This window comes from Neolamprologus brichardi, chromosome 7, assembly GCF_056152115.1.
Source record: "Neolamprologus brichardi isolate AB-2024 chromosome 7, ASM5615211v1, whole genome shotgun sequence".
Taxonomy (NCBI): domain Eukaryota; kingdom Metazoa; phylum Chordata; class Actinopteri; order Cichliformes; family Cichlidae; genus Neolamprologus; species Neolamprologus brichardi.
The window spans coordinates 65,217,187-65,354,382 of record NC_142110.1 but is presented as its reverse complement, the minus strand read 5'-3'; the positions used below and the strand labels follow the sequence as shown (position 1 = coordinate 65,354,382).

The 137,196-nt window shown below is 40.6% G+C and overlaps 3 protein-coding genes across 7 annotated transcripts; 2 read left to right on the top strand and 1 right to left on the bottom strand.

The window, feature by feature from the left end:
- The first annotated feature begins 29,297 nt into the window (after positions 1-29,297).
- On the top strand, positions 29,298-108,170 carry ndrg4 (NDRG family member 4). 5 transcript variants are annotated; one of them, XM_006805366.3, is made up of 19 exons: positions 29,345-29,430; positions 33,514-33,587; positions 64,478-64,568; positions 66,867-67,025; positions 73,882-73,920; positions 86,887-86,992; positions 90,477-90,597; positions 91,202-91,264; positions 92,136-92,196; positions 92,288-92,374; positions 92,482-92,538; positions 93,103-93,206; positions 93,303-93,359; positions 93,731-93,782; positions 100,967-101,014; positions 102,637-102,672; positions 102,826-102,877; positions 103,059-103,097; positions 104,381-108,170. In XM_006805366.3, exons 2-19 carry the CDS (start codon positions 33,514-33,516, stop codon positions 104,533-104,535), a joined length of 1,401 nt encoding a protein of 466 aa, XP_006805429.2. In that variant the 5' UTR covers positions 29,345-29,430; the 3' UTR covers positions 104,536-108,170. The 5 variants fall into 5 exon arrangements, with proteins under 5 accessions (XP_006805431.2, XP_006805429.2, XP_006805430.2 ...); XM_006805368.3 differs by lacking the exon at positions 33,514-33,587 and having other exon boundaries at positions 29,298-29,430; XM_006805367.3 differs by lacking the exon at positions 103,059-103,097 and having other exon boundaries at positions 29,346-29,430.
- Positions 108,171-108,618: 448 nt separating this feature from the next.
- LOC102790418 (olfactomedin-4-like) lies at positions 108,619-116,716 on the bottom strand. Its single transcript, XM_006805365.2, has 7 exons — positions 116,602-116,716; positions 116,387-116,509; positions 116,090-116,308; positions 115,299-115,452; positions 113,223-113,450; positions 110,478-110,646; positions 108,619-110,213 (listed from the first exon to the last, which is right to left on the bottom strand). Exons 1-7 carry the CDS (start codon positions 116,653-116,655, stop codon positions 109,760-109,762), a joined length of 1,401 nt encoding a protein of 466 aa, XP_006805428.1. The 5' UTR covers positions 116,656-116,716; the 3' UTR covers positions 108,619-109,759.
- Positions 116,717-124,778: 8,062 nt separating this feature from the next.
- LOC102790114 (olfactomedin-like) lies at positions 124,779-129,977 on the top strand. Its single transcript, XM_087844144.1, has 5 exons — positions 124,779-124,866; positions 124,978-125,136; positions 127,266-127,478; positions 127,722-127,854; positions 128,947-129,977. The coding sequence occupies exons 1-5, from the start codon at positions 124,831-124,833 to the stop codon at positions 129,792-129,794; spliced, it is 1,389 nt and encodes a 462-aa protein (XP_087700270.1). The 5' UTR covers positions 124,779-124,830; the 3' UTR covers positions 129,795-129,977.
- The last annotated feature ends 7,219 nt before the right edge of the window (positions 129,978-137,196 follow it).

Here is a 137,196-nt window from a genome sequence, read left to right as displayed (position 1 = left end):
ACAACGAGTACAAAGAGTTTACCCACGCTTATTTACCCACGCTTATTAGCACAGAGGAGCATAGCTGATGCTATAGCAGTGGGACGGAAAATAGTTGGGCATTTTAAACATTCCGCCTTAGCCTACTCCCGCCTCGAGGACATTCAGGGACAGCTCAACCAGCCAATAAAGAGACTGCAGCAGGACGTACAGATGCGCTGGAACAGCACGTATTACATGCTCCAGTCCCTCATTGAGCAAAAGCGAGTGCTGGGCGTGTCCGAGCATGAACTCCCTGACTATCTCACTGCTCACCAATGGGCTCTTATGGAGACGACTGTTGCCGTCCTCGCCCCCTTTGAGGAACTAACTAAAAAAGTGAGCAGCTACGACGCACTAGCCTCTGATGTCATCCCAGCTGTGACTGTGCTAGTGAGACATCTAAACAGAGAAACAGACGAGTAAATACCTCTCAGCCCCATGTAGCAGTGTGGAAAGTGAAAGGCTTTTTAGCTCAGTGTCACACATTATAGATGAAAACAGAAACAGTCTGACTGCTGATAATGCAGAAAAGCTACTTTTCTTAAAAAAAAAACCTGCCACTCACTTTTTCTCTCCATTAAGTGAGTCATCTTAGACTTGATGTTAATACCTACCTCAGTTCCACTGACTGCCACAGCTCTATGTTGGTGGATGTTGTTAGTTTATTCAAATATTGTGCACTAAATAGCAAAGATGTCTTTTAGTGCCCCTTGTGTTGTCCAAAGCGGCAGAGTTTACAATAAACTGAAAACAATACTTGAGTTGCACTGTCACTGTTTAAATTTTTTTTTCATAATTATTTATTCTGTAATATGTTGCATACAACATGCTTTTTATTTTAAATAAATGTTCTTAATTCCAAACCAGTCCCTTGTTTTTTGGGGGTTTTTTTTGTTAAATTATAGGACTAAAGCTGTTACCTGTAAATTTAAATCATGTTTTTATTAAGTACTCGGTATCGGTATCGGCGAGTACTGAAATGCAAGTACTCGTACTCGTTTCCAAAAAAGTGGTATCGGTGCATCCCTACTTCCCACTGTCGCCAAAGTGCTTGCTCATAGGGGGTCATTTGATTGTTGGGTTTTTCTCTGTGTCTATTATTGTAGGATCTATTGTACAATATAAAGCGCCTTGAGGCGACTGTTGTTGTGATTTGGCGCTATATAAATAAAATTAGATTGAATTGAATCATAGGAGGTCTTACTGCCATCTTGTAAACCTTCCCTTTCATTCTTGCTGCCCTTGCTGACCCCAGGTATTTAAATTTATCTAACTTCGCTACCTCTGATCTTTGCAGGTTTACTGTCACATCTGTCTAGGGATGGGTATTGTTTAGGTTTTATCCGATACCGGTGCCAAACCGGTACTTTTGAAATGGTGCCGGTGCTTAAACGGTGCTCGAACCGGTGCTTAAAGAATGGAGAACACAAACTTTGTCCAAAAACCTCTTATGTTTTTATTTTTAGAAGTCTTTTTTTTTTCAGCAAAATGATAACCAAGTTAGCCTTTTCTGTTGATACAACAAACCTCCTTTGGTTGGAACCGGTGCTTAAACAATGGAAAATACAAACTTTGTCCTAAAACCTCTCATGTTTAGCTGTTTTTTTTGTAAAAAGATAACAATGTTAGCTTTTTTTTTGCAGCTATAGGGCATGGGACTCTCCTCTTCGGGTTCTTGGGGGATGTTGCTAACTACGGGTCCGATAACAGGCACCACACCTGCAGTAGATGTGCTCGGTGTGAGGTCTTGCAGCAAGCTATCAAATACGGCCAGTGTTGGGAAGGTTACTTTTAAAATGTATTCCATTACAGAATACAGAATACATGCCCCAAAATGTATTCTGTAACGTATTCCGTTACGTTACTCAATGAGAGTAACGTATTCTGAATACTTTGGATTACTTAATATATTATCATGCTGTTTACAACTACATGAATGTACTATTGCTGTGATTTATTACTGTTACTGAAGGTCCGCGGCTCCGAACCGTAGTAAAGGGACCTCTGACTAATACGGTGGGTTCTGTGTCGGCTCGTAGCCGAAAACTAGCTTTACTTTGTTGTCTGGGTCAACTTTGCTAGCGGGAGACAGAGAGAGGCGTTGAAAGGCTGCTCCAACAGAACTTATTGTTTTTGGAGGAAAACACGAACACGGTGTACAGTCGAGTCTTAATAGCTTACTTACAACTGGGCTCGTCAGGCTCTCTTCTTGGCTGCAGTGGTTATTATTATATTTACATGCTTCCAGCTCCCGTTTTTGCTCGATGACAGCTCGTACTTTTCCTTTTTCTCCCTCCCTCGCTCACAGACACATAACGTGTATGGCAGTCCATTCTCCCTGCAGCACGGACTACACTGCCCATGATGCTACATTCTTTAGAGCTATACCTGTAGCATTCTGCCTATTAGCTTAGCACAACAACAACAACAGGCGCTCTCTCACCCAAGAAACACGCAGAGAGAGAGCGTCACCCTGTAACCATGGCAACCATAACGCTGCCGCCTGGAACAACAGAACGTAGCTGTCAAACAAAACCCAAACAGGCCTGACCCGCCACAATATGAAACAGGGAAGTACCGCCGTGTAATCCATTTATTTCAACAAAGTAACTGTATTCTAAATACCACCTTTTTAAACGGTAACTGTAACGGAATACAGTTACTCATATTTTGTATTTTAAATACCGTAACGGCGGTACATGTATTCCGTTACTCCCCAACACTGAATACGGCGCATTTCTCAGCTTTAAAAAAACGAAATGCGTCGCCAGGTGTTTCATCGGATTTGAGGTGTTACCTCCTTTGACAGTATCACACTATTAGCTTAAAGCACTTGTTGCAGGCTGCTGAGTTTGCATCTTTTGCTGTGAAGTACAGCCAGACCTTTGACCGCTTCACCTTGGTCATTTTTAATCTGTAGCTCTGCTCTAAAAGAACGTACGTACCTGGACCGACTACTATCCTTGGAAAGGTAAAATGATTGACTAGAATCCAAAGTGTATGACATCTCAGGAAAAAAAAGCACCGAAATGTGCGCTGCTTTTCGGTCTGGTTACTACCGTTTATGTCAGAACCGGTGCCATAATGGCACCGGATACCGGTACCCATCCCTACACCTGTCTCCCTCTCATTCACAAACATCTACTCTGTGTTCCTTCCACTGATTTTCATTCCTCTTCTCCCTAGTGCATACTTCCACTTCTCCACGGTCTTGTCACAAACATGTTGTGTGCAAACATCATAGTCTACAGAGTGACCCACCTGACCTCAGCGCTTTCTCATGTAAACCTTCCCCCAACTTGAACCAATTATCCCAACAAACTTTATTTCTTTTTATTAATCCTTTATTTATCCAGGTAAAAAATCTCATTGAGATTAAAAATCTCATTTCCAAGACAGACCTGGCATCATGGCAACAAAAGTCACATACCACATAGGTATATAACATTTAAAACAAATACAAGATCCCATACCAACATATTTGTTATGACATTAGTTTGTTTGTTGTATTTCAGAACCCCACCCACCCCATTTTTGTTTTTCCTCCACTTGAAAAGCTGGCATATCTGAGCCTTTACCAAGTGTTTTTCTTGTTTCCTCTCCTGAGAAGTGGCTCATAGATGTTAGCCACCCTCTGAGACCACCACAGGAAAGCCTTCTATTCTCAGGATTTTCCCTGATTGGAGTCCTGTGTTCTGCATTTAGTTAACTCTGTGCCTGATGAAGTTGCTATTCTATCTTACAGCAAAACAAAACTGGATGTATTGATCCTCTGTTGATGTCCTTACTTTTGCTCAGCCTGATGGTGCTTTGGGAAAAAGTGACCCAGTTTCCACAGTGCTTTAGAGCGCTATGTACTCCCCCCTTAGCAACCTTCAGTGTAGCCATGATTTGGCAGTGAGAAAAATCCTTTCTCTTTGCTCACTAGGTACGCTGCCCACAGTCATTAAAAAAAGGCAGCTTGCTCTTTGGTGATGGATCTGTTATTGGCTCACTTCTGTTAAGCATCTACTTAGTGTTACTAAAACTGCTTCAAAACAACAAAACTCAGAGCCTAAAATCTTCCCTGCATAACATCAAAGAGAATTTTCTTTTAATACTTTCAATAATTTCTCACTTCTTAACCAAATTTCTGCTCCTGTTAAAGCACTGAAACTGCACTCAAAAATTTAAAGTGACTGAATAATGATTCATGGATCTAACAGTATTGGTGAGTTACTACTAGACAAATGAGATAATCGGGTCAGCCTCTTGGGAATTGTCGTGAGGTGAAGGCTCTGTGGGTTATTTTGAATCCAAACAAACTGTTATGATGTGCGGGGTCCCACAAGGATTAGCCCTTGTGCCCCTCCTGTTCAAAGTTATGTTACCGAAGACTATAGAGCTCCTGCTTTTAACTCTTTCATTGAATCTAGACCCACCAGTAGGTGAACCCAGGGCTCTATAGCAGTTTTAGCAGCTGTCAACTGCTCAGCGAAGTGAGTTATAGTTGCACCTAATGAAGCGGAATTTTCTGGACAAAAGTTTTACAGTAAGTCTAATAAACTTCCACAAAGCTTATTTTCAGCATGGCTTCCCTTCATTGGCTTCCTGTTGAATTGAATTGAATTCAAAATCCTGCTCCTCACATACAAGGTCTTAAATAATCAGGCCCCATCTTATCTTAATGACCTTGTAGTACCATATCACCCTATTAGAGCACTTCGCTCTCGCTCTGCAGGCCTACTTGTTGTTCCTAGAGTATTTAAAAGTAGAATGGGAGGCAGAGCCTTCAGTTTTCAGGCCCCTCTTCTGTGGAACCAGCTTCCAGTTTGGATTCGGGAGACAGACACTATCTCTACTTTCAAGATTAGGCTTCAAACTTTCCTTTTTGCTAAAGCATATAGTTAGGGCTGGACCAGGTGACCCTGAATCCTCCCTTAGTTATGCTGATATAGGTGTAGGCTGCCGGGGGATTCCCATGATGCATTGAGTATTTCTTCTTCATTCAGTATGTGTTAATAGACTTCTCTGCATTGAATCGTACTTGTTATTAATCTCCATCTCTCTTCCATCTATCTCCATCCTGTCTTCCTTCTCTCACCCTAACCGGTCGCAACAGATGGCCCCGCCCCTCCCTGAGCCTGGTTCTACTGGAGGTTTCTTCCTGTTAAAAGGGAGTTTTTCCTTCCCACTGTCGCCAAAGTGCTTGCTCATAGGGGGTCACATGATTGTTGGGTTTTTCTCTGTATGTTTATTGTAGGGTCTACCTTACAATATAAAGCACCTTGAGGTGACTGTTGTTGTGATTTGGTGCTGTGTAAATAAAACTGACTTGATTTGAATCTAAATGCTCATTGAAAAACCCCACTCACCAGGGCTGGACTACGACAAAAAGTCAGCCCTGGAATTTTTGGTCCAGCATGCCCACCATGATCACTAAAATACATATGTATACATATTTTGTATGTATACCATTTATTTGACCTGAATCTTTGAATCGCTCCCTCCCTAAATATGTCCTGCCATCTAAGCACAGAATTCTTTATGTTGATGCATGTGGCTCTTGTGGTTCTCCATATCTATACTTTAATTTCATCCTTTTCCACCTTTCATCACTTCACAATCACTAAACTTTTTCTGCAAGTTGCGTTAGTAGACAGCGAAGGTAAGGGAGGGGCTGGACGCCTTAAGAGATTTTATTGGGTAATCCAGTGTTAGTAATGAAAATGAAAGAATGAGTTGCTGTCAGTGCTTTTATGGCCAGTATGCCAGATTACCAGTCCAGCTCTGCCACTCAAGTTCTGTTTAGAGAATCAGACCAGTGCTAACTTCTGGTCCCTCTGGTACTCAGTTTGCCAAGCTCTAACCTTATGTTTTAATTTATCTGAATGAATCATTATGATACTGACTGCCACTACCTCTATTGATAATGCCATGTTGTTATGAGGCAGCAAATGAAGAGGTTGGCAGGTTAGCTTAAGAGGGAATAACTATCCCATTCTAAATTTTTGCCAATGTAAATAATAAGTGTGTGAAATAAGTGTGACCACAGCCACCTGAAACCCCTCTGCTCAGTTAATTTGAAACATCTAAATTCCCATTAATTAATCACCAGCACATAAAAACTGCATGTGCCGACTCAGTCTGCTATCATAAAAATCACAGTTTCAGTAATTTTTCAGTCTAAAGTTCGTGATGAGAAATGCAAGCAGGCTTACTGTCTGATTGATTTTGTGTGAAATTAGATCCATCACAAGCCTTTCAATACATCTGTCTGTGCATCCTGTTGGGCAGTCTCAGCCAAAGATTTGGCTGAAGCAAAGGACAGACTGAATGGGAGCGTCCAGCAAGCTGACATGCAAGACACTAATGCTGCCTCTGGCCTCTGTCTAAGTTAAGGGCCTCTGACATTTGGTATTTGTTGGAAAGCTATTTCTATAAAATGCTGAGAGGAGCCCAAGGCTTAATCTCTCTCTCTCTCTGTCGTGGCCTCTCTCACTCTGCTTGTCTCTTATTTTCTACACATGAGTACATAAATTGTTGTGGCATCACTATTCTATTGTCATTTTACCACTGTCACTTCGATCAGACTTACAAGTAATATAATCACATAATACATATCACAGGTTCTATTACAAATATCCATCCATCCATCCATCCATCATCTTCTTTGGTTTATCTAATTCACAGCTTATGAACATAACTCCTGTGATTTTACTCTAGCTGTGATTCTCTGTAGCTCACATGAAAACATTGTAAAGCTGCTGATTCCTGATCAGCCACTGATTTCTGGTTCCTGCTGTAAAGAGCTTCCAGAGGGACACGTCTCTGGGATCTGGGATTTCTTTGCTCGTTAAAAAGAAAAAGTCAGTTTTATTTTGTCTATTAGCCAGATCAGTTTCTGCCATTGTGAAGTGACAAGATAGTGTATAACCATGGAGACATCAACTTACGTAATAGATCCAGCCCCCAAGGAAGTGCTGGACAGTGAGGCCGAGAGTCTACAATTACATCCGTCCGTCCATCCGTCCATCCGTCCGTCCATCCATCCATCCGTCCGTCCATCCATTCGTCCATCCATCTGTCCGTCCATCCGTCCGTCCGTCCATCCATCCATCTATCCATCCGTCCGTCCGTCCATCCATCCATCCGTCCGTCCGTCCATCCATCCATCTGTCCGTCCATCCGTCCGTCCATCCGTCCATCTGTCCTTCCATCCGTCCATCCGTCCTTCCATCCATCTGTCCGTCCGTCCATCCGTCCTTCCATCCGTCCATCCGTCCTTCCATCCATCTGTCCGTCCGTCCATCCGTCCGTCCTTCCATCCATCTGTCCGTCCATCCATCCGTCCGTCCGTCCGTCCATCCGTCCTTCCATCCATTTGTCCGTCCATCCATCCGTCCTTCCATCCATCTGTCCGTCCATCCATCCGTCCTTCCATCCATTTGTCCGTCCATCCATCCGTCCTTCCATCCATCTGTCCGTCCGTCCATCCGTCCGTCCGTCCATCCATCCATTTTCTCAATTGCTTTTCCAGCAGTTGATTTTAAATAAATAAGTTGATTTTTATGATTCTTTATGATTACTTTTTAGTGCTCCTTATTACTGCAGCCATCAGTCACCAGCTTACTGGGATCAATCTGATTTTTATCTTTACCTAAAAGAGCCCTGAGATAACTGTCCTTGTGAATCGCTGCTGCATAAATAAAACCAACTGAACTAAAATGTAAGTAAACCAAAGTGAATGCATGAATATAAAACAGACCTGTTCCACCCCTGAGTTTGCCTGAGCTGACTTTTTTATTTATGCATTCCAACACAACACATTTACACCTGCTGTTGCCATTTCTTTCTGTAAAGTCTGGTCTTCACCTTTTGCAAAACAGATAATGCAGATTCACATAGTCAGACACATACGTATATCAGCAGCTACCAAATAGCTTCCTATTTTTTCCCCTCGGCTGCTGGCCACCTGCTACAGATAATGAAATGAGGCCTACAGTGTGCTGGACTCCCTTCCACTCCCAGCCCGGACAACATGGCATTGTATGAGCTGTTGCTCTTGTGCCAGCTTGGGATGGGGGGTGGGCGGTTGAGGAGGATATAATACTCATTTGGAGAGCATTGCTAGGGCGTTGCTTCAGATACAGCTAATCCTCACACCTCATCACAGGGATGTGGGGGGCTGCTGCAGCATTTCTTTACCCTTGGCTTTTTTTCCTCCTCTCTTCACACATAAGCCCTCTCCCACTGTGTTTTTTCATCTCTAAGCCCTTTTCACATTTTCCCTTTCCTCTCCCGCATCATTTATCCTCTTTTCTGAGGCATAAGGGGTAAAAAGGCAGTAGAAAGAAGGAGGTAATAGAGGATTTAGTACTAGACAAGACTGGCTGAAAAGAGCTGAGGACAGAGCACAGCAGGGATCAAAGCATAAAGTAGACTCTGCATTTGGTTCTGAGCTCCATTAAACGTTAAAAGTGTAATCATAAAATCCCAAGAATCTACCATAGTTTTAGTGCTCATAATAAATTTTATAATAAACAACCTTTTGAAGCTGTTTAAGCATGCCCACAGTTACTACACATATACAAGCCACTTTGCAACCCACCTCCACCACAGCTATTCCTTTCATGCGTTACCTAATTTAACCACTGTCGTGTTGTAGTCATTCACAACTGCTCTGTTCTGTGCTGACATTTTTCTCTATCTAATCACATGCTCACAGAAAGTTGTCTGTGAGGAGGCAGAACACAACTATGCCACTAAACATAAACCTGGCCAACTTCCCACAGCTTCATAAATATATTCAATATGCACAAAATGTTGGTCCACACCTCTTAATCTTTGAATTCATGTTTTTTCAGTCCCATTGCCATGGGTTTATAAACTAGCCGAGGCATGGTGTCTGTCTGTTTGTGAAATGTCTTCCCTCTGTGATATTCCACATTCAGCTGCAAGTGGTATTACTGCAAAGGGAAAGTGTGTAGGAACCACAGCAACTCAGCCCCAAAGTAGCAGACCATATAAAGTCAAAGAGGGAAAAGTCACCAACAATCTGCCAACTCAAAAACTCCAATAGTTCCAAACCTCCTCTGGCAATAACATCAGCACAGAAACTGTGTGCTGGAAGCTTCATGACATGGAGTCTCACAGTTCAGCAGCTCCAATGTGTAGATGGCCCCAGTCTTTTGTCCATAACAGGGCTGCTATGGTAGAAATCTTTAACAGAATCAGCTGTGCTGAAAAAAGCCCAGAGGTGCACGGGGAGATGATCCTGAGTGGGAGAAAGGCCAAACTGACATCCAGCATGCCAGCACAGATTATAGATAAGCTAAAACGTATTACTAATGTTTCCGTTTCATTCAAAATGAACAAAATTATTTAACTTTATTATTCTTACTTTATAAATGTACCTTTTTACAGAGCCCCGCAAGGGACATGGGAGAAAATTTTTTTACGATGAACTTTTGCGAGATCTCGCAAAACTAACTCGGGATCTCGCAAAACTTTTGCGAGATCTCGCGAAAGTTGAATTCCAACAATGGCGGCAGCTACTTAGTTGTAATATTACTCTTTCTGGGTCACAAAATAAACTTTTAAGATATTTTGAGGCGTGAATGTCATTGTGTAAACGTCAAATATGTGCTCGGTTTACAAGACATCACATATTTGCAAAAGTGCTGCGACGTTTTCGGAGATCTGACACCCACCATGTCGAAGCTAACGGGAGGTCGAGACCTACTACAGCCGGGAGGAACACTGCTCTCCAGGCACATCATGCCTCGACCTCCTGGTCGGCTTCGAGCTGGCGGCCTCCGAAGAATGCGGCTAAAAGTTTTGCGAGATCTCCCAAAACTTTTGCGAGATCCCGAGTTAGTTTTGTGAGATCTCGCAAAAGTCCGTCTTAATTTTTTTTTTCTCCCATGTCCCTTGCGGGGCTCCGTACCTTTTCCAGTCTGTGTTCGTCTAATAAATAGAAGGATAGAAGGATGTAGCACATAGTGTCACTTTTATTTAATTTGGGGATTTTTCACAATGCCTTATATACCAAATAATATGGTGATAATAATGTTAGTTTCCAAATTTATTATTCCAACTTTATTTTCTTGTGCTGTTTTTTTTATTATGCCAGGTCCTTTTAAGGCACCTTTTGATTTCCTGTTTGTTTCATAATTATTGTTTTATCTGTTAATAATGTAACTTTTTTTCTGAATTATATTTTACACTCACCAGCACATTATCCTGATAATGGACCGTGTCATAAAGCTCAGGCTCGTCTTAGAGTGCTTTCTAGAACATGACAATGAGTTCACTGTACTCCAGCGACCTCCATAGTCACCAGTGGTGATAACTCTCTGACGTCTGACCCTAACTATAGGAAATCAAAATATGTATTTGTACGCCACCTATTGTGACTCAGACCTCAGAGGATTAAGACGCAATGTTAATATCAGTGAAAAATGGTAAATGGACGTGTTGTTATATATCGCTTTCTACTCTATCAGAGCACTCAAAGCACTGACTTTTGTTTGGGAAATGGTGGTTAATCTAAAGCTTAACACTGAACACCATTTGGAAAGATCAAAACATACTAGTTTACCTTCTTATTTGTAAAGTTATGATTTGTGCAAAACAAATAAACAAAACAAAAGAACAAAACAAAACAAAAAGCTGCGGCAGCTGAAAGAAAACGTCTAGGAGAGCTTCATCCACTTTTCAACAGTTGCTTCCAAAACGTGAGCTCTGGGGTTCCTGGTGTGAGCTCAGGTGCAGCCCTGAGGTTTCAGCAAAGGTTAAGCAATTCAGTCTCGGCCAAAGTAGTGACATTCACGTCATTAGGATTCAATTCATCGAATGTGGTTCTCAAAATTAAACAGCTTAGACCAGATGGGTTTCTATGTGACATTTGAGGCAATCAGTACTTTGGCACTTTTTGGAGATTTTATAATGAAGCTCACAGCGCCAAAAACCAGAGCAACACATTCAATTACATTATTTTGTTTTGGTAGTATGACTGGTAAAATTACATAACAACATGATAAATACTAGGTAGGAAAAGGAGCTGAGCTGGGGGACATTTGAATTATGGCACACGGGAATAAACTCAGGATATGCTCAGGAAGCAGCTGCAGTATTTTTCATTATTCCATTTGTTTGTCAGCGTTAAGAAACTGCAGCTCGTACATGTGTACAGACCTGTGGACCGTATCTCAGGAAGTGGTTCCAATGACACGTTTGTTGAGCCAGTATGACTAAAGGAAAGAAGAAGAAAAAAACACAGTCTTGGGCAGTATACACATAGTGTCCATCACTAAAAACTGCAGAATACTTTCAATTTGATGTGTGTTTGTGCTTTTCAGACATTTATGAATTGGTGTTCTTAGATAGATTTAAAAAATGTCTTTGTGTGTTGTTGCCAAATGGATATTTGTACCCTCTCAACACCAGTTAGATTAGAAGTTGTGGTCAAAATGAAGAATATCCACTCACTGTCATGGTCCTGGGCCATGTTGGCCCAGCATTCTTAGTTTTGTATTTTTGTATTTTGTTCCTTATGCCGTGTTCCTAGGTTCTGTTAAAGATGTTCCTTATTTGATTACCCCCTGTGTGCCCCTCTGTGTATCTGTGAGCCCTCGTTTCCCCTCCTTGTGTTTCATTTAATGTTTTCCCCAGCCCGTTATGTCTGTGCTCTCTCTCCTCCTGTCTGAACCTCGGTGTACTTCCTGTTTTACTTTGACAGTCTCTCGTCAGTATGTGTCATGTTCTGTTCACTCCTGCCCTGTCTCGTTACGATTATCTGTGTCAGCTGTGTTCCCCGTGTGCTCCCACTTCCCTCGTTAACCCTCTGTGTATTTATGTGCATGTCTCCCTCAGTTCAGTGTCGCGTCGTCAATGTCTCCTCCCCGAACCTGTGTGCCTTTCTGTGTTCCCTCGGTCTTCTGTTAGCATTCCCAGTTTAGTTCTGTTTCTTTGTAAGGCCTGCAATAAAGCAGTGATTTTGAGTTCAGTTCCTGTCTCTGTGAGTTTTGCGTTTGGGTCCTCATCTGCCTCCACACAGCCAGTTCATGACACTCATGAATGTTCTGGTAACTTTAGTTTTTAATGAATTCCTTGAATTGTTCTTTTTCCAGTTTGGAATGAGTATACAGAATAAATTTCTTAATGGCTTAAAAAAAACAAGAATTTGAGTTTGAATTTGTTTTGGATTTTCTCTAAATCACACAGAACATTAGTGTCATGATCCGGCTGTGTGCAGGCAGGAAGAGGACCTAAATGCAGACTTAGATGTAGGACGTGAACTCAAAAACCCCAGTTTTGTTGCTGGATGCAAAACAATACAAAACTAAACTGGAAAAACCTAAGAATCTAAATGCACGGGGAAACACAGGGAGAGACACTGAGGGAGATGCTGACAAACATGATGGAATAAAACACAAAGAGGGAAAACAAGGCACAAGAACTCAAACAACTATATAAACACAGACGCACAGACGGGGACACAGAGAGCAAAGAGACGAGGGGAGCCTAAATGTACAAAGGTTAACACAGAATAAACTCAGGATTACCACTAAGAATAATAAACCATAACACAAAAGGTCATAAAAACACAAGAAACACAAAATGCTGAGTCAAAAGGACCCAGAACCATGACAATTAGTAAGGTAAAGTAACTTGTTTCACTGCCCACTACTCTTGATGGACTTTCCCTTCCACTTCTTGCTCACTATATGAACATCTTCATTCTGGTCTCCATTCTTTCCATAGTACAGAAACAGCTCTTGTGACCACCTCTCCCATGGTTCACTCTACTTCAGTTAATTGGGGGTGTGCCACAGGGCTTTTCTCTTTATTATTTATCTCCTATCTCTGCAGTATTTTAGGGAATATAATATTCAGTTTCACTTTTATGCAGATGACACCCAGTTCTATTTCTTTTCCAAACCCTCTCCCACTTTCCTGTCCACTAGGGCTGGGCCATATCATACCGTTCACGGTAATACCGGTATAATGTTGGGCAATGACAAGAAAATGAAACATGGCGATAGAATATGGGTAAAACGCGCATGAGCAGTGCCTTTGCCTTCATACGCACATGGCGGAAAAAGCATGGCGGAGAATGAGAAGGGCGAAAGCGGATCGTTGAATGAAACCAGAATTGGTTTGTAAAAATGCTGCAACTTCAGTGGTGTGGAACTGGTTTAGCGTTCGTCCGTCAGATACACAACAAAGCACTATTTTTGGTAGCGCATGCTAGCGGGCCGTCGTTATTACCGTGTTTTTTGGAAAATACGGCGCACTTAAAATCAATCCTTTGATTTTTCTGAAAATCGACAGTGCCCCTTATAATCAGGGGTGCACATAAGTGGTCCGCAGGTGCGCATTCTTTAACGTGTGGTGGAGATGAAGCCAGCCGCGGAGGTGTGCAGGTGGATAGCGAATGAGCAACAGCTTCTGACCAGTGTTGCCAACTCCTCAGTAAGAAAAATCGCTATTGGCTGTCCTAAAAGTCGCTAGAAGTCGCCAAATGACATCATCGCCTAATTTGCATAATTGGTCATGCTAATGTAATTGTAATCTACGTTGTTGGAGAGAGAAATAACATCGTGGAAGAGACATAAAGTGAGTAAAAAACGTCCTAAATACAGTTAGTTTATTTAGAACTACGAATTAAATTTATTTTAGCAATAATTGTTTTTTGTAATGTCACAATTCCAACCCTGCTCCTTTATCCGGGCTTGGACCGGCAAAAGTGACCCGAAATAGGCACTCTGGTGGAGTTACTTTGTGTGTGTGTGTTTTAAACCTGATCCACAAAACAGCATAACAGTAAAAGAAGAACTGACTGCGTTACAGTCAGTGCGGGAGCAGCGGCTTCGCTCATGCGCGATTCATTTGCAGTGGTGTGTGAACATCTCCTGCCCTGATAGCAGCTGGGGGAGGACTATCCTCCGCCCGTGAGCGCTTTGGCACGGGCGAGGTGCCCAGGCAGCACCCGCTGCTTGTTGAGAGTAAGAGCGATACACGCTTTCACGTCAAAAAGTCGTCATAAATAAGTCTCCAATAACACCAGAAAAAGTCGCCAGATTTGTCGCTAGTTGCTTTTTAGAAAAAAAGTCGCTAAGGGGGTCTGAAAACTCGCTAAATATAGCGACAAAGTCGCTAAGTTGGCAACACTGCTTCTGACTTTCCAAAAAGTACTCATTTATTTACAATATCAAAAATAAAAGTGCTACCTCTACCACACATTACTAAAGAGCACACTAGTCCGCGTACACACGGGAGCATCCATTACAGGAGGAGTGCGAAGAAGAACAAAAAAGGGGGTGACACACCAGTCATGAGACAGGAGGCGCCACCATGTGGTGATACATTGCATTACAATAGCAACTGTTACAATTCGCTGTCAAAATAAAAGACGTGCACCAGATAAGAAGTTGCAATGCGCGTTACACTAGTAGTTGCACAGCAACAGAGCCGGAGGGAAAGAGAGAGAAAGAGACACAACAGACAACAAATACATTGATTTTTTTTTTTGCACTAATAAAGTTGTGGAGTTGTAAAGTATTTTGTCTAGTGTCAATTATATTGTCAGTTATATCGTTATCACAAATTTTCAAATGTACATCATGATAAATATTTTTGGTCATATCGCCCTGCTCTACTTCCCACACCCGCTTCTGATTGTTTAAATGAAATGAAAGTCATTCCTTCCCTTCAGGTTTAAACTCTGGGTGTCATCCTCGACAGCACTCTTGTCCTTCATGGCAGAATTCAGCTGACAACATTATATCCAGAACCAGAACGTATAACACCTGGAGTAAAGTGGCTCCATTGGGTTCCAGTTCACCTAAGCATTAACTTCAAGACCCTCCTTCACATTTTCAAACCTCTTCATAACCTTGATTCTCCACACTGTCTGTTCTCCTGCATACATGCTCGCCCTCTTTGACACTTCAGTCCTCTTCGGCTTCTCTTTTCTTTACTGCAGCTGCTCACACGACTACAGTGTCAGAGCGTTTAGTCCATCTTTTGACCTCTCTCTCTCTTTTTAGCAAAATTGGTAGAGCGTATTTAAACTCTTTCGCACAATCCAGGCTTTATAAGTAATGTCCACTAATTTTTAATATTGTTGAGGGCTTTAGGCAATTTTATACCTTTTATTTTAAAGGTATAAACGATGAGCTTCACACAGCTGAGATATTCAAAACACAGTGGTAAGGTAAATCTACAAACTGCGAGTTTGTATTCATACATTGTTTTGATTAATCAAGATAATCAGCTGATGATAAAACTTTCTGCCCATCACTGTTTCTGTGTGTTAAAAAAAGTATATCATCTTTTCAGGCTGCCTTGTTTAATTAAAAAAAGGAACTAAATTTGAAGTATGTAATGAAAGCAGCACAGATAGCATGAAAGGAGGGAAAACACTAGACATGCACAAGTTAACTTTACAAACTAGACCAGAAAGCAAGTGGAAAAGACAGAAGGCAGAAAATCAAAGAAAAGCACAAAAGGCATAAAATGCCGGATATAATGAAAGTTACAAAAGAGACAGTTGTACAAAGTACCACAACCTTGTTGGGTGCTTGTTATAGTTGGTTGTGACCCAAATTAAAAACTGAATAAATAATAAGAAAAGAACACATTTATGTTCTATGCCATGGGCATTCAAAGCCATTTCCTGCATCTGTGGCTGACTACAGAACGCCTGGCTCTGTCTCTTTTGTAAACTATACAACTTCTACTAGAAGCAGTTGATGCCTGTAATGACCCCATACTGCACAGAAACACGTTGGCATACATATCTTTGGAGGCCAATTTGCAGCATAACAGGCAGATGAGTCACAATAATTAAAACAGCAGCTCACTTCTCTCAGATGTCGGTCAGTCTGTTGGCAGCAGACGCTGTTGGGGCTTCTGTGATGTTCGTGCACAGAAAAAGTGCTTTTTAGACTGGATCAATAGGACCGGACATCTGGGACAGGCATGCCAGGGGATTAGCTTTGGGACTCATGCTTCGTTTTAATTTCCTGTCTGTGTTTGAACAGTTGTGCTTCCTAACTGTATGTCTTAAAGAGCAATTTAAAGGCAGTTTAAAGGCACTGGGAAGTAGAGATGGCACGATACCACTTTTTTATGTCCGATACCGATTCCGATATCATAAATTTGGATATCTGTTGATACCAATATGGATCCGATATAGCGTATTTTGTAATCAACAAAACTGTTTTTTATAAATATCTTGCATTTTGTATAAGTTCATACTCAAGTTTTAAAAAACAAGAGACTGAAGCTGTTCTGTTATACCTGTATGCAAAAAATACACTCCACCCAAAACATTTCATAGTTCAAAAATGTTAGGGAACCCCCCCCCCCCCGCCCTTAATCGATGTAATCAACTTTAATTTAATACAAGTGTAAAACAAATGCACAGAAATCAATTATTTTTCTACAATAACTAAATAGATTCAACATTTCTTCAACAGAATTGCAGACTGCACAGATGGTACCAAAGGAAAAAGTACTATAGCTTACTAGGGTATATATTAGACGTATTAGTTACTATATACAATAATGGATTTCTATACATTTAATCAGATGACCACTTTTGTTGTAAGATTCAGATAATTATTTATTCAAAGTTTTTAAATGACATAACAAAGAAAAGTATTTCTTTGTGCCCCCCTCTCCCTGTTAATGCCCTACCTGGCCCCCTGGCAAAACTTTGCTAGACCCGCCCCTGCACAGTTACCAGCTGTCAGCTACTTAGAAAAGGATCCTGGTGTTATTTGTCTCTCAGAAACAGTTCATAACTTCAACTCATTCATGTCACCTAAAAGGTGAACCTGTTTCTCCATCACCTGTTCAGCTCTGATGATTCAGTAAGGACATCTCCTGGTTTCATCTTCATGTTTCCCTCTCACCACACCGATATCATGACCAGTGGCGGTCCTAGCCTGTTTGGCGCCCCGGGCGAACACTCCCTCTGCCCCCCCCCCCCCCCCCCCCACCCACACACACACACACACACACACACACACACACACACACAAAACATATTAAGGATTGTACATTAACATAAAACTGTTGTCAGAACCATACTGAATTTCACCAGAGAAACATACACGCGCACATATGAAGAGAGAGAGAGTATGCATTGTATGCAAACGGCTACCAAACAGCCATCATAATTCATCATACAATGAGAAGCTTTGAACTTTTCTTGTCCATTTCCATTGGTTTTCATTTTGCACTCCAGTATGAACACAAATCCCCCAACTCAAGGATCACCACAACATAACCTAACACACCTACACCTTAGTTCACAGATTCACTTTGTCTAAGGTGTATTTCTGGGATTTCACACAACCCAGGATTCAAATCATGAATAAATAATGGGCTTGGATTCACAACATTATAAATTAAATGTGCTCTATCAGTAGCCGGCCCCCCTCCCCTTTCTACAGGTTGTGTGTGAGATCATCAAACTGTAAATTATAAATTTTAAATTGTTATTGATCCCTCCTAAAGTGTATATTTATTTTCTTACTCTTCTTATATATATTGTTTGTTTACTTGCACTGCTGTAACTGGAGCCTTGTCGTTGTAACCGCCCGTGTCGCCCGTATCAAAAACCGCTACTGATCATGACCAGCAGCTTTTACAGCTGTGGCTTGAGCAAACATCAGCTGATACTAGAAAGTAATATTAAATACAGTCTAAAACGTGCTGCTGTTGTTTATCCGCTTGTCTCCTCTTTCTAGCGCAAAGTGGGCGATAAACAAGCAAGAAAGACGGGACTTGCGGCAGAAAAGCCAATCAGCTGATCATTGATCAGTTTCATGTTTGAAGTAATAACAGGAGAGGGAGGGGAGTGAATGAGAGAAGTAGATGCAACTGTGCAGCAAAGACAGAATAACTCCAGCTTCGTGTCTATTTTTTAATTCTAGCTGAAGTCAAGACAAATCGCTTCCTTTTCAACTCAACATGGAGCTCCGATGGCCAGTCCAGCTGTGGCTCAATATATCAGTTGTTAAGCTTAACGTGGAAATACTCTGCAAACATTCAGGGATGAACTTACACACTTGCTTTACTTCTCTGGGATAGTTTTCGCCGAGATGAAATGACGCGGTTAGGAAGCATGTAGGAGGCTCCAAATGCTCCAACAGACCGCCGACAGCTCTCGCAGACAACAGCCGCTCTATCACGTGACATATACTGCTCCAATGCGCCGAGCTAGGTTACGCCAAGTAGCGCGTTTTGTGAGGTGATTTTGTGATACTCGGATTACATTTTTTTTATTTCTCTCCGATATCCGATCCAGTAATTTAGGTCAGTATCGGACTGATACTGATACTAATATCGGATCAGTCCATCTCTACTGGGAAGGTGGGTGAAACAAAGATTTTGGTGTTTCCGTTCATATATTTGGCAAGAGAAGAAAAAGCTAATTTAACAGACCCGGTACAAACAATCTGTAACAGATTGACAGCCATGCCCACCACAGCTCTGTGAAGCTGTGATGCACTTCAGTACTAATATCAGCTTTCATGTTTTTGACATGTGTTAAATGATGATGAAGGAACTAGATAAGCAGTTTTTTTGATTAGAAATGTCATAATTTATATTGTTTCAGTTTATAGCAATCCATCCAACAGTTGGGGAGACATTCAAAACCACAAGCCAAACCTCATCATAGCAATAAAGGAAAATTTAAATGAAATGAAATGAGGACTGACTGTATGGGAAAAACTGTGTAATAATTACTAGCAGATCAAGGTGCTAGTTTAAGGTCACCAAAACCATGTAAATGACTCTTCCGGAGAGGTTGCTGGCTATCACTGACTCCACACACCAAGTTTCACCAGGATCAGACCAAAATTCACTGAATGAGCCGCAAAAGAAGACCACAAAAACACACAGCGGCGCAAATGCGCTAAGACAGAAATTGTCTTACCGTCCCGATTTCCTCCGGTATTTTCGCCGGTAGCCGGTAGCCACGTGACTAACAGTAGTTACCATGCCTACCTAGCCGCATCAGAGCAGTTTTCTGTCAACAACCTCCATTTTAGACCCACCTACAGACACGTGACTGAACAGACGCCACATGCAGTAAATTTGGGCCCACGTGGGTTTTGGCATCACAACGTCTGATTGGTTGAAGTGATGTGAACGTGGCGTCATTACTATGAATCTATTGGCTCAAACGATTAAAAAGAGGTGTCAATCATGCAAATTGACCAAAAGAAACCAAAGTTACAGCCCCTCGGAGTTTAAAGGGCCAGAGGCCAATCAAACGCTCTATGCGCAAAGGCCATTACCATGTAAATGTGTGGTTAATTCTTCAAACATATATTTTAAAAAAAGCATGTTTAGGCCTGTTGATAAAATTAATTAATTTCTGCTCTTTAATACCTAAAAAATCAACTGGCATGGTGTCCAATTGTGCGCCAAAATTGGACATTTTTGTACAACGTCTGGATATTCATGTATTGACAGCGCTGTAATTTTTCACTGTTTCACTTTAGAAACATGAATCTTTGCACAGATGATGTTTACATGTTGGTTACTGAATTTCTGGAACCAAATGTGATCTGAGGCATATTTTTCAAAGGGTTATATGCTAAAAATTAAAAAAAATAATTAGGCGAGGATAAAATCTACTTACTTTTTCTGTGTTCCAGTCTCAGTAACTTTGACACAGTAATATCTGATTCAATATTTACACCTCTGATTAAATTTCCCAAGTGTTAGCTTTATTTTGATACCAAGATTGTAAGGACAGAGTTTGTAATTGCAGAGAAATAATCAATTAAATTTGGGTATTACATTTTCGAGCAGGAAGCTCAGAAACCCCCTTGGGGCTTAAGAGGTTAATTATCGACACACAATCGAGTCCCAGTTTATGTATATGTATATACATAGTTTCTTGGCTGCAGGTTCCAGCTACTGATGTCCGACTATGTTCATAGTCAGACATAGAAGTATAGTTTAGTTATAGCTATAGTTACAACTAACACTTCTCATTATTGCTGGAAATTCCACCGTTGTGTGACAAGCTCATTGTCAGGTTGATATCACAAAGCCTTGATATTTGTGTATGTGTTGATTATAGAGGATTAGTTTTCCCAGTGGATTCACTGATGCAGCTTATATTCTTTTGCTCCCCATAAGAGGGAAAAACCAGCTATGCAAGCACCTTCTATAAAAGGTCCTCCAAAAGTGCCACCAGGTGCATTTCTGTTCATCTGTTGTTGTTTTTTTCTTTTTCAGCACATTTTGAAAGGATGAAAAATTAAAACTGGAATCCTAAAGATATTAATGTGGGCAATAAACCACAGGCAGAATCATTAAACACAATATATATGCTGTTACTTTCAAACAAAGATGAATGTAAGGGTTAGAGGAAATGATTAATTCCAGCTCTACAGTGTGGGAACGGTTCCCTAATACATGAAAGCATCAGCCTGTATTGCTCTATTATTATGAGATTATTAAAGTCAGTATTAAAAAATTCAAATACACAGATGTTGCCATTATATTGCTAGCATACTGTTACCAAACTACTGGTTTACTAACTGGTTTTGCTTTGGCACATTTCTACCTCCAGTTTCTGGCCCTTATTCCCCAGTTACATACATTTCAGCGTAACATTACTCAGCTATAACATTGTTGATATAAAGATATAACTTGGCCATTACTTGGATATTACTTTGGTTATTTAGAGGTAATAGCTTCCATATTATTACATTCTTGTTTTCATATTATTACCTCAGTATTACAGCATTATTACCAAGCTGGAATAGACACTTACACTGATGAGCTCTTTGAAAAGTTATTCCTCCATCCTCACTGTTTGTGTGCTTCTAAATAAGATTTTGTAAACTAATGCATCTATTTTCTATTTTAATAAGAATGGTAAATGGCCTGTATTTGTATAGCACTTTACTCAGTCCCTATGGATCCCAAAGCACTTTACAATACATCCAGTCACACACACATTCACACACTGGTGCTACAAGCTACATTGTAGCCACAGCTGCCTTGGGGCGCACTGACAGAGGCGAGGCTGCCGGACACTGGCACCACTGTGTCTCGCCCAAGGACACAGCGGCCGAGACTGTCGGAGCCGGAGCTTGAACCGGCAACCTTCCGATTACAAGACAAACGGCCAACTCTTGAGCCACGTTAGCCCAAAACCTCTTAATAAAATGGAAAATAGAGTTAAATTGAAAAATCTAAATTTAAAAGAACAGCAATGAACATCCCAAAAAAAACACTTAAGCACTTAATCAATTAGCCATAAGAATATAAAATTAGTGAATATTGTGACCTGTTATAAAAATGTGTCATTCATTTCATGCCTTTAATGGCTCTTTCTATGTCATTCTGTTTATCTTCATGATTCTGAAACTGTGAACACAAACATGATAAAAACAAAATGCTGCACAGACCAACTGAACAGATGAAATTCAATAAAAAAAAACCTTGAACTATTAAGACAACGCTATTTCTTTGGTGCGCTCTCCACACAATCCATGCATAGTTTTAACCCTGTGATGCCAAATTGCACAGTACAAAAAATGCCAGATGTAAACAAAAAGAGTGCAAATAAAAACTCATATATGCAAATTTCTATTTAACTTCCTTAAAAACATGACAGAGGGTAAACACTCAAAAAATTACAATCACACTTACACTGAACATGTTACATACCTCAGTAAATTGCAGTGTTATGTATTCAGCGGTGTGTTAATGATCTTCAAATTGATGTTATGCAACTGTCACATTTAATCCCCGGGACTGACTCTGACTGCAGCGGCAAAGTCGGCTGCAGTTCGACGTGCGGTTAAAACAACCTTCGAAGGGAAGTCTGAGTTTGCTCGGCAGCGAACGGAACAATTTTCAGGTTGCAGTCTAAAAGCTTCCGACACGTGTCAACAGATATCAAGTAACTCCACATGACACAAATGTGTCAGGAAAAGCTGCTGCTGGCTGTCACAGGCTTGATGAAGAAATCTCATCTGTTCTTTACATTTCCTTTTTTCCTCCTGAGGAAAGTTGTCACATAGTGCTCAACTCTCTTTTACTAAAAAATATTGAATCTTTAATTTTAAAGTTCGTGCACTCGGCTGGCATCTCAGCGCAGAGGGATTTGGAGTAAGCTGATGGGGTCTAAGTTTTTTTGCTCTAGGATGTTTTTGCTGGATTCATGACTGTTGATGGACACACTGGGAGATTGCAGAGATTGAGCCTATGGCGGTCTAGCTAGAGAACAGTGAAGGTCTCCAGCCTCGCTGTAGGGTGCTGACTGGTGTTGTGGTTGCTAGAGTCGTAATGAGATTAGCCTTTTGGCTTATGCCACAAAATCGTTAGGCAGCATTCAGTCAGTGAATACAAATTATGTAAATATATATAGAAAAATTGCTAAAGTATTACTATTTTCCATTACATCACTGACTAAAATGTTTCTTTGTTCTTCAGCAGCAAGTAAGACTGCAAATACACTTATTTGTCAGCTGCTGATAAGCTGTGGTTTTTATAATAAACAGTTTCTTAATGTAAATACTTCAAGGGCTACACTGAAAACAGCACTGTTCTCGTGATAGGAGAAAAAAAGGACAGTTACTGGTTAATAAGCCTACATTAGTGTATTTATACACCACAAGCGACAACCTCCAAAGCTAAAAGATGACGGCAGAGCGGAAATCTTCAAAAACTTGTGAACCACAATGAAATTATGTTCACAGCTGGTACAAAACTGGCCTATATGAACAGATTCTCCCTTAAAAACAACATCATGCTGGGTGATTTTTTTAGTGTTTTACTCAAAACCAATGATGTCATATGACCTTTTATACCTTTTAAGCGTCGTCTATAACCCAAAGTGTTTCCACTCTACAGCTGGTGCCAGAAAAACAACCAAAGAAATTATATTTACTAAAGATTTGTGTTAATAAAGGAACACAGTCTGTGGACAAAGTAGATTTAAAACTTAAAGTCATCTGATGATAATTGTGATTAATATCATAGAGTCTAATGCCCAAACACATTTGCAGACATATCAACTATCTAATAACAAAATATGTCTGATGTGTAATGCAGTGGGATAAAGTGATCACATAACAAACTGTTGTGCATTTTGTTATTACTGTGAACTCTGTATGAGAGGGCAGGCCGATTATTAATACAGTAATTACTCCCATTTGCAAAACCTTTATACTGTCCTGCCAAATAGATGTTTTTTGAAAAACAGGCCTGAGTTGCCCACCCCCCTCCTCGCTCCCTCCTCCTCCTCAAATATGACTCATCTATGTGAAATCTTAATTCATCCTCAGGTGGCACTAAAACGAATGAAGGTAACTTGGTGGGGGTAATTTGTTGAAGTGTATTGTTGATGAATCGTGCAATGTATCAAATAGTGCAGAAAGGCTGTATTTACCTTACAACTTAATAATAATAACTACTTATATGATGCTGAATTGTTCCATCTCTTTGATTTGTGATTCTGGGCTATTAAAATAAAACTGAGCTGACTTTTGTGGCAAATAAAATCACTGCAATTAAAATGTCTCAACTTATTAGCGGCATTGTTGTAAATGCTCTGCACTGCAGCAGCACTAAAGGAAGCAGGTATGAGAGAAAAAGTGGCTTCTATCGCTGTCTGAGGAGAATCTCATCACAAGCATCATATGGATGCCAAATCTGCCAAATGCTCTAAATTTGCATGTGATGACGTAAATTGGACGCACGTGTGTCTTTAAAAGCTCTATCTGTATCACATTTACTGCTTTATTGAATGGCACAGCATAGCTTTACATAATGACGGTCTGAGTCATGCATCCCTTTAAACTGAATACATTAAATTTAAATTGGACTCAGAGGAGGAATTCTTAAATGCTGCTCGATCAAGATGAGTTGCGAGCGTGCGTTGGCAAGCTCGCCATCAGATTAGACGTGCTGTGCAATGGGTCAGCTCAGGGTTTGCTACATAGGTTAGACCGTCTGTGACAATAACACGATTCTCATCTTGCCCCGATACATCAGATGATCCTTATCCTTTAGTTGCTTCCTTTTTAAATTTTCTAACCAGTTATTTACAATCCAACAATGAAGACGACGATCCTACAGCCTAGTAACAACAAACATTTGATGAAAGCGCTCTGACAGCGAGGTTATGGGAGCTGCCTGTAGACACAGATATGATTCTCTGCATTGAATCATATCTGTTATTAACCTCTGTCTCTCTTCCACAGCATGTCTTTTATCCTGTCTTCCTTCTCTCACCCCAACCAATCACAGCAGATGGCCCCGCCCCTCCCTGAGCCTGGTTCTGCCGGAGGTTTCTTCCTGTTAAAAGGGAGTTTTTCCTTCCCACTGTCGCCAAAGTGCTTGCTCATAGGGGGTCATATGATTGATGGGTTTTTCTCTGTATCTATGAAGCGCCTTGAGGCGACTTTTGTTGTGATTTGGCGCTATAGAAATAAATTGAATTGAATTGAATTGAATTGAATTGTGATTAGATCATAAATGTCAAGTGTTTCAAGCAAAATGTGATATGTTCGTATTTTCTGTTATTATCTAATATTTTCTATTAAGAATGATATCATGTTAAGCAGCCACACGGTTTTGGTAACAAGAACAGACCACTCATTTTACCATCTAATATATGTGTACATGGAGTATGATGATATTAATGTTACGTTTTATGGTACTGTCAGTATTTATAAATATACATTCTTATTATGTGTCTTATTATGTCTTTCAACAAATTGATAAATTCTCATAGATACTAAAAATGAACAAAAATAATAAATGCATAATTCTATTAATTAAAAACTACACAAGATAAGGCTGGTTTGTTGAATTCAGTGGTCGAATACAGTCGTATGCACGTGGCCAGACACAAATGCAGAACACTGGAAGAAGCTGGAGAAGAAGGGGACTCGTAGGCATGTGTGTGCCGTGGAGGCATATTTTATTTTGTGTCTGCACCTTCAGATTCAAGTTATGCAGGACCATACCTATATTTTATCATCTGAGATAAAACGCGAGGAAAGAGACGACGCCACCAGCACCCGAATACCACGTGATCCTCTTCCTCCTCACCTCATCTTCTGAACTGAAGTCAGGGCTTTATCAAAAACATTATTTATTAATTATTCCCAGTGTTGGGGAGTAACGGAATACATGTACCGCCGTTACGTATTTAAAATACAAAATATGAGTAACTGTATTCCGTTACAGTTACCGTTTAAAAAGGTGGTATTTAGAATACAGTTACTTTGTTGAAATAAATGGATTACACGGCGGTACTTCCCTGTTTCATATTGTGGCGGGTCAGGACTGTTTGGGTTTTGTTTGACAGCTACGTTCTGTTGTTCCAGGCGGCAGTGTTACGGTTGCCATGGTTACAGGGTGACGCTCTCTCTCTCTCCGTGTTTCCTGGGTGAGAGAGCGCCTGTTGTTGTTGTTGTTGTGCTAAGCTAATAGGCAGAATGCTACCGGTATAGCTCTAAAGAATGTAGCATCATGGGCAGTGTAGTCCGTGCTGCAGGGAGAATGGACTGCCATACACGTTATGTGTCTGTGAGCGAGGGAGGGAGAAAAAGGAAAAGTACGAGCTGTCATCGAGCAAAAACGGGAGCTGGAAGCATGTAAATATAATAATAACCACTGCAGCCAAGAAGAGAGCCTGACGAGCCCAGCTGTAAGTAAGCTATTAAGACTCGACTGTACACCGTGTTCGTGTTTTCCTCCAAAAACAATAAGTTCCGTTGGAGCAGCCTTTCAACGCCTCTCTCTGTCTCTGCTAGCAAAGTTGACCCAGACAACAAAGTAAAGCTAGTTTTCGGCTACGAGCCCGACACAGAACCCACCGTATTAGCCAGAGGTCCCTTTACTACGGTTCGGAGCCGCGGACCTTCAGTAACAGTAATAAATCACAGCAATAGTACATTCATGTAGTTGTAAACAGCATGATAATATATTAAGTAATCCAAAGTGTTCAGAATACGTTACTCTCATTGAGTAACGTAACGGAATACGTTACAGAATACATTTTGGGGCATGTATTCTGCACGGTGGCACGGTGGTTAGCACTGTTGCCGCACAGCAAGAAGGTCCTGAGTTCAATTCCAACATCAGGCTGGGGTCTTTCTGTGTGGAGTTTGCATGTTCTCCCCGTGTTTGCATGGGTTCTCTCCGGGTACTCCGGCTTCCTCCCACCGTCCAAAGACATGCAGCTTGTGGGGATAGGTTAATTGGATAATCCAAATTGTCACTAGGTGTGAATGTGCGAATGAATGTGAGTGTGAATGGTTGTCTGTAACTGTGTGTTGGCCCTGGGACAGACTGGCGACCTGTCCAGGGTGTACCCCGCCTCTCGCCCTATGACAGCTGGGATAGGCTCCAGCGCCCCCCGCGACCCTGAAAAGGATAAGCGGAAGCGAATGGATGGATGGATGTATTCTGTAATCTGTAATGGAATACATTTTAAAAGTAACCTTCCCAACACTGATTATTCCTGATCTTGTCGCAATTACTTATTGTCAGCAAATTAGCCAGACAACCGTCCTGTAAGAAAACAGGATTCCCTTGACTGAAATCTGTAATGCACTGACATCTAGTGGCGAGATTTTATGCACTGTAACTTTAACAGATGAATCGTGATAAAGTATGAGAAGAGTAACTTACTCTACCTTTAAGTGTAACGATTTAGTGCATATCAAGTTGATATTTGCAGCGTTTCCTTTATCATGCAACCAGCAGCAGGCATGTTAATTCTCCCACAGAGGGACAGCTTCTGCCAAACTAAAAGTTCAGCCATTGCTGGAACGCTGGCATCATTCTCCTCCTCAGTTTTCTTCAAGTGTTGTGGGCGCTGTGATCCTCGTGCAGGTGCTTCTTCGTAATCTCATTAGGGCTCTTAATGCACACGCCAGACGTACGAGCACTGTGCCTTAAATCTACTTTCTTGCTAATGGCCAACAGATGGTGTTTGGGTGTAAAAGAAAATTACTCGTTGGCTCTAACTTGCTCCATGACCCAGCGTTTGTCATCTCATTGAATGAAACGTGCTTTTCATTTAGCATGTTACGGTCGGGAACCTCAGGCCACGCCAAATGCCAAAAACATGGAACCAAAAGGAACAGCGAATGGTATCTAAAAGTAAAGAAACAGTAAAAATGAAGTGGGAAACTAATGCTTAATGTTACTAGTTTTAACAAAAAGTAATTGGAGAGCTATGATGAGTTTCTTTTCATTGCCCCATCACTCACACTGGTGCTTGCTTCATCTGTGATTGTCTCTAATGTTTAGGTACATCAATATCTGGTAACATCACAAATGTGAGTCGTGATTCAGATGTCAGGAAACAGGTCGGAGCTACCCAAATCTTTAAATGTTTAAACAATATCAGGCTCTGTTTATTCTCGGGCCGGCAGCGATGTAAGGTGCCCAAAAAAGGGGATTATGTGACCGTCCCATATGCTCTCCAATCCTGTAAACAACACACTCCCATCTCTGGAACACGGGGTTAGAGATGGGAGGTGGACAAGTTTAAATTACAGGCCTAAACTTCTAATCTTTTCTTATAAACAAGTCTTACTGTATTCAAAGCAGAGCTGAAGTCAGTGCTCTGCCAGAGACACATGGATGATGCCGCTATCAGTGCCCCTATCACTTCATGCCCCAGTTGCCCAAACATGGTAAGCTCCTCTGACGCTTGCTTTGCCCAGACAAAATAGCTCTTCTGTTTGCCTGTGGGCTGTTGGGTTGAGTGTGTGTGCGTTTGTGTGCGTCTGTGGGCGTGAAGACGTCTGAGAGCCGTGTCAGAAAAGATTTGGACGGACGTATTTTCGTTGCCTGGTTTCAAAATCACGAGTAAATTCAAAGCTTGCCAGCTCAGGGCTGCAGAACGGCACCAGTGCAGAGCCAAACAAAAACACATTTACAGACTCTTAGTAGTTCTCTCGAGAACCACTAATCGAAACAACACGAGTGAATTAAATCATTAATCACAGAACATTAAAGCCAGGAAACAGATCGTGTTGAGTAAAGACATGTACAGCTTTATCTTCACGAGGCTGAGATTTACAGTTAGAATAATGTTTGGCACTTATTTAAACTTAATGTCAAATGAATGTCATTCAAACACGCTTGTGTTTATATAAGCCCCTCCCCCTGCACACAGACACTATAGTCATCCTTATGACCTCCGACTCTGCACTGCACCTACACCTATTCAGTTTAAGACGGTATACAGATTACACTTCTCAACTTCTAGATTATCTAAAATATACCCCAGCATTCCTGACCTGTGCAACAGATGCAACACGTCCCCCTGTGATTTAACTCATATGTCTTTTGCCTGCCCGTCACTTCAATTATACTGGACTTTTTACTCTGAAGTGCTCTCTCATGTTTTGAGCGTTACTCTCAAACCATGTCCATTAGTTGCCATTTTTGGTGTTTCTGAGGACGCCACCCTGAACCTTAGTCGTAAGCAACTGCATATTATTGCTTTCACCTCACTGCTGGCACGGCGTCGAATTTTGCTGTCCTGGAAAGCTCCTCACCCTCCAGCCCGATCACGTTGGCTGGAAGATGTTATGTTCTTCTTAAAAATGGAGAAAATAAAATTTAGACTCAGAGGAAATGTTAATAAGTTCTCACAGATGTGGCAGCCTTTTATCATTTACTTTAACTCATTGAAAACACTTACAACAGATTAAACTTTTGTACCACAGGGTTCCCTTTTGTTATGGTTTCGGGAGGGAGTTGATTTTTTTTTTTTAATTATTATTTTTTTGTTTGTTTGTTTGTTTGTTTTTTGGGTTTTTTTTCCTTTCTTTCTTTTTTCTGTTTTATTGTTATCATCCGAATCTTAATGGCCTAATTTGTTTTGATATATGTCTTTATATCAGTTAGATATGTCAAATTACATGTGCAAAACTCTATAAATAAAGAGGGGGAAAAAATGCACTGCACCTACTCGTGTGACCTGCAACACACCTGGTGAGTTTGAAGCAGATCAGGTGACCTGTTGTTGAAACTGGCGAGGAAAAAAAAAGATTTCTGGATTTTTCATACGACGAACAAGATCGTTCCCACGCTTTCCTTCTAACCAGACTCACTTTGTTATATTTTTACCAGCGTCTTTCTCCTTCATCCGTCGCTGCTGCATCATTGGTGAAGCCACGTGCTCTGTGTTTATCATCAGGAAGGGGAGGGAGATAGAGGGAGGGAGAGAGAGAGCTGTTTCTCTCTCATTTCTAGCGCGACCACAGGAAGACACACACACACATTCACGCACAAACACTCTGAGACGTACGCTCAGCCAGTCTGTAGCAGCCTGAGGGACGGACACAGAAAACACAGCTACACCAGACTTTGCGACCACAGAAGCTCTGAACAACACCACAGGTACCGTAAAGCTTGTGATATTTATTCAACAGTTTCTACCTGAGTGGCGAACAGTCATTTGCAGGTGAACTCTTTGAGAAGCTTCGTGTTTTGACTCTACCCTCAGATCTGAGCTCGGATGCAGCGAGCCTGCTTTGTGTTTGAGGACTAGAGGAGGATGTTAAAATGAGGACAGGAATTTTGGCACGGTGTGTGTGAATGCTGCTGCTGGAGCTTTGTGCTTTTTACTTTTCCTCTCTCTCTCACACACACACACACACACACATATACACACCCCTGTTTCCAGCCTCCGCATTGGCGAGAACAGGATGTCAAGAGGTTGAATTTATTGACCCCACAGGAACAAAAGTGCGACATTTAGAAAACCAGTCGGGATTATTATTATGTATTAAACCCAAAGCCTTTGCATTTATATTGTATTTCCCTGGGTTTACAGTTGGATTATAAAGTTGTAGTTTAAAAAAAGTCTTGACGCTTTTAATAATCATCTCATTCTGATGTGTCTGACTTTGGCAAGGGCAGGGGAGGGATGCGTGCTAAAGAAAACAATGCTGGATTTGAAGGAGACTGAGTCAGCTGGATGATGAATCGACAGTAGGTGGAAGTCATAAAAGTTGATTGAATTTGGTGCAGGCTTGTGTTAGTGGTGCCCTGAATGTGCCTGCTTTTGTCTCGGTGGTCTTGGCAGGACCAGACAGATTAGAACCATCAAGCGTCGGGGCATCGTGGTCAAAATGAAGTGGCTGGGTGATCGTGTTTAAAAACTAAAGAACCATATAAGACAACATTAATGTATATGCAGATTTTATCAGAACTCGGTGAGGTAGCAGAATGAACAGATTAAAGTGCATTTTTCATATCCTTGAAAAAGCAACAGTGTTGATGTCTCATTTTTATTTGGACCAGCAGATCAGCAAATGCACTTCCCTTATCATTTTCTTGCAGTGCATGTTCAGATTTCAAGCTACCATGAAACTTATTGACTCGTATTCTTCCTGCCGCTTCCTGAGAACACGAAACAGCCGCCGAAGCCGAGCCGGCCTCCCCTTCGGGAGCGGGTCTGTTTCTCAGCTCGCGGTTTATAAATAGATTTACAAAGAGCAATACGCTCCTGCTCTTGTTCATCACGAGCCACACAGCAATGCTAGCTCACACCTTATCGCCAATCCAGTTAGTCCATATTTGGCCAGAGGGGATTTTTGGGGATATAGATTTATCGCATTATTCCACAATTTTCTACAAGTATGAACAACATGAGTTAAAATCTTGCTTAATTTCCAGTGGAAGAGATGCAGTTTTGGGTTTTTCTTATAAATCATGTCACCTCCTGCTACTATGCGCCGATTAACAGCTCATAATTATCCGCAATTTTATTGCTCCCTACATCCAACTCACTATGTATTGCACTACAAGTAAAAAGGTCACTATCCCTTATAAAAAGCACAATAAGGGTTACTTTGTGTCCAAAATGGCAATAAGATACGAGCGATCCTGCTTCCATGTTTCACCTGCTGGTTCTAACCACAAGTTCAAGCTCTGACTTTACATCTTGTGGACTGCATGAAAATCAAAGGTATTGGGAAATTTCACAGCACAAAAATTTGAGACAACCTGTCAGATCAACAAAGCATATGAAGTAGTAGGAAAGTCCCAATACCAAGCCCCAAGTCAGAGGAGCTTTAAAAGCTAGCAAGGAGCTACTGCTTAGGAAGCTAAATGTAATTAGCACAGTTCTGACAGTTGCATAGCAAACATACAACTGCACATGCATAAAGCACAGATATGAATCATTAAGGACTTAACACTGACCAGCCCATCCAGGGTTAGACTTAGTGTTGTTGATGTTATTTTTTAATTACATGCTAAATGGGAAAAATCCTTTATAAACTACAAGATGATAAATAGATAGAAGTCAGATAAAAAATGGACATTGCAGTCACATGACTCTTTTAATCTTTTCTATTTCTTCACCTTGAATTCACGATCAAGGTAGGAGGTGAAGTTTTCTGCACGATCTGATATCCTCGTGTTGGTGTTGTTCCCAGATCATCATACTAAAGGTTGTTCCAGGATCAACATTGCAAGTGACCAATCAGAATGTTGTGATGTCATACTTTTGCGACTTCGGGAAAAACCGGCGTAAAACAAAAAACTGTACTTAAGTTGCAAGAAACCGCCTTTGTCCGCCGATCGACGGACCCTAACCCTGACCCTAACCCTTTAATAAATGCTAAGCAGAATTGATATTGTCCTTGCAACATTGGAATTTCATAAATGCACGAATGGGTTGGTGCGCAAAAGAATAACGTCACAATAATGTGATTGGTCACTTGCAATGTTGAACCTGGAACAACATTTTCATGATGATCTGGGAACAACACCAACACGACGATATCAGATCATCCGAAGTTTTCTAACAATCTTATGAAAACCCTAAATAGGAAAAGAGCTCACGTAGAATTTTCCAATTTATTTCAAACGTGCATCTACTGGGAGGCACGTTTGAAATAGCACTGGTGATATTTTTGCTATTGTCAGCATAAACTTCAAGAGTTTTCACACCTTAAAGACCTTTTAGCCACAAGTTGATCTTCATAAAGCTCCGACTAGTTCAAATCACTTCACTTTGGTCACAAGTAAACTGCTTGAAACAAAGCAAAGAGAAAAGTTTGACTTTTGGATGGGGATTACTTTATTACTTTGAATTAACAGATAAGAAATAGAGTGCTGAAGTCAGAGGCTACATGTTGTGAGATTTGACAGTGGGGTTACGTGGTGATCTCCTCTCTGAAATACAAGACAAACATGAAATCACTGTACTGTTGAAATGATGCTTCTAGAACATTTAACTATTTAGTAAGGAAGGCTAAATGGCCAATTCCCCAACTTTAACCTCTGAGCAGAACTTAAGCTGACTGTGAGGTGCTTAGCAGTCACATCAGTACGGAGCCCCGCAAGGGACATGGGAGAAAAAAAAATTTAAGACGGACTTTTGCGAGATCTCGCAAAACAAACTCGGGATCTTGCAAAACTTTTGCGAGATCTCGCAAAAGTTTTAGCCGCAGTTTTAGCTCGAAGTTTTAGCTCGAAGCTAGCCTACTACAGCCGGGAGGAACACCGCTTTCCCGGCACATCGTGCCTCGACCTCCCGGTCGGCTTCGAGCCAGCGTCCGAAGAATGCGGCTAAAACGTTTGCGAGATCTCGCAAAAGTTTTGCGAGATCCCGAGTTTGTTTTGCGAGATCCCGAGTTTGTTTTGCGAGATCTCGCAAAACTTTTGTGAGATCTCGCAAAAGTCCGTCTTAAATTTTTTTTTCTCCCATGTCCCCTGCGGGGCTCCGTACATCAGCTCTCAAGTTGGCTACACACTTTTATTCTGTTAAGACATTTCCTCGTACAAAACAGCAAGATTAACCTAAATTTCAGATGGGGGTAACAAAACTGTGCCTTAGAAGAGATGTCGGGTATGTGAAGCTTTCATTACTCGCTTTCTCGTTCCTTCTGTTTGGAAACAACTCTTCTTGCTCTTTGGCTTCTTTGCACCACTCCACACCTCCCTCCCCCCAGTGGCATTTTCAATAGCTAGACAATGAGACTGGCACTGAGAGCGAGCCACTGCGAAAGCAAAACTGTTATTACCGTGTTTTGCATGCTGATACATTTCCCCTTTGCTAGACATTTGTGTTGGATCTTTGCTCTAACTTTAACTCCTGGAAACTATATTTATATAAGTTATAAAGGGTTGTTGCATGTCTTTCTGGCCACTATTAGAGGCCAGTAAAAGTCAGTTGATGTTTTATTAGAAACCCCATGGCTTTTTTATTGATTTGAAAATCTTACTAATTAAATATCACTCACCTAATAACAGAAAAGTCCTTTTCTATAATTTAACCTTTACATTTTTCTCCCTAATTTTTTATGACCTCTGTCACCTGTCTTATTATTCCTTCTGTCTGTTCTCTGTAGCTTTGCTGCATGATCTTTCCTCTTATAACCTGTGAATTTTATTATTGCCTTTGCACCTGCAATGCACCAACGCTAGTACAGTAGTTCTTGTCTCTTGTATTTTTATACCTGCTGCTAGATGGGGCCTGGATTGTTTTGGAACTTCCCTCCCAAGGCTGGCTGCACGGTTCCACAAAGCCTCCTGCAGACCATGTACGTAGGATCGTAAAGCTACCTACCTACATAACCTACCATACTGTACCACATAGGTCTCTCCTTTATCCAACCCGAGTGGATATATATCTATGGCATTCTCTGTCCATTCGCCCCATTCTGTCAATCAGTCAGACCAGTCAAGCATTCATTCTGCAGCAGCCAGCAAATGCCCATAAATCCAATCAAAAATCATAATTCTGTTGTTAAACAAACATGCATTTGACAGGAGCAGTCCATCTGCCATTCTATATATATATACATATATATATTCTTTTTTTTAAAAAAGGAAAAAAAAACACACAACAGATCCTGGAACAGATACTAGGAATTAGGCCGGGAATCACGCCAGACTCTTGAATTGAAAATTCTCTCTACAACCATTGGCAAAAACCTCATCCAGGTGACACGCCGCGTGGTATGAGCCTATTGCAGCATGTGCAGTTTGCTCATCCTTCAGACTCTTCATCGCTTTAATATGCATATTTTTAAATGCATCACTCTATTTAATTCTGACTGTACAGAAAACACCTGAAGAGTTTAAATTCAACCTGTACAGCTGGGCTTTTGCTAAGCTTACAGGATGCTAATACTGCTGTATTAGTATAATTTCATATATACCATTATTTGTTATCTTACCACTGAATTCCCATACTGTTTTACATCCCATATTATTGTATCCTAGTTCTTATATATAGGCTTGATATTTGGATTATATCATCAATTATTCTAAATAAAGAATCATAAATCAGTACAGAGATGTACGCAGGAATGCACTAATAGTTATGAACTTCTTCTTAAAGGATGCTGTTGTTTAAGGATTGTAGTTTAACAGATTAGCATCTTTTAGAAAACTTGGGTTGTACGTCACACTATTAACATTTATTTATTTTGATGCTTGATAAGGAATCTTGGCTCTAAATAAATACACAGTCAAACAAACAAACAAACAAAATGCTGGATTTCACCTTTCATAACATCAGCTGAAACGTTGCTTGTACAGCTGATCCCAGCCTGGTCACTTTTGTCTTGTGTTTGGGCCTAACTGATTCAGTTTAATGTGTTTAAATCCTCCCGTCAGTTTTGTTGGTTCACACAACAATCCTTTGCACATTCATATTTCTGTAAAGTTTCAGTTCCATGTTGGAGTCTATGAGGCCTGACTGGAGATGAATCTTTCTCCAAACTGCTAATGTTACTAAAGCATATCAGCATGCCCCGTCATCGCACACATTGTTTTGTTTTGTCCCCTCGGTGTGTGCGTTATGTATTGCTGTCACCCATTAATTTTGAAATGCCAGCCTTGGTGCTGACTATCCTGTGTGACTGACTCATTGTTGATGGAACTGCATGTTCCACACATCTCTGCATGCATATTAATGCCGCTTTGTTGCAGAGCTTCACCGTGTGCTCAAAATATAGTTTGCAAACAAAACCGAGTATGCTTCTAAGGAATGTCCCTTTAATGTCAAATGATTCAAAGTTGTATCACCTCACGGTAACTGCAGGATTAGTTGAGTATTCTGTCTTGTAAACAACTGAAAAACTTTTTATTGAGAATATAGTACAAGGAGAAGCTCCATACAGTGAAAGTAAGAACATCTACATACAGCTAGAAACCTGTGGACTTGAATGAAGTACACTTGTAGGAACAATAATAGCACTTTTTCAACATAACAATCAGAATAAAATGAGTAAATGTTATAATTTATCTTTTTTTTAAAATCTATTTTGCTGATGTTTTTTATTCAAGAGCTACAATCATTAACCTCCTAAGACCCGAACTCTTCCACAGCATGCATTTTTAATTTCTCTTTGATATTTGGGCTGATTGGGACCCAATGAATGTAAAAACAAAGAATTACCAGATTTTCTTTTCTTTTTTTTTTTACCTGATTTTTGTTTTTAAGAAAAATGCGAGCCACATATGAGTATATTCGTTTAAAATTTCGATAGAACAGTAGCAGTATAATGTCCTCGTAAGTGGATATCAGGCCCCTGTAGAGCAAAATTGAATATTTTGGTCTAAATAACCCAAAATGTGATGTCCACATATGGTCCTAGGAGGTTAAATTAGCTAATGTATCTCATCGAACTATACTTCTCATTAATAGTTTGTATTAGCTCAAAAATACATACGGATGAACACTGGTGGACTAAAAATGAATGGAAAAACAGCCGATGTATAGAATAAGTTTTCATCTTTTAAGCCCTGAAAATTTGATGCATGTCCTGTACTTAAGATGTTAAGAGGGCTCAAGCATGTTCGTAAAGTATCGAATTTCCCATGTATTTCTGGAAAATATTGGAAAATATTTATAGAACGGTACAATTTTCAGTTGAATTTATTAAATATACCAGAAGTATTATACAAAAAAAAAAAAAAATCAGCTGATTCTGAGAAGTGCAGGAGGAGGCACTGACAAGTGCTTTTCATGGAGTGTAAGAGTGATAATATGAGGCTGCATTGCTGGAAATGGTGCTAACCATTTATAGACTGTGTCAAAAGTGCCTGTGGCTATATTGAAAAACTGGCTGACAAGATGAATCCCAGCATCCAGAAGCTTGGCAGCAGAGGAATATTCCAGCATGAGAGGAAACCCAAGAAAAAAAGAGTTTTCTAAAGAAGCAAAAGTGACGACTGTGAGCTGTCTGAGCGTGTTTTATTTACCGAAGAAAGGAAGAATTCCTACTGTGTGACCTTTAATGTCACATAAGAACAAACACCAGAGACGTTAAATTAGACAGACATGCCTCTCAATGCACCATGAATTAAAATCTATGGCAGAACTCTGTAACAGCAAACATGTTGTTCCAAAGGAAAAATGTGCCTTTTTAATGTCATTCTGAGAAAAAGTCAGCAAACAGATTTGTCTGGTGATTCTATGCATGCAGTCTTTATGTTCCTTTGAAATGAATTAAAATAATTGTCATTTATTTTATTTGTAATCACTGCCCAAATACTCGAAGAGATCCTTCAAAATAGAGCTGAGATTTGCTTCTAGAAGGATTTTCTTCTTGGAGGCAAGCAGTTACTGTGACAAGTTTGAAACATTTGATACCAAAGCAACATCACTCTGGGGTTTACTCACGTTTCCTCCTGACTGTAAGTCATCTTTTGTAAAGAGCAAAATTTGTGGGTTTTACGCTGCAGTATAAAACACAGAATGCTCATGGTGTATTAGAGTGATCCGATCGATAAGAGAATGCCGCCGCTTACATACTGGTTATTGAACGCCAGCTCTGTGCTACTCTGTGGTCACTAATGGAGGGCATATATTAAAAATGCACAGCACAAGCAACAGCTTCATATAATATGCAGAAACATGACTTTGCCCTCAGGTTCAGATGTAAATCAGTAGAAAACTGGACACACGGTCCGGAAATAGCGATGTGATCATTTCTTGATTACTGATTAAGCGTTAAGTGTTGGGTTATTTGTCTAGAATAAAAATAGTATCCTGACATATCAGGAAAATAATCCATCAAGCTAAAAATAAAACGTGCCGTGTTTCTCTTGCGCCTCCTCATATTTCCCTCAAATGGCTGTCAAGCAGCAACAAGAGGACAATTCAGTCTTCAGTTATTAACGCTACAAGGTTACAGAACGAAAACGTGAATGTAGAAATATATTATTGAATATGCAACCTTTTTGTCATTAAAAATATTAGAAATGCATTGTTTAAATATATTTCTACGTTTCTGTGCATTCTTTTTTATTTGGACGGTCTCTATCTCTACATATCTCCATGCACACTGCTCAAAAAAGTGAATCTGGACCAGAGCATCACTGAGCTCCTGAACACTTTCAGGTGCAACCTGGAATGACTGGATCAAAAGATGGACTGAACCATAATGTCCCACTGGTGTTCGACTGGCTTTAGGTCAGGCGAGCGTGGGGGGAGGTCAGTGGTATCAGTTCCTCCATCCTTCAGGAGCTGCCTCATACTCTGGCAACATGAGGCTGGGATTGTCATGCACCCAGAGTATCTACCTGGCCTCTAGGGGCCTGTGCGTCCCTCTGTGGACTGTCTACAGGAATCTCCTCCGTGCTCTCAAAACTCTGCTGGGCAACAGAGCAAACCTTCTGGCAGTGGAAAGTATTGATGTGGCAAACTACCTGTTGCACAGGTAGTTTGTATACCCTAACCCAGAGGTGTCCAAGTCCAGGCCTCGAGGGCTGGTGTCCTGCAGGTTTTAGATGTGTCCTTGATCCAACACAGCTGATTTAAATGGCTCAACATGTCTTGAAGTTCTCCAGAGGCCTGGTAATGAACTAATTGGACAGCCCTGCCCTAACTAAATACAAGACCAGTGAAACAACAGTCAGACAAGATGAGGAGGTAAACATGTTAGTGGTCTCCACCTGTAAATGTCATGTTTTTGCTGGTTGTCTCGTTGCTGCCCCTCTAGTTCACCTGTTTTTATTTCATTTAAGATCAAAACAGCTGAACATGATTAACAACCCTCTCTGTTATGTAACTGATAGGAGCAATACCTCAGAGGCTTCACTGACTTGATGCTGTAGCCTGACTAAAAAGTATTCCTTTAATTTTTTAGTCCAGTATCAGTGGGCGTATGGTTCTACACTCAGTCTAAAGCAGGACCGGTCAGCTTAATGAGCGACAAATTGACACAACACAGACAAATGACGACACATCAGAGCATTACGTCCACACAACAACACGTGTATTAGGGAGATCGTGGCTTAAAGAGTTGGCAGTTCGTCTTGTAACTGAAAGGTTGCCGGTTCGAGCCCCGGCTTGGACAGTCTTGGTCATTGCGTTCTTGGGCAAGACACTTCACCTACTGGTGATGGCGGTAGGCCGATGGCGCGATATGGCAGCCTCGCTTCTGTCAATCTGCCCCAGGGCAGCTGTGGCTACAACTGTAGCTGCCTCCACCAGTGTGTGAGAGTGAATGAATAGTACAGCACTTTGAGGGTCTCGAAAAGCGCTATATAAATGCAACCCATTAAATTGTTAATGTTACCCAAGTCTTTAAATAATAGGAAAGTACAACACTTCTAAGACTTTTACTCTAAAATTATCTAATGATCGGAACATTAAATCGATTTAAATGTGACAAATATTGACAATTTAGCTCAAAATTTCCATCTCGATGCCTGTTTGGTTTAAGGATGATCTTCATCATGAAAATGTTGTTCCAGGTTCAACATTGCAAGTGACCAATCACATTATTGTGACGTTATTCTTTTGCGCACCAACCCATTCGTGCATTTATGAAATTCCAATGTTGCAAGGACAATATCAATTCTGCTTAGCGTTTATTAAAGGGTCAGGGTCAGGGTTAGGGTCCGTTGATCGGTGGACAAAGGCGGTTTCTCGCAGCTTAAGTACAGTTTTTTGTTTTACGCCGTTTTTTCCCGAAGTCGCAAAAGTATGACATCACAACATTCTGATTGGTCACTTGCAATGTTGATCCTGGAACAACCTTTAGTATGATGATCTGGGAACAACACCAACACGAGGATATCAGATCGTGCTTGGTTTAACACCTCCAGTCTCAGTGAGGTATAAAATGCAGGGTCAGTCACTGCTGTTGGGGTTGTGGCCTGTCTTGCAGTGGTAGTGGCATTAAACCCATGCGTCTGTGGAGGAAGTGACTGCGGCTTGCTCAGGAAACCATTCATCCCTTCACCGTGGGTCACTGGGCTTCGCTTCTTGACATCTGGTTCTCCGTTCGGTTCAGGAAAGAATCCACCGACCGCTCCCCTCCCCCATCAGTGTACTGCTGGTGACCACACGCTGTCTCCCCGTCTGTCCTGCTGGCGCTCGTCCTACAGCGCCGTGGGCGGACCATAGAAACACGATCACTAGAACGGACATTTGGTTGCATTTTTCAGCGCCGCTGCCGGACGATCCAACTGTGCCATTCAGCATGAGCCAAATAAATTCAAGTCATGACGCGTGAATGTCGGTGACTAAAATACAGTGGACGATGATAGTGCTGGGCTGTTAGCAGGTTCTAAAAGTTCAGTTCTGCAGCATCATGACATAACTGCGAGGAGGATGAGACGCTTGCAATGTGAAGGAAATATTTTGTAGAAGAAGCCCAAGAAGAGCAAATGATGACTGAAAACCTTGAATCACTTCAGTCTCTTCATATAAGTTACACAAACAACTCTGGCAGCATTTTACAAGTCCTATCTGTTTGGGGGAATTGTCACGCTGGAAAAGGAGAGGAATTTTTTTATCCAACACCGAAAGAACACAATGAAAAACAGCCCGGGGCCTTTATTCCTCATTCACCGTGAACACCTGCCGCTGTGCATTCACGTAAAACTCTCGAGGCAGTGTCCCATCATCTGTGTCCATCAAAGTTTGCAGGTAAAGAAAGCAACGCATCACTGTCTGGGGAAATGTTTCCATAGCCTGCAGCGGGTGGCTCAGCAGTAACGCAGAAAACTCGATGAATGCTGAGTCATCCCGGTATGAAAATATGAAAATCCCAGAAAGCTCCCTTCATCACACTGTAGCATTTTTATTGGGAGAAATAAAAAGTGACCAAATGTTCCTCCCACTGAAAATGCCACGTCCAGGTGAACAGAGAAGGAAATTATAGACCACAGGACAAATCATTAAAACTAGGAAGTTCACAGATGTTCTACTGATGTTTTATGTTTTTCCTTTTCAATTCAATTCAACTTTATTTATATAAAAAAACAGTCCTTCATGCATGTTCTCCTCAGCCTCTGACTTTGCAAAGACACGAAAACAGCAAAATCAGCAAACACTGAGAAGCGAGCTGTAAGACTTTAGTATTCAACACCTACGAGTTTTGGCTCAGTGTGAAGAGCTGCTCGCCCTGGGCTGTTGTCCCATTGGGAGTCTTTGTTTAAAACTTGTAGCAGTATAATGTTATTATTTAGGTCATGATTTTACACAGTGGTGGAGAATAACAGCTACAGGCGGCCGTATGTGTTGCCTCAGCTTTTTCTTTTTATTGCAGCTGTTCGACATCAGTTCAAGCTATCTTATTCAACTTTCTGCAAACTTGCTGAGTAAAGTTGCAGCTGTGAACGCACCCCTGTGTGTGTGAAACAAGGTGATGATCAAAAAGAAAATGTTTACTCAGCCAAAACTGCTGGAAGGAAAAGCTAAAGAGGACCCGGTACAGTGCCTCTGAACATGTCGTCGGTTCCATTAATGAGGTGAATAACTGTATGTGCTGTGGGACTCAAGTGGGTTTCACTTTAATCACTGATCACACCAGTGCCAACTCCTCATCCACCCAAGAAACTCCTTCAAAGCTGGGATCACATATCAGAATGTACATCAGTGTGGCATTTACTTAAGTTATGCGTAAAAATGATGGCATGCAGACAGAGTCAAAGTCTAGCATCCCTCAACTGATGAATAATAAGATTGAGATAAATCAGAGATAAAGCTCATTCTCCTTCCCAGGCTGTGAAATCTCATCACTTCCTGCAAATAGAAACTGAGAATTAATGGGTAAACATCCTGAATGGTGATTGCTGGAGGAGTTGAAACAGCAGGCAGGGATGCAGGGCAGCAACAGCCTGGCTGAGTTCAGTATATGAACTGAAAAGAGTGAAGCATGACACAGTGCAGCTTGAGTTGCCCATGCAAATGTACTGAGACATTCACCAGTGGGAAAAACACAACTCTGGTGCGAGCTGAAGATACTTTAAAGACGCTTAAATTTGTCTTCAGAAACCTGACAATAACCGGAGTGTTTCGTCCTCTTTGCAAATCTAAACTAATGTCACTGCTGCGGTAAGTCCAGCTCTCGGGAGCGTGACCCTCTCACACCCTGACTCTGACGTTCCCGCTGAGAGATGAGGTGAAAATAGAGCTCTGTCAAACGTGTGAGCTCACCACTGTGCGACCGGACCCTCCTTACATCCTCTATGCTGGTTTTCCATTTTAAACTCACCCTGTCTGCTTCAGGTCACATTACGTTCTGAATATCCTGAGTATGAATGCACTTTACTTATTGTCTCTAAGCTGCCTTTCTGTCTCCAGAGTGAAGCATTTTTCGCAGACACAAAGCTTTCATCAGATTTCTCTGACGAGGAAACTTTTTCTGCCAGAACAGAAAGTGCCGCTGTGTGTTTGTCTGAGCCGATAGCTGATATTTAATATTTAATCCTCCACTCCTACATTGATATCTTGGCTCTGAGGTAGCTTCTCAGCCATCTCCAGACATTCAGCAGCTATAAATATTTAAAAGTCTCATTTCAAATAGTGGAAATAGCTCTGTTACTAATTGTGAGTTAAAAACAGTTTTAAGAAATGTTGAGGTTTTTTTTTCTTTGCATTAAAAAGGAAGAACATGCACGTGAAGGTGTGTTTGTCCACCCACAAGCCAACAGCGCAGGTAATGGAGATGAAAGAGATGTTGTGAGTTGTAGGAGTGAATGCTGGGTTGTGTCAGCCAGGATTAACATCTACTGGAAGCTCCTTTAGGAATTGCATCTACTTAGCTCGATATCACAAAAAAGACAAGATCAAGTGAACAAGGCAGCAGATGAAGGACGAGATAGATGGCTGTTCGGGGACTGGGCTGCTGTTTAACATTTTAAGTGGCTTTATTTCAAAATCTGAGACATGTTTAAGCATTTTGATAAATGACATACCAGTTAATCTGCCCCAGAGAGGTTTTTGGAATCAGGTAGTGAAGCAGTCGACAGTGTACTAAGGCTCACATTCACTGAAGAACAAGGGATACAAGATCCGGTGGAGCAAAGCTCAGCGAAGGTGACTTAAAGCAGAACACCAGGAACGAGACTTTTATTGATTCTAAGCTTAAAACAACTTGCTTTGTATCAAGGTGTGGCTGTAGCTCAGGCGGTAGAGCAGGTCATCTACTGATCGGAAGGTTGGTGGTTCGATTCCTGGCTTCCCCTGCATGCCAAATATCCTTGGGCTAAATATTAAGCCGATGCATCCATCGGGTTAATATCTGCATACTCCGATGCATCCATCGGTGTGTGAATGTTACTTAGAAAGCACTTAGAACAATGTGCTTGTGCGAATGGGGGAATGCACAAGTTGTGTAAAGTGCTTTGAGTGCTCAGAAGAGTAGAAAAGTGCTATATAAGAACCAGTCCATTTATCAGGACTGAAACACAGCTATGCCATCTTTTTCTTCTTAAGCAGGCTGCCATTAGCGATGCTCCCACAGGCTCCTGATAGCTAGTTCTGGTACAGTGCCATGCAAAAGTGTACACAAGCCTGTTTTATATCAGGCTTTAAAAATGCTTTTTGATGTTTTAATTTTAACATTTTAACAAACTGAACTGCAAATTAATCTACTGACATATGAAAAATTATTTTCTCCTAACTTTTTTCTGCAAAAATGGACCACAAAGCCTCGTTTTTAGCACTGCTAGCAGAATCTCTTGTGCTTTCCAGTCCTCATTGCTTTTAAAATGTTCAGAATAGAATATAAAAAAGATGAAAATCCAGAGAATTTCATTAAATTTAAGCATAAATGGCTAACCAGCAATGTTCAGTAACACCCTTCTTATATTCTCAAAAAGTTTAAATATGCCACAAAACCCTCATTTAAACCTTGGCTGACATGGTTTAAATTTAAGGCAGTTAAAGTTAAACTGAAACTTCAGAGCGTTTGAGAGCAAGGAAGCTAACGTCTATTCAGTTCATCATTAAGTCCAGAGATACTTGTTAAATGTAAATAAATTCATAAATATTGGGCAGATTTGAAGTTTTACAGATCGAAAAGTGAATAAATTCATCCTTGAGTCTAAGTGAACGTTTGTGCCAATGAAGTCCTTCGGGAGTCCCAGAGATATTTCTTTTGCAAGAATGGGATATTTGGCAGAGTCAAAATGCAGCAGCTAGTTATGAAGCTCAGTGTGCTCATATTGAGGCTCGACAGGAAGTGGAACATCAGTTCTGTGAGGATTCTTGTTGGCAGTTACAGAATCACAGCAGAGCTCTTTTTGGACATATTTCATCCCTGACTTCCACCTTTGTGACTGAGTGTCCTCATTTATAATCAAACATTTTTTCTTCAAACTATTTAAATTTTTTTCCTCCTATATCTATCTGTCTACCTATAGATAGATGTGTGTGATCACAGTGAAAAAGGAGAAGGGTTAGAGAAAGAGAAAAAACCCACATCCATATCCTTTGGTGGGCTGTTGTCGTCTTTCAGTTCAATTCAATGTTATTTATATAGCGCCAAATCACAACAAAAGTCGCCTCAAGGCGCTTCATACATACAGAGAAAAACCCAACAATCATATGACCCCCTATGACATAGGTGTCAAACTCTGGCCCGCGTGCCAAATTTGGCCCGCAGCCTAGTTACATTTGGCCCACGAAGCCAATACTAAATTACTATTAGAGCTGGCCTACTGGTATTATACAGCTAATATATATATTGTTTAGTATTAAGCTTTGCTTGTTCCATATTCAGTTTTTCAGCAAAACTTGTTTGAGTCCATAAGAAGAGATTCATTCTTAAATCTGGAGGAAGATTTTTTTTTCAGTAAATATTAATGTTAGCTCGCGACTTTGTTCCAGTTTTGAATTTTGGCCCACTGTGTATTTGAGTTTGACACCCCTGCCCTATGAGCAGCACTTTGGCGACAGTGGGAAGGAAAAACTCCCTTTTAACAGGAAGAAACCTCCGGCAGAACCAGGCTGAGGGAGGGGCGGGGCCATCTGCTGCGACCGCTTGGGGTGAGAGAAGAAAAACAGGATAAAAAACATGCTGTGGAAGAGAGACAGAGATTAATAACAGATATGATTCAATGCAAAGAGGACTATTAATACATAGTGAGTGAGAAAGGTGACTGGAAAGGACTTTAAAGTGTGGCAGCCATGTGTCTAACTAATACACTCGAGCAGAGTCGGTAACCTTGTATCCTGCGTGCAGGAGAGGAAGCTGAGCCTCAGCACTTTTGCTCAAAGTGTTGGAATCAGTGACCGAAAAGCGTTTCGGGCACGTTGAGCAAACTATAGCAATACAAGGCGGGGAGTACATATAATGTGACACTTGCACATCACACCAGTGTTTCTGCCTCAGTGCTTTTTATTAAAGGGGCTTCTGCTGGTTTATGTTGGCCTTGAAAACATTTAAACATGGTTTTTGTGACACTATGTCGTCATATTTGTCCCTCTGCTGTCCTGTGCTGTCCCACTTTCCAAGCATCGATTGAGCGAGTGTCCGTCAGATCAGATGGTTCCCCTCCACATGGCGGTGCAATTGATTTCCTGACAGGAAGCGTCACTCTTAGCCTCTATACTGTAACTGCATCCACTTAAAGTGCTTCACTGTCACTGAATGACTGGACCTGCGACACGGTTTCCAACCTTCCCCTCAGAGTCGCATAACTAACACAGATACAGGAAATCCGTGTGCAGCTTTACTCTCATGACGGTTTGTTCCAACTGTAGCAGCAAAATGTCCAGTACCTGACAAACTTGAACTAACTGAGTTTTTAGCTGCCTCAGGCCTCATTCAGATGAGATTCACAAGGGTTTTATTGTTATGTTCTCTGATCACTTTCTATAAATATCAACAGCCAAGATTGACTCCTGGTTTTCTGTTCATGTAGTTTTTATCCCACCTATTTTCTGTCTTTTACCTACATTATATTAGTGTATCAATGCAGACAGTTTTCTCCAAGTTGAAAAACCACTATTACCACTGACGTCCAGTGTTGGGAAGGTTACTTTTAAAATGTATTCCATTACAGATTACAGAATACATGCCCCAAAATGTATTCTGTAACGTATTCCGTTACATTACTCAATGAGAGTAACGTATTCTGAATACTTTGGATTACTTAATATATTATCATGCTGTTTACAACTACGTGAATGTACTATTGCTGTGATTTATTACTGTTACTGAAGGTCCGCGGCTCCGAACCGTAGTAAAGGGACCTCTGGCTAATACGGTGGGTTCTGTGTCGGGCTCGTAGCCGAAAACTAGCTTTACTTTGTTGTCTGGGTCAAGTTTGCTTGCGAGAGACAGAGAGAGGCGTTGAAAGGCTGCTCCAACAGAACTTATTGTTTTTGGAGGAAAACACGAACACGGTGTACAGTCGAGTCTTAATAGCTTACTTACAACTGGGCTCGTCAGGCTCTCTTCTTGGCTGCAGTGGTTATTATTATATTTACATGCTTCCAGCTCCCGTTTCTGCTCGATGACAGCTCGTACTTTTCCTTTTTCTCCCTCCCTCGCTCACAGACACATAACGTGTATGGCAGTCCATTCTCCCTGCAGCACGGACTACACTGCCCATGATGCTACATTCTTTAGAGCTATACCTGTAGCATTCTGCCTATTAGCTTAGCACAACAACAACAACAGGCGCTCTCTCACCCAGGAAACACGCAGAGAGAGAGCGTCACCCTGTAACCATGGCAACCGTAACTCTGCCGCCTGGAACAACAGAACGTAGCTGTCAAACAAAACCCAAACAGTCCTGACCCGCCACAATATGAAACAGGGAAGTACCGCCGTGTAATCCATTTATTTCAACAAAGTAACTGTATTCTAAATACCACCTTTTTAAACGGTAACTGTAACGGAATACAGTTACTCATATTTTGTATTTTAAATACGTACATGCGGTACATGTATTCTGTTACTCCACAACACTGCTGACGTCTAACCCAGACTTAGGAAATGATATCACAGGCGAAAGAAATAAAAGTTATCAAGAGCGCAAAAATAATTCCGAATCTTTGAAAATTAACAAAGTTAATTCATATACAAAATATCAGGGAAATGCTGTACTTTGTGTAATACAAATTTGTACCAAAAGGTGCTGCAATAAATCATTGTAGCCTGTATTTGGATTGTGGATTAACAACACATTTTAATTACAATGGAGGCCTTCGCCTCGAGGAAATGTTGTAGAGGTAAAAAGAAGCAAAAAACCCCATCAGAGCATAAAGGTACAGCAGCACACAGCATTGCATGTGTACTGTGCGTACTTCTGATGTGCACCAATATTTCCTATAATTCATAGAACATCTTATTTTATAAAGACTTATGAAAATCCCTCCACTAGTTCTCTAATCTGCCCTGGGTTCACCTGAACAGAAACACAGCAACAATCCAAAGTGATACAAATGGTTTCATAACCCTACACAAATGAGCAGGGACAAGAAAGCAGTGTGAGAAAGGGTTACCATGGTGCGACACTGAGATGTGTAATTTGGCAAGAGGTCCTCGTGAATGAAGAACAAAAGAGGGCATTATGTGTAATTTTAAAGCAGGGCTAGGAGTGAGAGTGATAATAGAGTTAATACGATGATGGAATTCGTGCCACTATTTGCCTTCCTGGGAATCGTTCTGTCAGTAATATTTAATTCAGGTCAGCTTTATTTATATCATACCAAATCACAACAACAGTGCTTTTGATTATAAGGTAAAAACCTACAATAATAGAGACAAATATACAAATATGTGTAACATTACTCATGAAGTCATGTGCAGATTGCAAGGAAAGTGACATTTTCCTGTCACACCTGTATAATGTAAAATGATACCAGTTTTTAACCGAAGTCTTCCAGCTTTTCACTCACTGTTTCGTGTTGTTTTGTGTGTCAGGTTTTCCCTACCAGCACATATTTTCTATAGAAAACACCCGACCATAATTCCACCGAATATTTTTGCACCGACCAGATTTTGTACAAAAAAGTTTCACTTTCACCTTTGAACTTTAGTATATTTTGTTCCTGTTTCCTCTTTCTAGGTCGATGACTACACTAATTCAAATTCGAGTTCTAATTCAGGTCTGCGACTGATTAATAAAGCAGTGAGGTGAAGTAAACAAACAAATATAAAGAAATAAGAGAAGTCAAAAGAACAAAGACGAAGCTTTCATCAAAGCAGTAAACATTTAAAACATAGAAAATGTGCATATTTGCTAGTTTAGATTCATTAAAATAAGAAAATAAATGTTTAAAAGCAAAAAAGGTGAGCCATGCCAAGCTTGGTTGTCATGGCAACCATTCCTAGGCAGCGCTGAGGAGCGAAAGAGAAGCATCGGAGGCAGAGAAAAGAAAAGAGGACAGGTCCATTTTGTTCTCAACAAACTGCTGTAGAGACTGACTGTTTCTCCCCAAACTCGAAAAGCTCACTGAAGGAAAAAAAGCTCTTTTTTTGTTGCTGTTTTCTGGGCAGCATTCCTCAGTGAAAGGGAACACTGAAAACAGGTCTGTAAATAACTTCTCACCCACTGACACTTTGGCTGCCTGACCACAGTTAGTTAAGAGGATGAAGAGAGGCTTTGAAGTTGGGCCCTCCTCTGTGGCGAGTTGACTGCGACATCCACATGCCTCACTGGTCATCTCAGTAGCTTTGCCGACAGCGCTGTTTACCAGATACTTCACACTGCTGAAGGAGAACTCAGCAGATACGCGAGGGGTGGGGAAACAGGAATTTATTGCGTAGTAGAAAACCTGTACCAGCTACAGTGATAATTATGAATCGGGTAGAGGTTCTCTGTGAAGACACAAAACAGCAGCAATAAGAAATACACAAAACACAAAGAGACTCAAACTTACAAGAACAGAGATTAAAACAAGACCATGATCAACGCCAAAACAACCAGAAAGAGATGCACAACACTCACAAAGAGGGCCAAAGCAATGACACATACACAAAATATCTACGGAGACGCAAAGCAAGCAAAAAAAAAAAAGATAAACTAGCACAAATAAATTCAACCACAAAACGAGCTCAAAGAATATATCATGAGAAAGATTAATAACCCTGGCTCTTTCGCATGACATTTGAGAAATTGTTGTTAATATAAGGACCTAACAGTGTTTTACAAAAGCCCTGGTACATCTTTAATAAGCTAATAATTCATTCTAGAAGATCCTAAAGCTTCCACGATGCAGAGGAAATATGCTGACATAATAACTTGCTTATGGGTTACGTCCAACTGTGTCCTAAACAGAGATGTAACGCGTTACTGTAATCTGATTACTTTTTTCAAGTAATGAGTAAAGTAAGGGATTACTATTGCAAAAATGGTAATTAGATTACCGTTACTTTCCCGTAGGAACGCTGCGTTACTGCGTTACTAAAACCGTGATTTTTTTGCGAGAATGTCTCATGACAGTGACGTAAGCGAGCGCGACGTTCGTGACAACAGCTGTGTGCAGATCAACAATGGATCATATATCGAGTGCAGAGAGAGTATGAGCGTGCAGCGTTTAAAGCGTGGAAGTACTGACCTTACTTTGAGTTTGATTCCATAAAAAGTGACAAAAACATTAGTGTCCGTTGTGCGTGGGAAGAAAACTTCTTTTTACAGCGAAAAACCCCCTAAACTTCCGAGCAAGCACCGAGTAGCTACCACGTAATGGGAAACTCACAGAGAAACTCGCGGATTCTTCCACTGACCGCTGCACACCTGCACCAGGGTAAACCTCCGCCTACCCCACTCCTGCTTTACAGGTGAAAATAGAGCAACAGGACCGCTAGTCTTTGACTTTATTTATTTTCTGCTGTGTTTTACTTGCATCTATTTGAAAGACTGAGTGTAAACACCAAAAATATATATTTTATGTGCTGGAATGTGCAGAAAATAGGTTTAAATATTAAACAAATTTCTTCCAGTCAGAGAATGTTGCATATAATTAAATTTTTACTTGATGCATAAAGTTAAAAGATTAAAACTAATAAAACAAGTTTTAAAAAGAGACTTTTCCATTTGATTACATTTTGTATGATGGATTATGCAGAAAAAGTAGAATTGGGCTCACAGATCTATCACTTTATCACCTATTCAGGTTGTAAATCGTGTTGTTAAAAAGTAACTAAGTAATTAATTACTTTTGAAAATAAGTAATCAGTAAAGTAACCAGATTACTTTTTTGGGGAAGTAATCAGTAATTAGTTACTGATTATTTTTTTCAAGTAACTTGACCAACACTGGTCCTAAAACATTTCTTGGGGCAATGTCGACACTAAATCCTACACACATCTAATGGAAAAAACCTTCTCAATAGAAATTTAAAAATCATCCACAGATGATCCACAGTTACACACCACACAGACTTCATAGGAGACGATAATGGTATCTTTCCACTAGTAGCAATGGCGTCACGAGGACAAATCTAGCCGATGTAATGCAACGGTAATTGATTTCACAACCAGCTGTCTTACATAAGCACGACAAAGTGAATAATAGAGCTGGTGAGAAAGAGCCTGGAAAAAGGCAGAGACGAGGGGATGAGACAACGGCGTGAAAGAAAGAAAAAAGGTTAAAGAGACGGGGGAGGGGTTCAACCACAGACATATGCAAGAGTGGCAAGAAGAGAACGAATGTGTCAAGTCTGTTTAGAAGAATGGACGGAAAACTAAGAGACAGAAAACTGTCAAACAGCTGTGACAAATCCTAAATTCAAGAAACAAAAATATGCAGAGACAAAGAACACCACACAGACAGCTGCAGCCAGTGCTGGGAACATCACATTTATACTCAGACGCACAACAAACAACAAACTGTTAACTAAAACTAAATATTCAAAGGTTAAAAGTCCACAATGTTTAACGCTTTTTAAGTTGAGCTAACACGTCTGAAAAAGGGATTCCTCTTTATGATTTTAGTCTACTTGAATGAAAGAGATTGTTTAAGTTATTTCAAATACATACGTTACATTAATTTAAATGCAACTAAGATCAACAAATTCTACATTTCTGGAAACGTCTGAAAGAGTAGATGATACTCTGCTAAGCTACACTATTTGTTGCAGTTATTTTCCCCTGTAAGATTTTATTTTTCAATTATCAGTGGGCCAAAAATATAAAATTAGCTTTAACCAAAGCTAAGATCTAACCTTAATGAGCCTCATATGACTGGCTTTAGTTTTTTTTTCTCTGTATTCTGGGTCCAGTTAAACTTGAATTTGAATCTCCATAATGATACATTTTTAAGCTAAGTTTTTGCCATCTTGACATTTTCAAATCAATAGTAACCATATTTAGATGAAAGAGTGAAGATGGTGAGTGACACTTGCTCACACCTACTTTGAATGCTCTGTTCTACTCATGTTGGACCTCACATCAGCTTTCGTTGAGCATCACATTCTCATTGAAAGGCTGAAAAATTGGGTTGGTGTATCTGGAACTGCATTACAGTGGTTCTCCTCTTATCTCCATCACCGATCTTTTTCTGTGGCAGTCTCCGATTTTAGGTCATCCTCTACCTCCCTTACTTATGGTGTCCCTCAAGGGTCAGTTTTGGGGCCTTTATTGTTTTTAATATATCTTCTCCCCCTCCAGCATATAATGGGCTCTTTTGAGTACATTTCTTATCATTGTTATGCTGATGATATTCAGTTGTACGTTTCTTTTATGCTCGAGGATTTCTCTAAGCTTCAGCGTCTGAATGATTGCTTAGATTTGATCAAACGTTGGATGGCTGCAAATTTCCTCCAACTCAACGAGGGGAAAACCGAAGTCCTCGTATGCGTCCCTGATAGATTTTTATCGCAGATAGTGAAAGCCCTTGGTCCTCTCTCACTTTATGTTAAATCCTCTATCAGGAATTTAGGTGTCATCTTTGACTCGAGTCTCACATTGGATGGGCATGTGAAATCTCTGGTTCGGTCTTGTTTTTATCATTTAATAAATGTGGCTAGGCTAAGCCCGGTTTTATCTCGCTCTGAATTTGAGATTGCTATACATGCTTTTATTTTGTCACGCTTGGATTATTGTAATTCGCTGTTTATGTGTCTAAGCAAAGGTTCTCTGGATCGTCTGCAGGTTGTGCAAAACGCTGCAGCGAGGCTTTTGACAAAATCCTCCAAGTACTCACATGTGACACCGTTGTTATCTCAGTTACACTGGCTTCCTGTTAAATTTAGAGTTGATTTTAAGATTCTGGTCTTGACCTACAGAGCTGTGCACGGACTGGCACCAGCCTACATCTTTGATCTGCTACAGCCTGATGTCCCTAGCAGGTCTTTGAGGTCATCTGATCAGGGCTTACTTGCTATAAAAAATACTAAGAGGAGGACTAAGGGTGACAGAGCTTTTGCCACTGTGGCCCCGAGACTGTGGAACTCTCTCCCCCAAACATTAAGAACTGTGGACTCAGTAGCTGTTTTTAAAAAACAACTCAAAACTCACCTTTTTAAAACTGCTTTTGGTTAATTTTATGCCTGTTTTATTTTCTCTTTTTAAATCTTTTTATTAGGGATGCACCGATACCGATACTGGTATCGGGTATCGGGGCCGATACTGTAAAATGTGTGTGTACTCATACTCGTAAAAGTTAACCGATACCATGAACCGATACTAACTTATTTCATTAATCAGAGGGTGGCTTGTCATTTCTGTTGTAGTTTTTTAGATTGGCCACTAGGGGGACATCCCGCGCTAAACAGAAAGCTCGAGACAGTGCCAATAGTTCAGTGATATTTTGTTAAATTACAATGTGGAGACTCTGCAATAATTTAACAGAAGTGCTTATTTTTCACTTGAAATTTTTTGTGGTCATTTTTATTAAGATTTTATTTTTTTATCGGCAGAGAATAAAATAAAATCTGTCTTCCAATTCATTGCATTTGTGTGTGTGTGTGTGGTAGAAGTATCGGTTTTTGTACTCTGTATCGGCAAGTACTCAGATCCAAGTATCGGTATCGTATCGGTTTGAAAAAATTGGTATCGTTGCATCCCTACTTTTAATGACTTGTAATCTTATGTGCAGCACTTTGTGATTCTGTCTTGAAAGGTGCTATATTAATAAAAATGTATTTATTTATTTATTTATATCAACTAGGGGTACCAGTAATCTCAAAATAAAGAGTGACTTTAGCTACTTGAGAAAATAATATAGATTTTTCAATCATAGCCCAGCAAACAGAAATATTTTGGATAATGAACTATAAGCTATCCTTATATCTCATATAGATGATTGTCAGTTTGTGAAGATTTGTCAGTTTTATAGATAATATATTTTAAAAAATAAAGCAAATATATTATGATGGCCCTGGAGGCAGCACTGCAACACTTTCTATGCAGACAAATGAGAAATCCATTGCAAGGATTTATTGAGGTGAAATCAGGATAAAGTGCTAATCCTTGAAGATTTCTTTTTATCCGTTACATCTTTAAGGCTCAGAGCTCACAGATACTCTAAACACGTGCATAGTGTGGGTAAAGATGTCATTTTCACTGGATTATTGGTCAGTGACGTTCGTGTCTCTGTATTAGGGTTTGTCTGTTCAGACATTGGACAGCTCACACATTCTGTGCGATACGAGTTGATCTCCACCAGACTGTGTTGGAGTCTGAAGACCCACAAAAGTGCATTCCCAGTTGACATAAGAATTTATAGTTTTATTCTTAGATTACATTGAGCTGCAGTATCTGTGTCACATCCAAGCAGCTCTGCTATCGTCTGTGACTCAGTGCAATCTCTCGAGCATTTCCTTTGTTACTTTAATATGAAGGTAACATAAAGTAATCTATTACATATTATTGGTTATTTACTTAATGATACATTGTTTCCATGTTACTCCATAACATGGCTAAACTGTTGCATAATTACCAATTAAAAATATAAACAAACTACAGCAGTACTTAGGAAGAAGAAAACATTTGGCACCCCCCTCTCCCCTACGAACAGTATCATTTGTCTATAAAATTGTTATTATAAATACATCTCTAGATAAAATAACAAGAAAACAAAACACACCGGTAGTCACACATATCTCCCCGTCTTAAAATGCTGTTATGGACACTTTCCAGTCTGGTTTTCATAAATTGCATTCCGCTGAAATGGCCTTACTTAGAGTATCTAGTGATATCTTGATGGCAGCAGACTCTGGAGAATACACAGTGCTGGTCCTGTTGGATCTCAGCTCTGCTTTTGACGCTGTAGATCACAGGATTATGATAAACAGACTCAAGACCTTGTTTGGGATTACTGGTGTTGTTTTAAAATGGTTTATATCATATCTGTCTGAGGGATCTTTTACTGTTTGCATGAATCATGTCACATCAGAATCAACAGTTTTGCCGTGTGGGGTACCTCAAGGATCTGTCCTGGGTCCAATTCTCTTTTTACTTTATGTATTTTCCCTATTCCAAATTATTAAGCGCTATAAATATATCTCCTATCATCTCTATGCTGACGACATCCAACTATACTGTTCCTTCAAAATGGCTGAGTTTTATAAATTGTCTAATTTAAGTAATTGCCTGACAGAAATCAACAAATGGTTATATGACAATTTTCTCCAACTAAACTCTAATAAAACAGAAACTCTAATTATTGCTCCAGACCACATGCTCCCAGAAATTAGACAGCATATCAGCTTCTTAGACCCTTCTGTAAAATCAAGCCTTAGAAATCTCGCTGTCATATTTGACAGCTCGATGTGGCTCGAGCAGCTGGTCCGAAACTGTTTTTATCATTTACGGAATATCTCTAAACTCAGACTAATGGTATCAAAGCTTGAACTTGAGATGATTATTCATGCTTTTATTTCTTCTCGTTTAGACTATTGTAACGGCCTTTTTACTTGTTTTAACAAATCAGCCTTAAATCGTCTTCAGACTGTGCAGAATGCTGCAGCACGTCTCTTAACATTTTAGTTCTAACCTTTAGGGCCCTACATGGTCAGGCTCCTCAATATTTATCTGACCTGCTGAAACCACATACATCTTCTCGGGCTTTAAGGTCATTAGATCAGAGACTGCTGGTGGTACCGCGCACTCGTTTTAAAACTCGTGGTGATCGGGCCTTTCAGACTGTGGCACCACGGTTGTGGTGTCTCTTCGCTGCACGGACTCCATTGATTCTTTTAAGAAACAGCTGAAGACATTTTTATTTAGAAAAGCATTTGATTAATTTCTTCTTATGCTGTTTTTATAGTTTTATTGTTTTACATTGTTTTACTTACTGTTATATTGTTTTTATATTCCCATTTCCTGTGTTGTAAAGCACTTTGTGATTTTTATCTGTGAAAAGCGCTATATAAATAAATTTTACTTACTTACTTACTTATCTTTCCAGAGACTTTCGTTTGTCTCATTATTTCCATTTCTCTCCGCCTTTGTTTTTGTCACTGTCAAATATTTTTTCGATTTTTCTTGAGGGTTTGTTTACTGCACTTCATGTCTCCTGCTGTGTGCTGTGTGTGTGCACATGCTCAGTGCAAAAAAAAAAAACCCTGCCACCTACTGTAGTGGATGTGCAATTGCACTTTATTCTAGTATTTATTCTAGCACGGCAGAAAAAGCACGTTCCTTAGGGTCACATTATTACATTAGTCCAAGAAGGACTAGACTACAGTCCATGGTGGCACAAATCCTGGTCCTATGAGGACAAACATGTGACCTTTCTGTTAGTGTTTATGTTCAAATGCAAAGCCCACTACACGACAATTAATTGGATATCATATAACTACTGAGATTACGCTTTTCTTTTTTTTTTTTTGCCTGTCCCATTTGGTTCTTTAGCCGTCAGAATTGTTGTCTGAAGACCAACAAGGATACCCAATGGATTTATTTTGCCAAATGGATCATCATGGCATTGCCGTATTGGTCCATTTGATCGACCTTTGTTTTTATTATTTATTTTATTTTATTTTCAGTTGTTACAGACGGGACAGACATGAGTGAGGGATAGGAAAGGGAGAAAGAAAGAGGAAGGAAAAGAAAAACAGAAGGGGAGAGGGACAGTGAGAAAGGAGGGAAAAAAAATATCTCCGGGATCACCTGTTGAGAGAAAAAGAATAGAAAACAAGCAAAAAAACCCAAAACAAAGCAACATACTAAACAACACCCTCGCATTAATCTAGCTAAGTGTAAACAGCAGTAAATACTAAATATTGAATGTTGTTGTGCAGCACGCAGGACAGACAGCGCACAATGTGCTTTGAAGTAGCAGCCAAGAAAGGTGTGATTTAAGTCTACAAACAGTGAACACCTGTGTGCACACCTGTGTGGGTCGGCGCGCTTGTATTCAAATGGTTTCCCCATGTAATGGTCTGCAAGAGGGTGTAGAGAGCCATAGTCCTGTCCCCCAGGGCATGAAGCAGGCATGGAGGAGATCCAGGCCCCAGACATCCAGAGGCCCCAGAGTGCAAGAGCCCAAGGAGGACCACCGGAGGGGCATCCTTGCCACCTTCGTGGGAAGGGCTGAGGATCCCCAGACGAGGGGTCACCCAGTAGCCACCGGGCAGAAGTTAGAGGGGGCTGCACCGGCGTGCCCGCCGGCTCCGCCGGCAGCCAGCTGTGCCAGAGTGAACCGAGCCGCAGGCACAGAGGCCGGAGGCCCGAGGGCCCTCCGCGCCCTGGAAGAGGCCTGACCGAGCAACAGGCGCCAGGCCCCGCCAAGTAGCCACCGGGAGTGAGCTGGTACATACCTGAGCGCCCAGCCCCGGACACCAAGAACCAACAATGCACCGACCCCTGAGGGCATCAGTCACCGGCAGGGAGTGTGGTGAGGGGAGATAGGCCTCAGATTGAGATTACGCTTTTCAACAGGCAAACAAAAGCCTTCATATGAAACGGACAAAAAAGGCGTAAAAAATACTGGATTCCTTTGAAAAAAAGTGACCCTGAAATGTAGAAACAGATGAATAGTTTTAACAGCTTTCAAAACATCCAGTTTGATGTTATTGAGTGGTCAAACAGGGGTTTCCAGTGAGCAATCTAAAAAGAAAGAAATTTAAACAGTTTCCGTTTCTATGGGCTTCGCTTTAATCACACCCTGTACAGCAAAACTATTTTCATGGTTTTTTAACTTCACTTCACAATTTATATAAACAAAAACACCTTGGTCATGGTCAGTGTTTGTTATACTATGAGCTCTGACATTTTATCAGCAAGACAGCTTAAGTACCTCTGAAGTGCAGCATTGATGAAAAATAACTATCTCTACGATTACAGTTCTTGTCTAATTCTGGTATTCATAGTGACAAATATGCCACCATTATTGTATTAACTGCATATAGCTCAAACCCATTTTGACATATTTCCTCTTAGTTTAACAAACTGGAAAACTAAGTGTTGCTTTGCTATAAAGATGAAGGATGATGAAGATGAAATGGTGATAATGAGGCAAAGTGATTACGGAGGAAAAAGGAAGACAGGCAGCTATTCAGTGAGGAAGCAGGACGAAGGGAGGTGTTGTTGTCTGGTCTCTGTTCTCATATTAATGCCCCTCATGGCTCTGTTCCAGTGGCTCCAGAAAGGTCACATTCAGCCATTTAATAAACTAGACAGGAGGGGAAGGAGACAGGGAGGGAAGAGGTAAACAGGCATGTGGTCTGGAAGAAGGCTTGACTGACGGTTGTTTTAAAAGAACTCAGTTTTTAATGTGAAGACAAGTAGTCAGAGATTCTTCTTCTGTTTTCTTTCCTCAGCGCTAATAACACCAAGCAACATGTAACTTTAATGAGCATAAACTCTTCGATATTGCTATTAAAGCCCAAGCTAACGAAACAAAGAAGAGTCTGGGTCTGTGTCCACTAAGGGGACGGTTTATTCTTTTGCCTTTAAGCACTAATGACTTCATTTTCAAAGTGTTCCTCTCGAGCACTTGCTAATGCTAGGTTACAAAGACTTTCCTTCAGGACGCGACGAGTGTAGCTATGATCGAAAAGTTTAACTTCAGCTGAGAGTCCTGTGGCACAGTGGAAAATAACCTCATTCTGTGTCCTTGTCTTCCTCTTTAACTCATATTAGTTGGACTGAGGGCAAATGAAAAACCGTCCTGTGCCCTGACCCTTCTAAAAGCTGAAATTGGATGCCGTGTCCTACAGCCTAAAGAGTCACGTCTAGCTAGCTCAGAATACAGCACCTTAGCATCTTACTGGTTTTAGCAGATACAATCACTGTCTTTGTCACTCATTTCTTGAAAAAAACTATAGGGTATATGTTTTATTCTCAATTCCAAACTTTATAATGAAGTGATATGTTTTTACTGCTGGTTTTGTTTTTATTGATCTAAACTAAAGAAAACATTAGGGTGAACTATGCTGCACATTTTGTAATCCGCCTTAGTAATATTGTAGTTTCAATGCGGGACTATCACATTGTTAAGGTGTCCACTGTTAGCGCAGTCGTGGATCATGAGTTTATTATCTACACCTGCTTTCAGTTTGAGGTTCATGTTAAATCTTTTTCTATTGTGATTTTTTTTTTAAATTTCAGCCTTTTACTAATTAACTTATATTTGAGCTTTCTATTTGAATAGTCATCGATTGAATAAGACGGCTTGCAAGTTTGGCGTAGAACGTGTTGGGAATGCTCTGTTTAAACCCCTTTGAATGCTGGTGGTCTGAGTACACCTACATTAGGAAAAAAGAGTCCAAAACAACAAAACCACATAGTTCAAAATTAACTATACAGTGATATTTGTCTCTGTATCAAGTTTTGACCTGATAGCATCTTTGCTATGGTGAGAACAAAGTGACTGAAGTGGCTAGCACATTTTTGTTTTCTAGTAATATTAGATGTTTTTGCAAAAGACTGAAACAAGAATTCTGACTTTAAAAGGCTGATGTGCAGCAGCGTATTCCTCTCAAAATGTTCACCCATTTCTCTACATGGTCATATGACTATGGGTTAACTTCGCTTTTCTTTTACCAGCTCATGTCACTTACCTAACAATTACTCCAGGCCTTTTTCATCAGTTCTTAAATTTTCATTGACTCCATCCCTTAAATATGAAAGAATTCATCACAATGTCTATACAACAGATATTAGTGATATTAAGTGATAATAAGTGACATTAGTGCTGAATATTGTAAAAATCCTAAGTGTGGCAACTTTTATACATAAGATATTCCATACAGTACTGCAAAATTAAACACATTTGTTTTTTATAGTTAATATAAAAAGCTTACTGTTTAAAATTAACAGACATCTTAAATATATTTAAGATAAATTAAACAGTAAAAGGCAAAAATTGAGTTTAGTATTCGTGGGCGTTGCTATTTTGTTGTCCTGGCTGTAAAACTGCACGCTCATTTGGTAACAACTTTAATCATTTAATTGTTAATCACCAGTCATTAGCCAATGATCACATCACACACTCACACATATGACCATGAGTTGATAAATTGACTGAAATCTTTACTCAATATGACCTGAAATGACTGAATGACATCATAAACTCAATAGCAAAGTGTTTACAGAGGTCCAGTAGACTAGGGCTGGGTGTCCTCACTGATTTCTAGAATCAGTTTGATTACAACTCACAAGACCTCGATTCAATTGATTTGATTTGAATCGGGGAAATTTTGCCTCAGACAGTCAGAAATATTATAATTCTCATCATTTATCAGTACATATCCATATTTTTATATCTAGAAAAAGAAAGGTGACAATTGTGAGACTTTATCAAAGGCGTAAGCATCACGGTGTCAAAGTAACGGACCAAAAAACACCGAAAAACATGAAGGAGATTTTCCTGGCCTGACTTTTTATAGCAGGCAGTAGAACAAAAACAGAAGAAAACCATGAATCAACATATTGCGGCGAGCTCAGACAAGGAGAAGACAGAGGTGTCGTTTGGTCTTGCTTCCCGCAAGTTAGCCAGGGAGCACAGCCGTTTATTAGCATTCAACAGAAAACACAACAACAACAAAAAGGCGCTCTCTCCACCCAGAAACACACAGTCGCAGAGAGAGAGCGTCACCTGTAACCATAGCAACATAACGCTGCCGCCTGGAACAACGGAACATAGCTGTCAAATGCCAAACACCCCTGACCCACTACATAGCCCACACCTAAGGGGTCAGTCGTCCCCGACAACCCCATTACCCAACACAAAGGCGATCTCGACCAGCAGGGGAAGAGTCACTCGGATCAGAACATGGGGTGCCACCAACATCCTCTGCCGCGGCGGCTGCTGGAGCGGGCGGTGGATACGGTGAGAGTCTGTCCTGGTGCAACATCACCATGCGCCCCGGGCCCGGCATGTGGATCCGGTACACCAGTTCTGTTAGCCGCTCCACGACCTCCGCCGGTCCTTGCCAGTGACTGCACAGCCTGGGGGGCACCTCTCTTGCGAACCGGGCAGTACACCCAAACCTTGTCGCCAGGCATGAAAGCTCCCCCTTGGCACCTGGTGTCGCAGGCTCTTTTCTGTCGTACTCCGGCGCTGGCCTGGGCCTGGCGGGTATAGTCATGAACCACCCGCAGCCGCTCCCTCCGCCTCCTGCAGCAGTCCATGGCCACCAACACGTGCCGGTTCCCTGACTCGGTGACGGGGAAAGGCCCTAGGACGTCCACTCCCACTCTGTCCATCGGGGCTCCCACCAGGTACTGCTGCAGGGGGGCAGTGGAGCGTTGAGTGGGGCCCTTCCGTGCTGTGCAGGTGTCACAGCAGTGCACATGAAGTTCCACATCCCGTCGACAACCAGGTCAGTAGAACCGTCCCCTGAGATGGCGGAGACCGGGGGCCCTCCATCTTTGGTATAGGAGGGGTCTCCACATTGTTGTACTGGGAGTGGTAGGCCTTCACTTTGAGCCCCTGTCCCGACACCCCTGTCCAATCTGCCGCCTCCAGCCAGGCCCCCACCTGAACCAACGTCGCGTCAGCCTCCTGCTCCCGCTTCAGCTGCTGCGTGGTCAATGGGGGCCATCCCCCTTGGCTGGCTGTGGCCTGAGCAGTAGCCACGCCTAGTGCCCGGTCCTCCTGTCGTTTCAAGAGGGGCAGCCGGTGTGGGCGCAGACGGATGGGTTGAGCAGAGCCGGTGTCGTTGGTGTGGTGAACCAGCCGCGTCTGGGCCTGGCAAGCAACAAAAAAAAGGCGCTCTCTCCACACAGAAACACCAGGGAACACAGCTGTAACTAATCAGGAAAACTAGACAGGGAAGGTAAAACTAAATACCAAACGTACATGAAAGGGCTTACCAAAATAAAACAGGAAATAAGTAAACTGGGGAAATCACTGATCGAGACTTTTACAATGGAAGGGTGACAGAAGGGAAGAAGGGTAAACTGAAAGAAGGAATACCAAAAACATAAACCAGCAATCAGCAGGACTTAGAAGTTCAGCACACAAAAATACAACAAATACAAATACAAATACAAAATAGACGTAGGCATTCAGCTCTGGAGAATTTAGTTGAGCACCAGACACAAAGGCTGCAGTCTACTCTGTGCTCAGAAAGTCACCTTCTGTCACTGCCACTAGCACAGACAGAGCAAGTCATATATTTGTTTTGACTGGTGAGGCTTTGCTTAAAAAAACGCTGCTGTGATGATGTGTTTTATTTCCTAGGGTGGAAGATTCTTTCCATGTTAAGTAGTAGTTCTGACATTGTAAGGTCACACACACCCACACAAACACACACTTCATCAGCGTCCGGGAGCAAGTGTAAGTGGCATCTGGGCTTTGTCTCTTTAAGGGTGTTGGATAAAACGCAGAGATTATGCTGCATGACTGCCAGAGAGAGGAGAGAGGCTGCAGTAGAGGACAAAAGAGGCTGGAGAGAACGAAAAATGAGACAGAAGGGATCAGACGCAGAGATGATGATGTCACGGTCAGGGTGGTGCTGAAGGGGATTTATCCAAATCTCATTAAACATTTTGGATATTTCATATAGTTTTGGTTTTATGTTATATTTTCAGTATCTATTGCTTTGATATTTAATCGATTCATGTAACTGAAATTTGAGAAAATTTGAAAAGGAAAATGTCAAATAACACCTGCTGCACATCTATTACTTAAATATTAGGAGTTGGTTTGACAAGGCAGTTAGCTGGTGACCAATACCTGCAGCTTTGTAGGGTCACCTACAGAATCCATACATGCTTCACCAAAGCCTGAAAGTGGTTAGCATTTATAGATAGCAACACAGTGGCAATGTAATTACAGTGATCAAATCCTGGCTGGGGCCTTTCCTTTTTTGCTCTTTGCCTGCGTGGGCTTCCTCCGGGTGCTCTGGCTTTCTACTGCAGTCCAAAGATGTGCATGTTAGCCTAATTGGTGATGAAACTGGCCATAAATGTGAGGCAGAGAAAGTCCTTAAAGTGTATAGAGTTAAGTACTTTTTGAAATCAAACTCTGTAACACAATTCTGTCAGCCGTGCATGCAGCTGATTTGGGCTGATGGTTACCAGTGAAGGGCATTGCATCTCCTCAGTTTGTCTTGATAGTGCTATTTAATATAAAATAAATGCAACAAAGCCTGTCAGTGCTGAGGCCTGCAGTCTCAGCTAAATTAGCCCTGAGCCCTTTGAGCGTGGGCATGTTCATGCTCCTCTGTGTTTCACTGTTGGTGGACTGATGTCAACATCAAGCACTGTTAATCTTCTGATGCTGGCTGAGCCCACTCGCAGGGTGTGTTCATGTGTCAGTGTCTGTTGGCTTCCTTGTGCGTAACTACGTGCTGTGGCCGTGTTGTAAAGCACAATAAGCCTGCTCGATCAGACCTTCACATAGCCCCGTTTTTCTTGCAGCGTGTGCACTCCCAAGCTCCACTTTTAAAAGAGGAATCGCGGTCAGTAAGCATCCATGTCCACTCCAATTGTGAATGCGTTTTTGTTACTTTGCAAAGTATGATCATTACAGTGATGATCATACTTTTCCTCTTTATTCCTCTCCACTTTGGTTTACTCCTCGGGAACTGACATACAGAGTTTAGAATTGTGCAGAACCACACACTATGTAAAAGATGGACATAGTGTCTGTGCTTTAGCCCATATTTTTATAGTGTGTGCATTTTAAGCCTCAGTGTTAGTATTTTGGCTACAGCCATGTTTTTGGAGCCAGCATTAGCCATATTTGAACAAGAGCATGGAGCGCTATCATACCTGCTAACTAGCTCATTTGCTAATTCTTGGATGGTCTGTACCACAAAGGGAAATCAAACTGAAAGATAATCCCATTAAAAATCTAGTGAAAGCACCAAACTTGTTAGAGACCAGTTGGCATGTGTTTGGCTGCTGCAACATTTTCTAGTATTTACATGTTTACAGTAGCGTTTAAATACAGCATGTTTTTTTTTTTTATATAAAAAGCGGGCGTAATCATAGTAACATCACTCACGGGTTTTGAACAAGAAGCTTTAACATTAGCATTTTGGTTGCTAGCATATTGTGCTTTCGAAGCCAGAAGGGTGAAGTTATAAGTTACCAGCTAATGATAGCTAGCTTGGTTAGCTAGCTGCATTCAGAAAACACACATGTAAATTGCAGAGACACACATATTGTGTAATCAGTGCTAAATAAAGAGCTAAGAAAATACTAGAATTAAACTCAAAATTGGAGCATAAGGGTTTTGAACAAGAAGCTTTAACATTAGCATTTTGGTTGCTAGCATATTGTGCTTTCGAAGCCAGAAGTCACATTATATGGATGGAAGGGTGAAGTTATAAGTTACCAGCTAACGATAGCTAGCTTGGTTAGCTAGCTGCATTCAGAAAACATACATGTAAATTGCAGAGACACACATATTGTATAATCAGTGCTAAATAAAGAGCTAACAAAATACTAGAATTAAACTCAAAATTGGAGCACAAGCTTTTTGGACAGTATGTACTGCATAACAGACCATAATATTAGTAGCTAGTCCAGCGGTCTCCAACCCCCGGGCCGAGTCGTTTGGTACTGAGCCACGAGGGTTGAGGGCTCGGGTGTGAAATTTATGGATAAAATCACGGCAGAATACCCCGAGATTGCCACAACAGCACTAAAAACCCTGTTGCCATTTCTGACATCATATCTGTGTGGAGCGGGGCTTTCTGCAGTTACAGCTACCAAAACAAAATTGCGGAGTCATTGTCCCCCATTACGCTCAGGTGGGACCATCTCGTTGCAGAGAAACAAGCACAGGGCTCTCATTGATTTAGCGTTATGGTGAATTACATATTTTCATGTACTTTATATTTGTTTTGTAGCTATGTGTCTTATTTTGAAATAAATATTTATGCGTTCAGAGAGCATTAAGGGGCAGAGAGGAGGATGTTACTCTCAGTGTTGTTGGTGCATTTCAGGAGGATGCTGCTAATAAAGTTACACAATTACACAGTGAATTTGCGTTTATTATTTTATTTAAAAAATACCACAGTTTTTGTCTTGGTCGTATCATTTTATTTTGTTGTATTTATCCGCGACACCTTAAAGGCCGTGGAAATATTGTCTGACATTAAACCAAACAAGGTTGGGGACCGCTAAGCTAGTCTATGAAACATGCTCCAAAAGCTACTAACAAGCATTTACAGTGTACATTGATGTTTAAGAAAAAGCATCACTTTAAATTTAGGGCTCAGGTTTAACATGAAATGCATTTATGGAGTCATTTTTTGTTTAATTGTGCTCTTGAATTAATTTTTGGATAAAACTGCCATGTTTTACCTTTTTGTTACAACCAATATCACAAAAAGAGAAGGCAAAAATATGCATGTACAAATGTCCTAAATGCCTCCAGTGGATCGACTGACTCACTGTGGGGGATTTCACATGTCCTTACCTTTGCTCTTAGACATTTCTCCCAGGCTTTTTAAAATTCTGGTCATTACTGTGCTCTAGATTCTCTCCCCCACTGTATATGTAAATTTTGTCTCTATTTCCAAAAAGTGATAGAAATACATTTTCATTGCTGTTAAATTTTTCAAAGGATGGCAGCAGGTTTGTAGCAAAGCTGTTTTGCATCATGACTCCGTCTCTGTTTCCAATCAGCTCCTCATCTGTGAGCAGCTCTGTTTATTCCAGGTCAGCAGAAACATTTAATCAGCGATCCGATTCCTCCCAGATTTCTGAAATCATCCGGTGAAGGACGTCACCGCTGCCGTCATCTCACGGAGATGCGAATGATTCTTTTATTTTAACTGTTGTTTTAAGGTCAGCTCCACAGCGTGCTCTGTGTGATGAAATGCGAGCGTAACCTTAGATGTGTCTTTTTCTGCGTGTTGCCATGGTGATTGCAGGTTGCTGTCCAGGATGGCGGGGATGAAGGAGCAGCAGTTCACGGAGGAGAAGCCCCTGCTGCCGGAGCAGAGAGGAGTGGACTCAGACATGGTTAGTCGACCTGTTTATTTTACCGTGCGTTCTCTTTGTTGCCATTAACCTTCCTGTCTTGTAGCTGATTAGCGCTCGCAGGACGACGTCCTCAGAAACTCTTGGCATTTTATAACGGAGATGTTTGTGCTCATTAGCTGTGATGACTTATAATTAGACGATGAGCTTGTTTACCAGTGGAGGAGGAAATTAATGAACTCCATCCAACCATGACTCTTTGATAGCAGCACTGTGAGAAGATGAAAGCTCATTTAAGAGGAGGGAAAGAGACAGAGAGGGAGCGGTGCAGGACATAGAGGGAAAAACAGTGAATAGGCAGTAGGTGGTTACATAAGAGCCACTTATTCCAGTCCACTTATCCATTAAATAAGCAACAGGTACAAGTTGTGGCTGAGTCAGGGGCTCTTGAATGCCTCTCATTGCAGTAATGATAAAAATGGTATAGACAATACCAAATGGAAAAGGGACTTGAAGAGGCCAGATATGAGCAATTTCCTGGTGAAGTGACTTTGTGTTAATGGAGAAGAAAGAAAAGAGATGAAGGATGCTTGAGCCAATACAGCAGGGCAAGTTCAGAGAAAGAAAATTGATTGTGCACCCTGATTGGCCAATTGTGACAAAGCTGTTGTGATCATCATAGAAACAAATTGGCAACAACATCAATCAAACCCAGAAGAACACGAAAACAAGCATAAATACATGCGGACGAGTCCTGTGCTTCAGACAGGCCTCTTATTTGTGCCGGAGGAATCAGAGAGGCGGCAAATAAAACCACATTAGGCGTGACTCACTTTACCAGTGCGTCAGAAATAAGACATCCAGTATATAGAGTAGGTCTTTTATTTGTCTCAGTAGCTTATTTAAAGGAGCACAACATGCCACGCATCAATATGAACGACTAATTCTGCCATTGATCAGCTAAAGGTCGTTAGCCCTGTTCATTACGACTCTATGCTTGTAAATAACTGAGCCATCGATCAAGCTACGTGTCTGCACGACTCGAGTTATCGTTCAGTCGAAGAGCACTTCACCCCAGACACACTCGCTCTTTTATTTCCCCCCAGCTCTTTCGAAGTCTGTTGCTCCGGTGTTGTGCAGTAGCATGTTAGTGACCTTTAAGAGCGGTTACTGAGTGATTACCTTCTGGAACGAAACACTGGTAAACTCGTCGTAAGGCATGTCGGACTAATGCTGCATTCAGTTCATATGGGGACAGCGGAGACGTCCTAAAGATTTTCATGTGTCTCAGCTTTTAAAACTAGAAATAAACTAACAGTGGTGCATTTAAATGGTAGAAAACGTCCCTACGTCCCTATAGTGAAGCGCGGTGGTGGCAGCATTATGCTTTCTTTTTCTCAGTTTAATATAATATTGCTGCAACATGAATAACTACAAGCCAAGGAAAAAACAACAACAGCTGTTGTTTCACAATAAAAGCCTCATAATGAATAAAAGATTTTTGTACACTAACTTACTAGTGCTTGAAATTTGAATTAGTTTAGATTTTAGGGGTACTAAGGCTAAAAGGACATCACACAAAATGTTACTTATGTCTTATTGTATCATATAACCTGTAATAATAATTCATTCTAACATGACATCTGGTATGTCTAAAAGCTGAGACACACTTTTCCACTCTGAAGCTCCCCTTGTGATATGAATCCAGCATGGTCCTGGTTTTGAGTTGCATGTGGACAGTCTACTCCAGCAGGTCTCTGCCCACAACTTGTTCCTCAATAAAAGGAAGGCCACAGATCTTCAGCCTGACCTTTTGTGATGACACTGGAACAGAAACGAAGCAATTAAGTTACGCAAGAAATCTCCTTCCTTGGACTTTTAAAGGCTTCGAGCAGGCGTGTCAAACTCATTATTTTTCACTGGCCTGATTTACAGCCCAGTAGTGCTTTGTTGGTAAGTCACAATATAAATGCCGGTTCATTCTAATTTAATATTAATAATTAGTAATATTAATAAACTCAGTCTTAGTAGAGAAGTAAAAGATCCTTCTGAAAATGTCCAAAACGCATAGATAGTCAGAGTTGTGGGATTTTTTTCCCACATTCACGTTAAGGTTTACAGTTTTTACCCATCGAGGGACAAAAACATGCAGCGTATATGAATTTAGATCAGGCCTGTGAACCTTATGTTTGATGTTTGACACGCCTGGAGCTCATTTCTAAGCGTATTAGAAATAAACCATGAATGATTAGCATGTTTTTATGTTGACTGTATGTTGCTGCTATGTCTTCCCCAGATGTTTCCCAGTAACCACCTTGTTATGCTTGTTTCGCAACACAGCAGGATAAAGGAGAGGAGGCATCAGGGGGGCTCCAGGGCCCCACCGCCCCCGCGCCTCTTAACAACCCCCCTCCCCCCAGTCGCTCCACTCACCGCTGGCATGTCTTCGCACGGCACTGGCTCCGCCAGACCCGCTGTCGGACCAGCGGGGTCCTCCCGGTAACTACCATAACAAGTAGAAACATCTGATCACTAGTACACTGATTCAAACACACACTAGACTAGACACTAAAGTAGATGTTTAATATTCTAAGGTGGATGACAAAGTCGGGAGCAATTATGGTAAAAATAACAAAAAAATTCAAAAATCTCAACACAAAACTGCACACGTAAAGGTATATGTAAAGATATTTGCCATTTTTGGCACCAGTAATTATAGTTATGATATTTTTTTTTAAACATAAATTGTGTTAAATTGTCATTGTCACTATAGAAGAATGTAGCATTTAGTATCAGTGTTAGCATGACAGCAGCTAGCATGACAGTTGTAGTGACACATTGTAAACTTCTTGTCAGATTCACAGTCAAACTCTATAAACAAACAAAAACTAGGTCCAATGACCGAGCATCAGTTTTTTCTCTTTCAGCAAACGAATAAACAATAAATCTGAAGCTTTGTTACCACACGTAGTTTGTTATATCACATAAAAATATTATATCATATATAGGGATGCACCGATACCGATACTGGTATCGGGTATCGGGGCCGATACTGTAAAATGTGTGTGTACTCATACTCGTAAAAGTTAACCGATACCATGAACCGATACTAACTTATTTCATTAGTCAGAGGGTGGCTTGTCATTTTTGTTGTAGATTTTTAGATTGGCCACTAGGGAGACATCCCGCGCTAAACAGGCACATGGTTTAGGCGAGTGAGACTGGCAGCTCCAGATAAAAAAGAGAAACTGGAGGCTGCTGTAGCTAGGCTAAACAAAATGTCAGCAGTGTGGACCGGAACAGCCAACTTTAACTCAGATTTTGGAAAAGCGAAGAAAAATGTCAAGAGAAAATCCACGGGCAGTTAAAATAACAGAGGCTCTGACTCATTTTATTGCTTTGGATGACCAGCCAATGCCGGTCATGGAAAACATAGAATTGAACCGTCTTCTCAGCATACTCGAGCTGCGATATGAAATTGGACACTCTGCAATAATTTAAAAGTTTATTTTATTCTCAAACCTAATTTGTATTTATTTTATTCCAAACAGAAGTGTTTATTTATTATTCTGAAAGCTCGAGACAGTGCCAATAGTTCAGTGATATTTTGTTAAATTACAATGTGGAGACTCTGCAATAATTTAACAGAAGTGCTTATTTTTCTCTTGAAATTCTATTTTGTGGTCATTTTTATTACGATTTTATTTTTTATCGGCAGAGAATAAAATAAAACCTGTCTTCCAATTCATTGTATTTGTGTGTGTGTGTGTGTGTGGTAGAAGTATCGGTTTTTGTACTCTGTATCGGCAAGTACTCAGATCCAAGTATCGGTATCGTATCGGTTTGAAAAAATTGGTATCGTTGCATCCCTAATCATATATCAATATAATCATATTACAAGAAAAAAGTTAAAAAATGTGTCAAAAAAACAACCGACCTGGAAACTAGCACAGCTTAGCAAATTAGCCTTTAACTCTGATCAAATGTAATTTTTTAGACTTCCCATTTTAATTTTCAGTGTTTTATTCTTAAATGTTAAATATTTTAAATGTGTTAACAGCTGCAGAAGAAACATGTTTGGTTTGCAGTGCATATTTTCCTTTATACGTCAAATACTTTCACAATAAAATCCCCATATCTTACTCTTATATATAATCTATAAAACCACTTGAGCAGCATTGCAACACACAAACCTGTGACTAGGCCTACTATCTTGCAGAGTATTATTTATGCTGCTTCATACTTGTTGCCTCAATGACAACATTGTTTCCCCTCTCTGTTCTTTGTAGAACCTCTAAGATCAGACTTTATCACATCATTCCTCAGATTTTAATTATATGTAGTCCTGCATTTTAACAAAAATATCTGTCAGGGAAGAAAAGAAAACCCCTGAAAAGTAAGGCAAACATTCACTAAACCAGCTACTGACAGCCAGTCAGAGATGGCGGCAAAGAACCACAACATCTCCACAACAGCGTCACTATGCAGCCTTACAGAGTACACAGTCTGTGGGGATCACCTGCAGTAAAGGAAGCCTCACACCATCTCTAAGAGTTCATCCCTATTGGTTTCCATGAGCAGTGTGTTTGTGGTCTTCCTTTTCCCTGAACTGAGATGCAGCACATCCCCTACTCTGCTGGGGATGGGAGTAATAAGAAAGAGAAGAGTGCCACCTGCTGGTCCGACCACCGTACTATCATCACTAACATTTTCCATCTGAGAACAATGCATGAAATCTGCGGGGACTGAAGTTGCCCTTTACGCTGCACATTTCTGTGTCACCCTCACACCTTCACCTTCTCTAACAAGCACACAGTTAGCTCATTCTGTTCTGCTGGGCAGCTTCAGGTCCCGCTGTTTTTAGTGACATCTTTCTTTCTTTTTAGGTGTGTCCCTGATCTGACTCTGAGTGCCAGTCCTTTCCTTTTTTTCAGTATTCATTACTAATTACTTAAACTTCTATCATCCCTTATTCCAGCACTTTTCCTTTTGACTATGCATATGTGCAGATTCCATTTTTAATGTTGTCATATTTTCTTTCAGAAATGTTTCCAGAATCCCTCATTTAAACTCACAAACTAAGACTCAAACTGTGCATGTTTAACAATGAAGCAGTGTGAAGACCATCTGTGTGATGTTCTGATTGGTGTCTAACCTCATGTGCATGCACTCATTTTTTTTTTACCGGATTTCCAGATGTTCCTGCTCTGCTTTAAGCTTTCCAAAAGCAGCAGAGCAAGAATAAGTGATACATTCCAAAATAACACAGGTTAGGATGGGTGATGTCACCGTTGCCATGACAAATGGCAACAAAATCCTTTTAAATGTATCTCCTAATCATGTGTTATTTTATTACACATTAGGATGCATTTATTTATGACAGAAAAGAAATAAGCTTTTTATAAATATAAAATCTCAAACGATGGGCTCACTGTGTTTATTTGTGTCTTAAAACAAACATCAGTTTAGCTGAGCACCGAAACGTGATGAACTGTGTGATACTGTGATAAATCAAGTGTCTGCCTGTATTTAAAACTGTTAACGGTGCACGTGTGTGATACTAATTACATCATTATGAAATTTAAAAATGTAAAAATTCCTTAATAAATGGCTAAAAATGTACATTTAAAGAGGTATTCCCTTTCTGATATAGCATGCTTTCCAGTTAATATGTATGCCTCTAGACTGGACGCTGCCACTGGAGGTAGGTCAGAGGATGATCTGATATCGTCGTGTTGGTGTTGTTCCCAGATCATCATGAAAATGTTGTTACAGGTTCAACATTGCAAGTGACCAATCACATTATTGTGACGTTATTCTTTTGCGCACCAACCCATTCGTGCATTTATGAAATTCCAATGTTGCAAGGACAATATCAATTCTGCTTAGCGTTTATTAAAGGGTTAGGGTCAGGGTTAGGGTCCGTTGATCGGCGGACAAAGGCGGTTTCTCGCAGCTTAAGTACAGTTTTTTGTTTTACGCCGTTTTTTCCCGAAGTCGCAAAAGTATGACATCACAACATTCTGATTGGTCACTTGCAATGTTGATCCTGGAACAACCTTTAGTATGATGATCTGGGAACAACACCAACACGAGGATATCAGATCGTGCGTAGGTCAGACATGACTTGGACCCCACCTGGATGCTTCCTTGGTGAGGTGTTTAGGGAATGGGAGGAGATCCCGGGGCAGACCTAACACATGCTGAGGGCTGAGGGTGGGACAATCTCTGCTTAGGTCGCTGCCTCTATGGCCCAGACTTCAATAAACACCAAAAAGAATCGATTTTCTTATGTTACTTTTATGGAGCAGGATCAGTAGTTGTTGGGTTGTCCATTAAAACGGTGGTTTCACTGTAATTATGGGTGGCTGTAGCTCAGGCAGAGCAGGTCAGCCACTAATCAGAAGGTCGGTGGTTCGATCCCAGGCTGCCTCCTGGCTGCATGCCAAATATCCTTGGGCAAGATACTAACCCCATGTTTGCCTACTGGTGGTGGTCAGAGGGCCCGGTGGCGCCAGTGTCCGGCAGCCTCGCCTCTGTCAGTGCGCCCCAGGGTGGCTGTGGCTACAATGTAGCTTGCCGTCACCAGTGTGTCAATGGGTAAATGTCTTTATCCTGTCTTCCTTCTCTCACCCCAACCGGTCGCAGCAGATGGCCCCGCCCCTCCCTGAGCCTGGTTCTGCTGGAGGTTTCTTCCTGTTAAAAGGGAGTTTTTCCTTCCCACTGTCGCCAAAGTGCTTGCTCATAGGGGGTCATATGATTGTTGGGTTTTTCTCTGTATCTATGAAGCGCCTTGAGGCGACTTTTGTTGTGATTTGGCGCTATAGAAATAAAATTGAATTGAATTGAATTGAAGTGTAAAGCGCTTTGGGGTCCTTAGGGACTAGAAAAGCGCTATACAAATGCAGGCCATTTACCAATATCAAAAAATAATGTCTGTTTTTATGGACATATTTACTTTAATCAGTTCATATACCATCATAATAGCATTTTAAAGTTTTCTACCATTAACATAATGTTAATTAACATACCACTAACAGTATGTTTTATGATATTCGCTGTTTTTTGAGCTTGAAATGTCATTTTAACTTGTTACCATCAGGAATATAAAAAAATATCACTTTAATATCAAAAGTGTTTTTTTTTAAAAGTAGCATCATATCCTGGGATGATTTTTTAATGGATATTAATATTATATTCTGCTTAATATTTTGTATTGTTGACCTGTACATGTGTTAGCATAACTTCAGCAGTAAGTACTTTTTTAAATGAAATTTTACCCTGGATGAGAGTCACTTGATTGAAATCTCAAACCGTGTCTCAGTGCACGTGTAAGCGTTGTTTTAAGACTTCAGAAAAGGTGAGCCCATCCTTTCAACTGTCAGTCGAGACCAGGTTCCCTAAAAAGTGAGCCCCTCGTGCAAGATTAAAAAAGATCGACTGTCTCATTAATAATTTGTCCGGCAGAGCTGGAACGCTTTGACTGTCACAGCTGTCACGTTGACTCAAACCAGCTTGTCAGTCTCTGAATTTGATTTGATTTTTTTTTATTTTTGGCAGTGAAGGTGTCAGACTGGCCCAGAGGACGTGACTCATTTCACCGCTGAGGCCAGACGACAAAAGTGTTATTTTTATGCCTCGATCATTTACCTCAGCGTTACAGCTGCACACGCTGCTGAAGTGGCTTCTGTGAAGGGGATCTGTTTACTGTTTACTTCTTTTTTTTAAAAAAAAATCACCATTCTCCATCACTTTTTTTTCTTACTGCGGATTTGTTCCCAGTTTCCCACATGCGCTTTAATAAATCATCTTTGTCGAATGGGAATACACATTACAGCACTAACCGCACACGCAGACGTCTGATAGACTTCAAACTAGGGATGCAACGATACCAATTTTTTCAAACCGATACGATACCGATACTTGGATCTGAGTACTTGCCGATACAGAGTACAAATACCGATACTTCTACCACACACACACACAAATACAATGAATTGGAAGACAGGTTTTATTATATTCCTTGCCGATAAAAAATTAAATCTTAATAAAAATGACCACAAAAAAATTTCAAGTGAAAAATAAGCACTTCTGTTAAATTATTGCAGAGTCTCCACATTGTAATTTTACAGAATATCACTGAACTATTGGCACTGTCTCGAGCTTTCAGAATAATAAATAAACACTTCTGTTTGGAATAAAATAAATACAAATTAGGTTTGCGAATAAAATAAACTTTTAAATTATTGCAGTTATTGCGGTCCACACTGCTGACATTTTGTTTAGCCTAGCTACAGCAGCCTCCAGTTTCTCTTTTTTATCTGGAGTCGCCAGTCTGACTCGCCTAACCCTGCGCCTGTTTAGCGCGGGATGTCCCCCTAGTGGCCAATCTAAAAAACTACAACAGAAATGACAAGCCACCCTCTGATTAATGAAATAAGTTGGTATCGGTTAACTTTTACGAGTATGAGTACACACACATTTTACAGTATCGGCCCCGATACCCAATACCAATATCGGTATCGGTGCAGCCCTACTTCAAACTATTAACTAGATGTAAAGGAAGAACACTTTATTATCAGTATTTATCTAGTATCGCATTGTATCAAGTATACTGTGGCTCAGGAATCAAAATGAAAAAGAGTCAGCGCTGGAAAGAAAGCCTGCATTTCAGATTTTGCAGATTTTTACTGCTCTCTGCAGCACTGTCCTGTGTGTGTGGACGCAGGCGTCTTCAGTTTATTGTTTCCCCTCTTTCTTTCTCAATAAGCAACATTTACGTTGTATGTAAAATATCAAATTGGGCATCCAAAGTGGTACATTCATAAAGAAGAAGCACGATAACCACGAAATCAAAGCTGTGGTTTTATCCGGTTCTGTAATTTTACACAGATTAATTCAGTTATTTCCCCATATAGTTTTAATGATATAATAATTCTATCTATCAAGAAGTTATTAAGCAATAACCAGGTGAATGCAGAAACAGGTGACTGCAGAGAGGAGTCAAACACTGTGCTGATTTGCAGCTTCAGGCTGTCTCGCCCTCTGTCGAATCCATTCGGACTGTTCTGTAAAAACACATGTATATTTAGAGTCACAGAAATTACCGTAATGACTGTAAAAGTCGCAGACAGTACAGTGCGTTTTGTGTGCTGTACTGCTGACGCGCCTCTGGGAAACTGTGTTGTTGTGTGTCTGTGGTTTGGACCTACAGTGCACAGTCTGTGCTGCTCTTCAGTTCCAACAGTGCATGTGTGAGGAATATTTCTGTGTGTGACTTCAGACTACTTCTTCTTCCAGTTTTAATTCTTTCTCTCTCTCTCCATCTGTTATGTCTGCTTGTCTCTCTCTGCAGGATAGCTGTGAACAGCTGATGCCACCAGGTGACTGGAAGGTATGAGTAGATGTGTGAGAGAGGAAGCTCGACTTTCTCTCTCCGTTACCTTTTTTTTCACGTGTTTTGTGGCCTTTTCATCTTTCTTTGTTATTACTTTGTGTCAGCTTACTTGGGTAAACAGTGATGCCTGCCTGAATCAAATGATCCCTTCAAGAAGGAGATGACAATGAAGTATGGAAGTGCCTTCTGAACACTGGCACCAATATATTGCTAAATATTGAAAAAAATCACATGTCTATTGAGCAGTATTGGAACTACTTAGAAGCTACATCTGGTGATGTAGTGTGCTTCTTGCTTGGACTGATTTTTTTCTCCTAATCCTGCTAAGTACTGTAAATCCACACTCAGACACACTGCTGCTTGTAAAACTTTTCAAGCTAACCCTCTCTGTCCTTATGGCCAGTGCAATAGCTCAGTAGTTAGCACTAGGTTTGAATGCAGGCCAGAGTGGGACCCTTCTGTGTGTATGTTCTCTTTATACTGGCACTGATTAATTCTCCCTGGACCAAGGTTTGCAGGTTGGAGTTGGTCCCCTGACACCTTATGATAGCTGCTAATTGCTCCTAATTCAGTAAATGAGTTTCCATATGGGGATCAGCAAAGAATATCTTATCTTCCTTCAACTCAGCCTGCTTTCTTGTGCAACCTTTGCTCTTAAATATTTGTGTCATTGGTGCTGACTTGGTTTAGCCGAGTAGTTTAGCTCTTAAAATGTGGCCTTGAATATATAAGTTACATTTTGGCTACTTGGTACATAGAACACAGGGCTGACCATAAAGAGGCATCACAGTGTCACAAACAGCAAGTAAACAAATGTCTTTTATTTGCAACATATAGAATAACTGCTGTTATCTAAATTTGCACATTTTAGAATAGAATAGAATAGAATAGAATTCAACTTTATTGTCATTGCACATGCACAGGTACAGGGCAACGAAATGCAGTTTGCATCCATCCAGAAGTGCTTTAGTGATATAGATATATTACAATATATATTAGCAATAATATAGATATGTAAGTATATTACAGAAATGGGTCTATTATGGTATGTTATAATGTACACGGTATGAAGTATGTTGTGAATATTCTATAACTATAAGTATGTACAGGCTATGAACAGGATATAAATATGAAATAAAAAAACTATACAGAATATGAGATATACAGTTAAACAGAAATGTGAACTGTGCAAGTTGTAAACAGTTGTAGGATTAAAAACTATCGTATGTACAGAATGATTATTTACACAGAATTATACAGTAGTGCAGTTAAGATAAGTGAGATATGTGGATAATTTCTACAGAGGCTATAAAGTGCTAGTGGTTGTGAGTGGTGGTTCAGTCCATGTTATTATTGTGTGTTTGAGGGTACGGTTGTCCATGTGTGTATGTGTTTAGGTGGTTGTGGGTGTGTGTATGTCCAGTCCATGAGTTTAGTGTGGGTCAGATGTCAGGAGGCAGAGTTCAGGAGTCTGACAGCTGTGGGGAAGAAGCTGTTCCGGTACCTGGTGGTCTTAGTCCGGAGGCTCCTGTAGCGCCTCCCAGAGGGCAGGAGGGTGAAGAGTCCATGTGATGGGTGACTGGGGTCTTTGATGATTTTCCCAGCCCTTTTCAGACACCGTTTCCTGTATATGTCTTTTATGGCAGGAAGTGGTGCTCCGGCGATGCGCTGGGCAGTTTTCACAACCCTCTGCAACACCTTCCGGTCCGAGGCGGAGCAGTTCCCATACCAGACTGTTATACAGTTGGTCAGGATGCTCTCGATGGTGCAGCGATAGAAGTTCACCAGGATGTCTGAGGACAGGTGGTTCTTCCTCAGAGTCCTCAAGAAGAAGAGGCGCTGGTGAGCCTTCTTGACCAGCTCGGAGCAGTTGGTCGTCCAGATGAGATCCTCGGAGATGTGGACTCCCAGGAACTTGAAGCTGCTCACACGCTCCACAGCCATCCCCTTAATGTGGATGGGTGGATGTGGGTCAGCATTCCTCCTGTAGTCCATGATGAGCTCCTTGGTCTTCTCGGTGTTAAGCAGCAGGTTGTTTGTGTCGCACCACTCAACCAGACGATCCACCTCCTCCCTGTAGGCGGCCTCATCGTTGTCACTGATGAGGCCAATCACCGTGGTGTCATCTGCAAACTTAATGATGGTGTTGGAACCATCAGCAGGTCTGCAGTCGTGGGTGAAGAGGGAGTAGAGGGAGTAGAGGAAAGGGCTCATCACACAGCCTTGTGGTACATCGGTGTTCATTGTGATTGTAGATGAGCAGCGGTTATCCAGCCGGACATGTTGGGGGCGGTTGGTCAGGAAGTCCAGTAACCATTTGCAGATGAGGGGACTGATGCCCAGGTCTGTCAGTTTCCTGATGAGTTGTGAGGGGTGGATTGTATTGAATGCTGAACTGAAGTCTATAAACAGCATTCTGGTGTATGTGTTGTTGTTGTCCAGGTGTGAGAGGACAGAGTGCAGTGCGATGGAGACTGCATCCTCTGTGCTCCTGTTCTGACGGTATGTGAATTGGTGGGGGTCCAGGGTGGGGTGGAGACAGGATTTGAAGTGTGCTAGGACCAGCTGCTCTAAGCACTTAGTGATGATGGGGGTGAGTGCTACTGGGAGGTAGTCATCGAGGCTAGATGGGTTGGAGTTTTTGGGTATCGGGACGATGGAGGTGGATTTGAAGCAGGCCGGTACCACAGCGTGGGCCAAGGACAGGTTGAATATGTCTGTGAGCACTCCTGCAAGCTCCCCAGAACCAGTGTTGCCAACTTAGCGACTTTGTCGCTATATTTAGCGAGTTTTCAGACCCCCTAGCGACTTTTTTTCTAAAATAAAGTCGCTAAAAAAAGACGTGAAAGCGCATATCGCTTTTACTCTCAACAAGCAGCGGGTGCTGTAACCAGTGTTGGTCAAGTTACTTGAAAAAAGTAATCAGTAATTAATTACTGATTACTTCCCCAAAAAAGTAATCCCGTTACTTTACTGATTACTTATTTTCAAAAGTAATTAATTACTTAGTTACTTAGTTACTTAGTTACTTTTTAAAAACATGATTTACAACCTGAATAGGTGATAAAGCGATAGATCTTTCAGCCCAATTCTACTTTTTCTACATAATCCATCATACAAAATGTAATCAAATGGAAAAGTCTCTTTTTAAAACTTGTTTTGTTAGTTTTAATCTTTTACCTTTATGCATGAAGCAAAATTTTAATTATATGCACCATTCTCTGACTTGAAGAAATTAGTTTAACATTTAAACCTATTTTCTGCACATTCCAGCACATAATATATATATATATTGTGTTTACACTCACTCTTTCAGATGCAAGTAAAACACAGCAGAAAATAAATAAAGTCAAAGACTAGCGGTCCTTTTGCTCTATTTTCACCTGTAAAGCAGGAGTAGGGTAGGCGGAGGGTTATCCTGGTGCAGGTGTGCCGCAGCGGTCAGTGGAAGGATACGGCAGTTTCTCTGTGAGTTTCCCATTACGTCGTAGCGCACTCGGTGCTTGCTTGGAAGTTTAGGGGGGGGTTTTTCGCTGTAAAAAGAAGTTTTCTTCCCACGCACAACGGACACTAATGTTTTTGTCACTTTTTATGGAATCAAACTCAAAGTAAGGTCAGTACTTCCACGCTTTAAACGCTGCACGCTCATACTCTCTCCCGCACTCGATATATGATCCATTGTTGATCTGCACACAGCTGTTGTCACGCACGTCGCACTCGCTTACGTCACTGTCATGAGACATTCTCGCAAGAAAATCACGGTTTTAGTAACGCAGTAACGCAGCGTTCCTACGGGAAAGTAACGGTAATCTAATTACCGTTTTTGCAATAGTAATCCCTTACTTTACTCGTTACTTGAAAAAAGTAATCGGATTACAGTAACGCGTTACTTGTAACGCGTTACTGCCCATCTCTGGCTGTAACGCAGTCAGTTCTTCTTTTACTCTTATGCTGTTTTGTGGATCAGGTTTAAAACTACTTATAAACACACACACACAAAGTAACTCCACCAGAGTGCCTATTTCGGGTCACTTTTGCCGGTCCAAGCCCGGATAAAGGAGCAGAGTTGGAATTGTGACATTAAAAAAACAATAATTGCTAAAAGAAATTTAATTTGTAGTTCTAAATAAACTCTAAATGCATTTAGGACGTTTTTTACTCACTTTATGTCTCTTCCACGATGTTATTTCTCTCTCCAACAACATAGATTACAATTACATTAGCATGACCAATTATGTAAATTAGGCGATGACGTCATTTAGCGACTTCTAGCAACTTTTAGGACAACCAATAGCGATTTTCCTTACTGAGGAGTTGGCAACACTGCCCAGAACACGATCTGAGAACACGCCCGGGGATGCCATCAGGACCTGCAGCCTTGTGGACATTGATCTTGCTCAGCGGGATCAATGTCCTGGGATGAGTCGGAGATCGGCAATAAAACTGTTGTAGTTATGAGTCCAGATGTCCAGAATCTCTTGTCTGCTGTAGGTCAGCAACGCACAGCAATTCTAGATGAATAATCCGATTAAAAGTAGATAAAAAAACGCTAAATAGCAGATTCTGGAGAGACACTGAGCCTCGCGTTGAGCCTCGCGGCCTGCATCACATTTATGACCTGCATCACATTTGAAGTATTATCATTCCCGGAACGTTTAATTACACATTTATTTATACATGTTGTCCCATTGAGACTCAGAGAACACACATTAAAACACAGGAGGGAAGCAAAAGCTAGGATTACAACAGAGCCAACAATAAATCAATAAAACAAACTCACAACGAGGGCTTTTCACAGCAAAAACGACTTTGTCATCAACTTGACTATGAGTTGCTGGGCCATGATTTTTAACTGGACCCAGCTAATTAGCTAATAACACCTGAATAAACCTTCATGAACTGTTACATAAGCCTTGAGTGGAGCTTCACACTTCACCTCTGCTGGTTTATTTTAATCAAACGTGTGCTGAGCGTCAGACATTTCACAGAACACGTCTGCTTTACACTTCAACCTGATGCTTCAGATGATAACGCTGCATTTTAAAGGATTCTGCCTCACTTAGAAAAGTCATTCTTTTCCACGTGATGTGCGATTTCTGTTAAAGTCTATGTACGATGGGTAGGGTAGGGAAAGTTTTTACTACTTCCTCCGTGATCCATCGTGATTGCTCAACTGATAAAGGAGCTCTCACACAGCTTTCTAGTGGTGACACAAAGTACGTCATTTTTTAAAGGACTTTACAGTTTGTTGTGAAACAGTTTGACTTCAACAAAAATCTGAGTGACAGAATTCAGCATCTAAGATCAAAAGGAAAGCCCCGAAGTAGAGCAAGCCAGGAAAGGCCTTGACCCACTATACGCAGTAGATGTGGGGCAGAAAAACTCGTTGCAGTTCTTTGGCATCTCATTTTGTGGTTTAGTGTTTTTGTGGTCTGTTTGGATCCTTGTGGGTTCACGTCTTAACTGTTTAAAGTCGTTTTATGGCTGCTTTTGTGCTGTTGTTGGGTGTCTTTTTGGGGGCATCCCTTTGCGATTTGTTTGCATAAACGATCTGCATTATATTGTTTAATTGCAGCGCTCATTAATGTAATGGAGGCACATAGTGGCAGCTGATAGGCTGACTCTAATTACAAAACCCTAAGTCTTTCACATTCACAGCTCTGACTGCAGAAACACTGCTCATACACATGTTGTTTTAAATAAGCTTAGTTAATTATTCCCTGAGTAAAAGGAGCTTAAAACCTTTATTTAAACAGGCTGTCGCAGTGAGATCTTTTTTTCTCAAGCGATAACTGTGCGCGGTTTCACAAAAGACAAAATATACAGATGTTCAGAACTTCTTGCGCCTCTTCTTGTTCTTCGTGCTTTTCCCTTTAGGGCAGCGGTCCCCAGACAGTACCGGTCCGTGAGGTACCGAGCTGCGAGAGTTGAGGCTCAGGTGTGAAATGTATAGTTTTCAGGGTTTTTATCGGTTTTCAGCGTTATTTTGTTATCGTTTTTATCATTAACTCGGTTTTCCTTGGTCTTTTCACGTGTGTTATGAATAAATTTTCTTTTTTTCGGTGCCGGTACTACTTTTATTTTGTTGTATTTATCCGCGACACCTTAAAGGACGGACCGTGAAAATATTGTCGGGCATAAACCGGTCCGTGGCGCAAAAAAGGTTGGGGACCGCTGTTTTTGGGGACAGGACTGTCTCACCAACCCTTTGCTTCTCACTACATTTATCAATCTTATCTGTCATCTTCCTCTTTTCCTCCTGCCTGGCAGCTCTGTATTCACTGTCCAGTATATCCACTATCCCTCCACTGCAAACGCCCAAAACAATTTAAACCATCTAATATCCGAGTGAAATAAAATAATGTTGCTTCAATCTGTTTATACGCAGCAAACATTTGAACTCCGTTTCTCCAGTTTCAGAGTGAACATGTTAAGAGGTACAGCTAGTATTACATAATCCTTAGACATAGCTGTAACTCTTGATAGAAGACTCAGAGACGCATATTTGTGGCTTTGCCTTATAGAATTGAAGCGCCTTGAGGCGACATTTGTTGTGATTTGGCGCTATATAAATAAAATTGAATTGAATTGAATTGAATAGAATTCAGCATCTCCGTGCTGGGGAAATATGTTTTGCAGCTGTTTGAGCTACTGTATTTTAATATAACCAGTGATCAGCTGTAACCCAGGAATCTACAACCATCTCTTCATCAACAGTTCTAATTTTACGATCGTAAGGTGTTTGGAGATGGACGATGAGCTAAAAAAATGTGCAGTTGGTTTGATCAGAGTATCGAACAAAGCTTTGCTGGATGAGAGATTCCTGAAATGTGCCAAAAGCAGACTTTAGATTTGTAGGGAAGAGTCACCGGGATTTAAATTACTGTAATTTCTGTACAAATGCAGATTATGGTTTTAATAGTAAACAAAATATCAGCGGGCATCTACTGCTTTTTGTCCAAGAAACAATTACAGTGCGTAGGCTGCTGTGAAATCACAATGTGGCTTTTTTATTGTTGCACACAAACTGACAGTGGACACTGCGTCTGTAGTCACACAGTAAAGCTGCTCGTATTAAAGGGACGCTGTGAATAAGCTGTTGTTCTCTTTACAAATAAAAGATTGCATCATAAAAATTCTTCTAGCTGTTGGTAAAAAGAACATTTTCTTCCAGAGGACTGAGGTTTAATCCCAGTTGGTAACATTTTCTTTCTGTTCCACTCTTTGGTTAGGTCGAGGTACTAAAAGTAAGTGTACAAAAACATCCTGATTTATATGTTTTGTATTAAAAAAATATTTTTCTTTTCCTCTAAAGCTGGCAGACTGATTGAATGTAGACCTAATATAGGCGTATAAGAACTGACTGGGTTAAAATTTACATTCATCACATGATGTGAAAACGTCAGTTTATTGTGAAATTTTTGGTAGAAATGCTCATAGACATTAAGATGATTACAGATCAGCACCAAATTTAAATTATGATCTGAGAAAAGACGTGAGGAATCAGAATAGTTGTGCCTGCGAATTGCTGCCGAGATAAAAATGTTTGAGGTTTAATGAGCAACATATTATATTTCATTCCTGCGTTTGAAGCCGTTTCTACGTTGATTTCCCCATCGCTGCTCCTTAAAAGCTCGCTGGCAGAGACTGTGTGTTTAACGCAGACAGCATGATGCAGACTCAGCAGGGAGAGAGTTAATCTCCAGCGGGAAGGGAAAGGGGGGACAAAGTAAAAGAGAAAGGATGGGAAAGCAAAGAGTGGTGTTTACAGTTACTAAGTCAGCATGTCGAGCGCTCTCTCAACAGGAAAGGGGGATAGAGTGGGAAAGAAAAGAAGGCAGAAAGGGAGAGGAAGAGGGAGAGCTGAGAGACAGGACTAAATGCAGGGCTGCTAAATGAGAGCGCAGAGAGAAGAGGAGGAGGGCCTGCAGCCAGCTCGATAGTCACTCAGACACCATCCCAGCCATGAGAACATGCACGTATCCCTCGCTCTCTCCACCTTAGCATGCTTCCCTCAAAATGGAGAAATACAGCAACCCTAAAGATGAAGATTGATAACACCGACTATCCTGTTACAGAGCAGGGAAACATCAGGTACTGACATTTACGTGGATGTGACTTCGACACGTACCACACGTACTTCAGCAGTGTTGCTGAGCATGCACGATTCCATCTATGACAAAAGCTACTCTGAGCTCCGGCAAGCTCTCGCAGCAGGACACCACCCTTCATCCACAGAGACCTAAAACTGCAGCTCGCAGGATCCAAATATTCTGCTGACAGCGTCCCGGGGCCAGACAGCACAGGACACCCTCAGAGAGTCTTTGTCCCTGACCCAAATCTGCCACGCCATGCTGGGCAGATGGCTGTATTAATGTAGCTGAGTTTTATGATACACAAGCACACGATTACAGTATCAAAACTGTTGTGCATTGAGTTTAAACTCAATGTACCTTAATTTATTGTGCTTAAAAACAACCCAGACCTATGTCTCTGCCCTCAGATCATCACCGTGTCCCAGCTGTATGCCCCATCATAAAGTGAGGGAAATAATTATTTTGTTCTCTGCTGAATTTGTAAATTTGCTCACTTACAAATAATTTTTTATTGTAGTTTCAGGTTAATGGACAGAGAGAGAAAAGAAAGTCCAGAAAAACACATCAAATAACTGATTTGTTTACAATTAAGTGAGTATTTGATCCCCAAGGAAAACATGACTTAGTACTTGGTGAAGAAACCCTTGTTGGCGAGCACAGCAGCCACCAGGTCTGCACACGTCTCCTTCCTTGGCTGCCGCTTGCCAACTTGAAGCTTCAGCTGCCTCCACAGATTTTCTCTCACCCCAACCAATCACAGCAGATGGCCGCCCCTCCCTGAGCCTGGTTCTGCCGGAGGTTTCTTCCTGTTAAAAGGGAGTTTTTCCTTCCCACTGTCGCCAAAGTGCTGCTCATAGGGGGTCATGTGATTGTTGGGTTTTTCTCTGTATCTATGAAGCGCCTTGAGGCGACTTTTGTTGTGATTTGGCGCTATATAAATAAAATTGAATTGAATTGAATTGAATTTTCTATAGCAAAATGCAATGACCATGAAAATCAGAGTCTCTTTATTTCTTAGTGGTGAGCAAGCTTACAAATTCAGCAGGGCATTAAAGAAATATTTCTCCTGCTGTAGCTGCACGGTGTCTGATAGTGATGGCGAGTCTTGCTTGACCCCCACAGAAAAATGTTGTTGTTGACCAGAGAAATGGTCACCTTACTTTTTTCTGCCAGCTTTGAGTGAGGACGTCTTACAGTCTTTTAGATGTTAAGCAAGCTTTGTATGTGGCGCCCTCTCTTGGGATACTTTAATTTTCTTATCTACTCCCATCATGTTGCTTTTTTGTGCTATGCTACTTTATCCTGCTGATGTATATCATCTGCAACACACGCTGAGGTGTTGCCACTGATTGCTCACTGTACTCTGTGTACATTGTCTTTACCAGTTCAGTACCTCTCAGTACCTAAATGTCTGACCTCTTTGGCCCACGTGACTCCTTTGCTGTAAACCTCTGTCTAGTTAAATGCTCCTCGCTGGTACTTAACTTCCAGGAATGCAAACATGCACTGAGTTTCCTTTGTATGAGTGTTGCTTGCCCCAAAGGTTGGTATTTGAAGCTCAGATTAAACATGAACAAAGTCTCACATACTCAGCTATACTCAGCTCAATCAGGTAACAACAACAATCCTTAAACTGCATAATAATCAATCTCATTGCCACATTAAACGCCACGTCCAGTCTGGCACACAGTAAAGGCTTTTAACAAAACGTTTTCTATAATTCATGAAGAGGAAAAGGCTCAAAGGTAACCGGTTGCTGAGAAAAACAGCAAAGCAAAACAAGATCAAAAGTAGAGCAGTGGTGCTGATGCGAGAGCCACAGAAGACTCACAGGCCACCGGACCAATCCAGGGGAGGGGAGGCAGCACGGTGAGCCAATCGTCTCCGGCCTGCCTCGGGTGCCTGCAGAATGTCAGAGAGAGTGGGAGTGGGGAGGGCGGCTCCAGCTCCTTGTTTAAGAGCGCGGCTGGAAGCGCAGCAAAGCAGACAAAGCCTCTGCAGCATCCACTAGCCAACCCTCCGTCCCGCAGACCACCCTCACCAGGACCTAGTCCCGTAACACAGGAGAGGTCTGGCTGCTCGCTTGCCTGTCTGCACCCTCCTCTTCTTCTTCATCAGCCGAGCGTAGACTTGAGAGGGAGCCATGCCTGAGTGTTGGGACGGGGTGAGTGACTGATCAGGACCGATCCTGAGTGTCATCAACACCACAAACACTGCGTTTCCTGCTCTTTGCCAGTTCATTTTGTGATGCTTCTGTTTGTGCTGAATCATATAGAACGCAGGTGTTACTGCAGGAGATAAACGCAGCGTGTTTGCTGTGTGCTGCTGTTTTGTATTCAGCTGAAACTGCAGCGTCAGTGTCAGTTGATGGGCTGCTCTGACTCTGGCCCACTGACACACTTAAGCGCACTAACACAGATTCTGTGCAATGCTCCGATGCGCATACCTCTGCAGACGAGGGCGTGTGGGGCAAGTGTTAATCCTTCTGCGGTGTCACTTATGCAACCTTGAAGCAGACGAGTAAGGTTGGTGATGATGAGATGAGATAGCCTTTATTTGTCAGTTGCAGGTCTTTTGCCCACAACACACAACCATCACACTGGGGAGACAGGTCAGGCTAGGTAGCCTTCGATTTCTGTTCACCTAGTTTTGTAATAAAAACGAAATAACATAATTCGCTTTTGTCATGTTGCTGCACAGGTTATTGTTGGAAGCTTGGATTCTCTCTTGAAGACATCGCAATTATCTGAGGAGCTCATGTGTCTGTGTAATGTCACTACAACAGACTGCAAACAAAGCCTCTGATGCAGTAACTGCCTCAAATTAGAATGCTGATTGCAGATAACACTGATGTTAACGCTGAAATAATAGAGAGATAATCCGGCAGGATTAACTCCTAGCTGTTGGCTGCGTGACTATTCGCTGCTAGAAGAGAGGATTATGTGGAATTTTGTCACTTGGCTGCATCTGTGGCACTGCTGTATTTCTGCACTGTGAGTCATTGTGGAGTTATTTAAATAACTCCACAATGATTGTGTGTTATTTTCGAAGAAGCGGGCTGCGCGTCGGAGATGCTGCAGATTGACAGCAGCAGGCTGACGGAGAATTTAAGGCAGTTGTTTCTCTGCATCTGAACAGTTTAAGGTGTGAACGGATGCTGAGGGGAGGACAATAATGACAGCCTGTCAGCGTGTGGAAAATATAGACCGGAGTGGGGGCAGCATCAATAAAGGCTTCAGTGCAGTTTACCGCCTGAACCTGGCATAATAATCCCAAAGCATCACTCTGCTGTGTGTGTGTCTATGTGTGTGTGTGTCTCAGTTGCGCAGTTGATGGTTTCTCATATTTCCTGCCTCCATTTTGAGTTTGGCTTTTTGTGGTCAGCAGATGCTGACAAAATGTGGGTCATAACTCGACACATTTGCACACATACGTTATTTGATGATGTCATATCAGTAAAAACACAGGATTCATCTTCTCTGAAATATGATTTTTTTTTTCCATGTTTGCATATTTGGAGCTTTTAAATTGCCGAGAATTTTATACTAAGCATTCGTGCGAGTCTTTTTGCACACAAATAACAATTATTGTTTATTATTAATAACAACAATAATAAAAGAGCATCTCTAGTAGATTCTGCATTATTTCGGGATGCGCAGATATACTTCAGCATCGGCTCAAGACGTTTATTTATCTGACATATTATTTTTCCCTCGAGGCAAACATATCAACATTCCAACAAAAATATAAATATCCTGTTTTTCTTCTCTCGCCCCAACCGGTCGCAGCAGATGGCCCCGCCCCTCCCTGAGCCTGGTTCTGCCGGAGGTTTCTTCCTGTTAAAAGGGAGTTTTTCCTTCCCACTGTCGCCAAAGTGCTGCTCATAGGGGGTCATATGATTGTTGGGTTTTTCTCTGTATCTATGAAGCGCCTTGAGGCGACTTTTGTTGTGATTTGGCGCTATATAAATAAAATTGAATTGAATTGAATTGAATTACAAACAATAAAGCTAACATAGATCAGCCCAAATCACAGATATGGATCGCTAATATTCGTCTGTCATGTTTGTTATTCTGAATGTGAAACAGAAAGTTTGACAGTTTATTTTTAAACATTGTTTTCTGCCAAAATAAAATAAACATATAGAAAAAAATATCAGCATTTAATTTTTTAAAGCATCAGTTTCTGTTTCTGTACTAGCAGTGGTTTTATTTTAAAGTGTTACCAAAGGTATACAAAGGTTATGAAGATTAGCTTAACCCTCATCAGAAGGCACAGTTTCCTGTTTAGAGACCGTTGAGCTGTTTTCAGAGTTGGAGCGTCAAACTCACAAGAAGCACACATGGCGTCTCCCGCTGGTGTAAGACTGGATGACAGTTTGTCAGTCAGTCCAAAGGCTGTCGTGACTTTTACTGAAAGTCTCCACACAATTTGCAGCTGAATTATTTTAGTTGTTTTTGCAATTTCTAAACAGCAGTTAGCCACTGATTTAAATTGTTTTCATATTTAATTCTTCCTGCTTTTTAAAATATTCCATCAGAGTCTGGACTCTAGACCTTGAAAGCCACTGACTGTTGAATTATTTAAAACGCGACCTTCTAAGTAAATTAACGTCCAATAGATCATCCGTAGGATTATCCACTAATTATCGCTGCACTTGCCTCTGCCATGGAAGATTAATGAGGAGAAATGAGGTGCGAAGTTCAACAAAAAGCAGGTGAAATTATGAGTGTTTAACGTGTGCTGGCGCACAAAGGGAAACTCTTGCGTCGACGGATTAATGAGGACATCTGTTCACCCTCGAAGGAGTTGTTTGGCGACTGTGTGCGAACCACCAGGTAAATGTCTGTTTTTGTGTATTTCACAGGAACATGATGTTGAGACCCCTTATGGGATGCTGCATGTGGTGATCCGAGGGGCGCCCAAGGGAAACAAGCCCGCTATCCTCACCTACCACGATGTGGGACTGAACCGTGAGTATTGTGTTGGTGTCTTAACAGATGCTCCTGTTTCTGCACTTATCAAAGGTGATAATTGGATTCCTACCTTCACTTTGCACGCTCACACACACAAACACACACACAAACACACACTTTTTCAGCCTGAGTCACATTTAAAAGATGCACGTGTATTGGATTGGATTTTTATTAATTAATTTCTTAAAAAATAATAATTATTAAAGAAATCAGCTTGATATAAACTGAATGTGTCCCATTCAAGAAAATGTCTTTTGACCAGATTACATGAAATGAACATTTTACGTTGTACTTATGTAACAAAATTTACATGTAATCAAATGACTTCGAGTCAGCAGTTTGGGGCATGTATAGTATTTCAGTGGTGGACGGTCATCGTAACCATGGTCAAATATTTGTGAATCATGCTGACAGTTTTTTATAGTCTTGGCTCTCCATGATGTCAGCTCTCGCCACGAACACAGGGGAAGCCCACAACTAATGTTCAAACCTGCTGTTTACAAGAGCCAGCCAATCAGAAGAAACTTGGCACGAACATGAAAGTGTCTCTGTGTTTCTGACAGACGATGCACTGAGTCACTGCACCAGAGTCCAGTGCAACATAATTAAGGATCAATTTGAAGAGGGACTCATTCAAAGCTCCTTCAGTCGTTTCCAATCACTAGTATAAAGGTTTCCTCTAAAACTAGCACAGCAAAGACTTCATCATCTCACAGAGACAAATCAAAACCATTACATTACTTAACCCTTTAAAGCCGGTCGGAGCGGGCACGCTCCGTTTTGCGTAACTATTTTTAAATCCTGGTAGCTCTGCAACCACGTAAGCTAGCGCAATAACTTTTTTTGCATATGAAACCGGAGGAGTTGTTCTTACATCGTATGCCATCAGCTTGTCCTCGGTCACAGTTTTCTTCCACATATAGTTTTGCAAAAACTGCATAAAAAGCACTTGCAGCAACAAAAACATAATATTCCAGAAACTCGCTTTGCCGATACGATCAGCTGTTCATAACACTTCCTACTCCATCAGCGTGAACTATCGCATGTCCGCCATGACCTGCCTGAAACCGGAAGTGACGTCATTTTCGCGGAAATGTAGTTTTTTACCATCAGGGCCTCATGAGCCTATACTGGTGTTTAGTTAAGTTTGACTTTATGACTTCCTGTGTCGTTTCTGGGATGCTTAGGACTCATATTGCACTGCTGGAAATAGTTTATTTTGATGCATATGCTGCTTTTTTGCAAATTTGCATTATAATATTTATTTTCGTTTTTCCTGCAGTATATAAAAATTGGTGTATTTCAAAAATAAAACTATGAAGACACTCAAAATAAATTTCCTGTGGTGGGAAACTAGTTTGTGCAACTTTTTTGTATTTACAGTTTTGAGGGATAAGCCTCTTAAATTTCTCTAACTAGAAATATATGTTAAAAAAACAAAAACGATTTTCAATTTTTTTGTAGTTTATTGCACTTTTTTGCAATTTATGTAATTAATATGCACTTAATGCAGACATATTATTAAAATCTAGGCTGTAATGGTTGTATTGATGTATAGCAACTTGAAATGCTCCCAAAAATGGCTCCACAGCATGTAAATATATAATATAAGCTCTGGCGGACTTGGTTCTACGGTAGGTCTTAAAGGGTTAAAAAGCTGCGTGCATTTGGTGCTTGACAAGATGAATTATCTTTGACAAGAAAACATGTTGTCATCATTAGATAACACATCATCGCGACTTGATTTTCATTCCATGCACCAAGAGCTGGATGCTGTCATCACACTCCCATCATTGTGCAAAGTCACCGAGTGCACTTAATTTAATTTAATGAGGCATATACATAGGTGGGGTAAAAAAAAAAAAAACAATGAAAAAAAACCAAAGCATTTGTCTTAAATTGAGATGCTGAGAGGCATCGATGAAATGTAGGTCAGAAAAACATGGACATCCTGCAGAGGGAGGCGAGGCCAGCGGCACTGCGGTGCTGCTTTGATGGGTGGAGGTGGGATAAGGAGGGTGGGGTGAATTAGGATGGTATAAGAGGAAGCGGAGGTGATATATGTGTGACTGCAAATATCTGACTACATTTTTCTGCATCAGTCTGTCTCAGGTGGGGAAAAAACCCACAGAAATCCACTCGCTCCAGAAAAAAAAAAATATTATTATGCATATAGAAAATGTTCTGCTGCAGCAGCAGAAGCACGGGGCTATTAGTATTCACAGCTAGTCACTAAATCAGTTGACTGCAGCACACAATCACACAGGATGGAGCAAGAGCGAGGGATGAAAGGAGTCACAGTAAAAAATAGAAAGCATAAAGAAAAATTGGTGGGGGGCTTATTGTTCCATTAAAATGACTCCCAATCAGCAGATGGCACAGCAATCTGCCAGTTCCCTCTATTAAAAACACAGATCAAGAGAGAACAAGAGAACAGGAGGGGGGCTGGGAAAAAATAGAAAGTGAAATAAAGATAAAGAGATTAGGAGTGCAGCAAAAAGAGAGAGAGGCCGAGGGAGAGGAGAAGGGCTCATTTAAGAAGTAGAAATCGGGTCACGGAGTAGAAATTGTTAGGAAAGAAAATAAAGTGTGCATCTAATTGTACAGGATGCTGAGGAAGAACGAGAAGCAGATAAAGAAAGTACAGAGGGAGAAAGTAGGTCACGGAGTCAGTAGGAGTATAACGTGAAAGAGCTTCGCGGTGATTCAGCGTGTTGGCGATGAGAAACTTCTCACGTCAGTGGTCACGTAGCATTCGTATTATTGCCCGCGAGCCGGCACTGCGGCAAAGTCAGAGCGTCCAGCTCCCCTCCCCTGCTTTTCATCTCTAACCTAGTTGTCTTGTTAATTGGTCCGTTTAATTAACATTGCTCAGGCAGAGCCCAAGGAGGAAACAATGTTGCTGCATGGCTTCACTGAGTCTGACACACACGAGCAGAAAATAGGCCAACTGCAGAGGCGGTGGGAGGAGGGCATAAGAGAACTGACATCTTTTATACATGAAGCTTTTTCAGAATTTAATGTTCTCTGTGGTGGTTCGGGAAATAGAGCTCTACAGTGAAGGAAATCCTCCGTGACACACTGGAAATAAATCTGACATTCCTTCCAAGAAGAGAATATGGATCGTCTCTTTTTTGTGCAATGAATGTCCCACTACTGCATATGCAGCATCTGCACGCAGCCCGTGGCTATTCTCACTGTTTTCTCATCACCGAGCATTAAGCAGTAAAGTGTAAAAACCACATTAAAATAAAGAAATTCATCAGTTCAGTTAGAAACAAAGGTGAAGAAAAGCTGTGTGTCAGATTTGCTAGAAGGAGCCTTTGCCTTTCCTTGCTGGCAGAGGATGAGCTGCACAGATGGCCACCTTCAAGATCCTCTCGGAGTGTGGTGCACATTCGATGTGATCCCGTTCCTCTGCTCCCAGCCCTCCGTCCTCTCACCCTGTGCTACCTCTGCTTATTTCCTCACTCTCCTACAGACAAGCTGTGCTTCAACGCTTTCTTCAGTAATGAAGACATGCAGGAGATCACCAAGCATTTTGTGGTGTGCCACGTCGATGCCCCGGGACAGCAGACTGGAGCATCACAGTTCCCACAAGGGTACAAAAAAAATCTAATAAATGGAGAATTATTTATTCTTCCCTGATTAATTATCTCGTAGTGGAGTCATTTACAAACTGAGAAGTTTTATAGGTTTTTATGCCTTAAATCATTAATTGAATTAATGTCTTAAATTGTGATATTCCCTTTATTGATTATATTATAGAATAATTTTATTATCTAGTTTTATTGTATTTATTTATGGGGGTGTAATGGTTTTACATTTGAAAAGTCTTATTATGAGCTGGTCAGTCCAAAAATTATTATTATTCAAACTTGTGATTCCTATTAAGCAGTTTCCTTAATAGGAATCACAACAAACAGAAAGACAAAAAGGGTAATTTCATTCATCGATGGTCATCAATGATAGTGCATAATATGTTTAAACATGAGTGCAGATGGTGCCATTATCTAAAACCATTAACTGAGATCCTGCACATAGAACTCTATATAATTAGTTTCACTTTAAACAGCATCTATTTACACAGCATAACGGGTGGTTGACATGTGAAAGAAAAACGTTGGGAATAACTCATCTGAGTTCCGAATCTGATAGATTTTTAAATTGTTTCGAGTGAAATGAGCCATTACTTTCTCTCCATAGGTACCAGTACCCCACCATGGACCAGCTGGCTGGCATGCTGCCCACTGTTGTGGAGCACTTTGGGTGGGTGCTCTGTGCTTGGAATTTACAAAAATTCTGTATTTTTCTTGTATTTTGGAGCCCGTTCTCACTCCCGAGGTGTAACATGCCGACGTTTTGTCACGTCCCGCGGCGTTCCTGAGGAACGCGAAAGGAGACCTTCGGCGTTCTTATGGTACGCGGCGGGTTATGGGCGAAATCCAGTGCAATGACGCTCCCGCGGTAATAGACGTCCCAGCCCTGTATTCCAGCCCTAAACCTAACCTTATCCCTAGCCCTAAACATAACCTTTTTCCTGACCTTATCCATGACTTTAATTATGTTAAATAGCGTGTTTCTAAGCGATTTGAAGAAAAAGAGCGAACATGTGTAGATTGAGTCCATACGGTTCTCATATTTCCTCATTTTCCGAGGTCGTCATTTAGGAACGTGGTGGGTAGCCGAAAACGTAATATGTTGACGATTTGTCACCTAGCGTAAAATGTTACGCTTTGGGAGTGAGAACGTGTTGCATTTTCATGTTAAATTGTTCAAAATCAGAGAAAAATGTTTCTGCTCCCATTTGTGTTCTACACAAAATCACCTCACATGAAAACGAGTGTCATTCATTTTCAGTTCATTTAATGACAACTGTAGAAAATTTATTTATAGGACTAGAAAATATCAGATGTTGCCAGCTGGATATAATTTTAGTCTGAGCCTACAGTACCTTTCATGTCTTAGATATAGAACACTTTGCACGTATTAATTTCCCATCTGTGTGTCCTACAGTAGTTTTCTGTCATGTAGGCACTGCAGCAATACACGTGGTATCCACACATATGAATTATTTAAACCATCGCATCCTTATTTGTCTGGCAAACATTTGTCTTGATGGATCGTTGATCTTGTTTAGATTCAAGAGCATCGTTGGAATCGGTGTTGGAGCTGGAGCTTATATTCTGGCCAAATTTGCTGTAAGTCAAAAGTTATTCATTGTTATTTATGAAACAACAATAGCATTTCCATTTAGGTGTGCAAAAAGATTCTATTGTCTTTTACGCTCAGCTGATCTTCCCTGAGCTGGTAGAGGGTTTGGTTCTGCTCAACATCGACCCCAATGGCAAGGGATGGATTGACTGGGCTGCTACCAAGGTACCTCTCCTATACTGTGTCCATCCATTAATCCATCCATTTCCACATTTATGAGCCTACATATGCCTTTTATATTTCTCATTGCGATAACTCTCTGTTTCCCTTAGCTGTCAGGTCTGACCAGCACTCCGCCGGATACGGTGCTGCCACATCTTTTCAGCCAGGTAAACTCACCTTTAAACATAATGTTGTTTAATTTCCAGTGTGCTTAAGTTTCTGAGGTCAAAGTCATTGCAGGTGAAAACCATAGAAACCTAACCCTAATCCAAACCCCATTAGAATATGAGATTTTTGCTCTCTCCAAAAACTGTTTATGTTAGGGAAAAACATTGTAATTGTCCAAAAACATTACAATTACAGTTATTGTTCAAGCATGACGGAAAAACAGGAAGAAAATACGTTTACTGTAATTCTTTGAAGTTTAATAACAGGTTCCTCATTCTAAGAAGCAATTATGATTTTCTGTGTTCCCTGATTGACAAAACTTTGGGGAACAATTTCATCAAAACAATGAAAACAAACATCAAGTATTCGGATTACCAAAGGGACCAGGTACGGTTAGGGTTTGCATTCAGCACCAGTTCAGTGGGGGCTAAACCTCACAGAGCAGCACAAAAATTAAAAAAAATACAATTTTAATAAAGTAATTTTGTCATCGTCCAACTCGACTGATTATTTATTCTTGTATAACTGCGAGTACTACTGACCACGGCTGTATTTCTGTGCAGGAGGAGCTGGTGAGCAACACAGAGCTGGTGCAGAGCTACAGGCAGCAGATCAACAACAACATCAACCACTTCAACCTGCAGCTTTTCTGGAACATGTACAACAGGTGGAAGCTCAAACTATTTTTAAGTCATATAAATATGTGTAATATGAATAATAAACGTAACAAACAAACTCGTCTATCTTGTCTTGCCCCTTTCAGTCGGAGGGACCTGGAGATGAACCGCAGTGGGACAGTGCTTAACGCCAAGACCCTGAAGTAAGTCTTCAGATGTGCCATCACAGCACAGTGTTATGTAAGGTTTAGTGGAGGTTAAAGCTTTTATTTTTATTAATTTTGGACAGACTGACACACCACTGGAATCAGCTGACCAGCTGTTAGAATAATGAGTTTCTTGTGTTGAGTAAATACAGTCACGTGATATTATAAACAGCTATAAAAGATTAGATAATATAATGTAAAAGATCCTCTTGTAAAAGGCATCTTCAAACATGTAGTCTGGACCCGACAGCAGAACAACAGACATATATTTAATCTGAGAGTTACGTGTGCTGTAAGTGATAATTAGCAAAATCATGTCAATGCTTAAAATTTTTAAGATGTTCACAAAGAATACTGATGGCCTCTAGGTGTCCTGTGATGTTGGTTGTTGGAGACAATGCGCCTGCAGAGGAAGGAGTGGTGAGTCATTGTTCTTTTTCTTGCTGTTTGTCTAAAGCCAGTTAAGACAAACAAAAAATCTTTCAGTTGGATTCATATTTTATATTCATTACTTGGATAGCTACACTGATCAAAATCTTCTCTTTCCTTCTTGCAAAACATCAAAACTTTACATTTATTCCGACCAATGTTTCTGGCAATGTGACAAACATTAGTGTAGTTTATGCTCTTTTAGCTTCGCTTTTGGTCTCCACCAGCTCCTTAGAGAAAGATCTGGTTCTTTAGTTGCTAAATGCTCACGTGTTAATCACTAACCGTGTTTGTCTGATGTAGGGAATCAAGTATAAAGGGAAATTTAACACTTTTAAGCCGGTCGGAGCGGACACGCTCCGTTTTGCGTAACTATTTTTAAATCCTTGTAGCTCTGCAACCACGTAAGCTTGCGCAATAAATTTTTTTGCATATGAAACCAGAGGAGTTGTACTTACATCTTATGCCATCAGCTTGTCCTCGGTCACAGTTTCCTTCCACATAAAGCTTTGCAAAAACTGCATAAAAAGCACTTGCAGCAACAACAACATAATATTCCAGAAACACGCTTTGCCGATCCGATCAGCTGTTCGTAACACTTCCTATGTCCATCAGCGCGAACTATCGCATGTCCGCCTTGACCTGCCCGAAACCGGAAGTGATGTCATTTGCGGAAATGTAGTTTGTTTGTTTTTTTTACCATCGGGGCCTCATGAGCCTATGCTGGTGTTTTTAAAAGTTATGTTTGACTTTATGACTTTCTGTGTCGTTTCTGGGATGCTCAGGACTCATATTGCACTGCTGGAAATAGTTTATTTTGATGCATATGCTGCTTTTTTGCAAATTTGCATTATTATATTTATTTTCCTGCAGTGTATAAAAATTGGTGTATTTCAAAAATAAAACTATGAAGACACTCAAAATAAATTTCCTGTGGTGGGAAACTATTTTGTGCAACTTTTTTGTATTTACAGTTTTGAGGGATAAGCCTCTTAAATTTCTCTAACTAGAAATATATGTTAAAAAAACAAAAACGATTTTCAATTTTGTTGTAGTTTATTGCACTTTTTTTTAAATTTATGTAATTACTATGCACTTAATGCATACATATTATTAAAATTTGGGCTATAATGGTTGTATTGATGTATAGCAACTTGAAATGCTCCCAAAAACGGCTCCACAGCATGTAAACATATAATATAAGCTCTGGCGGACTTGGTTCTATGGTAGGTCTTAAAGGGTTAAGGTGTGTTGCCACCAGTAAGGACACCATGAATGCACTAAAGCTCCATAAAAACAATTGTAATGCTTGACCAATGCATTCATTGGGGTATTTAACAAAAAAATACACTCTCCCTGTTTAGGTACCAAACATGATCCCGCACAGGTTTTATATTGGTCACGCTCCAAATGGCCTTAAACCATTAGTAGCAGAACCTCTACTCTGTTACCATTAAAGCACTTTAATAACAGCTGAATAAGTAGCTGAAACCCCTTGTCAGGGACCAAGCAGTAAAGCATAAAGGACACAGGTGTTTTAATTCAAAAAGGGGGTTTTATTGACCCAGAAATATGAAAATATATTTAACAAAGCCAAAACTTAAACAGGCAGACCAATAAAAGAGGTCAACTCAAGATAATAATTAACAAAACCTCAAACAAACATAAGATAAACTGACCTGCTGAAATGACACACGGGGGAACTTAAATACTGGTTTAGCTAAACCAAATGACACACACGGGGGAAAACAGAATGGCTGCCATATAAGCAACTAATACAAAACAATTAAACAAACATGAAACACCCCCCAGGCAATGAAGCATGTGGTGCTATCCAATTAGGCTGTCAGTGGTACTTCAGCTCTCCCAGCTTTTTGCCAGACAGGAGGAGAAGCCAACCCCCAGGTAACTCAAACAAAGATGTATTACTATAACATAAAACAGAACTTTGACCTTGCAAGGTTAATATGTGCGCACGCCATATAAACATTGGAAGGTGTGATGGAAAAATAAATACATTTAATAAAGAAACAATATTGAACAATAAGTAGAATATTTTAAAGTAGTGACTGTAAATTAAACTAAAGTGAATCAACGGGTGGTGAGGTGTGGAGCTTACCATGTGTGGCATGCCATCACACGCCTAAACACACATTAAAGCTGAAGATTCAGTGGATAAGTCTCTGCAGGTTTTAAACATTCCTCACTTGATGAACTTATCTTTGATAAAATGTGCAGAGTGGGATCACTTAGGCTTGTATGACTATTTTGAGGGGACTGTGACCTTTGTGTCTCATCGTGTAGTCGCCGTGCTTCATCAGTTTCTTCTCGTCTATATGTTGCTTCTATAAATTCCCCACAGAGCTGACTCAGTTTGTCAGAGTAAATAAAAATTAGCTTACCAGCAGACCCTCCCCTCCTTCTTCCTCCACCTGTTCAGTATTTTGTTCTCACTCTGTGCTCATTCATGAATAAAGAAACAGGTCAGCCAGCAGAGACATCTCTACAAGCCTCCTTCTCCCCTGCCTGTCTGCATTACTATAGGTGTACTATAGGCGTGTGTGTCTATTTGTGTACGTGTTCTCCAGAGGCCAGATGGCCTCGCTCTCGCTCTGGGGCTGTCTGAAGTGGCCCAGATATGTGTGCTTCTGCACCAGTTAATCTGCCGCCTGTTCAAATTGATATCAAATCACTCTGTGAGATGGAGAAGGAGATGCAGGGAGAGTGATGTTGTTGTTATAAAACCTCTTGAAAAGATAGAAGGATGAAGAGATGGAAGCAGGGATGGAGGGAAGGGAAGCAAGGAAGTGAGAGATGCGAACAGAGGTTAATTTATTGGATGTGACAGATGGAGGTCATATTAATATTTCATGTGTGCTGATATGACCAGCTGAGGCTGCTGAGTATGCTCCACCTACTTGACGCTTTTCTTTCTTGCTTTTTTTGTAAATATTCTTATACATATTTCCCTTTACTTATTAATTTGCATGCTCCATCTGCCTGGCAATTTTGCAATAAAGGCAATAAAGGCAATTTCTATTCCATTCTATTCTGTTAATGCAGAGTGAGTGGAATATGGAGAGATGCATATTTATCAGAGTCACATTTGCATTTCCTGCAACTAATTTGCAACTGTTTTGTTGTAGCTATGCAAATAATTTGTAATTGATATGCAGTTTTGTATCAGCAGATGACGCTCGTCTAAAAATGTTTTTAAGAAAAACACTTATTTTATTCAAAAAAAGTGCAGACGTGCATTTATCTCACAGTTATACGTGTTTATTTTGTCAAGATTACCAAAAATGTATTTTTGGAATCTGTGTGAAGGATTAAAGATTAAATGCAGCAGAGAGCAAAAGCATGTTCTCGTTGGTTTGTGTGCGATGCCCTGAATGTGCTTTTGCATGTCCACATGTGAGCAGTTAGGCATCGTTTGTGTTTCTGTGCACATCTGTGTGTGCGCACACTGCGGATGAATCTTATCCTGCTGGAGTGAGTCATCTCTGCAGCATACTGCAGTATCTGGGTCATCTCCATATATGGACTATACATTCACCGTCTCTGATAAAGTCCTCACACTGTTTATCTTGGAGTTGAACGTTTTCCATCTATAGCAAGTGTTTCAGTGTGTGTTGAAAGCATGCCAGCACTCTATATGGGTTAGTAGTTTAAGGTGTGTCGTGTCTTTTTTAATTATAGCAAGCAGGTTCATTTGGCTTTATAGCTGTTGCTTGCTCACTGCAATTTGCATTTTCAGATCTTAGACTTGATTCTTGCACTGAAGTCTAAAATCAATAGAATTACAATATCTTCTTTAAGATAGGCCAACGGTGGATGTTAGTTATGAACTCACTGTCAGCTCACATTTCCCCAATCAACCTATGAGTGTGTTCATCAGGGTTTTAATAGTTTTGCAATTTTCATTAGTTTTTATTTTTATATAGTTTTGACTTCAGATTTTCAATTTTATATCAGTTTTAATTAGTTTTTACCAATTGTTTGCTAGTTTAGTTTTTATTTTTTTGAAAATCCTTAGTTTCAGTTTAGTTTTGATTAGTTTCAGTTATAGTTTTAGTTGTGTTTGCAATAATTAAGTGTAACAAAATCCCAGTTTCATCATATCAGTCATTCTGCTCATCCTTGGGTATGTTGCTATTCCAGCTACCATACTGCACCCTGGACAGGTCGCCTGTCTGTCGCAGGGCTAACATGCAGAGACAGACAACTCACATTCCCACCTATGGGTTCTTTAAATAAATAAATAAATAAATAAAGGCAGATGAACAACCATTGATACCAGGCAACTATAAAATGTATATCTTGGCCCCAATGAGACTATTAACTCTCGCAGCACCGGGTGTTCGTAATTTTGGTTCAAGTGAATTGATAAACTTTTTGAAGGCAATTGACTCACACAGTTGTGTAGATATCCCCGTCCTGTTGTCTCGGGATGCATCATTGCCTGGGGTTAGCTTCTGTTTTCTGGGGATGAGGGTTGAGTGTGCTCCCTTACCTTCTCAAGGTAACCTAGGTTAGCCTTCTTGTGTGAGCTTTTCAAGTGCACTTTAAGGTTTGTGGGATTTTTTTCCCTTTAGAAATGTCCCTCATAATTTGTCTCTTTCCACTACAAGACACTTGCTTTATCCAAAACACAGTCATATTCAAAGTAATCCCAAATTGGACTCTGGCTCCCGACTTTTTCTGACATGATTCTGCGCGTGGACGGAGCAGCAACACAGACGACTCGACTAACGTGCTGCCACCTGCTGGCATAATGAGACACAGCAAGAAAAAAAAAATCTGGAAACTAAACTTCATTTTCACCCTTGACTATTGTATGACACGCACACATCAATGAAAACTAAACACATTTTTGCTATAGATTCAGTTAATTTTCATTCCAGTTTTAGTTAGTTTTCTTTTTTTTGTTTTTATTTTTATTTCCGTTAACGAAAATGTTTTTTCACTTCTAGTTTTCGTTATTTCGTTAGTTTTCGTTAATGATAATAACCTTGGTGTTCATATGTAAGGTTTGGCACAATATGGCCAATCACATGGACATGAACAACAGCAGAGCCCCAAAAAGAAAACCAAGCAATATAGCCAAACAGATCTGAGGAATTAAAAAATATAATCCAAGCTAAAAGTGACACAGTAAAACCCGGATGGAAGTCTCTGCTGCGTATTAGGCATAACTGGTTAAATGGTACATGACATGTACCCTTGTAAAAGATGAAAAGTTTTACTCTTTTCCCTTTGGATTAGGGGTAAGTTTGGTAATATCTGTGTCACGGTTCGCGAGGCGAGCCGTATGGCATTATTAAAGGACCCAAGATGCGGCACAACTGAGGTGAGGAAGCTTTATTAAAGGAGCGTGCTCAAACAAAGGCGAGGGTGGCAAAAAACAGAACTGAGTAAAACCTAAACTGGGAAACTAAGCTTAGAAAATAAAGCTGAAACCTAGAGACACACATGGAGATGCAGGGAGACATGGCGAGACAACCAGAGATGATAGAGGAAGATACGCAGACGAACCAGCAACTAACAGAGGCAGACAGGTTTAAATACAGAGAAGGATAACGAGGGAATGAGACACAGAAGGCGGGAACAGCTGGGAGTAATCAGACATGACGGGACAGGGGAAACGTAAACTGAACATACTGAGATCAGACACGGACCTTCAAAGTAAAACAGGAAACACACACACACGCAAAGACACAGACTCAGTGTCACAATCAGCAGGGCTGACTGTGTGTAGAGTGAAGGGTGGACCGAAACGCAGACGAAAACAAAATGTGAAACATGACTTGAATAACAGAAAACGAGCCGTTTATTGAGGCTGGCAAAATTACTGTAAACAAAAGGCAAAATGCAAGGCTAACAATAAACTAAACTGGGTGAGCTAAATTAACTAAAAACCTACAACAGGAACATGGACTTGACATGAGGAAACTTGACACAACTTCTTGGCTTGAAAACAAAGCAGACGATCTGACAATGACACACTGAAAACAGAGGACTTAAATAGACAGGAGGTGATTAGGGGAAGTGGGAACACATCGAGGAACAGCTGATTGACATGAGCCTAATGACAGGACAGGGGAAGTGAAACTAAATACAATGAACAAAGAACACATGGCTCCTTCAAAATAAAACAGGAAACACTGAAACTAGACATGACAACAAGCTTAACAGACCTAACACGTGATGAATGATACAAGAACTCAAACATAGAAACCAAGGAAACAATAAATAATAACTGCCTTTCCTTAACTAAAGCTAAATAGGAATGACACAAACTAATCACAAATCTAAAATGAGACAAATACAAAATGAACTCAGAGCGCTGGGTCAGAGACCCAGCCTGTGACACTCAGAGACTTGGGCTAAACACAGAGACCTGACTACACTAGAGGGAATACACAGGCAGGGATGACACCAAACAGAGGGAGTGCAAACTAAACCCTGGGAAACCAAAACACAACAGTCATAATACATAAAACTACATAAAAGTACAAAAAGTCACCGACCCAGGACCATGACAATCTGTCACATTTGCTCAGTCAGAAGAGGGTGAGCTCTGCCTATGCAGCTTACCTGTACAGGAAACATCCAGAATCTGTTCTAATGGTCATCAAACCATGTTTTTATTGATTTATACTGAGGTTTCAAAACTCATCATAAAGGTACAGTGGAGGTCATCAAATGTCAACTTTATGGGGGAAACTCCAAGAAGCCAGTGTTATCTTGTGTGATCTTGTTAATCTCTTTTAAGTGTTACTGTATGTGTGCAGAAAATTACATAGTTTGGGAAACATACTGATCATGGTGTCACCAATCTTGCTAGTGTGACTTTTGGCCCCCGGCTCTGTATTCTGCAACAATTTTTGACGTAACCAGTGAGGCCATGCAAACAGTAACTCACTTATTTTGCCTGAGAGTAAAGGAACGCCTTTCAACAATATATTTTTGTGTGTTATTACGTTTTTTAAAAATTGTATATACCTCAATAAAACACTCTGAATTTCCCTGTATCTAAATAAATGTGATTGTACTTGAATGTTATCTGTAAATGTGCAGACATTTATGTTATGTTGCATGCAGAAAGACGTGATTGTTATTGTTGTCGCATCTGATCTGGCTTAGTCAGCTCAACCTGCTGTTTTGTCTTTAAGGTCGAGTGTAACTCCAAACTGGACCCGACCAACACCACCTTCCTGAAGGTAAACGTTTGCCTTCGTTTCACCTACTGCTGCTGTAGATTCACCGAAGCAACATTTTAAAGTCAGACACACAAAGGAAAAGTAGACGTGTGATCATCAGCAATAAAACAACTTGTTTCAGTTTTGAATAATTTTCTAAAAAAGCGATTTTGACCCTTTTTAATTTAGTGTTGTGTTGTTCAAAGAAATATGTTTAATTTTGGTAAACATCCTAAATAGCTATTTCTTAATTACTCTACATTGGAAGTAATTCAGTGTGTAGAAGTTGCATAATAAATCTGAAAGCATTTATGAACATATTCACAAACAGTAATAGTTTTAGAAATACTTGGGTCGATATATTCTGACAGAATGTTTCATAAAGAAGAAAATACAAGAAAAAGAATAACATAGACATTGTTTACCTTGATGATAGACCACCAAAGACACCAAACTTGAACAAATAAGAGAGATAGATAGATAGATAGATAGATAGTAGGGGTGCAACGATACACAAAATTCTCGGTTCGGTTCGATACTTTGGTGTCACGGTTTGATATTTTTTCGATACAAAAAAGTGCTCATGCCTTTTTAATTTGTCATTTATTAAAATTATAAATATATATTTTAACTCAAAAATACAGTTTTTAAATTTAATGTTGCTGAAACAACAAAGTAATAAAAAAAAAAATCTATCTGATCGAGAAATCACTCATCTTTGGAAAAGAGAGTTTATTACAGAGAAATGTCTCTTTCCAAAATAAAAGCTATACTATACGCTTCTTCTGGGCTATATTCTCAGCAGCATATTAAACATATCAGGTCCCTATAAGGGGAATCATGTGCTAACGGCTGTCTAAATGACTCGGGTAAAGTTTGTAGCATGCGTGCTTGTTGTTTTTGCCTGCTTCCACTTGTCTTTGCACTAGGATGATGTCGGAGTAAATGTGCAGTCATATTCGTTGTGCTCCCACTAGTGCTGTCAGCGTTAATCTGAAATGACGTTAACGCCACAACACGGCAAATCTCCGTTAACGAGCTACCGCGGATCGCCCCGTGTGTGGGGCTGGACTGTGTCAACATGTTAACGAGCTAACTGCGCTAACGCACTAGTTCCCACCCATGTAATTGAGCATTGCGTGGCACATCCGACATACTGTTTCACTTTTGTCCATGACGCGCTTACCTTCAGGTTCATACGTCACATGAAAACCAAAATAGTTCCAAACGCCAGATCTGAATGAGGGTGGGGGAGGTTCAATTTGCCATGTTGCAACGAGCTTAGCTAGCTTGCGCTGCGCTCAGTGAATCTGCGTTCGACTACTCCACCTAGGCTGCACTGTCGAGCGCAGATCCACTGAGCGCTCAACACAGACAGCATCGTCAGAAGGAAAGTTGATAAAATAAATTAAAAATGTTGTATCGTTCGATACATATGCGTACCGAACCGAAAGCACTGTATCGAACGGTTCAATATCGATACGAGTATCGTTGCACCCCTAATAGATAGATAGATAGATTTGTCATATTCTATGGGGAAGGACTGACAGAAGAAGAGCTGTCAGTCACCACAGATAGCAGACAGAGATGGTTGATTGATCATATGCTAGTTGGCTGATGGCTGCTGTCTCTTCCCGTGGCAGATGGCTGACTCTGGTGGACTGCCCCAGCTCACACAGGTAACACAAACAAACCACTTTGCATCATGAAGATGTTGCTACACAAACAAATCACATAAAAACACCACAGAGCACGAACTCACCATCCACATTTAAGACACTGTTTGCTCAGAATTCAGTGGAATAAAAACTCTGATGTGTGTTTTTTTCCAGCCCGGCAAACTGACAGAAGCCTTCAAGTATTTCCTGCAGGGGATGGGCTACAGTAAGTCTCCAAACCGCCATCGTTAGTGAGAGTGGGATTTAATGTTTTTTGTTTTATTTTTAAAATTTACTTTCAGGTGTATTTTTTGTAGTGTCGAGTGAGTGTGCTATGATGTATTTTATGCAGAGGGTTATGACCAATATTAATCTTGCCCTCTGTCTTCCTTGCCCCGTTCTTTCAGTCGCTAATGTGAAGGATCGGAGGTTGAGTGGAGGGCCAGGTACTTCCTCCTCCCCGTTCACCTCTGACCTGTTATTGCCCTATTCAATGACTGTGGCATTTTAGAATTTCTTTTGAATTTCATTTGGTTGTGAATATAATATTTTGGGCTGCAATTATTATTATTATGGTTATTTTTTTTACTTTTGCTCTCATTTTTGGAGTTTCTTTTATCCTAAGGACATTAACCCCCCCATCTTTGTTTTATCAAATATAATTTTTCCACCAATGGAAAAATATACTGCCCTTACTTCCACTCCCCCCATTCCTTTATCATTGCATCTCCAGTCCTGCTCTTTGCATGGCGTTCAGCTAGCTTTGAGCAAAGACTTTCAGACTAAGTTAACAATAATTCACCATGTCTTTAAAAAACGTAAAGTTGTTTTTAGTTACACTGGTTAAAAATTTATTTTTCCCTTGTATCACAGAAAGATGGAATGAAATGAACTGAACTTTGTTTAGAAGATTTTAAAAAGCATAGCTTACCTGATAGGAGAATTTTAAGTCCAGAGCTTTGAGTGTTTTTCTGCAAATAGCCATGATTTTCTGACCTTATTTAAAACTCAGCTTTGACATTCAAATATCCCAGGGTTACCTTTGCATTCCAATTTATTACAAATGATGGCTTTTTGCTCATTTTTCCTATCGGCAAATTTTAGTTTTATTTTCAGTGAGAAGCAAAACAAGATACTCAGGTAATAATGGAGATCAAAGAAGAAATATTAAACTGAAAACAGGCTCCTGAGGTTGATCTTTGTCTACTGACTGTGTAAGTGAAAAACTGGAGGCTAACGTGTGTGGTGTTAAAACTGTCAGGGATGCTATTCTGGGTTGTTTCACCTTCCTGAAGGAGCCATAATAAGTCAGTGTGAATACAGGTTAACTTAATCCTGATTACTCGAAGGAAATCCAAAACTGTCTTTGCTCAACTTGTTATCTTTCTTCAGTACAGTCATTTAATAATGACTAAACAAACCCAGTTCCACACTAATCATAGTCTGTTCCCATGAGAACAACTGAGCTTATTATATCACAGACTGAGTACATGGTGCTGCCAATGTGTCTCCAGGTAGACACATTAACAGCTTTAATTAACAAGCCTAACAATTCATGACTGTTGTATGAGCCAGTCAGCTGCCTTTTCTCACCTGCTATGAAGAAACATATTCTTCAGTTACCCACATTAGCATGTGCTCCCTACATCCCCCCAACATCTACTGATTGCACATTTTTATTTATTTTTTCAAAAATGTAAGAAATTTGACATGTTGAAATTTCTTCCAGTGCCCTCAGCCAGTATGACCCGCCTAGCTCGCTCCAGGACGGCTTCCCTGACCAGCGGCGGCTCCGTTGAGGGATCCCGCTCACGAGCATGCACCCACTCGGACAGCACTGAGGGAGTCGGCGCAGTCACCCATACCATGGAGGTGTCCTGCTGAGAAACCACAGGAAGAAAGAGGGAGGGAGGAAGTAGAGGGATGGAGAGAGAAACAGTGAGGCGGGCTGTGCAAACAAGAGGTGGAGTTGAGAGGTAGTCAGGTTTGATGGAGAGGGATAGTAATATTTGAAGACAGCTCTCTTTGTCTTCATCTACGTCCTCCGGATCCCCGTGTCTGCCATTTTCTTCCCTCCCCCACTGTAAAATTGCATATGTAACGCTACTTTAACACCCTAAACACATTTAAATATCCACCTCAATTTAATTCTCCCACCACTCAATGATTTAGCATTTACTCTTGAAGTGTCATTCTTGTGTTTGCTGAGTGTGGCCTCATTCTTTGCGTGCACCCTTTCTAACCTCCCACCCCCCAAACACACGAAACAGTAATTCTGTCAACAGTCCATACTGAAATATGCTGTAAAGAGCTAGTGATGAAATCTGAGTACGAGCTGGTAAAAGTGCAGGACATAGCAATGAGAGCAGTACTTTTATGGGGTGTTTTCTGTTTTTATGTGACAGATTGTGAGCATCTCTCTCTGTGAAGTTTGAGGGCGTGTGTCCAGAATTAGGCAGACGGCAGAACACAGCGTGTCGTAGCCGAGTGCACCTGTAGCGCTAGAGAGGATTTGTAAGCATAGTTAGAGCTCACAACGCTGCTTCAAAGCTGCACTTGGTAAGACCTTATTTCAAATGGGTGAACTATAAGTAGATTGAAACAGTGCGATATCGTCAGCATATGTGCCGACTTATCTCCATTGATGCATTTACATTAAAATATTAATAGTCCAGGTTCATAACAGCTCAAACTTTGATATAATAAGCTATCTTTCAGGCTGTCTGTGCTTCTGCATGTGTAGTATCTGAGACATATTCTGAGGCTCATTACCTCAAAACAGGAATTTACACGCGGGCCGCCAGTCACAAGCGCACCAAAACCTAGCCACTACACCACCAGGGAGCTTTATCAGTTTATCTGCTTTACCTTCTTCTTTTTGCCACAATAATATTTACATTAACGTCTTTGAGTCATCTTGATTTTGCGTGAGAAGACAATCTGGAGCTGTTTGGTATCATATGAGCCAAAAATGATTTAAAAACGTCAAATCCAACGTAGCCAATGTAGCAGCAAAGTTGTTGTGAAGCACTTGAAAAACACCTTCTGTGAAATCAAGTGAGCCTGAAACTATTAATATCTTACACTGCGAAACATGTAAATGCTTAATAAAGACGGTGGAAAATGCACCCATATGAGCAAAATACTTATATATAGTTTGCAAAGTGAGGAATATTAATGTAGCTATATGAGCTTGAAGTGCAGATTAACCTGTTTGTGTTAACGAGGAACTAGTCAGAAAGCTAGCATTTAAATTTCAATTGCATTTAAAAAATGGTTTATTCACAGGAAGCCCCTTTACACTCCCATCATGAGCAGGGAACATGATGTTACAATGCATCAGCTCCAAAATTTCGCTTGGAGCTACATTAGCGTAATACACCAGAGTGCAGCTTTAAGCCGCGTGTCATCTCACATTTCTCAGACAATCCACTGCATAATACTAGAATAGAAGAAGTATTTATTAACATGTATATGCATGTGAATGTGAAAGTAATCTTAGGGCATTCTAGTATGTAATTAGTTTCTAGCATTAGGGCATTCTTCATTAGCACCTTACATGTGGCTAGTTAAATAGAGCCATGGATGCAAACACCTTCATCAGCCTGCAGCTGTAGTGCATGGATGTGGTTCTCGCCATAGGCAGCTCTTTGTGGTCTCTTAAGATGACAATCACAGCCTGACTCAAACCAAACTTGACCAGGGAGGGGAGCTGAGGCAGGACCAGGCCAGCCCGACAAGTTCTCGTTTCTGGGTCGACGTCACAGAAACTTGCCTTCCCTTACAGCATCCAGCCCCTCTTTGTGGATATACCAAAGCTACCCACCCACACAAACACACACATTTTCGCACATCTACTGAAGTGAAAGCTGCGTGGGCTGGATTTTGTAATGGAAAAAAAGGAATACACAAAATTCACATGCAAGATGGAATCCATTGCTATGTGGTTAGTGGGTGTTTTGATGTGCCGTGAAGCCACGATCTCACTGGTGTAGTGCAACATAGTGAGCATATATGTGTAGTTTTAGACTAGTGCAACTGTGTGCTGCAATCTGCTGTAATCCTGGACCACCTTAATAGCGATCAGGGATGGGCTCCCTTGGATTTTAGCTCATTAATGTACAGTATTCATGTACCATAGTCACCTTCGTCTGCTTTCAGTTTTACAGGAAAACCCTTTGGTCCCCTGTCAGAAGGGGCGTAGCTACCAATTGCTGAGGTGTGCACTTCCCTGAGGCAGCCTGTAAGGGGCGGGGCTTTTTTGGCGCCATTTGGGCTCCAAGCTCGGAATGTAGGGCAACCCCCAGCCACTTAAAAAAAACAAAAAACAAAACCCCTCCCTCTAAAAAAATAAAATAAAACAAAAAAAATCACAAGGTGCCCCGGCTCTCACAGGCAAACCCAGCTGCACCCTAAAGGGCTATCAGCTGAAGTCACTTTTTAAGATGTCGGTAGTGTTTTAGTCATAGTTGTGAGCACCAGGGGGCCCTAAAAAGCAACAGGCTGGGAATGAAAATGAGAAAATGCTATATTTGTGTAAAGAGGAAGGGAAAAGATCATCACCAAAACACAGAGAGAGATTCTGACCTGAAACATGGCTGAATGAATGTTAAAGGAAAAGAATGTGAATCCGTTTAAGCTGGAGAGATTGTTGAACTGCTTGAAATATTCAGTAATGGTCTCAAAACGCAGAAAACGGGGATCAGATCAAAGACGTTCTTATAGAACCTCATCGGCCAACTTCACAAAAACTCAAGGTTGCATGTAGCAGATTTTGTGATCATTTTCACTGTTTCTTCTGTTCACTAAGCTATTTCCTGCCATCCTCCTACATGATTCAAACTGCCTGGGGGGGCTCCTGAATGTATCTTGTCCCTTTTTGAAGTGCTGTACAGTATTGTCGACCCACACCTCATCCTCACCATGTTTTCCATTTCTTTTATCTTCGACATTTAACCGTGTACATGAAAACCCATCTCCTATCTGCTCCTTCCTCTTCGAGGTCTTTAAATAGTGAAGTTGAATTGTGAAAGTCCACAGGTCCTGTAAGCTAGCGCTGGATCAGTTTGTATAGACCTTGGTCCTCCTTGCACTTGTAGATACTTCTTATTTATAGAGCGGGTTACCCCAACCGAGCACTCTAACATTACCGTATTGTGAGAAAATGTATTTCTTTTCCTCTTCTCTTGGAGATTTTTTTTAAAGACAACAATAGGGTGTAACCTCTTCTTGGTATTTTATTGGTTCGTGTGCTAACACTATTTCTCTTCTTACTGCCATTATGACCAATTTGTATTAAGCAATAAGTTCTTTTTTCTCATTTGGATCGTTTCATATTGTGGGAGTCTTCCCTCTGAGCTTGTTTCTATTCACAACAGTAGGACTCTTACCGACTTCGTTGTCATCCAGATGTGTACTGTAAAGTTTAAATATATTATATAAATACATATACAAAGTAAACTGTCTCTGTCAATGTACTGATCAAGTAACAAGTGAGAAATAAAGACTTTACGTCAGAATTTGACGACTCAGGTGTTTTCTGTCACGTTTTGGGTGCATGGGAAGCCTAATAGAGAGACGCCCTTAGACACCAAAAATGTGGTTAATATAGAGCAGCTCAAGGTTCGAGGTTCTCTTCATAACCAGCGCGCAATGTTGCGTTTATGATGCCAGAGGCCAAAGGGTAAAGTGTGGTTTGAGGCCTGTTCTCATACAAGCTTGCTCTCTGTGCGCAAGCTAGCTTTGGCTAGCAGTCTATGTACTGTACACCTGAGTAATGGGAACATATACTAGATACATACAATGTAGGCAAGTAATAAAATATTCAAAGTAGATCATCTCATTAAAACGTTTGAAAATAATGTGAACATACATTTGGAAACTGTTGGGTCTGTCTAGCACAGGCCCGCCGCTGGAACGAGACAATTTAACTACACAGCAAAAGCATTGAACACCAAGTAGGCAAAGTTCTTCGTGTTACTCATGCATGAGGGAGACCTGGAGCCAAGTGTCGTTCCACCCACTTGACCTCCGTCAGACTCTCAGCCAGGTTCCCCATAGCACTCCTTTTATTGAGCTGACATGAATATACATAGGTTCATTAACATGTGACGTCTACATACACACAAAGAGTACCTTGCCTGTGCGTTGTGTAACATGTGATGTGACCCTGTGAAGACTCCCCAAAGCTGGTGCCAGGAGTCTAGCGGTCCATCTAAACAAAAGGCACTTAGCCTAAAACTGACATAGCTACGTTTATCCTACCATAAAACAATAAGAGTAGGTATGCCGCTCCCAGGATGTAGGTGTGAATGCCAGAACACTCCGGAATGCACACCAAGCCTTTGCAGACTATTAAGGATCAAACCTCTACCAACATGACATTGATTATAACACTCTAAGCATATATGAGTAGATATTTCTAAGCATAAATGACAATCAACAATACAAATCTAACAGAAACTTGTAGTTTGTAAACTTGTAAATCAAATATTTTGAAGGTGGAGAGAAGAAGGGTCAACTGATGTTGGAGATGAGGGAACTATTAGGCAAAATATCAAGTTATTTCTGCTACAGAAGACAATACCCAGTACTGAGGCCTTGTCTGCTGAAGGATATTGCATCTTTGTATAATATTGTGGAAATACCATACCTTGTGGTCTTTAAATATTTCTAATTTTCAGAAGTGAGATGTGTTTGACAGTTGAACTGACTTCCTGATGGAGTCGTATAATATACCCATGACGTGGATTTGCTCAAGCTTTCCAAAGCTGTCCACATCTTTCTTTACGTCTGAGTTGCTCTTTACCCTTTTTGTAAAGCTGATGTCAGTTAAATTCTACACTTCCTATACAATTATTTGATCTAAATTTAAACCAGTAGCTCCATGTTGACTTTTGAAATAGCCTGAATATAACACTGAATAAAAACACACCAGAAGTGAATGATTTTAATTAATTGAAAGAAAACAGTAAAAAGAAAGAGACAACAGTAAATTGGTTTAGTATATAAATTGATAATGCATATTGTGTATAGTGTGTGTCATTTTTCAGAAATACAATGCTTGCTTTTATTCTTTAGTAACTATTACTGGAGTCAGTATTTAGCTTCAGGACTGATTATCCAGTAACTCAAACTGCACCTTGTAAGAGACCATGTAGGAGTCACAGTAGGCATGAAGCATCTGGTCCACAGGGCTGTAGTTCAGGGCTTGAATGTTAGGAGCCAACTTCTTCATGAAGATGCCAACGTTGAACCTCTCCTGTCGCGTCACGGGGTTGAAGGAGTAAAAGATCTCCTCGACCTCTCGGTTGACGTAACGTGTGGCGTAGAGGACGCCGCAGGCCATGAAGGTGTTGGTCACTGCCTGCTTGTAGACTGAAGTGTGCCAGGTTTGTCCGAGCTTTGGTGGTTCACCCTCTTCCACCTTGGACAGAACCAAGTTGCCAAAGTCCTGGGTGGTGGTGTAGACCACCCAGATGCCAGACTCATCTGTTGCCAGGTCCAGGTCAGTGCATTGGTAGCATTCCTCAAGGTTGCAGAAGTTACCCTTTGCATTGTATCTGATTAACAGAGGACAGAAATGAATGTTTTACACCAAAAAATGTCATGTTTGTTTATATCTTAAAGACCTGTACTTTATGGTTTCTCCTTTTTAAAAGAATATATTTCCCATGAGAGAGTTTGCAAAACTAATATTTATACTGAATATATACTAAAATATGAGTAAAAAGAGTATTTGCTATTCTTGTTATAAAAATAAAAACTGTATTTATTATCTTTATTACAAAATAACCATTTTTAAAAACAGAGTTAAGTGAATCAACCTGGTTCCTTTGGGTAGATCTAAGGTGGTAACAATTTTGGAAGTGAGGTTGAAACAACAAACAGCATCCTTGTTGTAACAGTTGTAGTACAAAGCGCCTCCATACAGAACATTATTTGGACCTTGGATGGTGTTGGTAGTTGGATTCGAGGGGTGGATCTGGACGTTACCTGAAAAAGGAAGAAAAAGCTAAAAACTGACAATCTTGATTAAAAAACAAAACCTATTACATTTTGTGATACTGTTTTTCTATTATCTACAAAAAAATAATTGTGCTTTTTTGGTGCGTACATCTTTTCATTGGTCTTTGATTATTGTTTAATTTATTTTCAGCATCACAAACATTCTCGTGTGTCAATCCTCTGCTGAAATTAGCCTCCAACAAATTTGAAGTGTATTTTCGTCTGACCCAATGTTGCTAAAACCAGCAGTGCCTAGCTTTTTAAAAAGTTAAAGGATTGACTGAATTTTCTTTAAAATTAGTTACACCTTCACGGTGAACCTTTAGATTTGGTGCTGAGATTGTCAGGAAGAGAGCCGGATTTTGAAAGTATCGGAAGATTTCACATGACTAATGCTGTGTTTAAAAAAAAAAAAAAAAAACTACTGAGAGACTGGAGGAGTTTACTGGAGTCACTATCTACAAGTTACTTTTAGACTGGCCGTATAGACAGAGCAACGTGATTAGGGATGGGTATTGATAAGATTTTCACGATTCCGATTCCATTTTTGATTCTGTTTAACGATTCGATTCTTTATCAATTCTCTTATCGATTTTTTTTAAAAAAGGAGAACACTAAAGTCGAATAGCTTAGAACTTTGCTTTATATCTTCTCTTTGAACAAGAAGAAGTAACATGGCCTGGGGTAAATTTACTCAGTATAAATTAATACACAGATGGTACTTCGCTCCGTCCAAACTTTATAGAATGGGAATCAGTCCCAGTAATATATGCTGGAAATGTAGTTCAGATCCAGTGACATTTATGCATGCTATTTGGGAATGTGGGAAAGTTGATCCCTTTTGGCAAAAGGTATTGGACAAAATAGGAAGGTGGATTGGTTTGATAATACCCTTGTCACCAAGACTGTGCTTATTAGGGGATCGGTCGGTGTTACCTGGGGTTTCAAAATATGACTTTGTGGTTATAAAGGTGGGGGTGATCGCAGCGGCTCGAGTTATTCTCAGTGTATGGAAGGAACCATCTCCTCCAGAATATAATAGGTGGAAAGAAAATATGCTGAAAATGGTGTCGTATGAAAAATTCTTGGCTAGGATTAATGATGATAGGGAGGGTTTTGACAAATCATGGGGACGTGTTTTTGGCTGAGATGGTTGGAATTTATTTGGTCAGGGCAATTATCTTTAGTTAAATCTTATGCTTGCTGCATTGTATGTTTGTGTAGGCACTCAGTAATGGAATAACTTAAGAATTTGATTTTATTGTCCTTTTTTTGCGGGTGTACCGATAGTTAGTAATTATTGAAAATAGACCCAAAATACAAAGGTGAATTAACCATGGGATTGGAAGCTGTCTTTTCTTTCTTTCTTTTCCTTTTCTGTTGTTGTTTTGTTTGTTGTTTTGTTTATGTTTTCATGTGGTTAAATGTTAAAAACAAATAAAGACTTCAATTACAAAAAAAAAAGAAGTAACATGGCCTTACAAACCCAACAGTGAGATCTTAAGAGATCCACAGCCTACGGCTCTTCAATGGGGTGTCACAGGGTCCCCAGGGAAAAAAATTGTAAATGTAAAATAATAAAATAAATATTTTTCTGTAGCAATAACAAAGTATAACATAAATTATTCTGTAGCAATTACACAAGAATATCCAGTAATGTCCCTGCCTACAATTAAACACATTCACTTAGCGAAAGTCGGGGCATCTGCTGTGGCAAATGGGTGCAAGCCTTTGACCACAAACTTAGTCACTGCTCGGTGACATTCGTCTATCCTGGCCTGAAAGGAGACGCTAATGGTAGACTGCAGCGAGAACTGCCAGCATCTGAGCCAGACTCTGTCTGTCTCATCATGGTCACCTAAACGCACAGTAATGGCAGGTTTTGTAATAAGGCAGATCGCGCTAACATAATATGCACTGTTAGTTGATTATTTACCTGCCGCATTAACGGGAGAGGACGTGCAAACGTTACCGCTGCTGCTGGGTTGAGATTCACGAGTCCGGAGCGGAATTAAAAATACAACATTCATTTAAGGTCATCGTGTGTTTTGTGAGCAAATGCTTTTGCATATTCGTAGTGTTTCCTCCCTTAAATGAAATATCTACTTTGCAAGTATTGCAAGTTGCCCTGTTGTCATCAGTTCTTGTAAAGTATAACCAAACTTTTGAGTGTTTGAGCGCCATGTTTCCTGCCAGGTAAATGACGCTCTGCAACGTGGTGACGTTATTCGGGGCGACTAGAATCGTTTGCAAAAATGGCAAACAATTCCAAGGAATTGAAACAGTGGGAACCGGTTCTCAACAAGAACCGGGTTTCGATACCCATCCCTAAACGTGATGCTGTTATAGAGCCAGTTCTGCTTTTGTGCCTTTGTGAAACAACTTACATTTCCACAATTTTGGGAACTGACTCTGTAGTGTGACTAGCAGAAGTGTTTATTTCTAGCTTACGTTTTTTTATTGGTAGAAAGTCAGTCTGCACCTTGCCTTCCGTACTGTAAATAGTTTACACTTAAATGTTCCCCAGTATGCCACAAAAATATTACAAAAGGACAGGTTCTTACCAGGGACGCTCACCCCAATGATGAGAGAGCTCAAGGTGGAATAGAAACGGACGTAGTGGGCATATCTGTTGCTGGAAGTCAATATTACCCGCCAATACCAACTCTCCTTCCCGGCTTCTGGTTTGGGATCCCGACCCCAGGCACCATACTTGTATGAACCAGGATACTCTCCTGCTGTGTAGACCCTCGGTTCACTTATATTCAGAAACTGACCATAGGGACAATTACCTGAGGATAAAATGTTAAAGGAAACAAAGCGAGAGTGTTAATTTGCATGGCCGATTTCTTCCCATATATGGCAGCAGGATTATAGTCAAGGTAAGACTACTATTTATATCTGCAAGAGTTAATGTTTGGTTGCATTGCTCTGCTCCGGGCCTTTCATGGAAAGTGGAGAGCAGTAACAAAACTCCAGTACAGAACACAGCAGGCATCATTGTCAACCGATATGCAATAATTAATCAACATACAAAATGCAAGAAAGCTCTGTTCTGGAAGTTGGTTGCAAAGTTGTTGGTTACAAATGGAGAGTCTTCTTCTCACACTAAGGTTAATTTTGGAGTTCCACAGGGTTCAGTGCTAGGACCAATTCTGTTTACATTATACATGCTTCCTTTAGGCAGTATCATCAGAAGACATAGCATACATTTTCACTGCTAACACACACCAATTAGATAAACTGCAGGAATGTCTTAAAGACATAAAGACCTGGATGGCCGCTAACTTTCTGCTACTTAATTCAGATAAATCTGAGGTTATTGTACTCGGCCCTGAAAATCTTAGAAATATGGTATCTAACCAGATTCTTGCTCTGGATGGCATTACCTTGGCCTCCAGTAACACTGTGAGGAACCTTGGAGTCATTTTTGACCAGGATATGTCCTTCAACGCACATATTAAACAAATATGTAAGACTGCGTTCTTCCATTTGCACAACATCTCTAAAATTAGAAATATCCTGTCTCAGAGTGACGTTGAAAAACTAGTTCATGCATTTATTACTTCCAGGCTGGACGACTGTAATTCATTATTATCAGGATGTCCTAAAAACTCCCTGAAAAGCCTTCAGCTGATCCAAAATGCTGCAGCAAGAGTCCTGACAGGGACTAGAAAGAGAGAGCATATTTCTCCTGTTTTGGCTTCCCTTCATTGGCTTCCTGTTAAATCCAGATTTCAAAATCATGCTCCTCACATACAAGGTCTTAAATATTCAGGCCCCATCTTATCTTAATGACCTTGTAGTACCATATTACCCTATTAGAGCACTTCGCTCTCGCTCTGCAGGCCTACTTGTTGTTCCTAGAGTATTTAAAAGTAGAATGGGAGGCAGAGCCTTCAGTTTTCAGGCCCCTCTTCTGTGGAACCAGCTTCCAGTTTGGATTCGGGAGACAGACACTATCTCTACTTTCAAGATTAGGCTTCAAACTTTCCTTTTTGCTAAAGCATATAGTTAGGGCTGGACCAGGTGACCCTGAATCCTCCCTTAGTTATGCTGCAATAGACGTAGACTGTTGGGGGATTCCCATGATGCATTGAGTATTTCTTCTTCAGTCACCTTGCTCAGTCGTTATGTATTAACAGACCTCTCTGCATTGAATCATATCTGTTATTAACCTCTGTCTCTCTTCCACAGCATGTCTTTATCCTGTCTTCCTTCTCTCACCCCAACCGGTCGCAGCAGATGGCCCCGCCCCTCCCTGAGCCTGGTTCTGTCGGAGGTTTCTTCCTGTTAAAAGGGAGTTTTTCCTTCCCACTGTCGCCAAAGTGCTCATAGGGGGTCATATGATTGTTGGGTTTTTCTTTGTATGTATAATTGTAGGGTCTACCTTACAATATAAAGCACCTTGAGGCGACTGTTGTTGTGATTTGCCGCTGTATAACTAAAACTGAAAACTGAAAATTGAATTCAATTTAAAGTGGCTTGCAGAAATGTGGACATGCTAAAGCGGCTTAAATAGCACGCTTTTTGATATCTGCCAAATTAATGTTGGGTATCTGTGCAGGTGTGGAGATATGCAGATGCTATGCTATAGTCAGATCGCTTTGAGCTGCATAAAGGAAGCTTTTGGGGATTACCATGTGGAAGCTCAGTGGGTTGGTGGGTGGGATGAAGCCCGTTCTTGCAATATTCCAGGTCCCTCTTCAGGCGTTGGTTGGCTTGTTGTCTTTTCACCACTTCCATTGTGTCAAATGTCTCTAGCTCCTGCATCTCTTCTCTCAGGTCCTGAAGCTGACATCAGCACAGATCTCTGATCAAAAACTCATTTTACTTGCACGTAAAATATGGTAAGAGTTTTGAATGAGCATTTACTCAAAATACAAGCTGACACATGAAAATGGTGCATTAAGTAAGGCTGGGTTTATGCCTGACTGAAGACCTTGCCATGGATAAAAATTAGACAAAGCATTTATTCTACAGGTAGAAACAATATTTTGTGTTGAGCCTTTAATTAAGAGCAGTCTTTGAGGAAAACAAGAGCAACCACTGAGCAGTCTGTGAATTAGAGAAGCAGACTACTTTTTGAGAAGGCTGCCAGGCTCGGCACATACAGTGAGAAGGCCAAGTCGTAGCAGTACTGTGACTAAGCAGACTACAGTGCTGTTATGATGTATTTCTGTCATTGCAGAATTTATAGAATTCAGTAGCTTCAAAAACATCAATTTCAGTAACTCATTTTGAAAAGGTTCTAATGGGAATGTAAATTATTTTAGATGTGTGTTAGTCAGAGTGACAATTTTCTTTGTCTGCCAAGTACCAAGACTTCAGAGATCAAGTGAAAAAAGCATTCTTAGTTAAAACGTTAAAACGCGATCGAGACTTGAAAAGCAAGTTCTTAATATAATGCCTCATCTGTTTGTGAATTTACCTGCTGAGTTGTCGTAGCAGTAACACGCTCCTGTTCCAGACTGGTGCTGTTGACCTTATCAATCAGCTGCTTGATCTCAATCATTTCGTTCTCTATGACGTAGAGGCTGAGAACGCCGTAGAGCTCTCCATCATCTTCTTTCTCCAGCATCGATACATCCTTCTCCAGTACAGGCAGACGGCGATCCAAACCAAGGAGCAAACTCTCCAGCTCTATAGTCTGCAGGCAGAGCAGTGGCTATAAACTACTTAGCATGAATGCACACATATACACACACACACACACACACACACATACCTTCTGTGGCATAAGGTTGCTGTTGCAGTCTAAGGCAGCACCTTGAACTCTTTCCAGTTTGTCATGAGGGAAAGTTTTCTCAGATTGTGCAAATTCACAGACACAATTCTCAGACAAAGATATCTGAAATTTAAAATGTTAAACAAAGCAAAAAGCAGTTAATAAAAAGCAGTTAATTGAATTAAAATATCACAATGTCTTCTGTGTTTTCTTACCTGCTGGGTGATGGTAAACAGCACACACAGTGGAACAATCACATACAGCTTCATGTTGGATCGCTCGGCAGAACTGCACGAAAGTGTCTTGGTGTGATTTTAGCATGTGTGCGACTGCAGCAGCTAACTTGTGTACACTCCCATTAAGCTCTACTGTGAGCGTGCGTTGAGTTTCACTTCCCCTCTTGTGGTTGGGATTGCAGCAACACATGAAATTTTCTACCTGATGAGGAAAAATTGAACGAGTGACAGATGGGGGTCCTGCTGCTCCATTACTGATGAGGAGAACAAACACTTTGTTTGGAGAAGCACAAAAATGACTTTTTGGAAAAGGTCTGTCATCCACCAAACAGTTCTTACTCATATTCCCAAAGCACCAAAAGGTTAGCAACAGATCCTTTAACTTCAGCATCCACCAGGAATCAGCCAGTGGCTTAGGAGTACTGCTAGGGTTGGGTTGCATTTGAGCTACATGCTGAACAAGCATATTTTCAGAAACTAGAAGATGTTGATTTCAAAATGAACTCTTATCTTTTGTACTGAGTCGGAGATCCTGGTAGAGCTACTTTGTCAGACCAAACATCCCTAAAATATTATCATGCTGTGTGACATGTTTTCCTCCTGGGGCTCTTCACTTCAATACAGTTTAATTTATACAGCACCAGATCACAACAACGGTTGCATCAAGGCACTTTTTATTGCAAGCTAAATACACTAAAGAAAAAAACAAAAAAATATTTGTTCTGGTTTATGGTTTATGTGTAAAAATGTGTAAAAATTACAATGTTGATTTTTTTTTTTTAAGACCTGAAAAATTCTCAAAAGCCAAAAATATCATGTAGCACGGGATTGGAGTTATGTAGTACTTTTCCTTTTAAACACATAAGCTTTAGGCAGACTAAACCATCTGAGGTCTAAGCCATTGTCGGTGATGACCCCAACCATAACCCTCTGAACTCTGAACCTCTGCAATCAGAATATATCATTTTTGGGCGATCGTGGCTCAAGAGTTGGCAGTTTGTCTTGTAATCGGAAGGTTGCAGGTTCGAGCCCTAGCTTGGACAGTTTCGGTCGTTGTGTCCTTGGGCAAGACACTTCACCTACCGCCTACTGGTGGTGGCCAGAGGGGCCGATGGTACGATATGGCAGCCTCGCTTCTGTCAGTCTGCCCCAGGGCAGCTGTGGCTACAACTGTAGCTGCCTCCACCAGTGTGTGAATGTGAGAGTGAATGAATAGTGGAATTGTACAGCGCTTTGAGGTTCTCAAAAGCACTATATAAATGCAATCCATTATTATTATTATTATTATTTTTGTTTTTATTACATTTTTCTCCAAGACTTGGCAATTGGGCAAAACAGAAAATAACCATTCTAACTGCAACACATGGAAAACTATTTTACTCCCCCCAAAAAAGTCTGCTTTGCTCTTCTTCAAAATACAGGGTTAGGGTAGGTTAAGGTCAGACCTCAGAGGGTTAATAGCAACACAACTTATACACTCAAAAGGACAGAGGTCCTTCAAAATGCAGTTCTGTGGCATGTTGTTGGGAAATCCTGTGAGGGAAGTGTGATTAACGTGTGTTTGAACCTTTCAGATTTCCTGAGATGTGCAAACAGCTTCTGTATTTAACATGTTACAAAAGTTAGGAACAGAAAGTGGCCACTTGGCACTGAACTCAGGAAATATCACACCCATTAAGAGTGCTGACAACATTTAATTTCGGTAGCTTAAATTTCCAAATAATCCAGATAACCTGAGAATACATGTCAATTACACAGAACTCTAGTGTCATTTTATTGTCAATTATATAAACGTTATTAATGAACAGGCAAACCTGATTTAGGCAATGCAGTGGAGTATTTTCCCCCTTCGTGCACTGCAAAATCTCCAGTGTTAAATTGACACTAGAAAGTGTCTATATGTGTCCGCTCTTTTGAGTGTTAAATTAACACTTTTGACAGTGTTATATTTCCAACAGTAAGCTAGTCACTGAGCAGTGCTGATTTCCTACCACTGGAAAATAACTAAAAATGCTAGTAATGTTTCAGTGTTAGACAAACAACACTGCTAATGTTAGTCATTGTTAATCTTTAACACTGACTAGGTTACTGGTAGAAATATAACACTGTCAAAAGTGTTAATAAAACAGTGACAAAATTGTTAATTTAACACTGGAGATTTTGCAGTGATGAGTTCATAGTTTTTGTATATTTGTCACATTTACATATTTCTATGAATTGCTTTGCAAGTTTGATACCAGCTCTGATGTGACTCCAAAGCCTTCCAAAAAGTTAAGCTTATGTTTCACGAGTCCACAAAATATTTTCCCAAATGCTTCGAGGATCATCAAGATGTTTTTTATAGCAAATCTGTGATCGCCATCTTGTTACATACTAACAGCCACTTGGTCACAAGCAAACCACTTAGGGTTAGGGTCAGTGTTGGGACTTAAGTAACGCGTTACAGTAACTACGTTATTATTGTGGTAACGAGCACGGTAACTAGTTATTATGATTTAGATAGGGGCGTTATTCGTTACTTCTTGCGGTGGCTATCGCGGAGCTTCCACAGATTCAGTAACATTAGCAAGTGGTGGAGGCCAGCAGGTGGATGAGAGAAAGGGGACCGAGGAGGAACCGAGACCCGAGGCAGCCGCCGGTCCGAGTGTCAGGTGAGCTGAACTTCAGGTAAGAAGTTATGACCTGCAGTCTATCTGGGTCAGATATAAACCAAGTTTAGGTGGAGTTTATTTTCGTTATTCTGACTTTTTCGTACTGCGTACTAGCTAGCATGATGGAGTTTCTATACAGCTGGGTGGGTGCTCTGATGTTACTGATGTTGAACTTTATTTTGTTTATAAGGTTAATTATTAGAGTTTCCAACCGTCCTGTAAAAAACGGAATTGTCTCGTATTCAGAGAAAATATTACGCGTTTCGTATTGAGGTGATAAGGAACAGTTTGTCCCGGACTTCAGCTACAATGAAAAAGACACAAAGCTGGAGTTATTCTGTGTCTTTGCTGCACAGCTGCCTCTTCTTCTCTCATTATCTCCCCTCCCTCTCCTGTTTCTACTTCAATCATGAAACTGATCAATGATCAGCTGATCGGCTTTTCTCTCTTGTTTGTTTATTGCCCACTTTGCGCCAGAAAGAGGAAATCAGCGGATGTCACGCTAAACAACAGCAGCACGTTTAAGCTTGATCAGCTGTTGTTAGAATTCATTTAATATTAATTTCTAGTATCAGCTGATGTTTGCTGGAGCCACAGCTGTAAAGCTGCTGGTCATGATATCAGTTTGGTTATCTGGTGAGAGGGAAACATGAAGATGAAACCAGGAGATGTCCTTACTGAATCATCAGAGCTGAACAGGTGATGGAGAAACAGGTTTACCTTTTAGGTGACATGAATGAGTTGAAGGGAAGTTATGAACTGTTTCTGAGAGACAGATAACACCAGGATCCTTTTCTAAGTAGCTGACAGCTGGTAACTGTGCAGGTGCGGGTCTAGCAAAGTGTTGCCAGGGGGCCAGGTAGGGCATTAACAGGGAGAGGGGGGCACAAAGAAATACTTTTCTTTTTTATTCTCATTTAAAATATCTAGCTTTTAAAAAATAATTATCTGAATCTTACAACAAAGGATTGATAGATTGATGCATATATACCATCAAAACAGTGAACATCACTGTCACAACAGTGTTTGTTTTCATTTAAAGGCTTTATGATTTTTCCTATAATGGCAGGCCGGTCTCTAGTCAAAATGCCCGAGCCGATTTTTTGTCCCAGTCCAGCCCTGTATGCAGCTCATCTGCAGTCTGGTGTTACCTACATCTTCCTATTCAGAATTTCCGAGTTCTGAGTACAATCAAAGCACCACGACTGCAGTTTTTGTGTTGGATGTAAAAAGCGCACATGATGCTGTGACGTAGGCTAGAATCATGGCGGAGGTCAACAACGGTCCAGGCGTGGGATTTCTCTCGTGGAAATATGCACATTTTTTTCCTTGCTATTGGTAGGTGGCACAGTGCACTTGTAGCAAGTAAGCAAGCTAGAAGACTGGCAAAGTTATGGAAGCAACACATTAACAAGAGAATTCTGAGTAAAACCAAAGTTACTTTCCCTAGTTACTCGTTACTTTGAAAGTAACGAGTAACTTGAAGTAACTGAGTTACTTTTGATAGAAGTAACTAGTAATGTAACTAAGTTACTAATTTAAAGTAACTTACCCAACACTGGTTAGGGTTAGGTTGCATTTTAACCACATGCCAAACAAGCATGTGGTTAAAATAGGTTGCAGTCCTGTTAAAAGATTTCCCTTTCATTGGTGCGAGATGGTTAACAATTCCCTATAAAGAGGTAAATGTGAACCTAACCCTAAACAGGTCACTGTTGACTGGACCGATGTTAACAGCACTGCATACTTTAAATATCTTCATGATTTCACCAAAGTGTGGGGCGCAGAGCCATTGCAGGGAGGGCGTGGTATGTAAAGGGAAAAAACCCAAAAAACAACATTTGGACACTGGTAGCACGGGGCGCCTCCACAAACACAAAGCAGGAGATGAAGCATCGCTGAATATGTTTCCAAACCAACTTCATTCTAAGCCAAAGACTAGAAAATATGGTGAAGCATATCTTCCCTTTGGTTTCACCTGCACAAGTGCCGAGGTAGGTCTCCCTGCAGGATTGGTTTTCCCTTCGTCGGGAGCAGCGCTTGGCTGTTCCAATCACGGACAAACAGTATCCCACATTCTTGATTTTTAGTTCACAAACACTTCTCATAATGACTAACTACTCCTGACATGTTGGAGATGTTTGCTCTTTATACAGTAAAGTTACAGCGGGATACAAATAATATCAGGCTGATCCTGCCACGATTTGTTCCCTCGTTTCAAATCATAGACAAACAGTATCCCACAATTGTATATGTTTTTGAACCCATTTTGCACAGAGAGGCATTTTTTGAAAAATGTATTGATAGCAATGCTGAATATTATTACACAGGAAAACAACAACATACCTTTGACGTTGCGTGACAAACCCCTGTTGCTAACACAACATTGCAGAGCCATGGATTTTTCACCATGAAGGCCACATTCACAGTCTTCTTCAGACAGCTATGACTGCTGATTGCACATAGAGAAACAGTCATAGGGGCTCCAGTGACATGATATGGGTGCTTTAAATTATAATTTCTCAGACAGGTAATTCTGATAAACTCTTGCAAAGGAAACTTGTCATGGCCGCGGTGTTAGACGTGTGGAGAGTCGCGAGAAGGACCCAAGTGCAGGCACCGACTTTACTGAGAGTGAGCTTTATTTACAGTGGCCAAGTGAAATACAAACGGCAGCTGGCAGCGACTAGACTAACACAAAAACCTAAACTGAAAGCAGCTACAAAAAGCCTCGAACTAGAAACCTAGAAATGAAACATAAAAACCTGAAATGGGGAAACGTGCAGACCAACGATGAGAGACACGGGACCGGGGAACATGAGGAACTCAGCAGGTGACACACGGGAGAAATGCATGAGAACAAGCAGACGAACCAGCAACAAGCAGAAAAAGACACAGGGCTATCTACACAGAGGGATGGCGAGGGAATGGGAAACATGAAGGAAAACCAACTGGGGCTATTCAGACATTACAAGACAGGGAAGAGACAAAGCTGAATATACAGCTATAAGACAGGGACTATCAAAGTAAAACAGGAAGCACGAGACAATCACAAAGACGTAGACTAGACACTGAGACAGAGACAGTAACCAAAAGACTAAGACCTCTAAATAACACTGAAACCAAAGACTAGCAATTCTAAATATAACAAAAGCAAAGACTATTAATAATAAACAACACAAAACACTGGGTCACAGACCCAGAACCGTAACAAAACTAGTGCTTGTCTTTTTATTGTGCTGGCAACATTTGACATGTGATGGAATGATGCCTTGGAAATCTCTGCTCTCACATCTGCATTCATGGATGTATGGACTTTTCCTACTACTTTATTCATTACCACAACTTCCCCACTCCAATCAGTGTCTGTTCCCCATTCTTTAAAATCTACTGCTCTTCTGTTATTCTGGCTTTCAGGTGGTCATTGTTGCTACCTGGTTTCCATCTTCACGTCATCGTGGACGTTAGAGAATGTACCATTTGCTCCAGGACCGTCACCATCAGCTCTGCTCTGGTCTTTGCTTTGAACTGACCTTAACTGCTTTGTCCAGCCATCCAGTTTCACTCAAAAGTGTTCATTGTTAAATACAAATAGATGCTTAACTTCTCTAACTGTGGTACCCTTACACTTAGTGTTACAGTTAGTTTCCCATGCTTACAGTATTTGGACTATTTTGCACATCTTTAACTGGAAATTTAATCCTGGATAGAGTCGACAGTTGGGTCCCAGATGAGATGAGATTAATTTATGATGTTCATGTCTTAAAGTAATGATGGATTTTCTTTTAGTTTGGTCGAAGAACTCTTGCTATAATATAGATCACAGTTTGCTACATATCAACATTAATTTAACACGATACACTAAGAAAACAAGAAATTCTACCTAGGGCTGGGCAATATGACCCAAAATTCATATCTCAATATTTTTTTTTAAAGCCATAAAGAAAGAACAAAAAGAGAGTTCTTAGTCAAAGCTGTGTCCCAGATGTCACACAGGCACTTTTATTAACATAGAGCATAGATGTACATAAAATTTACTCAAAAATAAATTGTGAGCATTTATTAAATAATAATGCTCCATAAATAAAAGAAAACAATGTTGTTTTTGTGCATAACAAAAAGCTCATAATTGTGCAGTCAAAATGTAAACTAAAAGACGCTGAGCATAGTAACATAGACAGATTTCACAGCTGCTCTGTTCCCAACTTCTACTGTGTGACTGACAGCATTGAGTTTGAAATCCTCTTCGTAACCACGTCTCTTAACAGGTGCCATTTATGGTCCTTATACACAGTAGGGTAATATTACGTTGAAGCACAGTACGTATCACTCCGCGAGGCTTCTCGGTAGCTGTAATGCTCAGACAATCCATCAACCGGTGCAGCTCCATAGCTTACCAAAGTCGTACTAAAACATTTTTTGACAGATTGCTGAGCGCTGTGGACCACATAAAATCGGTTCGCGGTCATCAAGCACAACCAGAATTCATACATAAGGCGCGCTGTCAACTTTTGAGAAAATGAAAGGATTTTAGGCTGTGCAGCGCCTCTGGTCTGCATGGCGTTAGCGTGGTTAGCTCGTTAGGTGGTTAGCTAGCTAACACGTCGACGGCGTCCAGCCCCACGCACGGGGCGATGCGCAGTAACTCGTTAATGGAGATTTGCCGTGTCCATCTTGTCGCTTCCTGCAGGTGAAGCGATGGGGGAGGAGGGGGAGTTGTGTTCAGTGAAGGAGAGGCGAGGCCGAGTAATGTTGCGTAAAGACAAAAGTGGACGAAAGAGAGGCAAACTTGCGGCTCCACAAGTATAGTTATAACGTAACATAGACTTTATCGATATAAACGGTATTGTCACATCTTATATCTCGTATAAAAATATATCAATATTTTTTAAAAACTCGATATATCGCCCAGCTCTAATTCTACCTCTTAGCTTTGACAAGCTCACCTGCCACACTGTCACTCCTGACGTCATCATTACTGATGACCGAACTCTATGTAGTCAGAAGACGTGAATTTTGTTCTTTATCAAAATTGTTCTCCCAAATCTTGACAATTTTTCTTTTCTTTTTTCTACATGCAACAAAAAATATTTGCATTTTCACTCTGTCGCTGCTGGAAAACATATGCTTAGGGTTAGGGGTCACCACCAAGTAGACCTCAGAATGTTCAAATAACAACCTAATCTAAAGTATAAAAGATCTTTGGGTTTGTTTGCCCAGGTGTCGAGTTTTTTCTGGCATTTTTGAGAACTGCGTGAGAAGTTTCATAAATGAGTTTGTAAACAGAGGTATAAGCAGAGGATATTGCAAAACAAAAAAAAAGATATTGCATAAAAGAAGTGAGGAAGTGGAAAACTCCTGAGTTGACCATAGCTGTTGTGAAATTCTAGAGTTTGGCCTCTTTAGAGTTTCACATCTGTGCAGATGTTTTGAAGGCTCTGAAGTAGTGACGAAAACCAAACTTGGTAGGTGTGTCCATTCAGATCTGGCGTTTTAGCGAAAAGAGAAGCAGAAAGTTGCTGGTATCAGTCCTGGCTTCATTCCTCCAACTGTAAACATGGTGCTGCTGATTCTGCTGCTGTTCACAGTCACAGTGAGTTGTACCTGACATCCTACACTTGAAAACAGAACATAAAGTTGGAACGTGTACTACTTTATGAATATCTATTGTATATTACATCAGTGTTACTGTGTGTGACTGCAGAGTGACGGCCAGGCTCAGCGGGTGCTCGGCCTGAAGAAGAACGACTCGTGTGTGTGTGAGGTAAACTCCACCGTGTGGTCTTTCCCTGTTGTGAAGTATGAGACTGTGTTACAGCAGGTTCATACTTGTGAAGGATCTCTGAACAGCCTGGCGGAACAGGTAGGAATTCGTTTATTTTAGTGTCATCATTACTACTTGCATTTCACATTTTTGTTGTCGGTACATTTCATGAATGTCAGACTGGAAATGTCAATCTATTCCACCCTGACAAACAAAAATATAAATAAAATGACCCCATTCTGTTCAATGTCAAGAGTTTCCATATACGTCAGTGATGCATTCTTTATGATATATATTTTGTCTTTATTCTTTCCTCTATTATTTATTAAAATAATAAAGTGTAATAAAAAATATGACACTGGAAAGCAGGACAGAGGAGGAGGTAAATGCATCAAACTGTGGAAAGAGAGTGTGAAGGAGCAGGGGAGTATTTCTGGATAGCATAGAATGTCTAAGTATGTATATACATGTATGTGTGTGTAGAGGTGTCATTTTGCAGTATCTGTGGTGCATGGAGGATTGATTGACAAGGAATTGCAGGGAGTTAAGGGAATAATGTACATAAAAGTTGGAAGTGAGTAGCGTGATACCTTCCACAGGCTTTGGAAGAAACCTGAGTGTTAGCGTTTTGGCCACAGGTATGTTAACTTTTTGGAACCACAAGTGACTTTGTTTGGATGACAGTTGTGAATATTAATAGCAAAGCTAGTAAGCTGTATTAGCAAGAACATGTATGAGTGTACTGCTGAGACTCATGTACAAAAAAGTACAACCTCTGTCATAATAAAAAAGAAATATATATCTGGTCCTCAACCAATTATTTTAAGACAAAAATCAAAAGAACTGCAACATGTCACATTACATCATTTTATTATTTATTTAACAAAAATAAACTGGGGCATACATTGATCACTGTATGCCCCAGTTTGGGCCAAGCTTTAGCTGCTGGACAAATGTCCTCACATCTGACTCTAGACTACTCTGCTATACAGAGGAATTCATGGTTGACACCGCAATGCTGTGTTTGTTTTTCTCTAACTGTGGTGCTGTGGACTGTGGTCTGTCAAATGGAAAATGTTCCAGAAATCTTGTAGATTATTTGGATTTAACTTTGTAAATCTAAGCCACGCTGCCATGTTATTTTTAGAGAGAAGAGGCTTTCTCCTGGCATCCCTTTCAAACAAGTCGTGCTAGTTCAGTATTTTTCTAATAGTCAGCCTCAAGTGGTCATTAGAGGAACTGCAGTTAGGCACTTAAGCACTGGCCTCAGTTTTAACCCTGAAATTTGCTGCATGAAGTAACTATTACTGTGAAAATGGTTTTATCATTGTTGTGCTTCACAGTTTATTTTCTGTTGTTCCATATGCAATTTTTTTTTACCCTAGCTAATTTAGCTAATTTACGGAGCCCCGCAGGGGACATGGGAGAAAAAAAATTAGACCGGACAAAGGTTTTGCGAGATCTCGCAAAACAAACTCAGGATCTCGCAAAACTTTTGCGAGATCTCGCAAAAGTTGAATTCCAACAATGGCGGCAGCTACTTAGTTGTAATATTACTCTTTCTGGGTCACAAAATACACTTTTAAGATATTTTGAGGCGTGAATGTAGTTGTGTAAATGTCAGATACCTGCTCGGTTTACAAGACATCACATATTTGCAAAAGTGCTCCGATGTTTTCGGAGATCTGACACCCACCATCTCGAAGCTAACGGGAGGTCGAGACCTACTACAGCCGGGAGGAACACCGCTTTCCTGGCACATCGTGCCTCAACCTCCCGGTCGGCTTCGAGCTGGCGGCCTCTGAAGAAAAAACTTTTGCGAGATCCCGAGTTTGTTGAGAAAAATTAAGACGGACTTTTGCGAGATCTTGCAAAAACTTTTGCGAGATCTCGGAAAAGTCCGTCTTAATTTTTTTTTCTCCCATGTCCCCTGAGGGGCTCCGTACTAATTAAATATTATTTATTCAGGAAGATATTTTTCACATGTTCAGAACAGATAAAACACAAACAGCACTTCTTAAACACTTTTCTAGGTACACATCTGTAACCTCAATAAACAAGTGAACCAAAGCTTCCAGGCAGGTTGTGAAAACAAATTGTATTTTTATTTCACTAGTTATAAGATCGCACAAAATTGCTTGAGTTAAGCCTCTCACACGGTTTTTCTGGTCATTCAGTTATCAAGATGTGGCACAGAAGTTTTTTTTATGCTTCTTTGTTCCTTGCAGCTGAAAATATCCAGCCAGCGTCTCCCTCAGATCCAGGCTCAGGTTACCTCCTTGACAGCCAGGCTGGGGCCTTACAAGTACCTGCACAACCAGGGCCTGTACTCTACTCTGTCTCTGCGCCTTCTGGGCCAGCAGCTCAGCCAGCTAGAGACAGATGTTGGTGTTGTCCACAGCCAGCTGAACAATGCACAGACAAAGAAGCTCTCCAAAGAGGTATTGTGAAACTGCAAGTGGCAACACAACGCATTAAAAAAAACAAAAACAAATGTGTAATACAAGAAATATGCTACAGTCAGTCACAAGCTAGAACAAGAAAATATATGAAGAATGAGAAATTTTTTTATTACATTTGATTAGTCATGATAAAATGAAAATAAGTAAGTCTGAAAAGTAAGTCTGTTTAAAAATGAAATGTAATGGGTGTTCCCATGAATTAACCTTCTGACCGTGTGGCAGGTGGTTAAACTGCGGACACATGTGGACAGGTTAGAAACAGCTGACTTAGTTAACATGAAGGCTGTAAAGGAGAAACTGCGCTACCTAAAGAATAATGTGGAGTCCTGCAAATCAATCCCCAAAGACTTCAGAGGTATGTGTGTGCGTACGCCAACTGTAAGCATACTGTGGTTAGCTATCGTCTCTAATAAAGGACAGAAAAAAATCACTTGTGTGAATGTGTGTGGATGGTTGAATGAGGTTTGTAGTAAGAAAGCACTGTGACTGCTCAAATACAGCAGTATATATAAATATCAGAAAAACCTGGATTCTATCTGAAGGCCACCAGATCGTGAGGCTGTGGCTCCAAAAAGTGTTCTACTTTATTTAACTTATTTAACCTCTGTTAACACTTTACTGTTTATGGGCTCAGTCACCAATTTTGAATCCTATTGAATACTAACTTAACTCTGTTTTGTATATTGTGTTTTAAATGTGGACTGAAACCACACACTCATCACCAACTTATCAACCACAGAGTTCCTATGTAGCTACAAGTCTTTTTGCAACCAGGAGACACCCCCTGCTGGTCATTAAAGAGAATGCAGGTTTAAAATTTGCACACTGGATTTACCACTCCGACTCAGAAGCTATGGCCATGTTTTAGATATTTGGCTGTTAGTTTAACTGGTTAGTATTAGCTAGTGTTATCTCAGAAACAGAAAGGAGCAAGAGCAGACAACAAATCAGGCATAAACTGAGGAATAAATCCTCATGTTTTAAACTCTCCACTGCTTTACTCAAAGAGTCTGTTTTACTGTAATCTCTCAGTGTGTGTGGCACTGAAACTGCTGCAGCCTAGAAAACTTAAAAACCCTTAGTGTTATTAGACTTTAATTCAATCAGTTAAGAAAAAATAATTCTTCGTGTGTGTGTTTGACATGATATTAAAAATATGTTTTTCAGTCTGACAGTTTTTCCAGTGTTTTTACTGCAAATATATTGCAATGCTTGTGTAGAGGGAGAAGAAAAAAGTTTCCAAAGCATGCACCCAGCCTTTTGATAACAATCTGACACTGTGTGGAAATAAAAAATCCTAATAGAGTGATTCACCTCTTTGTCTGTTTTACACATACTAAAATTGTATTGACATCCAGTAAATAATTCAGTCTATATAGAGGATGTTTCTTTTTTTAAAATTTCTGATGTCATCACTTGGCATTCCTTCTGATTTCTCTGTTTCCAGGCCAGGACAGATACTGCCTTAAGGGCCTGATCACCAACATCAGTGACCCTGTAACAACCAAGCTCAGTCCTTATGGTAAGAGCTACATCTCTGGTTCATGGGGCAAACAAGCCCAGATGGAGAACGAGGACCAGAAATACAGCTACTGGGTTCAGCCTCTGGCAAATAGCCACATCTGGGGCAACACTCTACGTGTTTACCAAAATTATGAAGATTTCATGGCGTCAACAAACCACAAAGACTTTACATTCGCTCCATCGTACAGCCATCCCAACGCCATTGAGGGTCCCAGTGCTGTGCTGTATGGCGAGGCTCTGTATTATAACTGCTACCGCTCTGCAGACGTGTGCCGGTACGACCTGGAGACCAACGAGGTCAAACGGGTGACTCTTCCAGGCACCGGTGTGGGTTTCAACAACAAGTTCCCCTATTGTTACTACGATTGCCGGCTCAATAGTGATGTTGATGTAGAGGCAGATGAAACAGGACTGTGGGCTCTCTATGCCACTCTAGGTAACCATGGAAACCTTGTGATCAGCCGGTTAGCTTGGGATGGTGAGACCAAGACTCTCAACGTGACACAGACGTGGGAAACGAGGTTGTTCAAGAAGGCAGTAAGTAACGCCTTCATGGTGTGCGGTGTGATGTACGCGACTCGTTACGTTAATGAGTTCCGGGAGGAGGTGTTCTACGCCTTCGACACAGCCACAGGCAAAGAAGACAACTCACTAGCAATACCACTGGAGAAGGTAGCTAAAGCAGTGGCTAGTCTGAGCTACAATCCCACCAACAAGCAGATCTACATGTACAACGATGGATACTTGCTGGCCTACCAGGCTCACTTCTGATCTTCTGATCAAAAAGTTAATGAAATATGATACAGCAACAAAAAAGCAATGATTTATGATGCAAATGCTAAAGTTATATCATATAGACTATTAAGATTGTTCTTCTAACATAATGTACTTTAGTAACACTGAATGGAAACATCAGCTGAGATCATAATAAAGTCTTTGGTAACAATAAACTTAGATTGATCTTTTGCTGGCCTTATTTCACACAAGAAAATGTTTTTGTTGTTATTTGTGACACACAATCACATATATATTGATTTTACTTGACAGCTTGCATCGTTTGCATAGTGAGTTTTGCTTTCTTCCTTGATCATTAACAACAAACTTCAAAAAAAGCTTGGTTCCAACAACAACTTATAGGGTGATAAACAGATCAAAGTCTTGTTCGTCTGCATAATGCTTTGTTCATTCTCTGTTATTATTCTCTGTGTCTGTGTTTCTCAAGCTTTGGTCCTCGAACAGATTCCTGGGATTTTGAGGTTTCTGCACATTATCTTAGTTGTTCCTAGGTGTAGTAGCGGCACTCCGTCTCTATTTCACTCTTCTGTACCACCTTTAGGAGTCAGTCCGGCAACATGCATTTGAAACGCGAGCAAGTCCAGGTACTTTTCTTGCAAAAAGGATGTTTATTGAAACTTTTCATTTACATGGCAAGACTCGGTCAAAAAACTGTGTTGCTTCCAGCTTATCCGACTCCCCAACTACGGAATTACAGTGTGCCGGAAGCCCAAAATACTAAAAAGCGCATTAGAATGTTGCACTTCTATATTCTATACCTTTAACAAAACAACACTTTGAAACCAACTAGAAATCACACTCCCAACATCAAACATGCATATCTCTCCTCCAATCATTTTACAAGTACCAATAAAATTAACCTTTAATTGGCTCTTACACTAGGACTGCTCTTCAAAACCTTAAGTTGTGTAGACAGTCAGTAGTAAATTGGCATAAATGATCTGAATCAAGGTGCAGTATAAAAAAAAACAAAAAAACCCCCAACCTTATTTAGACCTGAGACTCATGAAAAGGTAGACTTGTAGATTGATAATGATAATTTGGAGCTTTGGATAAAGATGATAGGGCTCCTTCATTTATAAGATCATAATATTTGAATAAGAAATTTGGTCATTCCTCTGAAATAAGCACAATTTTTAGAACATTTAGAACAGGCTGACATCCTCTGGTAGGCCCTGTGATTACTGCCCTGCACCATGGTCCACCATAGGGACCCTGCACGTTCACCCTGAGCACATATAACAAATGTGAAAAGTTCTTGAGAAGCTGCCTGTAACATTGTTCAGCATGACCGAATTTGGTGGTGGGTCAACTATGGTCCAGTAGGCATATTTATAGAGTGTTTTCAAGACCACAATAGGCTAGGCACCATTTTCATGCCATACCATTAGGACCCACTCTCAGACCCTTCGCTGGTGCACTGGTGCTGTTTTCCTTTCCCCTTATAGCGTCTTCCTTTCATTTTTAAGCAATGCACATAAGGCCTCTGTGCTCTTACTGCTATACTATTTCTGCTGTGGAAACACGATTGTCAGGTGACATTTGCAGAAGTGTCTTTCTAAGAAGCCACCTGTAGATGGTGACATTATGCTGGGATTCCATGAACACACTCACATAACAAACTCACACCCTCCCATGTGACTCCTTGACCACTTCGTCATCCCAGTTTTATAATACTTAATCGTTTTTTTGTTTTGTTTTGTGAGAGTGGGTGAGTGCTAGTGTCACTAGTGATGACACAGACCTTAGAGGATAAGAAAATGTACTTACCGAAAAAATTTCATGTGTCCATTTCATAAGTTCAAGCCACACTTCAACAGAACATTCATATAGTAGTCATCTAGTATTCACAGGTCATAGTTGCTACTTTTGTGCCTCACTTATTGTTTTTCCTTTTTATATTAGACATAGGAAAGGGCTATGGTGCTGCAGCAACTCCGAATGTAGTCATGGGAAAGAGAGAGTAAATTGTAACGGTCTTTTGCATATGATGTTTTGTTGAGCTTTATGTCCAGATTTTGCTCTTTTGTGCCATCTGGTGGTGAACTATGGAGGGTATAGTTCTTTGCAGTTTGGGTCTCCACCCAGTGACCTTTTTGCTAGCGCACATAGTAGCTGTGTCCCAAAACGTCGGCTGCATCCTTTGGAGGCCGCATTTGAAGGCCGATTACGTCACAGCCAGGCGTCGAAGGCTGTCCCAATTCGTCGACTTCTTCAAATGCAGCCGACAAATGCGTCCTTCATTTCCCCAAATTTGAAGGATGGGTCGGGTGTGTCCTTCGTGGCCCACCATATCCCAGAATTCATAGCGCGGCCCAGCCAAATTTCTGCTGCCAACAATGGCGGCCGCTACTGAGTTTTAAAAGTAGTCTTATTAATCTTTCTGGGTCAAAAAAAAAACTTTTAACATATGTTCAGGCGAGAAAGTAGCTGTGTGAATTACAAATATCTGCTTGGTTTATCAAGACATCGCATATTTGCAAAAGTGTGCCGATGTTTTCGGAGACGTCTGTTACCCACCCGCTCTATAACAAGCCGGGGGGTTCAATGGTCACTCCAGCCGGCGAGAGCAGCGGACTCCCAGCTTCATCATTTTCAGACCCCTGCTCTTTTGTTACTCAGGTTAAACATAATGTTTAAGTCACTCGGATAACTTAAAAATGTAATTTTTTACCCTTTTTTGGTGTTTTATTTGTTCCGGAGTAAATCGGTTTGGCTGAGATCAAAGTTATTAGATTAAATAAAACGTTATTAGTCCATCGGGTGGGTTCCTCCGGGATTTTCACACAGCTGAATAAACGTCAAACAGAAAACTGATTAAACAGAAGTGTGAGACGGTCGAGAATTTACGCCAGTGTCCTGTTATATTTTAGATAGCAAGGAGCAGATGGCTGAGTTTATTAAACTCCACCGACACAGCGGTGACGCAAATCTGAATGCTAGACCATCTCATTTCACAGCCTCGCACTCCCGGCCTTCTTGGTTTTTGAAGGACCAAGTAGACCAAGAAGGCCGGGTCCTCCGAAGGATGCGGCCTATGATTTGGGACACAACTTAAGAGACAAATCATCTGCATTTTACGCTTTCAGCCACCCAACCCGTCTGTATGTTATGTGTTTGGAAGCATGAGAACAGTTTGGAATAAATCTAGACATTTACACTTATTATACTTTCTCATCAATCATCTATTATCATCTATCTAATACGATTAAGGTTGTGGTTAAGTCTAGGGATAAGGTTATGGTTAGGATTAAGTTTATGGTTAGGGCTGGAATACATGGCTAAATAAAAAATCCAAAGGAAATTAAATTTTAAAACAAATGTTGTGTTAAAGAGAAAGCTGAGAGAAAAATGTTTTTTCCCCTCTGTCGTACTTTTAAAACATTCCAAATAAAACATGTTCTTAAAACTTGTTCAAGAAACATAACAAATGTTTTGGTTTTTGTTACAAGCAAAAACAAAAAAAAAAAAGGTAGCAATGACAATGGCATCTTGTCATGGACACTTATTTTTATTTTATTGCTTACATACACAAATACCATAACTGTATGTGTTGAATCACTGCTGCCTCATAGCAATTACTTTCTAGACTTGAAGGTGCTGCTGAGCTTGGCCATAGGTGTATGTGAGCAACTGATATTTGAATTATGTTGATAAATTCACATCTTAAATGTTTGTCTATGAATTCAGCTTTGTCTACAAGTAGCAGTCTATATATGATGGAATAACATGCTATGGTAGACTGCTGGCCATGATTCAATGCACTACCTGGATAACGCAATAGAAACGCACACTGTTCCAAAAAATAGTAATGTCAAAGTATCTTACTGTATATTTTCTAGAATAAAAATATTATAATTAACTCAATAAAAATTTACATAAGTAGACTGTGATTTTACATGTCAAAGGTAAAATAACATAACATCACTGTAAATATAGTAAAACACAATTTACTTGTTTTTTAAATTTTTTTTTTGTACATGTGCATATTTAGATTGTAAAAATGCATTCAGAAATGTATCGTAATTTCACAAATATTTGTCTGTTATGTGAGAGAGTGATCTGCTGAATTCAAATGTAATACTATGGAAAAATATATAAAATGATTGAAAATTAATGAGAATAATCAATAATTAAAGGAGTATTTGAATTAGAATTTTGCTGAAAATTTCATGTCATCTAGGTCTGATTCAATAATTCAGAGGTAAAAAGTGAAAATATAATTAATAGGAATAAAAACTAAAAAAAACATATACGACATTGCATGGCCACGCTGTGCTAATTATATATTTTAAAAAATAAATGTAGAGGTAGGAATTGCAATTAATATAAATCTCAAAGTATTCACAACATTCCTGAACAGAAATAGGCCTCTGCACCTGGGGTGAGGGTGTGGCCATGAAAACAATGTGACATGCCATTGGATGTTGGGACACATAATAACATGACGCTAAGCATCGGCCAATGAATGTGAACTAGCAACCACAAGGTCGCGGGTATGGCTGTACTGTATGAAAATCTTAATATAAAAGTATTTTACTGCATTTTACAGTTTTGTTCTGTTCTTCTAGAATATCATTAAAGTTACATAAATAGACTGATTTCACATTTCAAATGTAAATTAACGTTAAATCACTGTAATGTAATAAAACATGATTTTCATGATTATTAAATGTATCTGTCTGTACATATGCATATTTAGATTGTTAAAATACATTCACAAATGTATCATGATTTCACAAATATCTGTCCGTTATTTGAAAGATTGAACTGTTGAATTCAAATGTAATGCTATGGAAAAGTATATAACATGATTCCTATAAGCTTGTGTTACATCACATAAGTATTATTATTATTTTCTGTTATTTTACGGTAGTATTTTGGCGCACCAGCTGCCGGAATATTGCTGTTTTTTTAGGATTTGGGTTTTCTTTCTATTTATAGATTATTTCATTGTTTAATCACATTAACATGTTCCTAATTTAATGTTTAAGATCACTTGAAAAGGCAAGATCCCATGTAAAATTAGCGCAACAAACTGTATTGTTATTACTGGAAATAACTGTATTTTTATGAGGAAGTTATTTTCTGTTATTTTACGGTAGTATTTTGGCGCCCCAGCTGCCGGAATATTACCGATTTTTTAAGATGTTCTTTTTTAACAGTGCACATAAAGGCAGACAGTGACTAATACGTGCATCTATTTTGAAGATTTAGAGAGACATACAGTGGGGCAAAAAAGTATTTAGTCAGCCACCGATTGTGCAAGTTCCCCCACTTAAAATGATGACAGAGGTCAGTAATTTGCACCAGAGGTACACTTCAACTGTGAGAGACAGAATGTGAAAAAAAAATCCATGAATTCACATGGTAGGATTTGTAAAGAATTTATTCGTAAATCAGGGTGGAAAATAAGTATTTGGTCACCTCAAACAAGGAAAATCCCTGGCTCTCACAGACCTGTAACGTCTTCTGTAAGAAGCTTTTCTGTCCCCCACTCGTTACCTGTATGAATGGCACCTGTTTGACCTCATCATCTGTATAAAAGACACCTGTCCACAGCCTCAACCAGTCAGACTCCAAACTCCGCCATGGCCAAGACCAAAGAGCTTTCGAAGGACACCAGGAAAAGAATTGTAGACCTGCACCAGACTGGGAAGAGTGAATCTACAATAGGCAAGCAGCTTGGTGTGAAAAAATCAACTGTGGGAGCAATCATCAGAAAATGGAAGACATACAAGACCACTGATAATCTCCCTCGATCTGGGGCTCCACGCAAGATCTCATCCCGTGGGGTCAAAATGATCATGAGAACGGTGAGCAAAGATCCCAGAACCACACGGGGGGACCTGGTGAATGACCTGCAGAGAGCTGGGACCAAAGTAACAAAGGTCACCATCAGTAACACACTACAACGGCAGGGAATCAAATCCCGCAGTGCCAGACGTGTTCCGCTGCTGAAGCCAGTGCATGTCCAGGCCCGTCTGAAGTTTGCCAGAGAGCACATGGATGATACAGCAGAGGATTGGGAGAATGTCATGTGGTCAGATGAAACCAAAGTAGAACTTTTTGGTATAAACTCAACTCGTCGTGTTTGGAGGAAGAAGAATACTGAGTTGCATCCCAAGAACACCATACCTACTGTGAAGCATGGGAGTGGAAACATCATGCTATGGGGCTGTTTTTCTGCCAAGGGGACAGGACGACTGATCCGTGTTAAGGACAGAATGAATGGGGCCAAGTATCGTGAGATTTTGAGCCAAAACCTCCTTCCATCAGTGAGAACTTTGAAGATGAAACGAGGCTGGGTCTTCCAACATGACAATGATCCAAAACACACCGCCCGGGCAACAAAGGAGTGGCTCCGTAAGAAGCATTTGAAAGTCCTGGAGTGGCCTAGCCAGTCTCCAGACCTCAACCCCATAGAAAATCTGTGGCCGGAGTTGAAAGTCCGTGTTGCTCGGCGACAGCCCCAAAACATCACTGCTCTTGAGAAGATCTGCATGGAGGAATGGGCCAAAATACCAGCTACTGTGTGTGCAAACCTGGTAAAGACCTATAGTAAACGTTTGACCTCTGTTATTGCCAACAAAGGTTATGTTACAAAGTATTGAGTTGTATTTTTGTTATTGACCAAATACTTATTTTCCACCCTGATTTACGAATAAATTCTTTACAAATCCTACCATGTGAATTCATGGATTTTTTTTTCACATTCTGTCTCTCACAGTTGAAGTGTACCTCTGGTGCAAATTACTGACCTCTGTCATCATTTTAAGTGGGGGGACTTGCACAATCGGTGGCTGACTAAATACTTTTTTGCCCCACTGTACATGCTGAATCTTAGTTGTAGATCCTGTAATGGTAAAGTTTCAGGAACTGAAAGTGTCCACTTTGAGTCAGACTGCAATAATAATTAGATTTTTTTTAAATTCCGTGGTTTGTGTTATGCATGCAACATCTTACAGTAAATCATTTATTGGGATATTTTAACAGTCTCCAAGTTTCCAATGGTAATTTATGATAACGTATAAGGTTTCGTTGCTAAGCAAGTACATGTTTAGAAGTTGCTACTTTTCATTACATATTAATATGTCAATGTAAATGCCTACCTTTTAGGGTACGTAACAGAGATTAGAAGGGCTTAATTTTTTACTTTTTTATTCAGAACTGATAAAAATAGTTTAACATAAAAAAGGTGATACAATTTAAAAAGTGTCTCTTGATACTTAGTTTCTATGAGTGTATCACTTTTATCTAAGTTCACCCTTGCAAAAATCAGATTAATTAGTTACAATATGCTAAAAGTGCCGTTTCCATTGGCTACAGGTTTTAACATTTTAACATAAGTAAATGTATAACATCTGCCAGCAGTATT

Bases quoted from the DNA above. Each gene is read 5' to 3' on its own strand.
- LOC102790418 (XM_006805365.2), bottom strand. From the start codon at position 116,655: ATGAAGCTGTATGTGATTGTTCCACTGTGTGTGCTGTTTACCATCACC. The intron at 116,510-116,601 runs GTAAGAAAACAC...TTTAAATTTCAG, and splicing joins TGTTTACCATCACCCAGCAG to ATATCTTTGTCTGAGAATTG. The intron at 110,647-113,222 runs GTAAGAACCTGT...TTCCTTTTTCAG, and splicing joins CATTGGGGTGAGCGTCCCTG to GTAACGTCCAGATCCACCCC.
- LOC102790114 (XM_087844144.1), top strand. From the start codon at position 124,831: ATGGTGCTGCTGATTCTGCTGCTGTTCACAGTCACA. The intron at 127,479-127,721 runs GTATTGTGAAAC...ACCGTGTGGCAG, and splicing joins CAAAGAAGCTCTCCAAAGAG to GTGGTTAAACTGCGGACACA. The intron at 127,855-128,946 runs GTATGTGTGTGC...CTCTGTTTCCAG, and splicing joins AATCCCCAAAGACTTCAGAG to GCCAGGACAGATACTGCCTT.
- ndrg4 (XM_006805366.3), top strand. From the start codon at position 33,514: ATGGGGCCTGGATTGTTTTGGAACTTCCCTCCCAAGGCTGGCTGCACG. The intron at 73,921-86,886 runs GTATGAGTAGAT...TGTATTTCACAG, and splicing joins TGCCACCAGGTGACTGGAAG to GAACATGATGTTGAGACCCC. The intron at 92,539-93,102 runs GTAAACTCACCT...ATTTCTGTGCAG, and splicing joins TGCCACATCTTTTCAGCCAG to GAGGAGCTGGTGAGCAACAC.